The 130,798-nt window shown below is 51.3% G+C and overlaps 41 protein-coding genes across 41 annotated transcripts; 19 read left to right on the forward strand and 22 right to left on the reverse strand.

Moving 5' to 3' along the window:
• Positions 1-1,849: 1,849 nt before the first annotated feature.
• On the reverse strand, positions 1,850-2,754 carry BCR38DRAFT_420801 (uncharacterized protein). The gene has a single exon (XM_040859403.1). It carries the CDS (start codon positions 2,619-2,621, stop codon positions 2,178-2,180), a length of 444 nt encoding a protein of 147 aa, XP_040719976.1. The 5' UTR covers positions 2,622-2,754; the 3' UTR covers positions 1,850-2,177.
• Positions 2,755-5,004: 2,250 nt separating this feature from the next.
• On the forward strand, positions 5,005-11,066 carry BCR38DRAFT_98052 (acyl-CoA ligase). Its single transcript, XM_040865822.1, has 4 exons — positions 5,005-5,163; positions 5,294-5,316; positions 5,418-10,130; positions 10,187-11,066. The coding sequence occupies exons 1-4, from the start codon at positions 5,104-5,106 to the stop codon at positions 10,905-10,907; spliced, it is 5,517 nt and encodes a 1,838-aa protein (XP_040719977.1). The 5' UTR covers positions 5,005-5,103; the 3' UTR covers positions 10,908-11,066.
• On the reverse strand, positions 11,067-12,239 carry BCR38DRAFT_503086 (hydantoin racemase; the record flags this gene model as incomplete). The annotated part of the gene is made up of 2 exons (XM_040864871.1): positions 11,067-11,385; positions 11,558-12,239. The coding sequence occupies 2 exons, from the start codon at positions 12,237-12,239 to the stop codon at positions 11,273-11,275; spliced, it is 795 nt and encodes a 264-aa protein (XP_040719978.1). The 3' UTR covers positions 11,067-11,272.
• Positions 12,240-13,369: 1,130 nt separating this feature from the next.
• On the forward strand, positions 13,370-14,443 carry BCR38DRAFT_98074 (uncharacterized protein). The gene is made up of 3 exons (XM_040865823.1): positions 13,370-13,774; positions 13,839-14,274; positions 14,327-14,443. Exons 1-3 carry the CDS (start codon positions 13,475-13,477, stop codon positions 14,422-14,424), a joined length of 834 nt encoding a protein of 277 aa, XP_040719979.1. The 5' UTR covers positions 13,370-13,474; the 3' UTR covers positions 14,425-14,443.
• A 3,185-nt stretch (positions 14,444-17,628) lies between these two features.
• Positions 17,629-18,466, reverse strand: BCR38DRAFT_328861 (uncharacterized protein; the record flags this gene model as incomplete). The annotated part of the gene is made up of 3 exons (XM_040854842.1): positions 17,629-17,884; positions 17,973-18,280; positions 18,344-18,466. Coding segments are annotated over 3 exons (687 nt in total), but the record flags the coding sequence as incomplete, so codon positions are not given.
• A 1,767-nt stretch (positions 18,467-20,233) lies between these two features.
• On the forward strand, positions 20,234-21,554 carry BCR38DRAFT_98117 (uncharacterized protein). Its single transcript, XM_040865824.1, has 3 exons — positions 20,234-20,448; positions 20,512-20,931; positions 21,014-21,554. The coding sequence occupies exons 1-3, from the start codon at positions 20,416-20,418 to the stop codon at positions 21,461-21,463; spliced, it is 903 nt and encodes a 300-aa protein (XP_040719981.1). The 5' UTR covers positions 20,234-20,415; the 3' UTR covers positions 21,464-21,554.
• Positions 21,555-22,314: 760 nt separating this feature from the next.
• BCR38DRAFT_420812 (tryptophan synthase beta subunit-like PLP-dependent enzyme) lies at positions 22,315-24,113 on the forward strand. Its single transcript, XM_040859404.1, has one exon. It carries the CDS (start codon positions 22,409-22,411, stop codon positions 23,987-23,989), a length of 1,581 nt encoding a protein of 526 aa, XP_040719982.1. The 5' UTR covers positions 22,315-22,408; the 3' UTR covers positions 23,990-24,113.
• A 1,263-nt stretch (positions 24,114-25,376) lies between these two features.
• BCR38DRAFT_420814 (signal recognition particle receptor, beta subunit) lies at positions 25,377-26,549 on the reverse strand. The gene has a single exon (XM_040859405.1). It carries the CDS (start codon positions 26,299-26,301, stop codon positions 25,447-25,449), a length of 855 nt encoding a protein of 284 aa, XP_040719983.1. The 5' UTR covers positions 26,302-26,549; the 3' UTR covers positions 25,377-25,446.
• A 503-nt stretch (positions 26,550-27,052) lies between these two features.
• On the forward strand, positions 27,053-29,316 carry BCR38DRAFT_334097 (ankyrin repeat-containing domain protein; the record flags this gene model as incomplete). Its single annotated transcript, XM_040855283.1, has 5 exons — positions 27,053-27,184; positions 27,239-28,048; positions 28,106-28,178; positions 28,229-28,493; positions 28,548-29,316. 5 exons carry the CDS (start codon positions 27,053-27,055, stop codon positions 29,314-29,316), a joined length of 2,049 nt encoding a protein of 682 aa, XP_040719984.1.
• Positions 29,317-29,480: 164 nt separating this feature from the next.
• Positions 29,481-32,020, reverse strand: BCR38DRAFT_98188 (uncharacterized protein). Its single transcript, XM_040865825.1, has 3 exons — positions 31,934-32,020; positions 31,575-31,883; positions 29,481-31,381 (listed from the first exon to the last, which is right to left on the reverse strand). The coding sequence occupies exons 2-3, from the start codon at positions 31,732-31,734 to the stop codon at positions 29,646-29,648; spliced, it is 1,896 nt and encodes a 631-aa protein (XP_040719985.1). The 5' UTR covers positions 31,735-31,883; positions 31,934-32,020; the 3' UTR covers positions 29,481-29,645.
• Positions 32,021-32,910: 890 nt separating this feature from the next.
• Positions 32,911-33,785, reverse strand: BCR38DRAFT_405689 (uncharacterized protein; the record flags this gene model as incomplete). Its single annotated transcript, XM_040857978.1, has 2 exons — positions 32,911-33,399; positions 33,504-33,785. The coding sequence occupies 2 exons, from the start codon at positions 33,783-33,785 to the stop codon at positions 32,911-32,913; spliced, it is 771 nt and encodes a 256-aa protein (XP_040719986.1).
• Positions 33,786-34,571: 786 nt separating this feature from the next.
• Positions 34,572-36,337, reverse strand: BCR38DRAFT_520900 (uncharacterized protein; the record flags this gene model as incomplete). The annotated part of the gene is made up of 3 exons (XM_040865169.1): positions 36,093-36,337; positions 35,046-35,430; positions 34,572-34,980 (listed from the first exon to the last, which is right to left on the reverse strand). Exons 1-3 carry the CDS (start codon positions 36,133-36,135, stop codon positions 34,572-34,574), a joined length of 837 nt encoding a protein of 278 aa, XP_040719987.1. The 5' UTR covers positions 36,136-36,337.
• A 435-nt stretch (positions 36,338-36,772) lies between these two features.
• BCR38DRAFT_481191 (putative histone H3 methyltransferase) lies at positions 36,773-38,292 on the forward strand (the record flags this gene model as incomplete). Its single annotated transcript, XM_040863352.1, has 2 exons — positions 36,773-37,317; positions 37,371-38,292. The coding sequence occupies 2 exons, from the start codon at positions 36,773-36,775 to the stop codon at positions 38,290-38,292; spliced, it is 1,467 nt and encodes a 488-aa protein (XP_040719988.1).
• A 297-nt stretch (positions 38,293-38,589) lies between these two features.
• BCR38DRAFT_332716 (autophagy protein 16) lies at positions 38,590-39,344 on the reverse strand (the record flags this gene model as incomplete). Its single annotated transcript, XM_040855177.1, has 3 exons — positions 38,590-38,757; positions 38,817-39,172; positions 39,260-39,344. 3 exons carry the CDS (start codon positions 39,342-39,344, stop codon positions 38,590-38,592), a joined length of 609 nt encoding a protein of 202 aa, XP_040719989.1.
• A 1,193-nt stretch (positions 39,345-40,537) lies between these two features.
• On the reverse strand, positions 40,538-42,273 carry BCR38DRAFT_520903 (uncharacterized protein). The gene is made up of 5 exons (XM_040865170.1): positions 41,782-42,273; positions 41,691-41,727; positions 41,572-41,639; positions 41,101-41,501; positions 40,538-41,040 (listed from the first exon to the last, which is right to left on the reverse strand). Exons 1-5 carry the CDS (start codon positions 41,995-41,997, stop codon positions 40,542-40,544), a joined length of 1,221 nt encoding a protein of 406 aa, XP_040719990.1. The 5' UTR covers positions 41,998-42,273; the 3' UTR covers positions 40,538-40,541.
• A 7,808-nt stretch (positions 42,274-50,081) lies between these two features.
• Positions 50,082-50,781, forward strand: BCR38DRAFT_420833 (uncharacterized protein). The gene is made up of 2 exons (XM_040859406.1): positions 50,082-50,231; positions 50,455-50,781. Exons 1-2 carry the CDS (start codon positions 50,100-50,102, stop codon positions 50,644-50,646), a joined length of 324 nt encoding a protein of 107 aa, XP_040719991.1. The 5' UTR covers positions 50,082-50,099; the 3' UTR covers positions 50,647-50,781.
• Positions 50,782-52,444: 1,663 nt separating this feature from the next.
• Positions 52,445-53,379, reverse strand: BCR38DRAFT_361557 (Emopamil-binding protein). Its single transcript, XM_040857171.1, has 2 exons — positions 53,084-53,379; positions 52,445-53,031 (listed from the first exon to the last, which is right to left on the reverse strand). The coding sequence occupies exons 1-2, from the start codon at positions 53,145-53,147 to the stop codon at positions 52,592-52,594; spliced, it is 504 nt and encodes a 167-aa protein (XP_040719992.1). The 5' UTR covers positions 53,148-53,379; the 3' UTR covers positions 52,445-52,591.
• Positions 53,380-55,725: 2,346 nt separating this feature from the next.
• BCR38DRAFT_405695 (microtubule associated protein-domain-containing protein) lies at positions 55,726-58,106 on the forward strand (the record flags this gene model as incomplete). The annotated part of the gene is made up of 3 exons (XM_040857979.1): positions 55,726-55,836; positions 55,893-56,160; positions 56,215-58,106. The coding sequence occupies 3 exons, from the start codon at positions 55,726-55,728 to the stop codon at positions 58,104-58,106; spliced, it is 2,271 nt and encodes a 756-aa protein (XP_040719993.1).
• Positions 58,107-60,522: 2,416 nt separating this feature from the next.
• Positions 60,523-61,101, forward strand: BCR38DRAFT_333307 (uncharacterized protein; the record flags this gene model as incomplete). The annotated part of the gene is made up of 1 exon (XM_040855213.1): positions 60,523-61,101. One exon carries the CDS (start codon positions 60,523-60,525, stop codon positions 61,099-61,101), a length of 579 nt encoding a protein of 192 aa, XP_040719994.1.
• A 1,528-nt stretch (positions 61,102-62,629) lies between these two features.
• BCR38DRAFT_98340 (uncharacterized protein) lies at positions 62,630-66,749 on the reverse strand. Its single transcript, XM_040865827.1, has 7 exons — positions 66,206-66,749; positions 66,087-66,152; positions 65,976-66,034; positions 65,905-65,923; positions 65,778-65,843; positions 63,958-65,717; positions 62,630-63,899 (listed from the first exon to the last, which is right to left on the reverse strand). The coding sequence occupies exons 1-7, from the start codon at positions 66,683-66,685 to the stop codon at positions 62,855-62,857; spliced, it is 3,495 nt and encodes a 1,164-aa protein (XP_040719995.1). The 5' UTR covers positions 66,686-66,749; the 3' UTR covers positions 62,630-62,854.
• Positions 66,750-67,413: 664 nt separating this feature from the next.
• BCR38DRAFT_420859 (glycosyltransferase family 57 protein) lies at positions 67,414-69,541 on the reverse strand. The gene is made up of 4 exons (XM_040859407.1): positions 69,327-69,541; positions 68,976-69,248; positions 68,426-68,919; positions 67,414-68,373 (listed from the first exon to the last, which is right to left on the reverse strand). Exons 1-4 carry the CDS (start codon positions 69,401-69,403, stop codon positions 67,712-67,714), a joined length of 1,506 nt encoding a protein of 501 aa, XP_040719996.1. The 5' UTR covers positions 69,404-69,541; the 3' UTR covers positions 67,414-67,711.
• Positions 69,542-69,930: 389 nt separating this feature from the next.
• Positions 69,931-71,807, forward strand: BCR38DRAFT_520909 (concanavalin A-like lectin/glucanase domain-containing protein). The gene is made up of 2 exons (XM_040865171.1): positions 69,931-70,402; positions 70,462-71,807. The coding sequence occupies exons 1-2, from the start codon at positions 70,293-70,295 to the stop codon at positions 71,699-71,701; spliced, it is 1,350 nt and encodes a 449-aa protein (XP_040719997.1). The 5' UTR covers positions 69,931-70,292; the 3' UTR covers positions 71,702-71,807.
• Positions 71,808-72,106: 299 nt separating this feature from the next.
• On the reverse strand, positions 72,107-73,949 carry BCR38DRAFT_454934 (peptidase M24, structural domain-containing protein; the record flags this gene model as incomplete). Its single annotated transcript, XM_040861744.1, has 5 exons — positions 72,107-72,659; positions 72,719-73,312; positions 73,353-73,409; positions 73,496-73,622; positions 73,910-73,949. The coding sequence occupies 5 exons, from the start codon at positions 73,947-73,949 to the stop codon at positions 72,107-72,109; spliced, it is 1,371 nt and encodes a 456-aa protein (XP_040719998.1).
• Positions 73,950-74,536: 587 nt separating this feature from the next.
• BCR38DRAFT_98428 (fungal-specific transcription factor domain-containing protein) lies at positions 74,537-78,183 on the reverse strand. The gene is made up of 6 exons (XM_040865828.1): positions 77,810-78,183; positions 77,589-77,658; positions 76,778-77,534; positions 76,089-76,718; positions 75,553-75,937; positions 74,537-75,506 (listed from the first exon to the last, which is right to left on the reverse strand). Exons 1-6 carry the CDS (start codon positions 78,065-78,067, stop codon positions 74,691-74,693), a joined length of 2,916 nt encoding a protein of 971 aa, XP_040719999.1. The 5' UTR covers positions 78,068-78,183; the 3' UTR covers positions 74,537-74,690.
• Positions 78,184-80,890: 2,707 nt separating this feature from the next.
• On the forward strand, positions 80,891-82,544 carry BCR38DRAFT_333376 (COP9 signalosome complex subunit 1; the record flags this gene model as incomplete). The annotated part of the gene is made up of 5 exons (XM_040855221.1): positions 80,891-80,960; positions 81,016-81,060; positions 81,172-81,452; positions 81,501-82,262; positions 82,317-82,544. 5 exons carry the CDS (start codon positions 80,891-80,893, stop codon positions 82,542-82,544), a joined length of 1,386 nt encoding a protein of 461 aa, XP_040720000.1.
• A 415-nt stretch (positions 82,545-82,959) lies between these two features.
• BCR38DRAFT_305583 (uncharacterized protein) lies at positions 82,960-83,934 on the reverse strand (the record flags this gene model as incomplete). Its single annotated transcript, XM_040854610.1, has 1 exon — positions 82,960-83,934. A coding segment is annotated over one exon (975 nt), but the record flags the coding sequence as incomplete, so codon positions are not given.
• Positions 83,935-84,440: 506 nt separating this feature from the next.
• Positions 84,441-85,224, forward strand: BCR38DRAFT_454938 (Sin3 associated polypeptide p18-domain-containing protein; the record flags this gene model as incomplete). Its single annotated transcript, XM_040861745.1, has 2 exons — positions 84,441-84,505; positions 84,570-85,224. 2 exons carry the CDS (start codon positions 84,441-84,443, stop codon positions 85,222-85,224), a joined length of 720 nt encoding a protein of 239 aa, XP_040720002.1.
• Positions 85,225-85,642: 418 nt separating this feature from the next.
• Positions 85,643-86,073, reverse strand: BCR38DRAFT_481205 (NADH:ubiquinone oxidoreductase 6.6kD subunit; the record flags this gene model as incomplete). The annotated part of the gene is made up of 4 exons (XM_040863353.1): positions 85,643-85,696; positions 85,762-85,877; positions 85,960-85,995; positions 86,052-86,073. 4 exons carry the CDS (start codon positions 86,071-86,073, stop codon positions 85,643-85,645), a joined length of 228 nt encoding a protein of 75 aa, XP_040720003.1.
• Positions 86,074-86,277: 204 nt separating this feature from the next.
• Positions 86,278-86,760, forward strand: BCR38DRAFT_98530 (uncharacterized protein). Its single transcript, XM_040865830.1, has one exon. It carries the CDS (start codon positions 86,320-86,322, stop codon positions 86,593-86,595), a length of 276 nt encoding a protein of 91 aa, XP_040720004.1. The 5' UTR covers positions 86,278-86,319; the 3' UTR covers positions 86,596-86,760.
• Positions 86,721-87,565, forward strand: BCR38DRAFT_333774 (glutathione S-transferase; the record flags this gene model as incomplete). Its single annotated transcript, XM_040855258.1, has 2 exons — positions 86,721-86,758; positions 86,812-87,565. 2 exons carry the CDS (start codon positions 86,721-86,723, stop codon positions 87,563-87,565), a joined length of 792 nt encoding a protein of 263 aa, XP_040720005.1.
• An 810-nt stretch (positions 87,566-88,375) lies between these two features.
• On the reverse strand, positions 88,376-89,518 carry BCR38DRAFT_481207 (calcineurin-like phosphoesterase; the record flags this gene model as incomplete). The annotated part of the gene is made up of 1 exon (XM_040863354.1): positions 88,376-89,518. One exon carries the CDS (start codon positions 89,516-89,518, stop codon positions 88,376-88,378), a length of 1,143 nt encoding a protein of 380 aa, XP_040720006.1.
• A 1,185-nt stretch (positions 89,519-90,703) lies between these two features.
• Positions 90,704-93,944, forward strand: BCR38DRAFT_481208 (uncharacterized protein; the record flags this gene model as incomplete). The annotated part of the gene is made up of 9 exons (XM_040863355.1): positions 90,704-90,902; positions 90,951-91,088; positions 91,244-91,742; positions 91,795-91,912; positions 91,994-92,031; positions 92,087-92,228; positions 92,381-93,280; positions 93,358-93,613; positions 93,673-93,944. 9 exons carry the CDS (start codon positions 90,704-90,706, stop codon positions 93,942-93,944), a joined length of 2,562 nt encoding a protein of 853 aa, XP_040720007.1.
• A 3,068-nt stretch (positions 93,945-97,012) lies between these two features.
• BCR38DRAFT_333251 (uncharacterized protein) lies at positions 97,013-98,695 on the forward strand (the record flags this gene model as incomplete). The annotated part of the gene is made up of 2 exons (XM_040855205.1): positions 97,013-97,356; positions 97,429-98,695. The coding sequence occupies 2 exons, from the start codon at positions 97,013-97,015 to the stop codon at positions 98,693-98,695; spliced, it is 1,611 nt and encodes a 536-aa protein (XP_040720008.1).
• A 1,579-nt stretch (positions 98,696-100,274) lies between these two features.
• BCR38DRAFT_333116 (potassium transporter-domain-containing protein) lies at positions 100,275-103,009 on the reverse strand (the record flags this gene model as incomplete). Its single annotated transcript, XM_040855196.1, has 7 exons — positions 100,275-100,982; positions 101,125-101,319; positions 101,376-101,698; positions 101,774-101,840; positions 101,894-102,559; positions 102,620-102,745; positions 102,812-103,009. The coding sequence occupies 7 exons, from the start codon at positions 103,007-103,009 to the stop codon at positions 100,275-100,277; spliced, it is 2,283 nt and encodes a 760-aa protein (XP_040720009.1).
• A 1,545-nt stretch (positions 103,010-104,554) lies between these two features.
• On the forward strand, positions 104,555-106,411 carry BCR38DRAFT_334387 (NOL1/NOP2/sun family protein; the record flags this gene model as incomplete). Its single annotated transcript, XM_040855311.1, has 2 exons — positions 104,555-104,755; positions 104,807-106,411. The coding sequence occupies 2 exons, from the start codon at positions 104,555-104,557 to the stop codon at positions 106,409-106,411; spliced, it is 1,806 nt and encodes a 601-aa protein (XP_040720010.1).
• A 2,244-nt stretch (positions 106,412-108,655) lies between these two features.
• On the forward strand, positions 108,656-110,453 carry BCR38DRAFT_405712 (major facilitator superfamily domain-containing protein; the record flags this gene model as incomplete). The annotated part of the gene is made up of 3 exons (XM_040857980.1): positions 108,656-109,059; positions 109,127-110,073; positions 110,131-110,453. 3 exons carry the CDS (start codon positions 108,656-108,658, stop codon positions 110,451-110,453), a joined length of 1,674 nt encoding a protein of 557 aa, XP_040720011.1.
• A 232-nt stretch (positions 110,454-110,685) lies between these two features.
• BCR38DRAFT_98854 (thioredoxin-like domain-containing protein) lies at positions 110,686-112,585 on the reverse strand. Its single transcript, XM_040865833.1, has 7 exons — positions 112,330-112,585; positions 112,261-112,268; positions 112,195-112,202; positions 111,940-112,140; positions 111,556-111,883; positions 111,422-111,472; positions 110,686-111,340 (listed from the first exon to the last, which is right to left on the reverse strand). Exons 1-7 carry the CDS (start codon positions 112,454-112,456, stop codon positions 110,906-110,908), a joined length of 1,158 nt encoding a protein of 385 aa, XP_040720012.1. The 5' UTR covers positions 112,457-112,585; the 3' UTR covers positions 110,686-110,905.
• A 384-nt stretch (positions 112,586-112,969) lies between these two features.
• BCR38DRAFT_454946 (RTA1 like protein-domain-containing protein) lies at positions 112,970-113,952 on the reverse strand (the record flags this gene model as incomplete). Its single annotated transcript, XM_040861746.1, has 3 exons — positions 112,970-113,443; positions 113,502-113,635; positions 113,718-113,952. The coding sequence occupies 3 exons, from the start codon at positions 113,950-113,952 to the stop codon at positions 112,970-112,972; spliced, it is 843 nt and encodes a 280-aa protein (XP_040720013.1).
• A 2,591-nt stretch (positions 113,953-116,543) lies between these two features.
• Positions 116,544-118,031, reverse strand: BCR38DRAFT_98910 (uncharacterized protein). The gene is made up of 3 exons (XM_040865834.1): positions 117,477-118,031; positions 117,148-117,419; positions 116,544-117,089 (listed from the first exon to the last, which is right to left on the reverse strand). Exons 1-3 carry the CDS (start codon positions 117,669-117,671, stop codon positions 116,978-116,980), a joined length of 579 nt encoding a protein of 192 aa, XP_040720014.1. The 5' UTR covers positions 117,672-118,031; the 3' UTR covers positions 116,544-116,977.
• A 3,692-nt stretch (positions 118,032-121,723) lies between these two features.
• Positions 121,724-124,977, forward strand: BCR38DRAFT_481215 (armadillo-type protein; the record flags this gene model as incomplete). Its single annotated transcript, XM_040863356.1, has 3 exons — positions 121,724-121,750; positions 121,840-123,391; positions 123,443-124,977. The coding sequence occupies 3 exons, from the start codon at positions 121,724-121,726 to the stop codon at positions 124,975-124,977; spliced, it is 3,114 nt and encodes a 1,037-aa protein (XP_040720015.1).
• A 396-nt stretch (positions 124,978-125,373) lies between these two features.
• On the reverse strand, positions 125,374-127,426 carry BCR38DRAFT_98949 (peptidase M18). The gene is made up of 4 exons (XM_040865835.1): positions 127,137-127,426; positions 126,162-127,063; positions 125,946-126,104; positions 125,374-125,867 (listed from the first exon to the last, which is right to left on the reverse strand). Exons 1-4 carry the CDS (start codon positions 127,297-127,299, stop codon positions 125,547-125,549), a joined length of 1,545 nt encoding a protein of 514 aa, XP_040720016.1. The 5' UTR covers positions 127,300-127,426; the 3' UTR covers positions 125,374-125,546.
• Positions 127,427-130,798: the final 3,372 nt, after the last annotated feature.

Consider the following 130,798-nt stretch of genomic DNA (forward strand, 5'->3'; position numbering starts at 1 on the left):
TACTGTTCGTCGAAAGAGCAGAAAGGGCCTTGAATTGTAGTATTTTATAATAGTGTTTTATGTACGAATGTTCGGGGAAGGAGTTGAAGACAGAAGACCACTGTAATTGGCATTGCCATTGCTTCAGCCATCATCTACAGCCGTGACGAAGGCCCTTAATGCGTACCGGGAACCACAGGGAACAGCTACACGAGGATGCAATGAAGGACGTAACCGATCCCGAGGGGCATACTTGCCAATCATTGGACAAACACAGGAGGTATCATTAATTAAGTTGCTGCTGCTGTTGTGCTTAAATTTCTTCTCTCCTCTTCCCGCCACCTACTCACTGTAATAAGTAAGCCAAAATTCGCCAAAGCAGAGTAAACAAATGCAAACACGAACTATATGGCTTTTCGACTTTCTTCTCCTTTTTCTTCTTCCTGTACAAAACCAGAGTAAACACATGAACCAACCGCACCAATACTGATTGATACTAGGGGCCTGATACGAAAAGGTAGGGGAACCCACTGGTTTTTCGTATCAAATGGTAGCGTCTCTTCCGTTGTTTGGTCAAACGGTCGCATGGTCGATTTGGTAGGGTTTAGGATTCATGGCCACCAAGTCCGCACCGCATCCGGCGAATGGCTGTCGCGCCTTGACGAACAGACCACTATAGGGGTAGTACCAGGTTCAATTCCCGGCGGAAGCACCAAACCACTTGGGGAGGATTACGGACCTACTCTGGCAATAAGACCTGTGAGCGATAAGTCCATTGAGGACAATGATTTCAATTTGCCAGACCCCGGCACTTGATGCGTGCACCTAGGGGGAAGGATGCTATAATGCAGTAGTGCGCAACGTTATAGTATCTAATTGAATGGGATTAACCTAACCAGTGGGTCCCCCTACCTTTTCGTATCAGGGCCCCTTTGCCCACTCTGTTCTTATCGAGGCTTTTGTTCTCTTTTTTGTCTTTTTGTTTTGTTTCTGCTTCTGTTTCTATTCTCGTCAAGACATTTCTTGTCTTCTTCTTTTTTTCTGTCTTGGTTTTCTGTTCTCTTTTTTTTTCTCCAGAAAGAATAGACGACGCACCAAGATTGATGAATGCTAGAGAGATACACTCACCACTTACTGCTGTTTACTTACTTACTACCATCAGCAGTTCAGTTAGGGGTGCAGCTCGCGGTCCCAAAGAGGGCATACTTCAGCATAACTGAAGCGTCGCTGCAGTCGCTTGCTCTTTTTCTCCTGCGGCCAAGAGTTGCGCCGCCTGAATTTTACCTCTTTGGGCATCTCCTCGGGCACCCACTTCCTCTTCCCTGTCGCAGAAGCGAGGTTTGGCGAGGCATACGGGAGTAGGATCGGGCTGCGTCTCAAGCCGGTGGGGGTCTTGATTCTTCGGTAGCCCACAGGGGGCGGGTTGTTGAAAAATGAGCTGAAATTGCTGTCTGCCAAGGTGCAAGCAGGATCAGCATCAGCATAGCCTTGCTGCTCATATAGATTCTGCTGATAAGGCTGCGGCTCTCCATACACGGGCGGAGAGTGGCCCAAGGAGCCGTGAAAGCCCACTCTCTCTAACGGGTAATACTCACTCACCTGAGGAGGTGCTACCGGCAGCGGTATTGGCACCGGCTGAACGATAGCTCCTTCCTCGTCCCAAAGCCTCTTAGGCTTCGCGAACTGGGTGACATCCAGGAAGCTCCTATTAAGCCTATTCTCCTTGGCCTTTCTCCGGGCAGGACCCGAAGGTGAAGAAACGCTACTCGACGAGACGCCACAAGACGGCTGGCAAGATATCATCTGCCGGCTGCGACGTAATTCTCTTGTTACCTGGTCGCCAGGCGACATGGCGATGTTCCGGAAATCGGTTCGTGTCACTGTCTGGTAGTCCTCCTTGGGCGTGTCGACCAGGCGCTTGCCGGCTTTTATCGCCTTGGCCTTGTGTCGCTTGGCCATTTGCTTGCGATGTCCTGGCTTCAGGTTCTTTGCAACATACTGCTGAATTCGCGGCCATAATTTGTCGCACTCAGGGATTTCTCTACGGCCCGGGCTGTCCAGCGCCTTGTGTTGCAGGTACTTCGGGTATTGCTGCGCCATCCACTCCTCAACAACGGCTTGGAGGCCTGGGTATTCTCTAGTCAGCGAGCCGTGATTGCGGTCCTCCTTGGCGAAGGAGCGATTATCGATAACGACATCTAGCTTGTCCCACAGCTCAACGAGGTCGAATTTACTCTCCACGCATTCAAGATGGACGCATCCGGCGTTGATGAGCGGGTCGTATTTGCTCCCGTCCTCGTTAAAGCGCTCGTCAAAGATGACGCGCGGGGCACCCTGTCGTAACAAGCCTCGGCACCCGTCAAAGCGGCACCGCTGAGAGTAATCCGTCGGATGACGGTGATTGGCCTGCGCCTCGGGGAACCCGATGCGCAACGTGAGACCCGATCGCACTTTGCCCTGGATGCAGACTTCCTGGGGCAGCGGCTGGCGCGGCTTCCAGGTCTCATTTTCAGGAGAAGAGTGACGCTTGCCGAAGAAATACCAGCGCATATGCTTCGAGTTGAGGAACACATCCTTGCCGAGCTGACCGTGCTCGTCGTACTCGAACATATAGCGAGGATGGTGCGTGTGGTTGTCGGCATACCGCGTAAGGGGACCCCATGCACTGGGCTTCTTGGGCCGCTTCCCGTAGTAGTCCAGGGGGTCGGGTCGCGGCGCAATGTTCAGCTTCTTGTTCTTGCTGCGCGACCAGATGATCTTACCTGCAACCAAGGGGCGCGTTTCGGAGACCGGCTGCCCGCCTTCGTGGTCGATTCTAGGGTTGATTATGGTAAGGCCACGGATTCTGTCGCGCTCCATGGGGTTGATCATACCGAGATCGTAAGTTGAATAGTTGGAGTACGCCGGATGCGGCCGCGGTGCGACTCCGTGCTGTAGATTATTAGCATCGACGTCGAAGTTGTGTTGAAGAGTATCTTGGACCTCGTTGGGAAGGCAATAAAATGGGCTCATATAGGCGTTGGGGGTTGTTTGTGGCAAGGTTAAGCCACCGCTCATGTTTTGAGTCAATGACGCCTGAGGGTTCATGTGAGCATTGAGGGGCTGCGGCGGCAAGGTTAAACCGCCGCTGTTGGTGTACTGAACCTGTGTCTCCAAAGGATTTTCGTAGGTGGCTGGAGTGGCCGGAGGCATGGCTAAGCCAGTATTCGAGGGACTGTAATACGCGGTTGCCGTCGTGGGGGGTGAGAATTTGTCGTTTTGCACATGCATCATGAGTGAACGCCCCTGCTGGACTACAGGTTGAGGCGACGCTTGGCCCTTAGCGGCGTTCAACGAGTTTGCTTCTACCGGCTGTATAAATTCAGGTTGGACATGACTTCCGTAGTTTGCGGTTTCGAAATTCAACTGGCTGAGATCACCGCCGAAGGGGTACGACGTGTCGCCGCCATACTGCAGACCATTGTTGAAGTTCTCCCAGTCTTCTGCCGCTGGCAGACTCTCCCAATCGTTGTTTTCCATCTTGACTTGTGTTGTATCGTTGAACAAGACGTTTGTATGATTTGATAAGATCACAGGTAGCAATAGCACCGCTACGATACCTGCCGCTTGTTCAATCGAGTTGAAGAGCCTTCCAAAACACTATATTCTGGTGTTGGACGGCAGTAGCCACTTAAGTATAAACAGTTCAACAAGCTATAGTGTGCCTCATCCGTGTTCTCACTGTGCGCAGGACAGCGACATTACAATCAACAAAGGGCACCAAGTGGCAAGAACAAGTACATTGTTCAACTGCTACTAGAGCTTTGTCTCACGACAAAGACCATAATTAGGGTCAAGTTGAATGCTGCTTAAAATTTGCATGTCTAGGCAAACAAGTCAAAGGCTACAGGACAAACATACGCCTTTATACTTGATCAACGTAATCACAGTATATACTCGTTCACAATAGAAGGGAGTCCCTAGGTTTCTGATTAGCAAGCATTCATGGAACACAGATGAATTTGAAGGGAGAAGGAAGTTTCATTCAGAGAATATAAAGCAGTTTCTCAACACAAGTATTCAGAACAGGTCTGTGAGTTTGCGTTGTGTTTCATCATGTAAGGAGGGTTGGAAAAAGTCAGAACAGACATACCTTTGATAGTAATACAAGTAGATTGTGCTTGATTATTAGTGTATGGTATAGCAACAGTACCCATATGGATATGCTCTTCAAGGCAAGTAGTAATGACATGACAGCTTGAGTACAAGCAGAGACTTGATGTCGCTGGTCTGCCTATTGAAGCCTCTCGTATGTCGTTATCCAAGGCAATGACCATAGACATAGATCAACCAGTGGATAGACAACCACCTGGGCTGCAGCACAAAACAAGGTGAAAGCCCATCATCATGATGCAATATATTATGCCGAAACCAACAATCTCCAACAAGACACAAAAATAATTAGTGTGTGGTGAAGAAATGTCCTCGATGGCAGTGGATCGAGGGATGTGTCGAGTTGAGATGGATGAAGATGTTTGCAAAGTTTCTTCATGAGTTCTTATCACGAAGAAAAGTGCAATGAAAAGTGGACACTGAACCGTGCGTATTAATTCAGATTTGGCTTAGCGGGCAAGGAAGCTGCATGCTTGGCACAGAAAGTCCCTGCCAAAATCTGGTGCTCCAGGTCCTGATCAACCCAATCAGAGCCACCGGGGCTGCTTTTATGCGCCAAGGCGATCTTTCCCGGTAACGGGGCTCGTATTGAACCACTGGTCTGCAATGTTCATGGGCGGCGGTTGAAAGTCCCGCTAACCCAGAAGAAGTGCGCCTGGCAACCCTCTCAACCCATCAATGGTATCTGCATTTTATTCGGTGTCGGCTTCTCAAGCTGCTGTCCATTGCTTTGGTCCTATGAGCATTGCTTCTTCTCGTTATATCGGCTATGATACCCCCACGCTGATGCTTGATTGAGCTGCAAGACTCGCCTTTCCTTTGAGACGTTAGAGCAACTCGAATCGCCAGTCCCGATCGCTTACAGTCCGAAGCGACCATTGTCTGCCGACCCACTACGTCACAAGTTCAGACTTCATGAGGGCTCAAGTCCATCAACACTCGCGCGGGTTCTCCACCTAAGGCTTGAACGCCATGTCTCAACTGAGTCCCGATCTTCAAGAGAAGCTCGATGAGCTCCAACAAGAGTTAGAGGTCGGTCTCCCAGTCCTTCCTTTCACGCGTTGTTCGGGAGTCGCCGTGGGTGTGCTGGCGGGGTAGATGCAATTGCGACAAGTCGAGGACATACTCACGAACCAATGCTGACTTGCTGTATTTGCTATAGGAGGGAGACATCACAGAAAAAGGGTATGCCATTGTGGTTACTGGGTAGTCTCGGGGATACTGGGAGGATCCCATGCTTCCCCTATCCTGCGCTGTCCAAAATATCTAACCAACTTCCAACATAGATTCCAGAAACGTCGAACCCAACTCCTCTCACTGTACGGCTTACCAGATGCGACGGGTGGCCTTCGAATACACTCGCCCGACAGCGACAGCTATGCGAACAGCGACGGACACAGAGGCGCCGCAATGGCTGCTCTGAGCTCCAATCCTCAGGAACCCAATGCGCCGTATGCTCCGACTAATATTATTTCTCCCGTTGACTGGCGGCCGCAGTCATCAGGCCCGCCGGGCTCAAGCCATGCGCATGGCGCAGAAAATCCAGTTGGTCTCTTGCGACCAGGAGGCCCCATGGCCGAGCATCGGCCGGCTATCCAGCAGCGCGACTCCCTCTTCCTGAACCCGACGCAGAACTATTCCCAGATCATGACTTCGGAATCGCCTGACCGCTCTGGAACCATGGTGTCCGGTGACTATGCCTTCAGGCCCGAACATCAAGGCGGATACAATCAACCGCCGAACAATGCATACGACAGTCGCACTGGAACAATGATGGACTCTCAGGGCTACTTTTCCGACTTTGCTGGCCAGCAGGCATACGATCAAAGCCAACAGGCATACGCTCAACGCCGGCAGTCGTACGATCAGGGCCAACAACAATACGAGCAGGGTCAGCAACCATACGAGCAGGGCCAGCAACCATACGATCAGGGACCCGGGGGCGAGTACGGTGGTGGTGTGCAAAGATACTCGTCCAGCGACGCTTTCTCTCCGACCGCTGCGATGGCTCCGCCAATGCTCACAGCTAGTGATCTTCCGCCCCCTGAGATCCTGCAGTATCTGATGCCTTTGGAACCGCGTGAGGTACCTTTCGCTATTCATGACCCCCACGATGAGAATACGGCTATGTCGACGTTTGACAACATTGCGGCAGTGTTACGGCACCGTGGCAGGACAACGGCCAAGATGCCTGCATACTGGGTCCTCGATGCGAAGGGGAAGGAGATAGCATCCATCACGTGGGACAAGCTGGCTTCTCGTGCGGAGAAAGTCGCGCAAGTCATTCGTGACAAGAGCTCTCTCTATCGTGGTGATCGAGTTGCACTCATATATCGTGATACAGAAGTCATCGATTTTGCGATAGCTTTATTGGGTTGCTTCATTGCTGGCGTCGTCGCAGTCCCGATCAATGATTTGCAGGATTATCCGAGGTTGAACTTGATATTGACCTCAACACAAGCGCATCTTGCGTTGACTACCGACAACAACCTTAAGGCCTTCCAGCGCGATATTACCACCCAAAAGCTTAATTGGCCCAAGGGAGTTGAGTGGTGGAAAACCAACGAGTTCGGCAGTTACCACCCGAAGAAGAAGGATGAGGTTCCACCTTTGTCGGTCCCCGATCTCGCGTATATCGAGTTCTCTAGGGCGCCAACCGGAGACTTGCGCGGTGTAGTACTTAGCCATCGCACGATAATGCATCAAATGGCTTGTCTTAGTGCCATAGTATCTGCAGTACCGACCCACGGCCCTGGGGATACCTTTAGTCGAGCTCTGCGAGACAAGAATGGCCGGTTGATAGGGGGCGGCGCAAGTAGCGAGATTCTCCTATCCTACCTGGATCCTCGCCAAGGCATTGGTATGATCCTTGGAGTGCTTCTTAATGTCTACAGTGGTCACACAACTGTGTGGCTGGAGAACAAGGCTGTCAATGTGCCGGGTCTATATGCGCACCTGATTACAAAGTACAAGGCCACACTGATGGTGGCCGACTACCCCGGTTTGAGAGCCGCAGCATTTAATTACCAACAAGACCCGATGACGACGCGAAACTACAAAAAGGGAACGGAGCCGAATTTCCAGACGGTGAGGCTCTGCTTGATAGACACATTGACTGTCGACAGCGAGTTCCACGAAGTCCTAGCCGACCGGTGGCTGAGACCCTTGCGGAACCCTCGCGCGCGGGAGGTCGTTGCGCCGATGCTCTGTCTCCCGGAACACGGAGGCATGGTTATTAGTGTTCGAGACTGGCTCGGCGGCGAGGAACGCATGGGTTGCCCATTGAAACTGGAAATCGACGAAGAATCTGAGTCCGACAACGAGGAAGAGGTTGCCGACAAGGACAAAGAAAAGGAGAAGGAGAAAATTGCACCGTCCAACGGCTTCGGCAGCTTGCTTGGTGGGGGCGCGACAACTACCCAGGAACAGGAAGCTAAGAACGAGCTCAGTGAGGTCCTTCTAGACCGAGAGGCGCTGAAGACCAACGAAGTCGTCGTTGTCGCCATCGGCGATGACGCAAGAAAGAGGGCCGCAACAGAGTTGGGAACTGTTCGAGTTGGCGCATTCGGCTATCCCATCCCCGATGCGACTTTGACAGTGGTAGACCCCGAGACTGGATTGCTGACATCGCCTCATTCTATTGGTGAGATTTGGGTAGACTCCCCATCACTCTCTGGAGGGTTCTGGGCGTTGCCCAAACACACCGAGCAGATCTTCCATGCCCGGCCCTACAAGTTCGAGCCGGGCAATCCGACGCCAACACCCGTAGAGCCCGAGTTCTTAAGAACCGGCCTTCTTGGAGCCATCATCGAGGGCAAAATCTTTGTCCTCGGTCTTTACGAAGATCGCATTAGACAGAAAGTGGAATGGGTCGAACATGGCCATGAGATTGCCGAGCATCGTTACTTCTTCGTGCAACACATCGTTGTCAGCATCTTGAAAAACCTGGCGAAGCAAGTCTATGACTGCTCAGCATTTGACGTGTTTGTCAATGATGAGCATCTTCCCATTGTAGTGCTGGAGTCCACAGCTGCATCTACGACCCCGACAACTAATGGTGCCCCGCCTAGGCAGCTCGACACCGCGTTGTTGGATTCGCTCTCTGAGAGATGTATGGATGTGCTGATGCAAGAGCACCACTTGAGAGTCTATTGCGTTATGATCACCGCCCCTAATTCTCTCCCACGGGTCGTGAAGAATGGCAGACGAGAGATAGGAAACATGTTGTGCCGCAGAGAATTCGATCTTGGCAACCTTCCGTGTGTGCATGTCAAGTTTGGGGTCGAGCACGCTGTTCTGAATCTACCAATTGGCGTCGATCCCATGGGTGGCATTTGGTCCCATATGGCGTCGGAATCGCGGGTCGACATTCTTGGACCAGCCGACAAGCAATACTCGGGCATTGACCGACGGGAGGTCGTCATTGACGATCGAACGTCGACCCCGCTCAACAACTTCTCTAGCATTACGGACCTCATCCAGTGGCGAGTGGCACGCCAACCTGAAGAACTCGCCCTTTGCACCATTGACGGAAGAGGGAAGGAGGGCAAGGGCATCACGTGGAAGAAGTTTGACACCAAGGTCGCCGCTGTTGCTGTCTATCTTCGTAACAAGGTCAAAATACGACCCCGCGACCACGTGGTTCTCATGTATACCCATTCAGAGGAGTTTGTCTTTGCCGTACACGCCTGCATCAACCTTGGGGCTATTGTGATCCCAGCGGCCCCAATGGACGAGCGCCGCCTGAACGAGGACGTGCCGGCCTTCTTGCACCTAATTGCCGACTACAACGTCAAGGCTGTTTTGGTCAACCACGAGGTGGATCACCTGCTCAAGATGAAGCCAATCTCCCAGCATATAAAACAATCAGCACAAGTCCTCAAAATTGGCATCCCAAGTGTATACAATACGTCGAAGCCACCAAAGCAGAACAGCGGGCTGAGGGATCTCAGTATTACCATGGATCCAGCCTGGATCCAGCCCGGATACCCGGTGATAATATGGACGTATTGGACACCAGACCAGCGGAGAATCGCTGTACAGCTTGGTCATGATACGATACTCGGTATGTGCAAGGTGCAGAAAGAAACATGTCAGATGACGAGCTCTAGACCAGTGCTCGGGTGCGTCCGTAGTACCACCGGCCTCGGCTTTATCCACTCCTGCCTTATGGGTGTTTATATCGGAACGCCAACCTATCTGCTCTCACCAGTGGAGTTCGCACAGAACCCGCTGTCTCTCTTCTTGACCCTTAGTAGATACAAGATCAAGGACACATACGCTACGCCTCAAATGTTGGATCACGCTATGAGCGTCATGCCGGGCAAGGGGTTTACAATGCACGAGTTGAAGAACATGATGATTTCGGCCGAAGGAAGGCCGCGAGTCGACGTGTTCCAGAAGGTACGCCTCCATTTCGCGGCTACGGGCCTGGACAGGACGGCCATAAATACCGTCTACTCACACGTGCTTAACCCCATGGTCGCTTCGAGATCTTACATGTGTATCGAACCGATCGAACTGTGGCTCGACCAGCGTGCCTTACGAAGAGGTCTCGTTATTCCCGTTGATCCCGACACTGATCCCAAGGCGCTGCTTGTCCAAGATTCGGGCATGGTGCCGGTATCGACCCAAATTGCCATTGTCAACCCCGAAAGCCGTCTTCTTTGCTACGATGGCGAGTACGGCGAGATTTGGGTTGACTCGGAAGCTTGCGTCAAGTCATTCTATGGCTCAAGGGATGCTTTTGATGCGGAGCGTTTCGATGGTCGCACTATAGACGGTGACCCCAACATTAGCTACGTCCGCACCGGCGACCTCGGGTTTCTGCACAGTGTGAGCCGGCCAATTGGACCAGGCGGCGCTCAGGTTGACATGCAGGTCCTCTTCGTGCTGGGCAGCATTGGCGAGACATTTGAGATAAATGGCCTGAGCCATTTCCCGATGGACATTGAGGCTTCAGTAGAGCGTTGCCATCGCAACGTCGTACCTAGTGGCTGGTAAGTGTTCAATCTCCCCCGAGCGATGTTGAGTATTTGGCTAATCCCTTGTTCAGCGCCGTATTCCAAGCTGGAGGACTTATAGTTGTTCTCGTTGAAGTCTCTCGCAAGAGTTACCTGGCTTCCATTGTGCCAGTCATTGTCAATGCCATTCTCAACGAACACCAGATCATCATCGACATAGTTGCCTTCGTAAACAAAGGTGACTTTCCCCGGAGTCGTTTGGGCGAGAAGCAACGCGGCAAGATCCTAGCTGGCTGGGTTACACGCAAAATGCGCACAATTGCTCAATTCGCCATTCGCGACGTGGACCCTAACGCAATCGAAGGGGGCGATGGGCCAGTTGATGCTCGTCGCGCTAGCGTTGGAAGCATGAGAAGCAGCGGCGTTCCTGGAACTAGTTCGCTGCGAAATATGGAGCACGCGCCACAAATTCTCGAGCAAGAGGAAATTGACCACCAGATCGGCAAGATGGCAGAGCTGCCACCGTCTGACCTGTCTGCTATTAACAGAAAGTCAGTGTCGGGCGCCGAAACAACTGGAAGTCGGTCGAGCAGGGGATTCGACTTGCCGGATTTCAATCGGTTCGGGGATGAGACGACCTTGACTAGCAAGCAGCAATCCCACGCGACACCGCAGATTCGTCTCCCTGATGTCGACGGACGGGAGCCGGAGATGTGGAACCCCAAAGGCCTGCCGGTTAATGATGAAGAGGATTGGACTAGGGATGCAATCATGAACATGAACCTCGCTGGCCAGATGGGGAAGCAGAAGTAATTGATTGATGACGTGAATTGACAGGCGCTGTTTTTTCTCGATACGGCGGAAGAGGGAGTTGGATCGGCACATCAACGTCTTGGAGAGAGTGGTGGGCTCACGGATTACGCATAAAAGTATGACTTGACGCTTGGGTAGGCTATATCAGGTAGCCTTTTGCAGAAGTCCCGTACACTTCATGTTATCAATAATGGCGTGGCCCCCCGTTCGGCCCCCCGTTCGACATTGCTACAACAACACGCCGACTAGGTAGGTAGAATTGCACAATATCGACACTACTCAAGTAGAACTAGAGTTTGATTTGTTACTTACTCACCCATGGGTACAAGCACCCTTGTGGCATCCGATGGAATACTTCGTGAACATCATATAACCATCTGCCCTCGATTTTCCCTACCAAGTCTTGAACTTTTGTATGCTCCTGCCTTGGCCGTGGTCAGACCTTCCCTGACCAAACCTATTAAAAAGTGTATACCAACTACATAAAAAAATGTCAGTAACAAAGTCTCGTTTCCTGGGCCGGCTGATTTATGTCCAGCGAAACATGTGTCAGGGGTGCAATGACACGGCAGGGTGGACAGTATAGTTCTACTGTCAAGTCAAGACAGACAGACCACAACAAAGGGAGAACGATTGCTGGCTTGACTTACTAGTGACCCCATCGACAACCATAACCTTCCCCTTGTCCATCTCCACCGCCTCCTGGCATACCTCCCTCATACCCGTCATGCCCGCACACCCCAAACACACACAATCCGCCCCCTTCTCCTCGACGAGTCTCCGCGCCGCCGCGACTAGACTCGCGTACACTTCCTCCCGCGGCTTGGTCTCGAGTTCCAGCACAGCCACATCCGCCGCCTCAGTCCCTGCCGAGAACGCACCCAACCCATACGTAGCGGAAATGCTCTGCTCATGCAGAACTTTACTCCTAGCACTCGTGCACAGCACGCCCAGCTTGTCGCCGCACATGCGACTCGCATAAAGCGCGGCTTCCATGATACCAATACAGGGCATGGAGTACTCCTCGCGCAGGGCGGGGATGAGGGGATGCGCGCTGAAGCAGGCGACCAGGAAGGCATCGTAATTGTAGGCGTGGGGCCTGAGGGCTCGCACGCATTCCGCGGCGCTGAGGACTGCGTCCAGACGGCCTTCGATAGCGGTGGGGGCCGTGGGAGGTGCGGTGAAGCCGGTTACGGTAACGGTTGGGGGGAGGGTCTGATGGAGGGAGCGCAGACAGGAAAGCGTCATAGAGCAGGTGGAGTTAGGGTTGATGAGGAGGATGGAAATCTGGTGGGTGGATGTGCCTGTTACCGAGGGGAGAGGTTGGGCCATTTTGGGGGGAACTTGGTTTGATGTGTTGTGTGGTTTGTGGCATGTGGTATGGAATGGGATTGTATTTCAATGTTGAAGTATGAATACTTGGACGGTAACTTTCAGAGCAAGTGGTAGTGATAAAAGGTATAGATGCGGGGCACCAGTTTAACAAGTCGGAACCAACAAGAGACGGTCTCGGAACCGAAGCTGAAGTTGCAGATAGCTGGCATGTATACTCCAACAACCCTTTGACGCCAGTTATGAGCTCTCGTCTCGCCTATGCTAGCCAATCTGCTTAAATACTATACTTGCAATCTGTTCGTACAACGGTCCACTCGCAAAGTACAAGTACTGCGTATGTGCCTATGCGTTTGGGTAATCTACTTCCAGCGCAGTGACTTCAAGGTGTTAGAACAGGTGATAGTTGGCATGCCAAGATGAATAGAAATTGAACAGCCTAGATGAAGAGTCAGCTCAGGTTCCCATCTTGAGATACTTGATGAAGTATTCAAGTACTGAATATCCCTGATTTTATTGCTGACAATATACAGGTGTTATATGCCTTATTGCGAGTTAAACAATGGGTAAATCCAATTGGTTCAGAAGAAGTCGTACGAAGCATGTCATTGTGACAAAGTCTTGTAAGGAGTCGCGAAAGACAGGCAGAACACGCGTGAGCTGACACAGCTGGCTGCCTTGCCGTACGTATACCAATAAACCGACGTTGGAATTCTCTCACAAAGCGAGCTTTTGATTCAAGATTTCCCATTCAGCATTGATGGTGGTTGACCTCCAATTGTACGGAGGCTGAGGGCCTCAGGTCGTTATGGAACCATCTGTACTGATTGATTGGTTTACAGAGGTCCGTGGGCCTATCGCGTTAAAGGCGATGAGATTTGTGCCTGAAGCGCAAGGCATCCCCAAAGTCCTATGCGGCAGCTTCTGTGATGCTTCGGATGCTGGGGCAACGAGCTTGCGGATTGGACCCCAGCAAATACTTATGCAAGGCCTCACACTTCTGCCATCCAAGCTTTTCCCCTGAAGTTGATGAAGCCCGAGCTTTCGCTTATCACGTTGTAGCATACCGTCACTTGCAATTGCGACCGCTAGCCGTTTCCTCGACGGTATCGCGATTACAATTCCATTCATTGCAAGCTATTTCCGTCCTCTCGTTCAATGATATCTTCCCATCGTTTCTCTCAGGTGCTCCAATTGGCACAACGCCGGCTTTCGTCGCACTTTAATCCTCCGTTATGGCCGAGGAATTCCAGGAGGAAGTTCTTGGCGAGCAGCCTGCAGCACCCGGCATTGATGTCGAAATGGACGAGGGCGAAGGCGAAGGAGAAGAGGCCGGCAGCGCTAGCGAGCTTCCATTTGCTGAGGGCGGCGATATCGAACCGCGAGCTACCTTCATCAGCTACCTAACTAGTCCCGTCGTGACCTTGCTCGTCGGCATTGGCGAGGCTGAGACTATCCTCACGGCGCATCAGGCGCTCCTGTCCAAGAGCCCCTACTTTCTCGAGTATTGCTCGTCATTCAGCGATGATGGAAGCGTAAGTTGCCCGTTAATTGGTTTGCCATTGCGCACGCATGAAACACTGCTGAGTTTTATGACAGCCCCGCCAGGTCGACCTGCCCAACGAAGAAATTGACGCTGTCGGATCCTTCCTCGAATTCCTGTATACTGGCGACTACTTCCCCAGGAAGCTGCCCGGCCAACGAATCCTGGAGAGCGACCCCTCCATCCCTAGCGTTGACGAGTCTGGCGACCAGCTTCTGAAACACGCCCGTGTCTATACATTGGCTGATAAGTTCGGCGTCGAGAAGCTCAAGAGCCTTGCGAGCAGCAAGATTCACTGTGTCAACTCGACAGCCAAGGGCGAGATTGCGTATGCGCGCTACGTCTATGCCTACACCAGCAAGGAAGATACGTCAATCCGTGCCCCCGTCGCCAATTTCTGGGCCACCCGAAGTCACACTCTGCGTTCTGAGGCCGAGGAAGAGTTTCGCAGCCTTTGCTTGGAGCACCCCCAGTTTGGTTACGATGTGCTCAGTGAGTGTTTCCAGGTTGCCGACATCAATGAAATGTCACTAACACTCTGCAGCCCGTGTGCTGGACGAGAAGCTCAAGCGCGAAAACCAGTCCAAGATGCACCCGGCCACCGGAAGCGCCCGCAAGCGCGCGCGACACAGCAATATATAATTTCACCAATAATCAACACCATACTGAACATATTTCGTCATTTTTTTGCTTCCTGCAGGAGCTTGTGCACAGAGCTGCGGATATGAGCCAATGATACGTGTACTGCCAGGGTGGCTACGGATGGGGGATCAGAAGAGAAGCTACGAGCTTGGTGCTTGTTCTGGATATGCTCGGAGTTGGTCGGGATCAGGAAACGCATGTACAATTAGTCGGCGCAGAGCTATACGGCAGGACAAAAGGCATCATTGACTTATGAAGATGGATCGGGAGCGATACGCCTCGCTGCTCAATAGTGGAGAGACTACTTGTGCGCCTGCTAGTGGATGATTCGCAAGATCAACGCTGCGGCGGCATATTGTGGTCTTTTCTTCGCTTGGCTGCCTTTGACATGAATTGCAAACACTGCTATCAGGCATGTCAGTATCCCGTAGGGCTGAGCTAGGCATTTGTAGCCAGCTCTAGTGCTGTCAGCAACAACGCTACCGAGGGCGAACATACTGGCGCTCGACTAGCTTCGTTACGCAAGACAACCAAGCCAGCCGATCAGAGTGAATATGCCGAGGCGCAAGTGTCTGCACCCGTTCCTAGACGTCATTCGGAAGACGCAACAACGGTATCGAGTATCGAAGGGAAAGAAGTGCCAAATACGACGGTACTCCTATTTGCGAGAACGGAACTCCAACCATTCTACAGGGCCATCTAACCCGGTGATGTCACCAGGTACGCGCCGTCGTAGAATACGCCCGACAGCATTTCGTCACCCTGCGTCATTGGCCGAAATGGTCATACGACAGGCTATCATCAAGCACGCGTAGCACTAAGATATTATAGTGCTAACACCACCCTATCTTATCTCACCTTTCCAACGGCCCTGCTAAAATAGTCAAACAGAAGTGCAGTACAACCATCGTTGTGGCGGGACTGCCGTTCCTGCGGACTCCAACCATATTGACAAACACATGCTGACTGCATGGCTTTGCGTCGGTACACGCCGCAAGGCACTATCGTGTCCAATACTCCAATCCATCATGGAATATAACGAAAATGAAGCGAGCCGATTGGTCATTCACCGTGAAGCAAGATCCGGTATCTTTGGTAATCTACAAGGGCAGGTTAAATGTTCGTATCGGCTTCTCCTGCAACCGTTGATCTCTTCATAATAAGGCGGCCTCATCCTCCCCGGAGCCACAGAAATGCTTTTGAGCATCGCCAAAGGTGATCACCAGAGCTTCCTATGTCAGCATAGGACAGAACCCATTCTCATTCTCTCGGTGAATTTCTATGTTCAGTTGAAATACCATATCCCTCACATCACATTTTTGGATTGGACCAAATAAGTCCATCGCAAGATACAAAGCTGTTGTTGATGATATTTTCCGGTATACCCCAGCAAACCGGTTGTTCTCGTCCAACCCTTTCCGAATTGAGAGGCATTCCGCGAGCTGCCTCGGGAAACCACCCGCCACCATCGTTGGCGCTCCTGGAAGGTCAAAAAGCTGCAACACCTATAGGAAGCGTCGGGTCAAATGTGATATGCATGAGTTGTCCCAGTTGTATCCCATTACTCGGGTTTAAAGACAGTCATCCATAGATCGTCTTCTAGATGAAGGAAAACCCCTCTGCCAGCAGTGAATCAAGGCTGGCTTCGAATGTTCCGGCTACAACAGGACCGTGCAATGACGGCACACGTCGACGGCGCCATTTACCATAAGGTTGTTCACGCCAGTGAAATTGGTGGTGCTGTCACGGCAACAGCACCAGCCCAGCAGCTGAGTCTTGTGGCCTTTCAAGGAGATTTGTGCTTCGGCTTGCTCTTTTTGGACTTCGTCTAGCGATCTTACAGTACACTCTGGCTTGAGGGAAGCGAGGAACGCGAGGGAACCTCTCACTAGAACTCAACAAGGCCTTGTTCCAGATCAACTTTGGCCGTGTCAACAAGACGAGAGATGTCGAGTTTAAGGGTGCGGTCCAGTATGGCAAGTGTTTGAAAATACTTGCTAGCGAGCTGGGCAGCGGAACAGCACTGGCGAGGAACGGACAAGACCTTGTGGTCTCGATTCTGGCACTGGTGATATATTCAGTAAGTGATCTGGGGTCGGTGTCTATCCTGGGTAATAGCCGAGCCGGCTGATTGGGTATGGTCGATACAGGCCGACCGAGCAGTGGCAGTATTCCACTTGTAAGGAATTGCACTGCTGAACGTGTATGGGCCCGAGAATTTCAACAACAGCCGCTTAGGAATGTAGTTGATGCTCGCTCATTTCGGGGTTCTAGAGCTGTTGCTAATGACCCTAGCTGGTTGCTTCTTTATTCTCCAAACGACGTACGTTCCTCGAGGAATATCGTTGGCGAACCATACCGTGGGCTCTCAACCCTGCCTCGAAATCATACCAGTCGTATCTTCTGGATACTTTTGTGGTTGTTCCAGGCCTCCTGGAAGAGAGCCGCCGGCTTGGAGATACATGTCACTATTCTGGTGACGAGTTCATTGACCCCTCCCTTTTATTGAATGATTTCTCAGGGCAGCGCGACATACTATACGGTCAATTGGTATCTCTTCTCCAAAAGCCGTACCGCTGTGCAGCTTCAGGCGACTAGATATGTCTCTGCCTGTTCCCTGTCGGCATGGCGCATAATGTGCTCGATAGCGAGCCCGAGAGAAAGGCGTGGATTCAGTCCCTGCTGGACGCAGTCCGGTCACTGATGGATACGGAAAAGAACCAAATAACGTGGCGGGCTTGGGGTTCTATGTCACTAAGGAAGCCCTGGAGCCGGATTCGGTGGGTGTTGACGATGTGGTAGAGCGAATATGGGGCCAGAGCGTGACGGTCAGTTGAATATGTGTGGCGGATAACCGTCATCAGACTCAAGAGAACATGATGCAAAACGAGCAGTATCAAATATCGTAGGATAGAGGTTGGATGTGAATTCAAATCATTGGGATATTGGGATATATATCATTTGCCACAATCACTGTTACAACCAGGACTCTAACCTTCGATAATGCATAACAAACCCCTCACTCCAACGCCCTACGCCCTTGTCTTGACACATTCGCCATGACCTACATACCATTAGTGTGCCAGAAGCTGGTAAGTTTGCTCAGGGGCGGTTGTCTGAAGGCTTGCTATGACTGCTGCTGAGGAACATTCTGATCTGGCGAGTAGCCCCTCCCGCTCCGGCATACTCCGGATGGTATGAATAGGGGTCATATACCTGGGTCTGCTGGGGATAAATCATCTGCTGAACATAAACCTGGTTCTCAGCCCACCTCGGCTGCTCATGGTTGTACAACTGTTGCTGATCCTGGTTCATCAGGGGCTGCATCGCGGCGCCGGGCGTGGGATTAAACTGCACACTCGTCGCGCCACCGATGTGCTTCCCAGGGTCTGCGGTGGGCGATGCGAGAGAAAGGCGGAAGAAGTGGCAGACGTAGGCGAAAGATGCTACGAAGAGAAGCCTACATTAAAACGCGTCAATACCTCAATTCGATACGCTCGAGTCGATTATGAAGGTTAAGGTGGAAAAAGGAGAGAGATATAACGAACATAATGATAGCGCAGAGACCAGCTACACCGCTCACCACACCCAAAGCTTCAGGCGAGGCAACCCCCGTGACTCGCTTGCTGATGGTGCAATGTCCGCTATTGACGGCCGACCCGTCACTCGTGCACGTAGCATTGACGTTATACTTGAAGGCCGCCCGTGCGCTGGCGACGGCGCCCATGGTCGCGAGCCAGAAGATAATCATGAGGCCTTCGAGGGAGAGGACGGCCCAGGTGTTGTAGCCCCGTTGGCAGGCGCGGATTTTCTCGGTAAGGATAGTGTAGAGGGATATTATCCATGTGAAGAGACCCTATTTGGTTCGTTTAAGCGGATTGATCGTCTAGAAGGCTATGGTTGGGGACGAGAGACTCACACAGACGATGGCGAAGCCGAGCTCGTTCAGATACAGGCCGTGGATGAACCATCCTGACGCGCAGACTACGATGAAAGATAGGGTGATTTGAAAGATGCGAGCGACGAGCACCCAGATCGGAGTGCGTATGATTTCCGCACCGCTCTTTTTGTGTCGTTCCATTTTGACAAGTGTTCTTTTCCAGAAAGATATCTGATCTTAGGAAGACGAAAAGGGTCACGACACTCGCCTCGATATCCCCGTTTACAGGCCACTGCTGTAAGACCTAATAATTCACCATTCATCTGAAGAAAATTGCACAACGCGAAAGAGCAGCGGCACATAGAAGTATTTGTAAGGCCCTCATCTTCTCACCATTACCCGCCCAGCCTCCACAACAACGCAGCGGCCTCCCTGACCAACTTCAGCCTTCGTGAAAAACAAAGTGTCCACGATACCGTACCACACGTGCTTGAATAGCGCTTCAGCCGCACGCAGTGTAAGGCACAAGCGTGCGAATTAAACTCACTCAGCTGCCCGCGCTATCGACCTCGTCTAACCTCGTTTTGGAAGCCCATCCAGTTCAATCTCAACGTGGCGTCCCCTCATGCGAAAGTCCGGCCAGGTCCCACTCTTACCAAGGCGGAATCAGTGCCGCTTGCATTGCTAGGGTCGCTTAATGTTTCTGTGTTGGATGCGTGAAGTCAACAAGTTGTGAACAGGAGTCAACTGCGCAGAGTCGTGGCAGTGTCATTCTTGGCACACTTCACCTAGCACAGAAGGTTCCGAGGTTGAGTTAACCTGATTCCCGAGTTGAGTGTTAGATTTTTTGGGGAGCTGGATAAACGTTGCAGTTGTTCTTTGTTAGGGTTGTACATACTGGTCCGTTGTTAATGCAAACGCCTCTGAAAACAACTCGGTTGCGCATATCGGCCCATGCCTTCATTCTAGCCCCCAGTGCACAATAGGCCAACCAACCGGCACTAACGATTTATCCTCCTCGCGTCACTCTGTTAGAAAGCCATTGGTAGACTATTGTATATACTTTGGTTTGTTATAATTCTATACATGTAATGCATTCTTGCGATTACTAGGCCAGACAGTTGGAGTGCTTCCCTGGGTCATTCATGTGCAGGATGCTGAAGACTTTGAGCGGCCTCAGTGATGCTTGCGTATGATTTCCAATGATGCCGTGATATACATAGGAATTAGTAACGCGCACTAACCAATAGCATGTCATGAAAAATGTGATTCATATAACTGGATCTAAAAAGACTTGAACAACAACCTTATGGGTGGAAGGTTGGGCTGATTCACCTTCGATAACCTAGTCGGACATCTGATGAACTCAGAGCAAGTCTATTTTGTCCCGACCCAACTAAACGATTTTACCAGCAACCCTCCTCGACACCATGGCCGTAAGAGACAACAATCAGTGTGCCTGAAAACTCGATGTGTCAAAGACTTTGGCCTTCAGTGATAGTAAAGAAAACAATGCTCAGTTCTCGTGAAGTACTCCCGGGCTCGCATTACTACGTAGCCGGCATCTTGTTATTAACGCCTTGATTTTGGGATGTACAATGCAGTTATACTCCAGAACCTTCCTAGATTGTCATCGCTACCTTTGCGGGCCTGCTGGGATACTCCCAACGGCGACCACCAGCCAGTCCTGACCAATCACAGCACAGCCGAGCTGCCTAAATAGGTTAAACGTTCCATCCCTGTCAACCCATGCAGGACCACTTGTAGCGACTACCCCCTTGGGATTAGTATTCGAGGCAAGCAATTGCAAGCACGTAATAGTCATTCCTTGAATGCCCGCTGACAAATGAATATCAGCGGGACATCTAAGTTGGTGCAATACCTAAATGGTACGGGGTGAACAGCTTAGTGCCGAATGCACCATCATGACGTGATCTTGGTGATCCCCTCACTTCACGCCCGAGGCCCGGAACCCCGAGATCGTCAAGTTACGCAGCAGGTGATATAACCTCCATATGTCCGCACCTAGTCATCGTCGGTGCTTACTTGCTCTGCCAATTGAACCTATCCAACAATCCAACCATTTTTTGCAGTCGTGATCTCTATTCGCCATGTCCAGTATCAAGAATGTTGCTGTCGTAGGTGTAAGTGGGCTTGTTCGTATCGCACCATGTCATCCCCCAAACTAAGAGGATTACTACAAACAGGCATCGGGCAACGTAGGCAAGGCCATTGTCGATGCCCTTCTCGCCGCTGACTTCACCGTCACGGCACTGACACGCGCGTCCTCGAATTCGACGTTTCCCTCGGGCGTGGCCGTGCAAAAGGTAGACTACGAGTCTGTCGACTCGCTCAAATCAGCCCTGCAGGGCCAGGATGCCGTTGTCTCGGCCGCGGCAACTGCAGCTATAGGCAATCAGCACCCCATCGTGGACGCGGCCGTCGCCACGGGCGTCAAGCGCTTCATCCCCAGCGAATTCGGTGTGAACACGCGAATTGAAACCAACCCGGGGTTGAAGACCATGTTGCAGGGCAAGGTCAAGACGCTGGACTACATTATTGAGAAGGGCAATGCGAATCCGTCTTTTACCTGGACCGGGTTGACTACAGGACTGTTTTTCGATTGGGTATGTGAAGATGTTACTCGAGTTGAATGATACCCCAGAGCGTTTGAATGGAGAACCATGCATCGATGTTGACGAGAATTAGGGCCTTGCTTCTACCCACCTGAACTTCAACAAAGACACCAGGACAGCCCAAATCGTCGACTCGGGTGACGAGCCCTTCTCGCCGTCGAACCTGCCCTTTATCGGAAAAGCAGTAGCTAGTATTCTGCAGAAGCCAGAGAAGACGGCAAACAAATATCTCGCCATTGCCTCGTTTACCACCAGCCAGAACCAGCTGTTGAAAATCCTGGAAGAAGAGACGGGAGCGACGTGGCAAAGGGAGCCCGTTGACTCCGAAAAGCTTAACAAGCTTGGGAACGAGAAGCTGAGTAAGGGAGACTACAGCGCCTTCGTGAACTTCTTGCAGGCGTACATTTACGGGGATGGAGGGAATAGTGCGGTGAAGCCGGAGGCCAACGCGAATGCACTGCTTGGCCTTCAAAATGAGGATCCCAGAACTACGATCAAGGCGTGGCTCGAAGGCAAGCTCTAGATGCGTACGAGTGTGATTGTTTCTAGGGAATGGCGTATAAATGACTTCCGCGGCCATTCTAGGCGCTAATTTCTATATAGGTGTTGTGCTATAAGAAGCTCGGAAAATGCTACAGTCACTCTTTGAATAGTAGAACACCCTGCAATCACAGTTACAGTTTCCATAATTCGCCAAACTTGTTTTAAATTTGGTAGTTTGATATTTGTTCTAGTCTTCGCCAACATAAGCTGGAAATAGCCGGAGTCACCAATGGTACAATTAGAGTGGAGTGCTTGAATGCAGCCGAGACAAAGGAAATGCAAGAAGCGGAAGAAAGAAAGAAAGTACAATAGCTCTTGAAAGGGATTTTCCACAGACCTAGGCTCGGCCTTGTAAAGCTCATACACCTTTCTTTGTTTGCTGCCATGATGTGCCTCCTACAACGTACACTTAGTATCAAGATTGAGGCCGTACTGGTCTGAACGAGCAAGTCTGCCGCGGCTCAAATGAAGTAAGCATAACAGAGATACTGTCATATTTCCATGTGAAATCCTGAGGATTGTCATCAATTCATCTTGGTGGAGTATGATGATAGTACAGTCTGTGCCGTTTCTAGGTGATGAATGCTAATACCTGGAAATCCCGTGCTGGTTAGGAAGGTCAAAGTTTAAATGCAAGTGCACTTAATGGGCTAGTTATCAATTATCCAAGAGATAAAAGTCGTTGGGTTGGCTAACCTAAACGGGAAGGCAACGCTATTCGTTTAACATCGGCTTGGGTGGTGGGGGAGCGGCAGTGGAGAGAGGGGTGGGGGATTTTGCGGGTTAAGAGGGGCAGTTTTTAGATAGTGCCATTCCAACGCGAAACCTTATGACATCTTCTGATTCTTTCTCAATGTTTGCACTGTTTGCTTTTCTATACAACCAACGTTAACACTTTTGCTATTTCACACGACTTTTAAACATCATGGCGTCTATGAATGGCACCCATGGTGCCCCTGTTCTTCCTCATCGCCCTCCTCCTCCAGCAACCGCCTTGTCAGCAACTGAGCTGATCGGTAACACGCCCCTAGTCCGCCTGAACAAGATCCCGGCCTCTTTTGGAATCGAATGCGATGTCTACGCCAAAGTCGAGCTTTTCAACGCAGGTGGTTCGGTGAAGGACCGTATCGCACTGCGCATGATTGAGGAAGCCGAGAAGTCAGGACGCATAAAGCCTGGCGACACCCTGATCGAACCAACGAGTGGCAACACCGGTATTGGTCTGGCGCTGGTGGGCGCTATCAAGGGCTACAAGACCATCATCACTCTGCCCGAAAAGATGTCTGCCGAGAAGGTCAGCGTTCTGAAGGCGTTGGGTGCCACAATCATCCGCACGCCCACACAGGCCGCGTGGGATGCCCCCGAGTCGCACATCGGTGTTGCACGTCGCTTAGTAAAGGAGATTCCGAATGCGCATATCCTCGACCAGTACTCAAATCCAGACAATCCGCTTGCGCACGAGTTCGGTACGGCCGAAGAGATCTGGCAGCAGACTGGAGGAAAGGTCACCTGCATAGTTGCCGGTGCTGGCACTGGCGGCACAATCACTGGGTTGGCAAAGGGGCTGAGGAAACACAGCAAGGACATCAAGATTGTGGCTGCCGATCCCCATGGAAGTATTCTCGCGATACCCGAAGCGCTCAATGACGAGCACCGCGACGAGTCGTACAAAGTCGAGGGTATTGGCTATGACTTCATCCCAGACGTGCTGGACCGAGAACTTATCGACAAATGGTACAAGACGGACGACGTGGAAAGCTTCAGACTCGCAAGGAGGCTTATTTCGGAGGAAGGTCTTCTAGTTGGTGGCAGCTCTGGCAGCGCCCTGTCTGCGGCCATCAAGGCGATCAAGGACTTAGGCCTTGGAAAAGGAGATGTGGTTGTTGTGGTACTGCCAGATAGCATCAGGAGCTATCTGAGCAAATTTGCTGACGACGACTGGTTGGCAGCAAACGGCCTTTTGGAAGAGGCTGACAAGGCCGCCAAGGAAGGTGTTAAGGATGGAGAGGCGGCTAAGACCGACAAGGATCCTTACGGTGGTGCCAACGTCAGCTCGCTGAGATTGAAGCCCGTGACATCGGTCCTCACCAGCAGCCTATGCTCGGAAGCCATCGAGACGATGCGAGAAAAGGGTTTCGATCAGCTGCCTGTGCTCAATGGTCCTGGTGGCAAGCTCGTTGGACTCGTAACTCTTGGAAACCTGCTGAGCTACATCTCGCGCGGACGAGCAAGTGGCCAGAGCCCAGTCAAGGATGTCATGTTCGACTTCGGACGTCTGGACGAGGTGGTTACGGACTCGCGTCAAGGCAAGGGCAAGAAACGCCGCCAGTTTGTTGAGATCACGATGGATACCCCCTTGACTGAACTCAGTAGCTTCTTCGAGTGGAACAGTGCGGCCGTTGTCACGGAGCGCAGCGATGGCAAAGACAAGGCGCTTAGCAAGCCCCTTGCTATCGTGACTAAAGTTGACTTGTTGACCTGGATGGTAAAGCAGGTCAAAGTCTAAGCTTTCTTTCCGACAGATTGTCAAGCCCAGGCGTTCAGGGGAGGCAGGATGCATTATGTGTCAATCGGATCAACTCGGTTAGATATTTAGACACGGACATAGAGGCAAATTAGATATATTCAACATAAATATTTATTATTATTATTATTAAATACGCCGTAGGCTCGAAGCCCCCGGTACCTCTGCCAGTACTCCCGTATGTCAAACCGTGCCATAATGGCTGGACTAAATACATACGCTGCGTCGTCGGTTCGCCCTATTGACGACTGCGTTGCGTTCACTACCATACTGCGTTGGTTCTCAACCTACCAACAAAGTCCCCCCTGAGAAGATCGATGCTATCTGGGCCTTGAAGCTGTCCGACCCGTCCCTAGCAGCCACCTTACAATAGTCCCACTAACTACTGGTTCTCCTGTTGCCGTTGCGAGGTCTCTGCGAGAGTATAGTGGCCGTGGTGCGATGGCGGCCCGTAATCGTTCCCTCGGTCCTTCCAACAGCCCGCAAAAGAGGATTACGTGCTCTGCCGTCTCAGGGGCGTCGCCACAGCGGCATAGCGGCGAGTACACGCCAAAAGCCCCTGTCTTGAATAAGAAGGCTGCTAGTCCTATTTACGTAGGGGACGGATCAACATAAATAATGTGGTTGGAGTTGTGTAACGTGTCAATTCATGTTCAATGGTTGGTGAAGTACAATTTATAATGGGTTCAGTGGTCTGCAACATGCCCCTTTTTCGATTTGGTCTGGTTGAGAGTTGTGATTACAAGTTGGCGTTCGAAGAACACGAAACGGCCTCTTTAACATGCAGACCATCCTACAAGGATTGCTTGTTCATTTATGTTTTGATACAGCTGTAAAATGGTGTTTCTACTAGTAGCGCCGTCTGCTGTTACCGAGCATTTCATTTAACGTCGAAGTGAGCCCCGGAATGCGAAAACAAGCAAGTACGTGCTTAATCCAGGCTCCTGCCGGTCTGAGCATCTATCAAACTATTCGAGGTAAAATGGGATTATGTTGACAGAATACCTCTTATTTCACTCTTTGGTGCGTCATCCGCTTGAGTGGTTCTAATATTACTACCGTTGATGTCAATCTGCAACAAGGTAACGAGGCATGATGGTTGGGATATGTGAAACATACTCAAAAGTCACGCCAAGGCAAAGCTATTCCCAAGAACATGGACACGCCACTGTTCCCAGTATAAATGGAAGATGCTACTATGTTGATGAACAGTGTCTTACATGTTGATATTCTGTGATATTATACATGGAGGACTTTCAAGGTGTTATGCCAAGTGGGATCCTATTCTAATGCCAGACATTTCGTGCACACGATGAGCATTGACTCATTGACCTGTCAGTGCAAAGGGCAACAGTGAATTATGTTGAACGTGAAGTCCGTGGCTGACAGTTTGTTTATAATTACTCGAGTGCACCATTAAGTACTTTATGGTAGTTGCTTTATACACGTGCAGAGATCCACTTCCACCACTTATCCACCTTGCCCTCAAGCACGCTCCCGCCGACTATGTCAACCTCGAGGTCAAACTCCCTCATCTGGCTAAAAGAGAACTTCTCAGCCCCGTATGTGCCCAGCCAATTGTCGCTCTCTTCATTCCCAACATCGTCGGCACCCACGCCCGAGTCCAATAGCCCCTTGCTCTTGCTCTTCCGTATCCGACCGAGCTCCGCCTCCAGGTTGCTCTTGACCAGCGACACGGGCAGTGCGGTGAACAAGTCCGACTTGTTCGCAGCGATCAACACGTGTATTGACGATGGGCCGCGCGATGTCTTGCCCGCGCCCATGCGCTTCTGCAATGCCAGCAACACGTCGTAGAGATAGCTGCCAGTCGCGGGCAAGTTCTCGTCCAGCGCCGCGGCATCGAGCACAAACATAATGCCCTTCAGGCTATCCTGCGTGTTGACCCGATCCATGGCAAATTTGCGCAGCTTGCCATGTCCAGGGGTGTCCATGAGGAGAAATTTCTTGTGCATGCCCGGCGCATCCTCCTTTGCGGTTTCGCGGAACGATTGAACGGCGCCACCGGCGGAGACGGTTAACTCGACGGGCTGCGGGGTTTGCGATGTGTGTGTAGGTACTGTTTTGTCGCCGCGCTCGACCAGGGTGAGGAGGGAGGTCTTGCCTGCACCAGATGGTCCGACTAGAAGGATCGTTGGCAGAGTGGTGTAAGGTGTTGTTCGAACCACGAAGAAGTGCACTAGGATTGGGACCAGTAGCACGATCAAGGCGCCAACGATGAAGATGGGCGCCGACGGCGTAAGCAGGTACTCCAGGGTGTTCTTGAGGCCCTCCATCTTGAGATGTCCTCCAAGCTGCAGCTTTTCTGAGTTCCCTCGAGCTGAGCAGTGTTGGACGCTTTTGTAGACTCCTGAAAAGTGCAATCGAAAGATTGTGGCCTTATCGGAGACTGCAGTTGCCGTTGTTTCCACAATTGGTGTCAGTTCCTAGTGTTGCCAAGCCTCAGCCTTGATGGTAAAAACCGAGACCCCTGCCACAGGGAAGGTTTAACCAATGAAACGGGTTGGAGGTAAGTTGTTTCTGTGGCTGAACTTCTGGGACCCGCAGACCTGTTCATTATTAAGAAGTAGTCTTGATCTCAAGCTCCACGGTCGGTGCTGAGAGCAAGCAACGCAACATGGAGCAGTGAAGCAGTTTGAGACATTGTCTTCTTGCGTTCTTTCAATAGTAATTGCGTAGCTGCACACTCAAAACCGGTCGCACTTTCCATATATACATTATTAGCATATTACTTTAGTCCCATTTATTCACCGTCATCCGTTGTGCCAGCGTGCAACGTCTAAACTCGGCGGCGTAGTACGCGCTTCAGCCGTGATCCACGATTGACTACATTCAACGACTTTGAAGCCCCAAATCGCATCATCATCATCATCATCATCATCAGCAGCAGCAGCAGCAGCAACTCTTCGGGCAAAGCCAATGTCGCAAAGCACCCAGCCGAATGGCGCTTCGGCCGGGGCGCCGTTGCAGCCACCCTCCAAAGGCAGTGCTGCTGCACCTATCACAGCTGGGGCGGGAGACGTCGAGATGGGAGACCTGTCTTCCCCAGACATCATGCAGCTGGCAAGGATAGGAGACATTTCCGCCATGGAGAAGATGTTCGAATCGACCGAATACGATGCTACCTACACAGATGATGAGGGCATTACGCCATTACATGTATGCGCCAGCTCGTCCATTTGGTCAAACAAAGACTGACTTCCATTATCACAGTGGGCTGCGATCAACAACCAGTATGCCATGTCCAAATATCTCATTGAGAAAGGCGCCGACATCAACAAGAAAGGAGGCGACTCTGTGGCGACACCGTTGCAATGGGCAGCCCAACGATCCAACTACTATACCGTAAACCTTCTCCTCCAACACGGCGCAGACCCCCTGATCACCGACGCGCAAGGCTATAACACCCTGCACATCTCAACCTTCAACGGGAACATATTGTTGATTGTGCTCCTGCTGCACCAAGGCATTCCGGTCGATGTTGCCGATAACTACGGGCATACGGGCTTGATGTGGGCAGCATACAAAGGCTTTCCGCAGTGTGTGGATCTGTTCCTGCGATGGGGCGCAAGTGTACACGCTACGGATGAACAAGGCTTTACTGCTTTGCATTGGGCATTGGTCAAGGGCTCTGCTCCCTGCATCCTGAAGATCATCGAGTACGGTGCTGATCGCTTTGCCAAGACGGAAACAGGCAAGACACCTGCCACCACAGCTGTGGATCTGAACACGGTTGGTTCATGGCACCGAGCGCTAAAGGAGTGTGGATATGACGAGGACGGACATCCAGTGACACCTTGGTGGCCTGGTTCCTCCTACTTCCTCCAGGATAAACGTGCATTCATGAATCGGTTCTTGTTCTTACTTCCATCTGCTCTGCTTTGGATTGAACTGATGATCACGGCGCACCTGCCGTGGTTCATCTCGCTGCCACTGGCCTTTGTTGTGGGCTTTGGGTTCCAATGGACAACCAGCCAAGTCATTGAGTATGGACCTCCGGACATGCGCCATCTGCATAAAACGGTAGGGCTTTCGTGTGACCTGAATGGTCAGTAATTAACATGAGCTAATGATAAATAGCCATGGCTTGCTGGTATCTTTGCGGCATCGTTGTTCTGGACTGCCGTGAGTTGGCTTTGGGATGTGCTACCGGGTAAGCTCATTGAAACAACAATCCGATAGACACACACTAATATCTCGCAGGCACCTTTTCCAACCACCCACTGCTCAACTTCGTTTTTGCCACCTTCACAAGTTTGACAGCCTATTTCTATGCGATCTGCATGGCATTCGATCCGGGCTTCGTCCCCAAGCTCAACGGCATCGCCGAGCAGAAGGCAGTCATCGACGAGCTCTTGAGGCTATGGAAATTCGACGAGTCCAATTTCTGTGTCAGCTGCATGATCAGGACGCCTCTTCGGAGCAAGCATTGCAAACGTTGCCAACGATGTGTCGCAAAACATGACCAGTAAGTCTGCATGATTCCAGAAATGGCTCTTGTTTATGGACTAACGAGTCACAGCCACTGCCCGTGGATCAACAACTGTGTGGGCATCAATAACCACCGACACTTCTTCCTTTACCTTATATCTCTTACCTTTGGCATTCTCTCTTTCGACTGGCTACTGTACTGCCATCTGTCTGCCATCAGTGAAGTGGCATCGACCGAGTGTACCGTCCTCTCTGAATCTCTCTGCCAAGTTCTCAATGCGGATCCCTACCTGGTGCTCCTCGGCCTTTGGGTCGCGTTGCAACTGACTTGGGTGGGCATGCTGCTCTTTGTGCAATTTGTCCAAGTGGCTCGGGCCATGACGACGTATGAGAATATGTACGGTATCAATGACGGTGCCGCTATGCTGGGGCATAGCTTTACAAGCACTGGCCTGCCCCTCGACCCGAACCACCCCAGTGCTGCCGCACCGCCGAGCGCTGCCGACGATCCGTTAGGCAACCGGACCCATGGCCATGGGCACAAGCATGGCCGTGGTTGGGTGCAACAGTGGAGCCGGCTGTTAGGTGTGGACACATTCATCGAGACTGCGACGGGTAGAGGTGCTGCCACCGGCAAGAAGTTGCGAAAGAAGAAGAACCCCTATTCCAGGGGTTACGTTCAGAACTGCAAAGATTTCTGGTGTGACCCTGCACCCATCTTCGGTCGTAGAGAGACCGGCGATGCTATACTAGGTGGTCAAAAGATCAGCTGGACGGAGATGTACGAGAGTCCCGCGTTGATGACTTCGGCCGGCAGGGGGAGGGGTGGTTATGAGGCGGTTGCACGGGAAGAGGTCTAAAGAATGTAACACGATCGTCGTTGGGCAATTTCTAGCCGACAGGACAGGGAATTGAGCGTAAAGATGGTGACCGCGGAAGGCTCGTTAGCGGAATATGTTATCCGAGCAGGGTTTGAAACCGCCCCAGGCATCGGGGCAGGGTTTGTGGAGTATGATGGCCAGACATTAGATATGTATAACGAGACCCATGCAGTAATGCTGTATTCACGGAGTATAGACGGCTTCTGCCGAGACGAGAGCAGCTCATACAAGATGCTTTTACATTGATACGGTTGAGTTGTTGTTACATAGCTATGATATTATTGACTTGATTCCGATCCAGTTCAGTTCTAGAAATCGAAAGTGCGCACTTTGGCACTGGTCCTGTCGTCCACTGCAGCGAGCTTGGTAAAACGCGACCGCAATTGACACTTGTGAAAGTTCCAAGTCCCATCGGTCCACGAATACCTCGCCTGCACTGGTATAAGCCCCGACGACGCATCTCGCTGCTTCTCTTCCAAGTCGACCAGGGCCCGCACCGACTGGACGATCAGGTCCGCACCGAAGCCGTCCTTGGGGACTTCGTCCAGCGCATCCACGGCCCGCATACGCACTTGGCGGTCCCGGCATTTGCACGCGATGAAGCAGATAACGGGCAGAGTGGCAGCAACGGGGACGCCCATTTCCAGCGCAATGTAGTTTTGCACTATGAAGCCATCCAGGACCATGCGGAAGTCGGCCGTGAGCGCGCCGTAGGCGGACTCGGTGGGGTCGAGGATGCCTGTGAGGACGATGATGCTCACTTTGGAGTGCAGGTGCATCAGCTTCAGGGCGACACGGGTGACGGGGTCTTGGTTTGCATGCAGATGCGTCTTGAGAAAGGCCAGCCACACCGTTTGTCTCGATATGAATTCGCGCCGGTTCTTCTCGACGGTTGGAAGGAGGCCTTCGGTGTCGGGGTAGGCGGTGTAGTAGTGGGCCTCGCCGAAAAAGGCCATGGTTTGGCAAATTTGGAATTTCCACAGAGAGAAGAGGGTGTCGAAGGAGTCGTCGGGTTTCGGGAAGGCGCCGCTGGGATTTATGTGTGTTGGCGGTGCGTCGGTTGCGGGGTGGAAGAAAGAGGTTAACGGGCTCAGTACCGCCATGCGCTGGTGTAGGAGTTCGACTTGTTCCAGGTCCTCGGAGCCGGAACGTGTGTCGAATAACGATGCTCCCGCCCCTGCTTCAGGGGAGCATGATAAAGACAGCGTTATCGACGACGACCTGTACCCCTTCCGCTTCACCATCACGATACTCTCCTGCAACGCGCACAGCCCACTCGAAACCAACCGATCAACACCCCCGAAGTTCCCTTGCATATGCTCAAAAGCGATAAACAGCATGGTCGCCACCAGTACATTCCTCATCGTCGGCGGAACACTTGTCGTCTGCAGCCGCCGTCTGTATAAGGCCATGGCCTTCATATGATGTGCTACGGCCGCCCTATGATGGACGTCAAACAAGCTCCTCCCATCGAACCGTACGGCGGCCATGGGAACACCGTTGATCTCCTTCAGCTGACCCGGGTGCAAGAAGAAGGCGCGGTACATGGCGCTGACGGCCAGCACCGACTGGCGGATCCCTTCGTCAGCGACGACTTCTTGCATCACGGCCCGCTCCCACAGCCGTGAGTCGGAGAAGCCGACGAACTGGCTCGCGATGTGAAAGCGGAACACGTCAAAATAAGGAACTTCGGACTCGCGCAGGGAGAAGGGCGGAAGGGCGTTGCTGACGGTGGTGAGGATTGCCGTGGAAGAAGCAGAAGACGACGATGCCGCTGAGGACATAGTCGAGGAACGCGGCTCTGGGAGTATATCTGCACCCCAAGCCTTCCTCGCCTTCGCCTTTGTTCCCATCCCCACGGGTGACGGGGGAGAAACGGTTGTTGTGCTAGGGGTGGCATCTCGGGGCCGCAGGGGCGCCAGTCGACCGGTCCGGCCTAACGGCTTATACCCGAGACACTTAACAGAGGCCTTCTCGCATTTTTGGCACGAAGGATGCCGCTCGTCGCATTTTATGCGGCGTTTCTTGCATGTGATGCAGCCTCCTATGAGAAGAGGAAGGTGTTAGCGGATATGCAAGGAAACGTCCCATGTGACAAAGATCTACAGATATCAGATATCGGAGTTGATGGGGGTGGGGGACAGTCTGGTGCCAGCTATCTCGGCAACAAAACCCCGCAAATGAAATGATGCGCCTTGTAACGTCCTTGCAGTCAACGAATTGGAAGGTTTACCTACCCTTCGTTTTCCTGTGAAATGCCCGAGTACGATTCGGTTTCGGCGGGGCAGCAGCAGTAACAACAGTCATTTGTTTCTGCTGTGCCGCAGGTGGCATTAATGCTTCTCCTTCGTCGAGCGAAGACCACAGCGACCCCGGCCGAGCGGCGCCGGCCATCATATTTGCTTTGCCTTGACTTTGCCTTACGTTTCCCTAGCATATGGGTTTGCTGCATGAGACAGCACACGGGGGACACCCACACCCACGCGTTGACAATATGAGGAACCAGTAGTCAGAATTGGACGTCTCGGTGTTTTTCGTGTTTTGAACTGTCTTTGTTGTTTCGTAAGGCTCCGGCCAGAATGGATACTTTACTCACTCTTAAGTAAGCCCAGTCGAGAGGTCCCTGTTCCCACGTCGTATTCCGGCCAATTGCTTGCACCGGCGGACCATTTTGTCCACCTTCGGTAGATGACCAATTAGAACCCCGGGGTGGGCTTTTTGTGCAACTATACTCGGGGTTGGCCAAGGTATTTTATGCCTGGTCATATCTTACATTTAAGATTCATTTGCTTGGGATGAGATCGTTAGCCGTAATAAACCGTTCCCTCGGTCTGACGACTATTGCGGTTAAAACTCACTGCTCTAGGCTCTTGAGTTATTCCAAAGTCACGCGCTCGGCTTTTGTGTGTTGTGCGACTGTACAGTTGCGTGCTGAAGTAATGAAAGCTAAAGAATCTTTGAGTCGGAACTCATCTACAGGCGAAAGTATATGAAAGGATACAGTAACCAAAGAAGAAAGGGGAAAAAAAGAAATATCGTGACAAAGCCCGCGCAAACGATGAGACAACTATCATTTCCTCCTCAGAAATTCTGCCCATGCGTGTGCCCATGCGCGCCATCATGTCCACGCCTGAGCCATCTCCAATACGCCGCGCCCATAGGCATCGACATCGGACCGTCTGCCGTTGCATATGTGGCCCTTGCACCAGTACCCCCAATGGTCCCGATAGTGCCCAAGCCGTACGCAACGCTAGGCAACGGTGGCTCGACCGTCATTGTCTATGTGACGGGGACGGGAGCTGCCGTCGCAGTTGCGGCTACAGACACGGGCCGCAAATGCATCCTGAAGTTTCTTGGGCGACGGTTCCACCGACGGCGGTAGCTTTGACCGTCTACACGTTGTGACGGTGCTGGCCAGCTGTGTGGTGCCCTCGGGCTCGGCCGACTTCTTGGCCGTGGGTTGCGAGGCGGCCGCTTGCACGGGACGGGTGCTACTGACGGGGATAACCGTCGGTATCGAAATCGAAAGAATCGTTTCGCTACTGTAAAGGAGTAAGGAGGAGGAGAGTTTCATCACATGAGGGGAATAGTAGCCTTAGGCAGAAGAGCTGGTAGCCTCATGGCGGCAGTGCTCTTGATGCCGTTATACTGGTAGCTTGGGACATCTGATGCCGGGCCAGCAGGGGTACCGGTCGCGTACTGAATGGTGGTCGTGAAGTAGGTGCCGAACGTTAGGGTTGTGGCAGGTTCGCTGGTGTCGGTGGGTGCCGCGGCAGTTGCGGACGACGGTGCGTGTGATGAAGGCATCGGCGTGTCCTGGCAGGCAATCGTAGTTATGACCGCCTGCAACGAGCCGGACATGGTATTGCTGAGGACTACGGCTTCCGCTGAGTGCACGCCTGCACCCAAGCCGGGCGACACGCTCTCCTTCATCTCAGTGACTGGACAGACCGTAGTCGACGAGGCTAACATCCCGGTAGTCACTTGTCCAACTTTGACTGGACGGTCTGCCACTTCCGGAGCGCACGATGTGACCATGTAGGTGTTTGTTGAACAGACGTTCTAAGTAGTATATGAAGGGACGTCGCTTGGTGCACTGGATCGGTCTGCCGTGACACTTGAACTGACTGGAGCGGTAGTGTTTACGGCCGCGGCACTGGACCGACCGGTGCTGTGGTCTCTCTTGTCATAACACCAGAGCTAGCCGGCACACGAGTCTCTGATGCCACAGGGGCACTGCTAGAAACGGGAGCCTTGCTGCACTGTGGCAGAGGCTTAGATGTCTCCATGACCTCTTTGACCGGATACACTGTTGTATACAGAGGCACTGTTTCAGTGGTGACACTACCCTCTGTTGAGTAGACACTGCTAGTGTAGATTGCCGTTGTCGTCCATTCTACTTGGTTTGAAGTAGAAACATTGCTAATCAGGTAGCCCGAGGAAGGCATAACAAACTCGGTGGGATTGTTCTCGGTTCTGACAGGAAGCAGGAATTCTGTGTCATTGTTCTCGATCATTGTGGTCTTTATAATTTTGCTGACGGGATATACGATGTCGAAATGGCAATCAGTTCGCTCGTTACCTGACCCTTTCCTGGGTAACCCGTGACATCAGGTGGGAAAGAGGTTATCGTGTGTATGTTGGTCGAGTACACTTTGGAGGTGCCATCTCAACGGGACTGGCCCGGTCGACGTGGACAAGGGAGAGGTGGCCGGCGTGCTCGAGTTGGGACACTCATGGTGGCGTTTTGACGGCGATTGCTGGAAGTCTCCACTGGAGCAGTTGCACTCCCTGAAAATGTGGGCGAAGCCGACAGAGTACTTACTTGCAAGGGCAACGACTTGGATGTAAGTGACGTCGTCCAGGACTTTGTTCATTACAGGACAGACGGTCGTGTACACAGACATCATCTCAGTTGTGACTTGCCCCTTTTCTGGGCAGTTCGTGACTTCTGGCGTGCAGTAATTAACAGCGTAGTATTAGTGGAATAGACCGTGGAGATTTTACACGTTTTTACCTCGTGAGTGACACCATGGCTGATTGATGCAGAAGCAATCACTCGGAATGAACTGTCGGGAACTCCTTGGGTGCTCGAACTAGCGCTGGTATGGGACGAAGCCGTCTCCAGAATGTACGAGCTGAGACTGCTCAGGAGGCCGCCAGATCATGATGCTGTGCTGAAAGTGGGCTGACTAGATGTTGTAACAGATTCTGATTCGGGCATCGAAGCGGAACTACTTTAACCGGGGACAGCGTCTGTTGCTGCTCGTTGAATTGGATTCCGCATCTGTTGCCGCAAAACTTGACGCTGCGCTGGATGTTGTAGGGCCGGATGCATAGCTGCTCTCGTATCTAGACGCCACGTAGGCCACACTTGTAGCCTGAGCAGTTTCTATTGGTGGTCCAGAAACCGCCGCGGACTCGCCCATCTTTTCGACCATTGGTTTTGTGGCTGCGCCGACCTTGTCAGTGTCAGAGCAACCTGTCTTGATGATTTCGACGCTGTCTCGCTTTCCAGACTTGTCCTTGTACCTGAACTGGCAAGCAGGATCCTTGTGCATGATGTTGACGCCTTTTATGGACGCCGTGTATGGAACACCATTGAGGTCCGTCTTGCCTCCAGTCCATTGGATGGTCCAATAGCTGTTATCAGAATCACCGCCGTCCCAGACACCGAGTTGCAGCTTCATGGGCCCGCGGGGCATCACGGAGCAGCGGGTACATCCTTAGACTGAACCTCGCGCATGACCTTGTCAGCTACCAGCCACTTGAAGTAGTCGGAGTCCCATTCGACCGAGTACTTGTGTGACGGGTCCGTTGGGTTGTAGGCCCAGGGCTCGAAAGTCGTCGCCTTGTCCCACGACTTTCCTTGGCCAAAGATGGTAGTTTGAATCGTGTGAACGTCGTCTTTAGAAGGCCATGACTTGCAACCGAGTTGGTTGCCTGAGAAATCGGTCCACAGACTGGGCGCATCATATCTCTTGGCAAAAGTGAATCTAGCCCTCTTGGGGCCGGACTTGACGACTTCATGATCTACCTTGATCCAGTGATCTGGGACCTTGGTCTCCTTCGTGAAGCCGATATAGTAGTTGTCTGTGACCAGGGGATTGCAGTCAGACGCAAACTATCCATCGGCCAGCTACGCTGCGAGCCTGAGCGTTGCGAGGAAGCCTATATTTTTTTTGTTGACATGTTTTGATTAGCAACGTTCTGTATTGGTTTGTGTGGGGGATTATCGTTGCAGGGAAGACATGGGGGTTCCAAAATGGTAGTTAGGAGTATCACTTACTCGGTAGATAAATACAGCATAATAAAGATTCCTCTCCAAAGTGGAGGAAGTCACTTTAGTACAGATAAAGAAATAAAGGAATATATAGAAAGAAAAAAAGATAAATCTAGCTAACAAAGAAATTATGCCTATAAGCAAAGGCCTAATTGCCCTCTAATAGACTTAGAGCTCACACCTTTTCACACACACTTTCACACACACCTCTACACACATTAGTACCGTATATCATAACAACCTACTACACTTTATTACTCTTACTTAAATAACCTACCCTGTAGCTAACCGGTAGCAAGCCACAAATATCTGCTGTGTACGTACTCGTAACCCAACAATAACGGCTCATTGTCAACTTGGAGGCTGGGAAAAATGTCAAAGACACCACCCAAAGGGTCTTGGCTCAGTTGCTATTCCCGGACAGACCAGCGGCCAAGAGCATCCCATTGTTCTGACTAAGCTCTAGTCTTACATGTGTATGAGACAGACCAAGCAAGATCATTGAGGTTTCCCATGCTGATAGTTGTGTCGGTGTCGACTTGGCTCGAATTGAGCTCCCAGATGGAAGCAAGATTGCTGGTGAGAATGGCGAATGTTCAATGAGAATGACATGCAACATGAATTGATTTTGATGGCCACCAGGTTCCACAATCAGACGAGGTTGAAGTGAGAGTTGAGGAGTCTTTGGTCTTGTTACCGATTCGTGACTGCTTTTGCGTCCTGCTCGACCCGGTAGACCCGGCTGAGAACTTCTGTGAGCACTGTGCTGGCAGAGGACTTGCAGCTGTTGAACATATTGCATATACGAAGTATGCCTGTAAACAAATGACATTGCAAGCTGCGAGGCTGCATTTGCCCTGTCGAGCTGCCTGTTGGACCCGCTGGCTCGGGACGAACCAGACCCTGCACTTGAGTAAACTGGGTCTCCAAACCCCGTCCTGTTGCTGCTTCCAAGGACGAGGCAATGGGACCACACCATCACCCTCGTTCGCTCACCTCACCCGCGTCGCATCCTTGGGATTGCCTCATTCTTTAAACATTTTTATTACGAGCATCTGCTAGGCGACGCATTCTTGCACCTAATGCCTTTGACATAATTGACATAACACCTTCTACACTCCATCCGTCTTTTTTGTTCATTCGCGAGCAGCCATGGGGGTCTTCAGCCAGAAATCGAAGTCCAAGGCCGCGCCACAGACACTCCGAGTAGAAAAGGTCGTAATCCCACCCAAGCCCAAGCCGCGCTCAAGCCTCGCACCCAACGGCCGTCATGCATCGTCGAGCAAGCAGGGACCCTCTCCGCGGCTGTCCCCAAACCCCCAGATAGCCCGAATGAAGAGCACATCGCCCTACCCGTCCTCGTCCGACGAAAAGCGCACTGAGCGCAAGCGCAAGGCTGTCACCAGCACCCCTCGAGACTCGCCCGCCTTTGGCAACGATTCCGACTCGGACGATAACGACGACACCGACCCCTTCATCGCAGAAACGAAGCGCATGCGGCGTGGCGACTCGAGGTCGATTGATGTCAACCGCAAGTTGCGCCACAAGAAAGCATTCGGTGATGACATCAGGGAATTGCGCATCATTCATGCCGCGGATGTTGCCTCGCTTGCGTCGCAGTGTGTGCCCATATTTGGGGCCAAGGAGGATGAGATCGCCGTCGAGCTGCAATATCCGTCGCGCTGCCAGCCCGAGAGGTGGGATCCAAGAAGCTACGCGCTATGTTCATTTTGACTAATGCTTAAGACAGATACGAACTGGTATGGAAGAAAGATAAAATTGATGTAGTCAAGGACATAATCGAGGTTGTAAAGCATGTTGCACAAAACTACCTCACCGAGGCCGAGGCGCGACCGTTCATTGATCACCACGTCAGTTTTCGGAGACAGATGGAGCGAGCATCGAACGAGAAAATTGGGGATCTAGCCACTTTCAAGTCGGCGCTCAGCAGTTACAATACGGCGCTGAAGGGTCTACTTGAGAAGGGTTCCATTGCCAAGAACCTGGATAAGATCCACCATTTGCCCCTCGAACTGGTCTCTTTCATTCTCGAGCAGGTATATGACCGCACCGTCGCTCCCAACGTGGACATCCTCAACAAATACAAGACGGGAAGCGACAATATCTACGGAGAGTTGCGATATCCCTTCGTCCACAAGATTTTGGTCGATCACGGGAACCTAAAGTCGGATCAAGTATTTGTCGACCTCGGGTCCGGAGTGGGTAACGTTGTCCTGCAGGCGGCCCTCGAGATTGGATGCAGAAGCTATGGCTGTGAGATGATGGAGACTTCATGCAACTTCGCCGAGGCACAGGAGAAAGAGTTCAAGTCCCGTTGTCTCCTCTGGGGTGTCGCACCAGGCCGAGTCCTCCTTGAAAGGGGAGATTTCCGAACGAACCGAAAGATCCTGGAGGTGTTGAGAGAGGCTGATGTCGTCTTGGTGAACAATAAGGCCTTTACTGAGCCACTGAACAAGGCCCTTGTGGACATGTTCCTGGACCTGAAAACTGGATGCAAGATCATTTCGCTCAAGTCTTTCGTCTACGATAACAAGGGAGCGGTTAATGACATTGCGACCAGTATTCTCGATGTCGAACACCACACCTATCTCGAAGACTGGGTCAGCTGGGCAGCCTCCGAAGGCGAATATTACGTCTCAACAAAGAAGTAGGTCGATTCTGGGTTGGTCAGCCAAAGTCGTCATAAATAGAGGGCCAAGACGACGGTCTGTTTGCATTGCATATGACATAGTCCCGCGGGCATTTGGCGAAAAGGGATTAAGTGAGGAAAGCGATTGACTTACGTTCTAGATATAGACTTGTACTCGTAGGATACCACTCCGCAAAGATGCGCAAGCAGCAGCGAAAGACCTGCATGTTTTGCCGGTACCGCCAGTTTTGGACTGCGAATAATTTGCCTGTTACGCCCGTTACGCCTGTCAAACCTGGCCGTTCCTATGATTGTCCGACTACCTCCCGTTCCTGTGCTCGAGGTTTAGGTTCATTGCCTCCGCCTCTTGTCCCATTCTCTTCATCCACCGATCAACAAGCTCCTTGTTCTCGGCCGCCACTTTGGCCGCCTTTTGGTCCGAAACGTTGAGTTGGATGTTCAGTGTCAAATTCTCGTCTTGTATATCCTACACCCGAGTCAGTCAGGATCATCTTGGCGGCAAGCCCTATGTAGCAGCGTGCGCACCTTTAGCATCTTGTTCTTGCCCACCAGCTCCTCATTACGATCCTTCAGCCTTGAAGCAAGTGCGTTACGTTCGGTCGTCAAGTCATGTATCCGCTTATCCTCCACTTTCGTCTTGGTCCGTAACTTCTGCAGCTCCGCGTCCGTGGTCTTCAGCTTGTGCTGTAGCTGCCCCTTCGCTCGCAGGGCTTCGGCCAAGTCTAGCTTCAGTTGGGCGATATTTGGATCCGAGCTTGGTGTTGTTTCCACGACTAGGGCCTTGCCCGCCTTTTCGGTTGTGAGTTTCGCAGGGTTCATAGATGTTTGGAGGACTGCCTTCTCGGCTTCGAGGGCAGCGACGCGATCGGCCAGCTGGGAACCTGCGATGCGGAAAGCAAATCAGAAGCTGCACAACGAATGATGGATGCATGCACGCATGCACGCATGCACAGGGCGGAGTGTCTCACAGGCTGCGATAAGCTCCTTGTTCACAGGGTTGTTCCTCTCTGCTTCGCGAAGATTGACCAGGTACTCGTCGCGCCAGTCGGGCATGGCGGTCTGCGGGTGCTTCGAAGCATCGATGACGTGTGGGGCAATGGTTATAGGGGGTTCAGCTGCGGACACGCATGTCGCAGGGGGTTGTTTGTAGGTGAGGAGTATGAAAACTGTGGCAACGAGCGAGATGATAGCTAGAGCCTGTGTGTGCCTGTTTGAGTTATTTCAGACTTCGTTCCCATTGCTGGTGTACCGCAGACGGAGCAGCGTCACTGGGCGGCGTCATTGGGCGGTGTACGGCATCTCCCGCTGGTGCCCGCACTCATCGCTTGACTGGAATGGCGGGGGTGTCAATCTCACAAGTTCAGACTGGCTATTTCATCAATCAGACAGTCATCGATGTCCCTGCAGTATATTCCAAAACGGGATGAGGATAAGATAACGAGTGTGTTCACTCTTCTATGTTAAAAATGTCGTTTAAATAAAATGATCTCAAAGGCAATCGCTAGCTAAAAGTAGCTGTATAATCAACAATTTGACTTGGCTGACTGTATCCGCTACTACGCTAATAGGAAAGAGAACAGCTTCCGTTGAAATGTTAGATGCATTAAAAGCTTCGCTAATAATAAATTCCTTCTATTTCCTCGGTGGAAGCTAGGTTATCGTGACTACGGTATCCATTTGCCAGCACATAATCCAAAGTACGTGCATGTACCTAGCCAGGGGCCAGACCCCTGTGACGAACAGAATTAGACTTCATCTACACAAGTGACAGGTCATCATCTAATCTACTGGAACAACTTCTTAGTTTCAACGTCTTATTTCAAGGTTCAACCTCATTTTGACACAGCCACCACCACAGTAATCTCTAATTTGAACCACTGGCAGCATGGCTCGTTCAAATTGTACCAACGTCAACAGGAACCCACGGCTCCTGTTCAGTCAGTATATGCGTAAAGTTGTTCATGCCACAGCGTCTCACGCCTTCGACCTCAACTCATGTTGGGCATACGCATTCCGTACCTACCAAGATCTCGCCTCCAACCAGAGTTGGCGTAACCCAAACTCGTCAGGACATGACTACAGCCTGGTGGTACATTTACGTCCACTCTCGACCCATGTTCTCAGCATTACGAATAGAAGCAGGGGCCACCCCTGTGGGTTACATTCGTAACCTTTTCCTAGAAAGGGACATTCACATCTTGTTCTGACAAAGGTGACATATCGAAAAGCACTGAATTACATCCCATGTCATTATCTACTTGAGACATGCCCAAGAAACAGAGAGCTCTTTTTCTTGAGCTGTCTCTCTGCGGTAATACTAGCTTCCACACCCGCCCTTCGCTCGGCCCGCAACGGATCGACTTGCTCCAATATGTACGAATCCATGTAATGAGCATTCTTCTCCGACTTCTGACTGTGCACGGTGCTGCCTCGCGTCACTTCGCTGTCCTGCCCGCTGTTTCGGGGTTGCAGCTCCACATTATCTCCGTACTCATTGCTCTCGCCCGACTCGGAGAGCCGCCTGTGCGAGTGTGTGATGGTGACTTCCCGCGTTACAAAGATTTTATCGTAGCTGGCGCTAAGGATGGGCCAGAATACGGGCATAGAGGCACATATCGATGCCGCGTCAACCTCGAGGCATGCCTGCACGACGGAGACGGGAGCATACCAGGTTGGATCGAAAGTCGGGAATGATGACGCTCTGTGTTCGACGATGGTGACGAGTCGAAAGATGCCGAAGATATTAACCCTGCACAGGAGTGGTTAGCGTTCCAATATAACGCAGGTCGATTGAATGAGAAACCCTTACACTGTGCCCATTGCAAACAACCCTAGAAGTCGCATCCGCGTACCCGCTGACGATCCCTTCTCGAAGTATATCGAGATTGGAATGCCGAGCACAATGATATCGAAGATCATGTTCATCCCGGCATGGGTTTCAAACGTTTGCGCAAATTCTTTGGCATATGGTGAGCCATATCCATAGCACTTTGCCGAGATCGTCAAGTCCCAATATCCTGCAATTGGGAAGCAGGGGACCCACGAGATGAAGCTGAAGGCGGCTCCCCATAGAGCGATTACAACGATCATGACGATGGTGAAACGTCTAAGGAAAGTCCCTTGCTTGAAGATTCGAAGGTACTGGAACAGGAGGGACAGCTTCATCAGCATCGTCGACATGGAATAGGTTGCGTTGGCGATGTAGAAACTCTGGGAGAGCAGTGTGAGCTAACGAGTTTGTTCATCTATCGTGACGATGACGAGGGAGGGAATTTCTCACCGTGAGATAACGGTCTATCTCGTAGTCGGTGAGAAGGATGAAGTGTTTGCCTAGGCCATATTGTGTCACTGCGCGCGTGATTAGCCCGGTATATAGCACATCAGAGCAACAGAACTCACTTAGGCATGTGAATACTGAGCCTGTTCCTCCTGACAACTGGAGGTTCAATATCAGTAGTTGCAAATGGACATTCGAGAACAAGGAGCTTACCATGAATAGGAACACAAAAACATCGTCCCAGCCTGGGCTTTTAACGATGAACAGCCGAGTGTAGAGTCGGAATAAGATACATATCACAGAAACTACTAAGAAGGTAATCACGATACCTAAGATCGTGGCTTTATTATTCCATACTGGCACCGGCTCATCGAAGTTATCGTATGCGCCAATTAGCGAGAGCAGCGTCTGGTTGTCGTCGTTAGACATTTTAAGGCGTCATCTGTCGTTTGATGTTAGTCGACCAGTCCCTGGCTTGCTCTTCGAATTTTTTTTTGCCGAAGGACTGTCGGTATAGAAGTCGAACGGGAGAACATAAATGCAGCCGCTAATCTCCCGCCTGCATCTCCTGGGCCCTGCGCTAATGATATAAAATTGGGAGTTGCGGGGAGTCCATGGTCTGGTGTGGAATTCACACGTCCCTTCTTAGATTCGGAGAAGCTCGCGGCGACTCCGTTTCATAATCCTTGGATAGGAGGTTCCTCGTGTATAAATCCACTCTGCCATAAGCCCGCAGGCCTTGCGAATTCCCATCCACTAACCAACTTGCACTACGCGTTAGCCTTGGCGCTTTGATACCCACCTATACCGGTATTAGTTAAGCGCTACTAAGGGACTTTGCGTCGCACGATCTACTCCACTGAAAACATACAGCACCCAATATTACAACTGTGGAGTTTTGTTGAAGAAACCCACTATGAAGGCTACCCAGCAGGGATTCAACAGCAGCCCTGTCCTAACACGTCTTTGATCAACGTACCGGGTCAGAAGCCACAGCAGCCCACGTTGGAAATAATGCCCGGTAGTGGAGTAAGTTATAGAAACTGTTGTCAAGCTTCATGAACCAGGATACAGCATATTTGATACTCCACTTGGGGGAATTTTCTTCGAGAATGCCACTTATCGTAGCCAGTCAGACGAACCTATCTCATATCTGCACCTGCAGAGAGTCCTGTTGGAGATCTCACAAGAACAGATAGGATAGTAAATTGATTGATCTGATTCGAGGTTGACGCTTATGATCCCATTGTCCCAGAAGTGATGAGGAAACAATCTCGTATTGATGAATCACATTTCAAATCCGCCAAGCCGATCGCGCACGATATCCAAATGCTTTCCTGCGATTCACCATCGCCAAAAGGACTTGACTCAAGACGTCTGAGGGTTGACGTAGATAGTACCACTCTTTACGCCAATAGCAGAACACGGGTATGGGAAAGAGTCTCTGCGGCCGTTCGTGGCGCGCAGTCACGACTCCAAGTTCTGGAACGTGAAGAAAAGTGGACTTGGTTCTGGTGTCATCAGTCCCTGATATCCACAGTGCAACGGCTTGTCTGGGCGACGCTTCCAGCTGAAGGTGAGCACCACACGAAAAGGATCCTCTCCATCAACCACGCCGAGAAGACCAATGTCTCACAGAGAATTGTCCAATGATGTTTGTTTTTCTCTTTACGTTGTAAAATCTCGATGTCATTGTCACTGAGCTTCCTTCGAACGACATATGGCTCAGCATAAGTACGCCTCTGAAGCTCGTACGAGAGAGATAGCGAGTCGGATCCGGCAGAGATGCTCCTGGCAGAGATGCTCTCGGCATGTCATGGATATTATGCCATCGAATCCCTGCAATTCGGGGCAAACTAGTTTATAAGGGGTTCGCGGTGGGTGGTATGAGTCTCAGACTTGAGTAAGCAACTACGAAATCTGTACTTTTGTTTCCAGAACGCTTCATGTAATCTCTTGAACCATTCTGACAAGGGGAAGGGGGAAATACGCAGTAAACTGGAGGCTCGAACGGGCTATGTTAATCGCATCAACACCCTTGAGCCCTGCTTTACATTGTTTCAAGCAACATTCCACACAAATCCCACGTGCTCCATGATTACAGGCAAATGCCGATATCTCTATCTTCCGTGTTAGTAGGCGCGGCTTGAAATATTCTGGGTAGATCAAGAATGGTGGCTCGCAGTACCGCAATCATCTGTTGCCACAACAATGCATTGTCCATGCGCTGTCAACGTCTCATATTGTAACCGCACAAACGAAGTCGAATTGTTACTACTCGTGAACACGTTTGGGCTGGAATTTTCTTGGCCCAGACTCGTCAGCGTGTACTGCGCATTTAACCAAGGGATCTGTGGGTTCCCGTGACCTGGAAGCCCCAAACAACATTCTCTTAACTTTTACATTGTTTAGACATGTAATCTCTAGCTGGAGGTTTGCTTAATATGTAGCGGAAGCTCTCGGTGCTTGTCTCGAACAAAGCCGGTACAACTAGTGAAACTTGCCAGTGATGTGGCAGACGAACAAATACAGTAGAAGAGTAACATTGATAAGATCCGTTCGCCACCCGAAGAGCGCAAGTATGACCCAACTGCTAAGTGTAGCATTTCCCTACACTAACGGGTATTTTTAAGGTTATAATCCAGGCTCCGTTTGATGCGTGTAATAAGCTGCGTGGCTGAAACAGACGGTGCGTGCGGAAGGAGGACATTTCACTCAAAAATAACTACAAGTCTCCAATTACTGGACAATAACACTATTTGGGCATTGATCTAGAAGTTTTCAACATCGTTAGCGTCAATGTCCAAATAATGGCATACTCCTTCGCATAAACCTCAACTGACTGGAGTAAGATAGAATCCTCCTCCGTATTCGTTGGATACAGATGACAAGTGGCTGTTTCGACTCATGTACCCGAAGAGACGTTGGTGCAAGACATATACTTCCGGAACATCATGAACTTATTGGGGAATAACTGGTCATACAGGAGGTAATCATTACGGCCACTTCTGGGAAACTCAGCAGTGCACCATTTCGTACACGAACGACGGTTAGAAATGGACTTGAAGTAGCAATACCATGTCACAGATATATTTCTCGACGCTTACTCCAGTAGGCAAGTTAGCTGTGTTTGGACAAGAAGGGTATTAGATCACAACAAAGATGATTATACCAAGCTACATCTTCTCGTAGAGTAGAAGTAGAGGTATATATGCGCAAATGGAACTGTTAGCTTAGTGGCGAGTCATGCCATTGAGAACAAGTAGAACGAAAAACAGAAGTTTGGTGGGATAGAGACAGCTTCGCACATTGGACGCCTCAAAGTTATCGCAAACGTCTTGCTGTCAAATTAATGCCATCCGAGGTAGCTGGCACAAAATAATGGTTAAAAACACGAGTGCGTTGGTGGAAGATCTGTAATCGTCAAGCCTAAAAACGGCGGCTTAATCCACTGCTTTAGCAGCGGGTCAAGGATATCTGCCTGTCATTTTTCATCTATATGTCATTTCTGACCGATACTTCCGAACTTCACCAATTCACAGCAAATTCGGCAGTATAGCACTTGCAAACTGACTGCACTTCCAACCTGAAATACAGGGTTTTAGCGATGCATTTAGGGTTCTATACAGTGTACACATTTATTGGAGAGGTACTAGCAGTTTGGTGCAGATTATGCTAGTATTCGGAAGTACCCTCAAAAATGATAGACGTCCTTGACCCACTGCGCTAGCAGTGGGCTAAACCGCCGTTTTTAGGCTTGACGAGTAATTCGTGTGTCGCGGTCGAGGCCTCCGTTTTTGATTGCACCAATTCGCCCCATATGGCCGGCCCCCACTTCAATCAGAACCGTGCTTCTGGGACCAACTTTGTTCTTCGGCCCGAGATCACAGGTACCGGCCTGCTCAACAGTGAGGTCGACAGTTCGTGATAAACACTTCGTTTTGACTTACCGCTCGCGCTCGCATTGATATCCCCTCTTCCTTTCATTTCCCTCCGGTTCATACTCTGGCCAATGGGAAAAAATGCCGCATGTCAGCGTAGGCAACCTGTGTAGCACGCGGCCTTGGGTTGATCGCGTTCGATCGCGTTCAATGGCAAGGGAAGCTCGAGACAGCAACTTCGCTTCGCCCATTTTTGCGAGGACTCCCCCACACCCTGGTTGAGATGGAAGGATAGATGGGAGCAATGGCGTACCGTTTGAGGAAGCCATCACTCTTATTGTTGTTCGCCAGCTTCCCAGGGGCACTTCATGACAAAATCCTGGCTCGAATATTACGAACTCTGTTATTACGCTAATTCAGAGACTGGGCTATTCAACGGAGCAGCTGGCCCAGAGTAGCTTCATCAGGAGCACCTCACTATAGGGCAGTTGAGTTGCTGCAATGCTGACTTTCCTGTGTAGATAGGTGGCCCCAGGTCAAGTGCTGAGCGTAAGCTTCCTCCTTAAACCTGATTTCAGAATATACCAGCAGTCTATGATACTCAATTCACCACAGCTACTATTTCACAGATCGGTGGTGGCGTGCCAAGCAGCGAGAATGCGTCATCTTCTAGGAATGGCGCCGGCGCACGAGCAGCGCTTTGTCAAGGATGTCAGCAAGTAAGAGTGCGAGAAGCTCGATGCTGAGGACGTCGAGACGGAGTGCTGCAACTTCTACTATACTCGCGAATGTCAGGCGCGAATATAACGACTTCATCATATTACGGGACAAGAAGAACTATACGACAAAGCTGGCCATCCGACTGGAACGACTGGAAGGAGAATGATATCCCGTCGAAACTAAGAGTGGTACGATAGCGACGCAGAAAGGCGGCGGATCTCCTCAAAAAGATCATTACAAGAAGAGGAACACGACAGCTTGACAGACAACTGGGTGGTATTCATGAACCCCAGCAGCCACTAAAGAAGGTCATCTTTAGCCAGCCATAACAAAGGCAACTCGCCGAAATCCTCGGTGACCTGGACGAAGAACTCCCGGCCATGCGGGTACAGAGTGTTCAGGGCACGCCCTCATCCTCAAGGGAATTAGCCGTGAAGGTGCACAAGTGCTTTCTTGTGTGAGACGCTTCACACGGGATGGGAAGAGGTGGAACTGTGAAGCGCGCCATCTCAAACGACGCCGTACTGAGGTCGTTCCATGTCCCGATCCAGATTGCAAAACCATAGGAATTTTGCTGGAGAATAAGTTGCGATCCAAAAAGAAATCCACACAAAAGCTATCCAAAATCACGATTTAAGGACTGTGGTGACGATACGAATAACGCTCAATTCTCTACCGAAGCTACAAGGCCTTCACTGGGAACTTTGCCCCAGCTGCCCTCGGCTCCGGTGATCCGGGAATGCGAAGAGGAGTCGAATCATTATATTGTATGCCACTCGTCGTCTCTTTGTACGGCTTCGAGAGTGTATAGACCTTGCTGTTCGAGAGGATTTCATAGCAGGCTGGGAGGCAGCCACGAATGACAATTCTCAAGGGCAAGCATGGCAGTGTCCGAGTCGGGCGAAGGCCAACTTGCACTGGATGGCGAATCACGGGCCAAAGGCGGATACATGGGAAACGAAGAGGTCACTCACGCGAAACGTGCCGAGCATGATTAGAACTTTGACACAGCTTATTTATCTCATGATTCTACGGCAAATAAGGACGCCTATTAGATTGAGCTCGGGCTTGTTGAGAGCTAATTCGAATTGCTATCTTAGCTAACTTTTATTTACCCTGTGTTCGACTATCACTTCTGAATTGTTCCCGGGACGCGACATGGCACATAATGCACCGAGTTTCAGATCACGCCCAGGGGCTCTGCACACACTCATCCTCAATCCCGATGGACGAACTTGCGACTCGAATAGTCGTCATAACTGTCATTCGATACCGTTAGCGGGCTTGTCTACAACATGTAGGTTAGGTGTTTGACTCGTCCGAAGGCAGTGCGGTATCTTGAAGATGCCGAAGCGAAGCTCTGTATCGCATAGGTGAGGCAATGGTCGTATCCATCAACTCCCCATGCTAAGCCGTCGAGTCCAGCCTTGTGTAACGTTACTCTAATGCCTCGAAAAGCCCAGCGCCCACTAATCTGTGCGAATTTATTGCAGACGAGGCAACACCGCAGCGCCGTGAGCATGGAAAGCTCATCGAGGATCAGGAGTAGTAACCCGTCTGGTAGTCACAAGATCATCGCTGCAGTCGAGACTTTGGCTGGGTCCCAGCAGACAGTCCTGGGTACTTATAGTGTTGCGGTGCCTGACGTTTCAGGATAGACATGCGCAAGTGTTGCAGCTGATGACAGACCTGGTCATATCGAACAGTGCGTACGCGCTCAGAGTTCAGGGGAAATGAAGGGAAGCGTATAGAGATGAGCAGTGTGATTGCGAGTGATTGACCACGGATGGACGGTGTTGCGAGCCTAGAACCCGCCCGTGACGTTTCCTGCTCTGTCCTAGGGATCGTAGGCCTGGATGTTGGTTGCTTTGGTGCAGCAAATGATCACGTATATTCGTGTTGAAATCCTTGTTGTGCGAGCATCATTGGTACCGATTGACCGGAACGCTAAGAACCGCATTGACTCGGCAGGGGTAGTTCACGATTGGTGGTACTTAGTATCATTACCTCACCTGTGTTGGCCAGCACAAGGTGAAATGACGCGGGATTCGTCACTGCTACCGCTTCGACCACATGATTTTCCCAGTTTTTGATTTGGTAGTACTCAATCGTTGCAGTGCGAGACCTGAGGCCAGTGAATCTATGAGCAGGAGCCCAATGCGGGGCCACTGATGGCATACGATTGATGTTGAGCTTGCACAGTCGATGCTGATAGGCTTGTGGTCCAGATCGCATAGGGCTGGGCGGGGCGGATCTCCGCTTCGCATCCACCAGATGGTCCCGCAGTAATTATGCCGTGGCTTGTCTACCATGTCAACAATGTTGCGCCACATATGATAGAAAATGTTGCACATGAAAGTTCAGCTTGAAGGACTGATCCCAGCCAGCGGTGATGCTAGATTCGCTCCATTCAAGCGGGTATCAGACATTTGTTCACGGTCCACACCGTTTACTCGGCTGTATCCGTTGTCTTGGAACACAACGCAGGAAACATGTCGCCAAAAGATACATCGACGCAAAACCCGTCTTTGCCAGTGATGTTGGTGCTACAATTCGGTACCACTTAATCATGAGATGTCGATCGCAGTGTTGCCCCTCTTATATAATCTACTCCACGATTGATGTTAACGACAATCGCACCCTGCTTGACATCACGATGCTAGGACAAATCGCAAGCCAACGATCTGAACAGGTGTCGCAAAAGCGAGGTCAGGACCTGCTGGAACGGAGGACAGCTCGTCGGATGTGACCAGGTAAAGAGCGCCGAGGAAGCTTCAAGGAGGGGGACCTCAGCTCGACAACAGGCAGAAAAGTACTGCTTCTCGCTGGCACGAATGCCTCTGCGTGCACTGACAAGCCAGTGGGGTCTCGGGGAGAACAGACCGATTGACCAGCAACAGGTTGACAAGCTCTGTACCATTTTAAGCAAGGTGGGCTGAACCGCAATGCCGCAGAACATTATCTCTTAGTGCTTTGCGGTAGAACCGAGACACGCAAGATCATGAGTCTAGATTAGGGTCATGGCTCCGCAGAGCAACCACGCTCTCCTATGATGCCGCCCCAGTGCGACGACTGTCGAGACTGGTCGTACAGCCGGATACAGCGCTGGTCGAAGTCATGGCTGGACAACACCGTATCGAGGCGTTAAAACTGCATGCTAGGCAAACAGGTGCTGCAAAAGGGGAATTGCGGTGGGCATGCAAGCTCTACGATAAAGCTATGTCATCACGGCCTTCGCCCCATACTTCTACCTGACTGACCGTATCCGAGATACATTACCTCTTGATCTGAACCTCGAGCTGCGCCTCAACCGGCACGAAACTATCTTGGCTAATAGCCACAGTCAAATCTGGCTTCAAGTTGTGGCGGCAGCCTCACAGAACGAGACCCTCTTTCAAGGCCAGATGATGGACATCCTCGCACTCCGCCGGCTCGTGACTCTTTGGAGGATCGATCGGTCGAGGGCTTTGACTACGCAGTGGTGCCAGACCACACTAGGACGAACCATATTTCAGATCTCGACCTGGGAATGGACGACGACTCTGCGGATGGACGATGTACGTTTTTGTATATCACACTGACGTCCCTGGGTCCAGAGCCAACAGCTAATCATTTGGTGTATAGCATTTCTTAGCCACGTTTCGCCACCTTTGGTACCGTCTTGGAAACACTGTCTGCGCTTTCCGATAATGCAGCTACTTACGCGAGAGAGTCGAACTGGGAGGTAAAGTCCGAGCATATGGGCTCAACCCCCACAGTAGTTCAAGTACAAATATAGGCGCTCTCCGTCGGAGGATATTGTGTTTTTCTGTGAGTGGGATTGAAAAGCAAGTGCTTGACATGACAATAGAGGTGTTGCACGACGTCCCGCCTTCGACCCAGCGTTTAGTGACTTACAGCAACAACATCTAGTCCCGCCTCCAGGCAGAGATGCCGGCCTGGGGATCCTTCCTTCCGATTTCATTGCCGAGACCAACAAACCGTCGGACAATTTTATGCAGGATACCCTCCATTGAAGGCGTGGCCGGACGACTCCACAGCTCTGCAATATCAGGAAATCGGGCAAGTCACCCTCCTCGAGAAGAAGCACACAAACCTGAAAACTCTGCTCTATTTATTTACAGCAGTTCATCACCTTCTAAAGATGATCGTCTCGTTTCTATCCACCATGTGTGGAACACAACTGGAACTGGAGGGGATCAAAGAGGAGTGCTTTTCGCTACACGTTCTCTTGACGATACTAAGTGTTATCAGATCAATGACGCTGATCTTTTCGGCACGACAGAAAACCTACTATAAGATCCCTAAAGACGCTCAAGGGGCTGATCTATGGAGTCAGAATGATTTGAGGCTCCCTACAAATATCCGTAACAATTACACGCTACTGGGCCTGGCAGTGGCCAACTATGGGGGTATATACCAGTTGTATGGATATTCAGATTCTGTCGGGCGTTCAGTGTGGGACGGTTGCATTTGACAAAGGTCAGTACTTGAACTTTGCGGACATCGAGGAACAGACGCTTGCATGTGAAAGATGTTGCATTAGTTTCATAGATAGCAACAGGTTCTCTGGGGTTAGCTTGAAGCAGGTTTTCAAATCGATACAACTCACGAAATCTTTGCAATGAAATAGGGCCTAAGGCTTTGGTTCGAACTTGCTTTCGGAGCTTTTCCCCACGCATGGCCTTCTAGGCGATTTCGCAAATGCGGAAGACATCGAAATGCCCGTGTCAGGCTCGAGTTGCAGTTGGAGCGACATACTGTCACTAAAGCCGATATCGTCCGAGCAAATGCTTAGGTTGGTAGTAGTTCGGACTCAAATGAGGTGAGAGTCACGTCGATCTCGAGTTTGTTAGTTAGTGTTGGCACTGAGCAGCAGATTAACAAGAACTGTCTGGCGCTGCTTTGGTAGCCAAATTATGAAGCAGGATTACGCGTGTATAATTTATGCTATATCTCGTAAAGAGAGAAGCGAGCTGACCGTCGCGATGTTGCTCTCGTTAGGCTATGGCCGTAGATGCTCTAAAGCGAACCCCTTTTCTCGACGTTCATTCACGTTTGAGTCAATTATACAATACTCTGGTACTTTTCCAGGCTCAGATGTATCCCAGAAATGGGGTAGAGCTAAGTATCGATATGTGGTAGCCATCTCCGGTGTCGTGATAATCAGCTGTAGATAACCAGGAGCCAAACGGGGACTCGCATTATTCAGTCTCCTAGGCCATATTATATAGCTTCCCTTATGATGATGATCCTGACGCCTGCAACTATGATAATAATCGTCACAAGGTGTAGTCACGCCTGGAGTGAAGCAAAAGGATCTTTAGTGAGGATGGTAGCGAGCGATAGTTTCACTTCTGCAGCAGCCCCTGGTATCAGCATAGAAACAACGAACGTGTGATGGGAATGGCTGCCCGAACCCATATACATCCGGTATTCTTCCGGCAGAATCTCCTAATGATACCACAGATTCGCTTGGGTGTACGAACATTGACGAATATTAGGAGGCTCAATCGGAACAGATCATCAAACAGGCCGTGGTAGTAAGTGGCTTCCCCTTCCTCTCTGCCTGTCGCGAGGATCCCATGTTCTTAAGTGGCTGTGGTGTCAGTTGAAGATGCTGAGCGGCGACAATTCCGGCAGGGGGCTAGGACGGAGCATCGTTGACCATACTGATAGAGAGTGACGCAGAAGCCCGAGTCAACTTCCTCAACCATTGCTTCACGTTCCTGGTCCTGTAAATGTCTTTGAAGCAAAGTGGCCGATCATGGAGGTCGGGGTTTATTTGGAGATGGGGTTCAAGTGGTAAGGTTAAGCTGCTGTGACGGCCTGATGACGCAGTTATTTGATCTCATCGGCACAATGCACTTACTGTGTAGAATGGTAATTTATTAAGTGCAGTGGTTTAATAGGGCTCTATAGTTCCAATTGCAGATTCCGATTGCAAATTTCAAGTGCCCGGATGCTAAGCATACCTAATTCTTCCGACGGAATGAGGCCGAATATATATACGAGGTTGTTGCCACAACGTGGAATTTCCTCTGCATGCACTACTTATAAGTGCGATCTTATCGCTGTCTACATACCGTCAATATAAAAGGCAGCTCGGCAAGGATGATTTAAACCACGGTACGCCAATTTAACGATGAAGGCCTATATTATAAGATTCACCTATTCCGGTGCTTTACGTCCTCCTTCGAATGACTTTGCCTCAACCGACTTCAGATAGGCCCATATTCTCAGCCATTTCTCCCTAGCATAACCTACCTGCCTTCGGCCGGAGTATAAAACAACCTTCAAGATGTTTTCTTTGCATCCCCATTCATCCCGACCGTCCTTGTCCTCTTGACCTCCGCAAAAACCCTCCCACAAGCTCTCACACTATCAGCAATAAGCACTATACCCATTAGTCCAGTTCTTGCTCACCAATTCTGATGAAAATTAAAAAGGAAAAACCACGTACAAACCGGAATGATAATCCAAAACCCATTCAACAGCACAAAATACCCATAAAAGTAATACCCCTCGGGCCTCGAATACTTAACCCCATATACCAGAAAGTCAAACGCACACGTCCCGTAGTACAGTACATCCCCGTAAAGCTGTCCAGTGGAGATGATAATCTGCAGTGGGTGTCGGAAGGGATTATCCGTGACGATGAAAGACGCAAGGACGAAGGATAACGGGCCCCAGCACCAGGCGGTAATGGACTCCATGGACATGACAAAGGCGTGCGGAGTGAGATACCGCGAATCAGACATAGAGTATTCTTTCCAGAGTTGCGCGAGGAGGTGTTGGGAGCCCGGAAGGGTGGCGAAGTTCAAGGCGTAGTAGCCTTCAAGGAAGAAGTGGATGGAGCCGCCTGGTCGTTTGTTAGTACTGGGTGTGCATAGATAGGGGGAGGGAAGACGTACATAGGCTAAACCAGAGAACCTTGGAGAGTTCGGGGATCGTAATACGGAGGTTTGTATTCGTCATGGTGGCTTTGGCGGCTGTTAGGATGATTATGGAGGCAACCGCGAATGTAGAGACTAGTGCTAGGGTGCTCTATTTGTTAGGGGCGTAGTTGGAGATCTTCATACCCACGGGGTAGTAGGAGTGGGGAGGGTGCATGGTGGATTTTCAAGAATGAATGGAGTATTGGAAAGACGAGGTGTAATTTCAGGGACTTCTGATCTTAACATAGGAGTATGGCTCGCTGGTGCCTATGGTAGGACAAATAGGAGTTCTATGTCATAATGGCGAGTGAAAATGGATAGATCAAGGTAGAGAAATCTCCAGCTAGCCTATAAATACAGGAATGACATCTGGGGCAGAACCTCTAACGTACAACGCCACCTTTCCGGACACCTAATCTGCCAACTACAACAACCTTCGGCACAACAGATTATCGTCGGTATTGGCTATTATTATACAATGCCTCGATATGCAGAAAATTCGATTCAAGGCGCTCTCAACGATATCAATCAAGGGATATCCCAGCGCCAGGCTTCCCTCCGATGGGGCGTTCCACGCTCTACCCTCCAATTACGACTCGGCGATGACCTCAGCCATTCTGACGCGTCAATCGCGTCGATGAAGCTATCTAGGGAAATGGTTTAACGATTGCGACGATATACCTGATTGGCAATATACTTATTCGTCTAACGGTTGGATCAGTACAGATATCGCCGTTCGATGGCTTCGTGATATCTTTATACCTCGTACACAACCAGTTGATCCCGACGAGCAGCGGCTCTTGATATTAGATGGTCATATCGCTCACGACAACGTCGAGTTTATGTGGTTAGCCTATTGTAACAAGATCTCGTTACTATTTTTGCCAGCACACTGTTCTTACGGGCTCCAACCTCTCGACGTCGCCGTATTTGCTCCATTAAAGCGGTACTATCGCTCGTTAGCGACCTCTCTCTCGATCGAGTACTGTTCTATTCCATTTAAAAAGTCGACGTTCCTCTCGCTATACATCGAGGCATATACGAAGTCTTTCACGATCAGTAATATACAATCAGGCTTCTCTGCAACTGGAATATACCCATTAGATCCATCGCGACCTCAGCCGACGATAGCCCCCCTATCAGAACGACCAACTACACCACCAACAGCTGGTAATTGGCTTGATCCGACAATAATAGCGATGCCAGTGACTAGCTTAGTAGCTAGGGAGAGTCTGGCAGCGATTACGCCATTGCGATCGTCGCAACGGCTATTGTTTCGGAAGCTGACTCGTCGGCTAGATGTACAGAGCGTCGAGGTCGCTACTTTGACCCAACGTGTACACGCATTAGAAGCCGAGATAACTTCGTTACGCCCCAAACCACGTAAGAAGGTACGATTAGGGCCTAATGAACGATTTGGTAACATTGTACAGATTAAGGAAGCGATGGATCGAGCCCTTGAAGTAGAACGGCAACGAGACCAGGTACAACGTCGGAATCAGGTAATACTGGACCCAGCTAAGGCGTCAGAATCCATCAGATCTATACCTCAGGAAGCCCTAGAGCACAGCTTTCTATTAGAGCTGGTTGTACCTGGATAGCTATAATAGTATGTTGAATACACCGTTTCGAATACCTTCAATTGGATTGCAATATGTGGCCAGAAATGTGGGGTTGTACGTTAGTCCGTAGTTCTTCACAATAATCGTATGATTCGGAACAAGACACGCTCGGGTTCCGTGCTGCGGCGCCTCCCACCAGAAGGTAACACAAAGCACGTGAGCTGGGACCTTCCGTATACGACTTTGTCCTTGATGAGAGGACTTCAGATAGTTCATAAGCCCCTAGAATGTACTTGTCGGGGGTGTCAAAAATGGCGGGTCAGAACGCCCAAAACGGCAGCCCAAACTGCGACACAAGGAGTACCTGTGCAACTTTAGTATTACGAACCACTCCAGAGCAACGACAGAGCCTAAGAGCTTTATCGATAAGGAGCATGTCTTGATTGAATATGAGGGGAAAAGCGTCGCGTGCGCGGGGTAGAGGATCCTGAAACAACTTCAAGCAAACATTGGTCTAAATTTGGCAGTTGCTGTGGCGACGCCTTCCTGCGAGAGACCTAACTAAATGGACCTGCTACTTCGCCCAGAAGCTACACGAAAACCAACAGCCCGGACCAGTTATTGTTGATCGCTCTACGACTCATTAACCTCCACCTCGACCTCCACCTCGACCTCCACCTCCGCCTAGCTTGGACACGGTGCACTTGACCTGTTCAATCGCTTCACATTCCTCAGGGTCGTGGTCATTGGAAAAGGAAGTTTGTTCGCCGGTGATGCATTGACAGAGCGCCTTGATTATTCGATTCGGTTGATTGCGAGTTTGCGCGCCGACACAGGCTTCTGGCTGAACAAGTCAACTGCCCATACCTACCTTTATTTCACCTTCCGACAAAACATTCTCTCACCCAAGTCCTGATGCTAGGTGTCAACTTTCAGACATCATCAAATTTGAAGGGCGCCTTCCAATGCTAGAGGCGACAAGCCGGAGGGGAACACATTCGTTGTAAACAAAACCACCACAGAACGTAAAACGCGAATCGACACCGGCCCTCCACGATGGACGCTAGCTACCTTTCTCAGCAAGTCAACACCATCATCGGCCAGCTACATGGCCTCTTCGACGAAATTGGAGTATCTAACCATGATCGCGAAGGTCGGGAGGCAGAGGTAAGTCATGCTGCACGTCATCGTCGCGCACGTTCTTGCTAATCTTCTACCTGCAGCTTTTCGTAGCCCTGTCCGAGACGCTGCATAATCAAGTAAAGCAAGTGACGACAGAGAAGAAGGACATGGTCGATGAGGCAAACCGACTCATCACCGTTATACGTCAGATGGAAGTATCGCTGGATGACAGCAAATCTCAGCGCAACTACCACCCAGATGATGACGACCTCAAGATCACAGTTCCCTTGTCGCGATGTCTCACCACCTTGAAGGAGAAACACCAGCAGATAAGCAGACTCCACCGCGAGAGATTCGAGCAAGTTAAGAGTAGGTCAGCCAGCAAGCTGTCAAGTGAGGGACTCCATACTAATTTGAGCATAGAACTTGTCCAAGCCCTAGAGTCGTATTCATCCCATCTTGAACCGACCTTCGTCAGAATCGCTCTGCCCCCTACGGGCCCAAATCAGTCCCTTCCGCCAACTTTTGATCTCTCGCCCCCATACGTAGACAAGCTCGACGATGAGTTCACGCGCGTCTACGAAGAATACACTCGCCGAGTCGCGACTGTCAAATCCTTGTCAGAAAACATCATCCAGCTGTGGGCCGAGCTGGGCACTCCCCAAGCACAGACTGATGGCGCAATCGTCAAGTACTATCGCGATGCCCCGGAGCAGCTCGGATTACATGAGGAGGATCTCGCGAGGCTCCGAGGCAAGAGAGACAAGCTAGCTGATGAGAAGAAGAACCGCGAAAAGCGACTGAAGGAACTTAAGATGTCCGTCGCAGCGTTGTGGGAGAAGCTGGGTGTCGAAGAGTCAGAGCGTAAGGTGTTCCTGAACGGCAATCGAGGTTGCGGTGTCCGACAGATCAACGAATTTGAGGACGAGTTGGGACGCCTGAATGAGCTCAAGCGGCAGAATCTGCACCTCTTTGTGGAAGATGCGCGATACAAGCTGCAAGAGTTATGGGATGCACTGTACTACTCCGAGGACGAGATGTTGGAATTCACCCCAGCATTCTCGGATGTGTACAGTGATGCGCTGCTGGAGGCCCACGAACGGGAGATCTCCCGGTTGGAGACGTTGAGAGAGCAACGTGCGCCCACTTTGGCGCTCGTCGAGAGACACCGAAATCTTGTGCATGAGCGGGATGAGCTTGCAGCATCTAGCCAAGATGCATCGCGTCTAATGATGCGCGGTCAAAAGGGCGAACGACGTGATCCCGGAAAGTTGCTGCGCGAAGAGAAGATGCGAAAGCGAATCTCAAAGGAGCTGCCTAAGATCGCTGCTGAGCTCCGGAAGATGCTTGAGAAGTGGGAAGATGAGTATGGGCGTCCTTTCCTTGTCCATGGCGAGAGATACCTGGATAACCTAGAAATGGACGATCCGAAGCCTGTTCCTGGTCCCAGGTCGAAGACACCCGCTGGCCCTCCGCCTTCGACTGCCAAGAAGCCAGCACCCCCCAGCCGTGCTAATAGCAACGCCAATGCAAGCAGAGCGGCTCCTGCCACGAGATCCAAGACACCGACGGCCAACCAGAATGGATTCGGAAGTACCCTCAAGAGGAACCAAGCCCCGCCACAGGCACCGACGAACCCCACGGCTAGTCCCTCCAGGATTCCTTCACGAGCCCCGCTGACAAACCTCAAGCACGGCAACAATTCCCCTGAGCGACCGCGACCGGACTCTCGGGCACAAGGACCTTTACGTCCGGGACCGCCGCTAATGCGGGCGCCTCCTCCGAAGATGAGAGAACTTGTGCCTGGCCCCGAGCTGGAGACCCCGTCGAATGCGTATCGCGCGAATGGACAGGGCTCTAGCATCGTCCGCCAGGTCGAGCCCGAAGACGTATACGACGATCGGACGTCCCACCAAGGCTACGAACATTCACACCGGAATCACGACTCCCAGAGTTCGCATTCGTCGATGAGGTCAAATGAGCGATTCGCGCATCCCGGATACCCTCAAGCCCCGCCCCCACGACAGATCTCGAACACATCAACGGCTGTTTCTGGTTCCGAGAACTGGGAAACGTATGACGACAACTCAGAACCCGAGCCGGATGCTTCCGACGCCTATTACGCAAAAGTCCGAGCGGCAAGAGGAAAACGGTTCACTCCCGAGGACCCCTATTCGCATTCTCAACCAAGCCAAACGAAACGAATGAGAGGCATCCCCCCACCGACCTCGCATGCTGGACATGCGGCCTCTCTGGATAACGATGCAGGCCGAATTATCTCGGGAAGCGAATGGACGGACGAAGACCCTTACTGATGAACTGATTATGCTGTCAGATGAATCACGAGGTGCTGCGTGTCATGAATGATGCTTCTCACTATGACGGCTCACGACAGGAAAATTTGGATGATGCCCAGTACGGTGTCGAAGGGTCGAATTGGATGTTTGAGTCGTCATTCTCTCCACTGAATGCACATCTGAACGACTCCCCCTTCTTCTTCTTCTTTTCTTGTAATTTTCATCACTGCATACGCTTTATTGCCGTAAGGCTCGATTTGGGAAAGCTTCTTTGGACGAGCTAGACATCCTCACCACTGATCGGCAAGACGAAGGAGGAATCCCCGAGGTCTTACTGAAAGGGTGCTGTTTGTTTGATTGTACGGAATGACTTGTTGGACCACCTGGAAAGGTAAAGAGGGAGAGGGGAACTGGATGGTACTATGTAGGAGACTTCGAGTCAACGGAGGCGTTGGTCGGCGTTTATGGACACAAGGCACAAATTCCGGCTGCTAGATGATTGTATCAAAGGACACCAGTCATGGTAAATGAATTGTACCACGCAGGTGGCTCAAATAATGCAAATACACAAAGTTGACATGTACCCGCTGCGGTGCTTCATGTGGACCAATTTAGTGCGGTTGATGATCGCAACGGCTTCAGCGGCGACTACTACGTAAAGTAACAGACTAGTCCAGGCGACCCCTGGATTTCGGCTGGGTTCCCTGCGAATTGGATGCCTAGCGCGTTCATGCTTCACTAGGCCCTGCTGATCAACCGTCTCAGCCTCACTGCCTGCGTCCTGGTACTTTCGTACTTTTAATGCTCCTCGCTGCATGTAGACCAAGGCTGGACTTTTGTTTCGTGCAACTCCTCCAACCGTACGAAGCACTCAGTGGGATTAAAGCCACGGCTAGTCACCATAAACGGACCCTAACTAGATGATTGTATTACCCGTACGACATTGACGGGCGATTGTCGCCTGCTTAGACGGACGCCCATGAATCCGAGCCGACATGGTCCGACCTCGTCAGCGGCTCACGATGGCTCTGCTCTCAATAAAGCAGCGGCATTAAAGGGTGCGACGGTGGCCTTTCAGAAGTCGACACCCAAGCCCACACCAAGGTCTACGCCCACACCGAGCCCCGCGGTTTCCTCGCGACATGTCGATGATGGAGCCCTCGTAGCGGCTGCCTCGGCCTCGCGCGACCACAGCCTTTCGAAGGAGGGGGGATTAACCCGTCAGACGACGGGCAACAGCATGCAGGATGGCTCACAAGGCGACGACCTCGAATATAGACAACACCCACATTCCTCACAACATGACCAGCAAGGCCAAGGTGGCTCTGCATTCTTGCTACCGCCGGGCAGGCCCACGATGGCAGACCCGCGGTCACCGTCTTTCATTGCCGCCATGCTTGCGGCAAGCAGGTCCCGCACCCCCAGCCCGCATCATACGGGGCAAAAGTACCATCAAGCGACTCCAACGACCAGGGCCAAGAGGGCGGGCAGCGTAGCAAGTTCGGTGACGAGCCTCGATCTTACGGATTCGACGTCGGTTGCGCCTACCAAGTCCCTCATCTCCATGTTCGAAACAACAGTCAACAATACGGATCCTGTCAAGAAAGACGCCGTCTCGCCTGCACAAAAGCCCAAGCCTAAACCCAAGCCCAAGCCAAAACTGCGACCAACAACACCCCCGGTAGCGCCGCGTCCCGACACCAAACAAGAGGTATCACCGTCAAGGATGGCAAGCAGTCTAGCTTGGCAGAGAGCGTCGCCTTCTCCCGTTTCTATGCCAGACCCGAATCAAAGGGGACTCCATATGCCGCAAAACCGCGGGAGTGATGCGAGTCGTGACAAGAAACGGCCCCCGACGCCTCCACCAGCAAGGGTGTCCAGATTCGAGGTGGTGGACGATCAAGCACGAGCACCCTCAAATACGCTGCCAAAAAGGAAGTCTCGTGCAGCAACACCACCCCGACCCGTCAGTCTGGCCGAAACCGTGATTCTTTCGCCGCAACCAAGGCGGACGGCCTCTCGAAACATAATACCTCTAGAAGACAAGATCGGTGAGGAAGAGGCCGAAGGCTCTAGTAAGAAACGTCCACCCGTTAAGCCAAAGCCACGTGCTCGTTCAATACAAGATGCACCTCAGCCGACCCTCTCCAATGGCAAACCTAAATCCCCTAAACGCCCTGCCGCTCGACCGCGCAGGTCTTCTTCCACCTCGTCCAAGGATACCTTTGTATCAGCCTCATCCGCCCAATCGCCAGGGAACAGCTCCCCTGAACGAGGCAGGCCTGGCCCTGCCAGCCCTGAACCTCAGCTCCCTCCACGTCCTTCGTCCGCTCAAACCCTACCGGTCTCTCGCCGGAATCCTGTACCGCCCCCACCACGGCGCAGCCAGATTCCCATCTCGAACTTGCCCTTGAACTCTCTTACCAATGCCACTATGGCTGGCATACTGGCGTCATCCCGCGCAACACCCTCTTCCACAGCCCTCACGCCTCCCCCTCCCCCCTCGCGCAGACAAACCCCCCACATGCGCCAAACCCTCCGCCAGCTCCCGTCTAAATCCGACGATGAAGCGTCCCGCCCGCACAAACACCGCAAGAAGCCCCTCGGCGGCCACAAGAAACACTCCCACCACGAGGGCGCCCGGCGGCGCTGGCGCGAGGAAATAACAGCACGCGAGCGCAAGCGCTACGAGGGCGTCTGGGCCTCCAACCGAGGCCTGTTCCTGAACAGTTCGTCCCCCGACGACGCCCGAACCAGCGAGCTGGTAGCCAATGTCGTGGTTCGCGATATATGGGCGCGCAGCCGGCTACCTGTCGACGAGCTGGCTGAGGTGTGGGATCTTGTTGATCATCAACACAATGGTGCTTTGGACAAAGCCGATTTCGTCGTCGGGATGTGGCTCATTGATCAGCGGCTTAGGGGGAGGAAGCTACCGCAGAAGGTTGGGGATAGTGTGTGGGAGAGTGCTACGGGGGTCAAGGTTCCGGGGCCTAGGGGGAGGAAGAAGAAGTGAAGGGGGTAGAAGTTCGATGCTGTGGAGAGCATGACTGATTAGCCTCGAGAGTACGTTTGGGTTGCGGTTGGGTGGGATTTGAGTTCTTGGATGGCCGGCCCTGAAGATTCCTAACACAATATAGTTGATAACAACCAGTGATACCCTAGCAGTCAGCCCGTTTGCTATTGATAGAAAAATACTTATCCTGCCTCTTTATATAGAGCTACCCACATGTGTTGACAGTGGTTGTATCGCACTGGAGCTTAGGGGGTTCATATCGTGTCTTCTGTTGACAAGACTCTTTATTCACCATGCCACACGAATGGACTATCTTCCCAGCGATGTGCCAGAGATTCAGGCTGAAGAAAAAGAAAATGCCACAAAGAGAAGAGAAGGACGCAGGATGACGAAGTCCTGGCACTTCTTGCTTATCAAGGTTTGGAGATCAAGAGCTTGTGGTCAAGGACAGGACAGAACAGCTTGCCTCCTGCCCGAAGTTTACAACGTTTAACGAAAAGCTATGGTGGGACGAGAGGCCATGCCGGATCATTACATCGAGTGAGGTATATAATAAGTAAATTTTCGTCCACAACTTCCCTTCGCGTCTCTTACATGTGGTGTTCAAGACACAGTTTTGAAAAGCAAGCAAGCCGACTTAGAAAGTCCTTTGGACAAAGCTCGTTCGCTGATGTTCCGTCAAATAAGAAGAAACGGTCTATTAGATACAGTCGAATCCCATACAAGCCAACAGATTCAAGAGCCTCCGGAGGTGAAGAGTTGAGCCATTCACATTCACTCATCTATCTATGCTCCCCTATCCCCTGTCCACCCATTTGCTGAGTTTCAGAAAAACTCTCATAATTGGAGTGGATGAACTCTCCCAGCTGCAAATCATCAAGGTGACCTCGTCTCAAACGCATGGCCTCGCATCAGCCAGTTTTACGCCCAGCGGTCAGTCGTCATGTGATGTTCCCTTCCCCCCTGGAGCCATCTGATGATAAACTAATATGCTAGCCACGAGAATTTCAATAGGAGAAAAAAAACTTTTGTTTCCAGCCATGCAAAAACGCAATTGCGACGCAACGCCTAGATAGCGCAAGTGCCGATATGTGCAGAGAATCAGAAACCGACGCCCCCAACACCATCCTGATCGCGAGTGTCGTCGCCAGAAACCCGAACTTGTTGACTGGCACGCGCCATTCATAATCAGCAGGCTGAAAAGAAAAGAGGGGGGAGTCCGCTTTGTCCAGCGATCCTCTGGCTGGGCCTCTGCTGAGGATCTTGACGCCGTAGTGGACCCTTGTCGTGCTGGATGCGAGCATTTGATACAACCGCTGTGGGTTTCCGTGTTGCTGCAAGATATCTCGTCCAGGCCGGAAGAGCAAGTGATCCTGCGAAACCCAACAGACGAAGTACGAGGGCAACGCCGTTCTAACTGTATACTGAGCTGAATGCTTGGTTGACGTGACGGAGTTTGTGACGCCAGAGGGTAAAAGAGCCGGCTGGCAGTTAATGCGGGAAGCGGCCGAGGGCTTACCACAACGAAGTGGGAGTGAAGGCGCGGGGAATCTTGATCGTGAGAATGATGACGGGTTGTGTACTTTATACAGGTGACGGGTCACAATGACCAGTCGAGGAGTCGGTTGTGTGTGCGACTCGCGAGAGTTGCAAGACCAGAGGGTCTAAGTCACGGCAAAGGGCAGACATTCCTAGCCTGACCTCGATATCAACGTGGCTGATAGTATACTCAAAACATTTATACAGTCAAGTTTCAACCCCTGGATTTGCGACTGGCCTTTCCTTTCCTCGCCGGGAGAGGTTCGTCGTTATGCAGATGTCCCAGCTCCTCAAGCGCCATAGTATTGACCCAGCTGAGACATCTGAAGGCAGCAGGCTCGGGAGATGGTTGGTTCTTGGCGCGGGTGCTCATCCGTTTCGGTTCTTTCGGTTCGCACTTCCTCTCTTGCCTTTCCTCTGGTTCGGCGAGGTATTCCCTTCGGCGCTCCATGTTGGTAATGATCTTCTCCTTGTAGCTAACAAGCTCCTTTCGCAGCTTCAACTCGTTGAAACCACGGGGATCCAGCCAGTTCAGCAAAGATTCCACATCGCTCGGATCTGAGTAATAGCCCCACTGATGCGCGTTGAATACGCTCGTTCGGCCTTCCTCCATCTTCTTCCTCTGGGGGACTGTAACACCGAACTTAGCCTTGTATTCGTTCTGGTACTCGGGCATCAGATCGATGTAGCCCTCTCTTTCCAGGTGATCAGGTCCCTGAACCCAGATACAGCCATTGGCGTAACCGGCTGAGGCGGTCGAACTATCAGGCAGCCCAGTGTAAGGCATACCGTTGCGTTCGAACCAGTAATACCGGTTCCAGTATCTGTCCTTGCCCAGCACTCGCGTTCGCGCGCAATCGGCTTCACGGAGGTCGTTATCAATGACCGCAATCTCAGCTTCACATTTCTTGATATGCTCCTCTTTCTTCTCAATGTCCTTCAACACTTTGAGGAACTGCTTGGACTGCTTGGGCACCTTGGCGGCCAGCTCAGCCTCCTTCTTGCGCGCCTCCTCCTTTTCACGCTTTTTCTGACGCTCAGCTGCTCTGTCATGAGCACGACGAAGATTACGTCGCCCGCTCTGAGGCTCATCGTCACTATCAGCAATCTCCTCACTGGGCTCGTCCGCGGTTTCTTCGGCATCCGTCATCTTCACATCCCCATTAATCTTGGGAGCATCCTCAGACTTTGGAGAGGGCGGCATGTTGTCAGGCAGTAGTATCTTGCGCTGGTCGTGCAGTGCCTTCAACTCCTCAATACTGGTGAAATCGTTAGCATTCGGCAAATAGACATTGGCCATCGTGTAGTCCGCCTTACGCTTGTTTTCGCTGTCTTTGCCATTCGATCTTCTCCTTTCGGTAGCCTGTCATGGTCTCGGAACATTCTTCCATATATCCACGAACAGCCCTCGTTTCTGCCGTCAACATGCAGATTATCTGCAATGCCTGTATCCGCAGATTCAGATCAAGACCACAGTAGTGCTGGCGGACAGTCTCTTGGGTGGGTTCCACGTCGGCAGGGACGAGCTGAGTTAGCAGCTCCTCGCAAGAATCACTTTGCCTAGGATTCTTGGATAGTTGGTACAGCAAGCCCACCATGATTAGTTCCCATCCGCCATCCTTGAAGTCGCGCTTCTTCAAGTGCTCCATCCAGTCGTAGTCGGCCAAAACCTCGGCAGCTCGGTGCCTTTTGGTGGCCTCGGGGGTCTTCTCCTTCTCCGCAGCAGCAGCCTCAGCTTGCAACTTCGCAGCTTCGGCTTTGGCTAGACTGCTTCGGGTTGCGCGCGCTGTTGGCTTTGGTTCGGGTGTGGGCTCCGGAGTTGGTTCGGCCGTCACTCCTTCCTCTGCCTCTTCGTCCTCCTCTTCAACGAGCTCGGGCAGCTTGACTTGCAGTTTACCTCCGTCTGCTTCCGAGGTTACCAGTTGCTTGAGAACGGCGCAGTGAATCTCGGTGAACAACTGACAGGGGATGTCTTGGCTGGTGATCTCCATGGCCTCTACAAAGTCATCGAAAGTGAAAGAGTCGAGCTTGAATATCTCGCAGTAGACATTTAGGGTGTCCCATGTCTCTAGAAGAGGTCCAATAGACCTCATCAAGATCTTGTCGTTTCGAGCCCCACTATCTACCACACCCTCGGGGGGGTCGCTGCACAAGAACTTCAAGGCTGGTCGGACATAGTCGTCTCGCGGTTCCAGCTGCAAATCTTCAATGGGGTATTTTGGCGGCGGTGGAGGAGGCAGAGGTTCTGGCTGGACGGCTACAAGTGGCGGTGGTGCCATACCGTCATTGTTGTTGCGGAACGAGACGGGAAACTCGAACGGGTTGTTACCCGGGATATATCCAGGCTCCTGACCAACAAATACCCCCAGTCTCGCCTTGATGGTTTGACCTGTCTGCTGTTCTGGGGAAGGGTGGCCATGATGTTGCTTCCCCATCTTGTGGCCCTTAGGCGCGGGCTTCAGCTCTGGTAGACGAGCTGGACCAAAGTTATGAAATGAACCTGAATTAGGGGATACTCCATTTGTCTCTTGCGAACCATTTGGGTGTAGTGCCCTTTTATTGGCTTGGTTCTGCTTTCGTTCAAGGAGCTTGTTGTCGTAGCGCAGGTGCGGCGGTACGCGGGTATCGATGTGGTATTGCGCTGCAACATCGTGCTTAACAAGCCAGGGCGCGCCATTCCATGCTTCACGAGTGACAGTCTTCTTGATAAAGGACCGGAGGACGGACTTGGTAAAGACCTTGCGGTCGCGGTATATGTGTTCGTCGTCCACGACGGCCTCGTCGTTAGGTCGGCCATCGATGCTCGTGAAATAGCGCGAATACGGTGGTGTCAGGGTTCCGTCTGGCAGCACTTTGCTTCCCAGGCGTGCTTTGTCCCTCACAACGCCCGTCAATCTTTCTCCACTTGTCAGGTGTATTGTTACTGCTTCACCAGGGTAATAATCCGCCTTGAACTCGTCGTAGATCATGTCGACCAGCGTATCGATTCGGGAAATCGTCTGGAATTGGACGCGCCGCAGGACGGGACCTTTTAGGGCTTCAGGGAAGGCCTGTTCGACTTCCTGGGCGCCGGCGGCCTTTAGGCCTGTGGGTTAGGAATATGCCAAGTGGACAAGTCGGAAAATGCAGAAGCATACCTCACTCTCGAGCGCTTTGAAGAAGCTGAGGCCGGATCGCCCGCTGATTTGACATATGAAGCGTCGCTGTAGCTGGGTAAGTATAAACCAGAAGCGACATGGTTGTGTCTCGTGGGGTCTCTCGCACCTGATTATAAAAGTCCATGCTGGCGCTCGATTAGCACTTAGACGATGCGCACAACATTCGACACAACTCACCGATTCAGGTAGTCTTCGTAAGAGGTAAAGCACTCTCCCGTTTGGGCAATATGCCAGACCTAGAAGCTCTCGTCAGCAAATCCACTTTTTGCATGCCGTGGCGCAGGATACCTCTACGTTCTCATCGTCTATGACGGGCGCCTGTACAAACTGCACCGGCTTTCGTTTAAAGAGTACCTGGGAACGTCAATGATGGCTCCACCAAATGCTGCGTTCGCGGCGAAGCGTACCATTTTGGCGGCAGGGAAGATTGGGCCGTTGATATCAGTTGCCGATCCAGCTGCAAGGCTGAAAGTCAGCCTCGTCAACTTAAATGCTCGTCTGAGGCTGCTGATCAACGGTAAATCGTTATGGAAAGGCCAGTCTGTGCTGTTGCGGCGTATCGAGGTTGGGGTTGTGGTGTTCGGCTTCAATTGGAGACCTTGTAGGGTGTGTGGGTTGAGGCAATCCCAGGTGGTGAGGCGCCAGGTGGGCGTGCTACGTACAAGTATCAAAACTTTAGAACTATTTGATCGGAACGCGTTGAACGGTTGCAAAGACGCGTCGCCGACATTAAAGCCCCTGCTGCGGCTTCCGATGGCGGGAGTGGATGCAAATAGATGTTGTTGGTGGACGCGTGGTCCAATGTAAAAAATTCTACAACGGAGTGGGAGAAATAAGGAAGTAGAAAGAGAGAGGGAGACAAGGAGAGTGCGCGGGAAGCTTCTCATAGTCCCGTCCCCGGATCCATTTAACTCAGGTCCCGGTTGGTTTGGAGCCGAGTGGAGACATTACCCTAGGGTAGACCTCTGACCTTCCCGTCGCCCTTTCCACTTCCTTACCTACCATCTCATTATCAGCACCACCAACCTTCACCATGTACTCGTTCGAATCCCCTCGTCCTGGAGAATCTGGTAGAGAGTCTCAAATAACTCAATTTGTCACTTTTTGGCCAGTTTATACCCCATGTTCGGTTGGTATACCCCTTTGGCTTCATTCCATTCCTCGTCCTGCCACCGTGGGTAGGCCCGCTCCGACCAACCAGCACATCGGAAATAGCTTTAAAAATGCTAGGCCCAGTCTTAATCACCTGTTTTGCACATCTGAGTGAACCCAGGGCCACCGGAATGTAGGGGATACAGTGCAGTATAGTAGACCGGTTCTTATAATCCATGCCTGGACTGTCAACAGCGTAGCGTTTACATACTCAAGGACGTTTACCGTACTGGGAATTGTTTGCACTACGGGTCCCTGCAGATACGTATTATTCAAGTCAAAAGCATCGTCTGGCATACTGGACCGCAAGTATTTCGACCCAAGTGTAAGTCTGGTAACAAAAGCCGGGGTGCCATTGTCTTCGTGACATGGCTTCTAGATCATGGATCTGACCCAACCTTAAAAATGTCAGACCGAGGACATGCAGGACAAGTGATTGTACCGAACCGCCAACATGGTAAAACGTGTATGCTCTTTGCGGCCAGTACTTAAACATACAAACAAGACATCTCCAACTGGACGTATCAATGGCCAATCGACTTATACGTGCTATAGCGCCGCACACCCTACTGAGTTTTGTCTGTGGACTTGCCAAGGCAAGCTAACACTAACTGGCTTGCGAGATATTGCGCGCAACAGACCCGATCTGGTCTCCCGAGCGGCATGCGGACACTCCATCATCTCACAACATGTAAATGCAGTGGTAAGACTCCATTGCATTGGGTATAATCGTATGTACAGAGCGTGTCTCTCGTTAGCGACTACGGAAAGAAGTAGACCACCAAGTAGCCCACCCAACTACTCACAACCCCGATTGCCGAGTAGGAACTTATAAACATCAGAGGCAGGAATTCATAGCTCTTCCCAAATACCATCTGGTGTATAAGCGAGCAGTATAGGATTAGCGGTATACTGACTCCTATATAAATAATGCTGAAGCGGTCGAAGAGGAATAGCCGCTGCCGATTCGACGCTGGTGCCAGGCGATCGAAGACTATGAGGAATAGTATCAACCAGAAAATGGTGTATACAGTCTTGATGGGAAACTCGGCGGGGGTGAAGAGCAGCGGAAATAATGAGACGTGACCAGAAACCGCCAAGGGGCGGAATGCACTGAGATGGCGGCGATCCTTAAGTGCAACCAGACTGAACGGAATGATAACGAGCAGAATTGCCTTCTCATGAACATGCCACCCAAACAGAAACGAAGCGTAGCCGCAGAGCGTCACTGCTCCGATGAAAGCATCCCAGCTGGGCTTGAAGAACAATCTCACTAGAGGGATGACCTGAAAGAGAAGGGTGAGGCCGAAGCATATCCTCGGCGTGATCTCCGGGAGGACGGCGAAGGCGGAGTCCCCAACAAGACCTCGAGTGACACTATTTAGTGCCTCCTCCTTCACAGGCAGCCCAAGTCGTGGAGCCACTAGGATATTGTCAGTCTTGAGAAATTATTATGGCTAAGCGATTGTCCTTACCGAAGATCAAGACCCGATCCATGAAGGAGTACATTGCCCACACATTCGGCGCCCAATATGCGTGACATAGACCTCGAGAGAATGGGAACAACCGGCTGAGAATCTGAGGAATCTGACCCTTGACCGCGAAGGGGCCGAATGCGGCACCCAGGATTGCCAAGATACCGGCACCAAGCTTCGCACAGTTGAAGAACTGTATGCGAAGGACGGATTTTGGCGATAGGCAATAGGTTCTCAAGAGGAAGACGACGTATGCCGGCGCAAGATAGGCATATATATGCTTCATACATAGCAGTACCGCAAATACGAGCCCGCTGGCTAGAAGGCCGGACTTCTGTCGTGCCAAAATCAAGGATGCGATCAAGAGTCCGTACATGCAACCATTATACTGGAAGTGTATGTGATCGATGATGAGAAGACCGGGTGACAGAAAGATGGAAAGTGCCGCTGCTTGGGCAGCCTTCTTGGCCACTCCATGAGTCGAGTCAACGTACCTTGGGACACGAATAAGTATCGTCCTTGCTTCGTTTACAGGACAGTCCGAACTCACGTCTGAAGTGCATATATCAGCACAAGCTCGGTGGTGATAACCGAGAAGCGTTGGAAGTAGCGCGTCTGCCAGCTGTCATATTCGAGATTGTATATGCGAAGCATGGCCGGGTCGACCAGCTTAGCGACTTGGGAGAGAGCCCATTCGAAGTAAGCGAAGAAGGGTGGGTAGTCAAGAGTCCATTCTGAGGTCTTTTCGTAGTACCACTCCCACAGGGGCAGGCTGTGAGTAATAGCAAGCCAATTCCGATGAACCTCAAAATCGGTGGACTTGCTGTACAGTACGTGTCAGTTCGGTTCTGGGTGAATTCGGTTGATGGTGGAGCTCAAGAACTGGCTACGAAGCACATACTATGCTGGGAAGAGCAGGATCTTGAATGCGGTCGCAAGAATCGCGCACTGCGTGATGGTCGGATATGTTTCACTCATTGTGCAGAATATCAGATCATGGCCGACTTTTCAATGAAAGAGCCCAAGATTTGGCATGTCGGGGCACTAAAGGGGTCGTGTTTGGTGGGAAAGCAAAGGAATGTAGATGAGGCTTGGGACAGCTGAGGATTGTTGAAGTCAATTGAGGCTTGAGAGCTGAGAGCTGGGAACTTTTTGGGGGGAGCAACAGCCCCTCCATCGGCATCTACTTTTACCGACCTCCAGCATGGAGCTTGCACCTGACTGCATGAACGCACCAAGTGTTATAGTAGCTAAGTACAAGACAACATCATTTTCTGTTGTAAAAAGAAAACTTGAACGTCTGGGATGGCCCGATAACCCAATCCTCTCACATAGTTGTAACATTCATGATCCATGCCACTGCTTGTTTGAGGTGACCAGAGGAACCTACAATTGTAGAAGATATTACTAAAGTAGTCGACACGGCTAGCCACAACGTGGCATTTACCCCTTGCAGCTGCAATTGTACTAGGTTAGGTAGTTTCAAGCTTGCTTCCAGGGTATCCCTCACATCCAGTCCCTGGGCTTTTTGTGATAGATGATTGCAACAGATGAACAGTTTCATGAAATCCTTTGAGGAGAGCAAGTGAGCGGCGAGTGACTGCGATTCCTCTCGCACCCTCTTACTACAAGCAAACCTAAGCAAAAAAAAAGCTTTTGGAACCACATCTGCCTCGAAGTTTTAGCTCACAGGTGCACGAAACTGGGTCACTTGCAGGTGCCAAAGTGTCCTTATACCAGGGTCACACACCTTGCACGAGGACCACCTCTTCAAAGGAGAAGAACCCACCAGATACACCTTGCTGCAGCTTCTGTTCAGCTTCACGAGAGCTTCCCCAAACTTGAACTGCTGCTGCCACATCAGAAAATGCGCTTATCATCCGCCTCGGCTCTGGCCGCTTGGCTAGCCGCGATAGCTCAAGCTGCCGAACCACCCCAATTCCTTGTGGACAAGCTCAGTTTTGGGTATACACCAAGGTAAGTGCACAGCGGCCTCCTTAGCTGTAGTATTGGGCATTGCTAACAGCGTTTCGTAGGATTAACGACAAGGGCCAACAATCTGTACCTCAGTTCTCCATCCAAGGCGTGCCAGGAGTACCCGAAGTGCTTTCCAACAAGGTCATCCTAACACAACCTGCGCCTGGGAACGCCCGAGGTGCAGTATGGGCCGACAACACCAACAATTACAAGGAATGGATAGCCGACGTCGACTTCCGGGTCAACGGCCCAGAGAGGGGGGGTGGTAACCTGAATATCTGGCTGGCAAGGCGGGGCGTGCAGGACATCGGGTCTGCATCAATATACACGGTCGAGAAGTTCGACGGGCTGGCCCTTGTTGTTGACCGATCTGGCGGAGGAGCGGGCATGATTAGAGGTTTCTTGAATGACGGAACCACAGACTACAAGACACATCACAGCGTGGACAGTTTGGCCTTCGGCCACTGCGACTACAGTTACCGTAATCTAGGTCGTCAGTCGCAGATCAAGATGCGCCAGACCAAGAACCTCTTCAAAGTGGAGATCGATGGTCGACTTTGCTTCGAGAGCGACAAAATCAGCATCCCTCCCGGCTACACTTTCGGTATCACAGCCGCCAGCGCCGAAAACCCAGACTCTTTTGAGGTTTTCAAACTGGTCGTCATGACCGCAGACCTCAACGCCCAACACGAAGCGGCCCCGCCACAGCAGCAGCAGCAGCAACAGAAGCAGCAACAAGACTCGCAACAGCAGTTCTTCGGCGGTGGCGGTTATGACCACGAAAAGAACATGCCCGTCCCTCCGGTGAAGGACAATGCCTGGGACGCTGATCTTCCAGACCAGCCAGCAGACTCCATCACCAGCTCGGTCGCGCAGTTTACGGACCTGCACAACCGACTGCAGAGCGTCAACCACCATCTCTCGACCATCTTCCGCTCGGTATCGGCCCAAAGTTCCATCGGCGAAAAGCGCCACGAGGAGACGTCCCAGGCCATCAACGACATCAAGATCCTCCTGGGCCGGTTAGACAAGCTAGACACCATCATGAAGCAGGTCAATTCGATGGACGGCGAGGTCAAGAAGTTGCGCGGCGAACTGAGCCAGAAAATCAAGGATTCGGAGAATTCCATCAAGAGCATGATGGGAGACACGCACGGCACTATGTTGGAACACGTCGCTATTCAAAGCTCACCCAAGCACGGAAAACTCATCTTTGTTATTATTGCCAGTCAGGTGGTCTTGGTTGCTGGATATATTTACTACGAGCGCAAGAAGACGTTGCCCAAGAAGTACTTATAAGGGTAACGAGTGGGAGGCTGAATTTCAGAGTTTCGGGGCGTGGGAGGCTTGGGTTTTGTATAAAACGAGTTTGGCATTGATGATATCTATGACGGTTTCTACCTTGTCTGTAGTTTCCCTGTGTCCCCTCTATCTCGTCCCCCTTGTGATACTATATTGGATCTGCTGGTGCCCATGAGCTAGCTAATGCCTTTCGGACATCAGGGGCTAGGTCTCGGGTAGCTCTGGCCAGCGTAGATCTGATATCTTGCCTATTGCTGAAATTTTGACTAGACATCAGATGCAGCCGGGTATTCCGTCGCTGACATGTTAGTACCTGACTAGATGGTGAAAAGCACGTCGGCAAGAGCCGTCTTATGCCCAGCCCCCCCTCGCCCCCCCCCACCCGTTTTGCTGCATCTCAAATCATCTCCTGTTAATGATATTCAACATTCTCTCTCCCTTTGGCGCCGCCGACGAGATATTCTCATGACCCTCCCCAGTAACCAAAATGCAGTCCTCAATCCTGACGCCTCCCACGCCCCAATACTTCTCCAATACCTCCCGGTTGATATACTTGGCATGCTCAGGCTTCTTCAGGAAAGACGCCTCAATGTACTCGCGGCAGAAGTAGATCCCCGGCTCAATCGTGACAACCATACCCGCATCCAGCTCCCTCCTTCCCGTGAACGGGCCACCGTACACGCCTGCAGCATCCTTGATCATAGCCTGGAGGATCCCGGGGGTAATAGGGGTCCGCTTGCTCCGGCGCACGACGGAGGGTAAGCCATCGGCCTGGAGCATGAGTTTCTCCCTGCCCGGTACATCGTGGACCTCCAACCCAACATGGTGTCCCAGTACGTGCGGGAAGAAAGCCGCCGTGGTGCCGTTGGCGAAGATCTCCCTTGCAGAGCCGTTATGCAGGATACCGAGGTGAAGGAGTCCATTAGCGGCCACCATGTGGGCGTGTAGTTGGAGGCTGTAGAAGAAGATCCCGGGACGAATACGCGCGATGCACTCCTCCTGCATGCGGGTGACAAGGTCGTAGAGGCCTTGCCCTCGCGGGTGAACTTACCGCCGATGGGAAGAGTCCTGGTGATGTCGGAGGCGTAACAGTTCCGCTCGGCTCCCGCGTCGAGGACAACGACTTGGCGCCCCTCGAGGGGCTCGTTATTGGAGTCGTAGTGGAGCGTACCAGCGTTAGTACCGGACCCGGCGATGACGGGGTACGACTGCGCGTGCGAGTTTGAAGCTATGCAGGATGCTGAGAAGGTCGCTTCGATCTCGCATTCGTTCTTGAAGTAGAGGAAACGGGCACACACGTCATGGTGCGCCTTAGAAGACACGGCGCAGGCTATGCGGATCATGGCGATCTCGTAGTCCGTCTTTACTACTCGGGCTTCACTGATGGCGGGTAGGAGTGAGGTGGTGTCGACCCGCACCTGCGGCGTGAGCACCCCAAGGGAGCCGAGCTTGGGCATTTGCGATTCCCTCAGTACATAGAGTTGCTGGACCGTCGCGAGCTTGGAGATCAGGTACTTGGGAAGGTCACTCACGTACTTGACCTCGTCTAGATCGGCTTTCTCGAGGCACTTAGCTGGGGTTGGTGTTGTGCCGAACCACAGCAGGAGACTTGGGGGCGTGTTAGGAACACAAGGTCAAGTGGTCCGACTTCATATCGTAGGTCACGGCGCATCCAGCAAAGTCAGCACCGGTGAGATAGTAGAAGCTGATAGATGTCAGAGACGATGGGAAGGGTTGAAGACGTTGTAGCAGCACAGGTGATTGCTGGGAGGTCGAGGTGACTTCACTCACTATCTACGTTGTCGAAATGACGGTCCCATGTCCGAGTCCTCCCACGTCGACTCCAGCTGGCCTGGCAAGTAGATGAGGCCATTGTCGACGCCGAGCTCGTCGGCCACTTTTCTAGCATGTGTCTTTGCTAATCATAGCGTTAGAGCGGTTGGAGACCAAGTAATCCCAGAGACCCAGATACAGATTGTGAGTAGCAGCCGAAGGTTATGCAGTATTACGATTTCAAAACCCCAATACGGCTATTCGAGTTTGCCACCGATCCTGACGCTGAGCATACTCCACCCCCAAAGTCCCTTTCCTTAGGCCATGCCACCACAAGACATTCACAGACAAGTCCATACGGTAGTCCACAGTTTGGTAGCCCGGCCCAGCCATTTATGTAGAGAAGAAGCTAACGGACATAGCTCGGCTTACCAGGAAACTTGCTGTTGCTCGAAGTCTGTCTCAGCGACATCTTGTTGATCTCGATGGCACTGTCATTGTAGTCCAGATATCAGCCAGTCGTCCCGCGCTCTGAATGAAACAAGGCATGCTAGACCCCAACGGCAGCTCGATCGTTGTAGACTTTTGTGCTTCGTAGGGACTCCTCGAAGGAGTACTAGTTGCAATTTGAACCACCTAACTGTTTTCGGGAACCGAGCCACTCGGTCTACTCTCAATCCGGACACGTTACCCAAACTTTGAGTCTGGTCACTCCGAGTCTGGTCGCTCCGAGCGCTGTATTTGACAAGTATATGAAATATCCGATACTTGGACTTGGCCTCGCGTCCTGCTGGCGTTTGGCATCACTATTCTACCCGAACTTTGCAAGAAAATTTCTGCAATGTGGATATGCAGTAACGTTATTTTTAGTATGGTGTTGGAATTCGGTGCTTTTCTCTCTTGCATGTGTTACATACCCCTTAGTAACAAACCCAACCTAGGTCATGGACCTGCGCCTCCGACCTCTGAGAGCTCGATTCCGTCTATAGAGCCGCTTTCCACTACATAGGTATCGTTAAAACTTTTCTGAAACATGTGCATCGTATGCTCACGAGTGTTTACCTGACCGTAAATCTTGACCGACATCGCCCCACAATGTTACACATTGATAACTCCAAATGCCAAACTCCAGTTCCTAGCAAACGACCAAACAAGCCGTTGCTCATATATGATATTCATACATGCAATTGCAAGTAACTTTCACAGCCCGAGGCTAATCGTAATGAGGGAACATTCCGCTCCACGGCGCATTGGAGAACTGGTGCTGCTGTTGTGCCGCAGAATGCTGCGGTTGGTGATGTTGTTGTTGTGATTGAGAAAGAGCTTGAGGATGGCGTTGCTGCTGGCGATGTTGGCTTTGCTGCATATGCAGTGACAACACTGGATCAGAGTAGATCTGTGCTGGAAAATCGAATCCAGACTGCCCGGGGTTCTGCATCAGAAACGGCGGGAGCGGGCCCATTAGCTGGCCCTCGATGCCATCAAAATAGTTGGGCATGTAGAACTGCTGTGTATCCTGCGGTGGGTGAGCCATGTCTGGACTCAAAGACTGTCCAGGAGGCCCAAAATCAAATCCTGGTTGATTAGGGTAGGCAAGAGGATCCTCAGATGGAAACATCATCGCGTCCAGTCTGTGGAGTGGATTTAACCCGACTGTAGTATGGTGTAAGTTTGGACTCGGTTCATAGAGATTTCCCGAAGATGTGCTTTCTGGGGTCCCCACCGACAGATCGAGCGGCGACGTTGTAGAGAAACTACTTGCACCGAAATCTAGACCGGTTTGTAGATTGAGTGGATCGTAGGAGACCTTGGGGCGTACTGATTCCTTAGAGCTTCTTCCCGGCTTGCTTGAGCCACTTTTCGAGCGGCCAAATTCCTCTGGGAGATGAGAGGAAATTTTGGCCTTCAAGGTAGAGGGCGAAGGCATCGCGATGAAGCCTGACTTGGACCCAGGTGCTGATCGCTTCCTTGTCGGTACCGTCGTTGCTTTGATCTTCTTAAGATTTTTCGGGAGTTGCTCGAAGAGAGTCTGGATGGTTAGCGACGAAACACTGAAGGCTTTGTGTACAGCTTACTTGTAGGTTCTTGGCAATAGAGTCCGCGATCATGCTTCTACGCGCAAGCGTAGTGATCATATCTCTTCCAGCTATAGCATCCGCCAGAATTTCATTCGTTCCCGGCTTATCTTGATTCTCCAGAACAAAAAAGACTAGCGAGATAACGGCGAAGAACTCGGTGAAAAAAGTGAACCAGTAAGGCCCAACCAACGACACTTGCTTACGCATTTCGGCTCCAATGTGCACAATATTGCGTGCAATATTTATGCCAGCTGCACCGCAAGCGTAGGAGCGCTCGTCCACATTTTTGCCTACGCAAACACGTGGGGAAACGTAATGAAGGAAAGGCCTGTACAGCACCATCTGCACGTGGGCATAGGCGAACCTCAAGAGATTACGCACTCTGTAAAATCAGTCAGCCGCATACTTCACGTTGCCCAGTGTATAAATCGCAGGGGGTGAATGGCCACCACGTCGTCAGACGCTGTGCACCCCAATTATGGACGAAATGCCATGGTGGACATCAATAGACGAACGGAGGGGAGGAAACTTACCGAACGACTTCCTCGGAACCATCCGAATTTGGCCGCCATGCGACAGGCAATTGCTCATTCCATTGCTGCAAACTTTTCTCCATCTCTTTGACTTTAGTGTAGCTGATGACGTACGATCCGGTTGGTTGTTCACCCTCGGCCGCGGTGTGTTCAATGCCTTTCAAAGGATATATGTGCTTGATGACCTTGCTGAGAATATCCATCAACCGGGCGTGCGCGTTGAAAGCCTCGAAGAAACAAATTGTGCCAGAGGGCACAGGCAGGATGCCGTTGATTGTGATAAACTGATCATCCACTGGTGTAGGTAATGGTTGATCGACGTCTTCGTCGTTAAGCAATAGCGGGAAGCCGAGAAGTGCAGAGACATATATGTCAAGTTGTCGACAGACATAGAATATTCGTCGCCTTGTTTCCGACTCGATTGGGTTGACCTGCATCTGTGGCAGATGCCTATGAAGCCCCATTCGCAAGGCAGACCGCAACGCGATTCCAACGAAACCGTAACAAGTGCTAAGATTCGATATCGACTGCATGAAGAGGATCATGAATAACAGTGCTTGGAGTGACGTCAAGTCCCGACAGTCAGTGAGGTCTTGCAAGAGCAGTCTGGCCGATGTGTAATACTTGAGCCTAGATGATAAAATTAGCACAGCAGTCAACTAAAATCCAAAACGTGACATGTTCATTACCCTTCTTCCATGGCCATCTCGTACGGGGGTGTATCCAAATCCCCGTCATCATGAACATCGTACATGCATCCAAGAGCTAGTACCGAGTATACCAGCGCAAGATGCCTGTCGTCATCCTCCCCAAAGCTTCCCGGTTGCTTTTCGTAAAGCTCGTCGAGCATCTCATAGAAGGAGGGAATATGAACAATGCGCAGCAGACAGGTGGCGTAGTTGAACGAGTACGAACATAGTGTCCGTGCAACCTCTTTCGGTGGTAGGTTATATAAGTCTGCCGACGAGGCCGTCATCTCCCCAGTCGCCGAGGATTTCGGGGAATCGAAATTGAGTCCGGCCCCTGGGGTCCGACCTGAACCACGGGGAAGGCTAGGGATCTTGTAGTCGCGGCCAAGCAAAGTACGAAAGTGCTCCTTCATGCGGCGGAAGAAGACGGCACCCGACGAGAGACCATGAAAATCGTAATCGCCCTTTTCGTCCAGGTCGAGCTGCCCAGCGCCCGAGATCATAGATAATAGCTTCGCATCCTTGGACGAGGAAGAAGATCCGGAAGCATCATCCCTCAGCAGAGTCTGAGCCCGAGCCTGTTCTCTCAGGCGAAATTCCTGTTGCACGGAGAGGTCCAGATTTGGGTCGTTGAGGTCGACGTCGGGCATGAATTTGCGAAGAAGCGCCTCAGCCCGTTGTAACTTCTGTTCTAGTGCTTCGATATATTGAGGCGCCGGGTTCCTGCGCCGGTTGGACGGCTTGTCGTAGGTGCAGTCTGAACGGTCAACGAAACAATTCTTGACCTAGCCAACCCCGGGGGGACTCATACCATAGCTATACACCTGGCAATGCGTGCAAGGCTGCTTGCCATCACATTTGATTTTCTTCCTGCGACATTCCTATATGGTGATGGATATCAGCGACACGTCTTCTTGGGCCGGCTTGAGACGTCTCTGCGGGTTTCGGCCCTTGGACTGCCTACTCGTGGGGCCGACCTGTACATGCACGAAGGACCAGTGAAGAACAGTGTTGGCATGGGAAGTAACATACATCGCATGCTCGAGTTACTCGTCGACGTTTCTGCAGTGGCACCGATTGAGCCTTGATGGATGAGTCGGCCGCCTTTCCTTTTTGGTTCGCAGACGTTGAGGGCGCAATATCATCGATGGACTGGGTATCGGAGTTCTCCCCATCAGACTCGGGTACTGACTCAACCTCTTCGTCCTTGACGGGCGAGCCCTTGATCCCAGAAGGATGTAATGGAGGCGGAGGAGGGGAAGATGTTCCGGCCCTGGTAGGGGTCGACATGTCCTATGTCTTTCCTGATCTAACATCCACCTGTGGGTTTCCTGATCTTCTTCACTTCAAGTATGCGACATTGAATGTTGCGTGCATCGTGGTCACGGCAGTCAATCGTCTTGGTCTTGCGTGCCAGTTCAATTCCGAGAGGACGGGGCCACAGGCGGAATGGGTAGCAGTGATCGGTGGAAGTTGAGTTACACTTGGAAGAGTGATTTAAGGCACATGTAGACGGGAAAGGTTAAACGTCCCAAAGGATGCTGGCTAATGGCGCAAGTACAAAGTACCAGAAAGCACAATGAGCAAATGGCGAAAAGAAGGAGAAGATTGGTCCGGTTTCTTGCGACGCAGGCAGGGAACTTGGAAGTTGACCGCAGGGGTGGGTGGAACGGGAACGACAGTGGGACTGTGTGTGCTACATGTGCTATTACATATGTGTTAATTGTGGCTGACTTGGCTGGTGTGTATTTCATAAGGCTGTGCAGAGCACTACATAATACAGTCCAGTCAGGCCAGTCAAGGACCGAGTACGAAAAGAGGGTTCAGCAGGTTGGGGTCTTGACGGTGGCTTCCATAGCCCGAGTGCCAGGTCTTGGTGTGCGACGGCAAAACGGCGAAACCACTACCTGGGTACTTCCTAAGTGAAGCCCGGTGAAGCTAGACCCAATCGGCTGGGAAGCTCAATGTTGCCTAGCGGCAGTTATCTGACCATCGGAGTCAGGACGTGCATAAATCCACGAGGCCCAGCCTGACCCAGCGCAGATCTTCAAATGGCCTTTACTGTGTTAATACGATTAAAAGTATCAAGGGGATAGATACTCGAGGAATTGAGAGTAGTAAGTAAAGGGGATTGTGGTCGAGAGTATCTTATCATAGCAGCGGGGGGACTGCAGAGGCGAGGTCAGTTCGTGAATCTCGAGACAGTCGAAAATTTACAATGGTAGACCTTGCACCGATGACCTAACTTATTGCATATGCTTATGTAGATGCATGAGAAAAGGTTGTCTGCATTCACCATTGGTTGCCAAGCAAGTCGAAATGGGATTATTACTCGCAATGTATTATGGCTTTTTCAGTGATGAGGGGTCCTTAGTAACACCTGCTTGTCTCTCCCCTCACTAATACCGACGTCTCCACCACTTGCATATTGCCACCGTATCGTAGCGTTGCGGCCTGTAAAGATGCTGGCGAGGTCAGAATGCAATAAGAGCACTTCATTTGCTATGTAGCATGCTGCTTGCTATGATTGCATATTCAGCTAGTTCTATGGCGCAAAACAGATGCTCCTGTTCCAAGCTAGTTACTACAGTATACTCTAATCATGACGGTTAGTTCAGCTACGAGTTGAATAAAAGCAGCGGCTACCCCATTAATCAAAGTTGAGTGTCCCTCGAATCGGTCGGGAGGGGAACAAAAAGTGTCGTTTTGGTTTCGGGGTTCCCATGATGGCATACGGCAGATGGTTCAGGCCCGCCTCCATTATCACCCAGGCCTCATTAGGCGTCATTCCAAAGCTCTTCATGGTTGGCTGCGAGCGGCGAACGGCGAACGGCTACCTTTTTAGCAACTGATTTCCAAACTAGGGCGTAGCGGCAGTAGAGTCAGACGGTCCAGCGGTTGATACCTTGTATGACATGACCATGGTCATGGAATCGTCCGCCGAACTCTCGTCTCAAGCCACTGGATCACTCCCATCCGGCGCCCAAACTAGCAGTGAGTGTATGTATGTCGTCCTTTTCACCAGACTTGAAAGCAGGCGCGATGGTTTTGCGCCTAAGCAGATGCTGTTAGCTGACACGGAGCCACAAACTTCCACACTACCAAGATCCGTCTCTCCGCTGTGGGATGTTGAACGGAAGCCTTGGACGGTTAGGCCGAGTGTGCGGTTTCTTCGCTGAGTGCTAAGCTCGTCCGAAGAACTGAACCCGTTGCCGGGTTGCCGAATGTTCCATCGTTGATCATGCTTTTGCCGTCTCGGTGAAAGTCCGTCATTTGGCTTGGCGCCTGTAGCAAACACTGGCGCCTTGGCAAGTATTGAGAAGGTGGGACACGACGGTGGGATGGCCAACTTCATGAGTATATACCAAAGTGATAAATGCGTACTGTGGAGACAGCTCAGGATCTCACTGTGGGCAGAGAAGTTGGCAATTGCCTTTCAAGGTAATGAATGAGCGAACGCACAAGGAGAAGCAGATTCTACAGGTATAGGTTTAGCTACTTGTGAATATTCAAGGCTCATCATCGGGTAGCTGTGGCCTATGAGAGACATTGCGCCTTAGAGCCAAGTCCCAGATTACAGTTTTCACGATCACGAATCGGAGGTTCGGTGTTTCCTCGTGTAGCATCAGTTGTCTTAAATGCGAAGTCCCCATGCTGTATCCAGCCCACTTGCTCAAAAGAGCTAGACAATACGGCTTGAATAATAAATACATTCCTTCTCCAATTGTCATGCTTGTCACATATTCAACAACTTGCAAGTAGGGATTTGTAGTTGACTGTTCCAACTTCATGGTCCGAGTAAATATAAGGGCACCTTACTTAATTAACTTATTTAGACCTCAAGGGCAGTTACTATAGTAGTGACCAGGCTGTCTTTAATGGTCGTTGACTAAACGAGTGCCTTTAACGTCTTCTGCCTACAGGGGTGCTGCCTGATCGTTCCTAAGAAGCTACCCCGCCACTAGCACTTTCCCATCCTGCACGTACAGTGCTTCCGCATTTCGTTTGGGCTTGCCATATCGTAACAGCATACGGGAAGCCTACACGTCTTTCCGACACTCTGATTTTGCGAACATAATACTTCTAGAGCGTCAGCGCGTTCTATCGAGCACTATGGCCGACTCAAGCCAGCTTCTGACCTTCTTTACGGCCATGGACAACCAAGGAGGACTGGTCATCAAAGGTTGGTACTGAAACGTCTGGAGTGGAAATTATTACTGACATGGACTTCTCTTCAGATGCGCCGAAGCTCGATCTTGACCTGTACATCTCAAATTACACTGGTGAGTTGGATAGCAAGCAGTTCGTCCACCTGGCTGCTTTGGCGAGCTGGTTCAACATTGACCCCCCCCCCCCCCCCGGCATCATTGTTTCCTAGTCCTGACGTCTGCCAGGACGAACTCGCTTCGAACGTCTCTTCTCGATTGGCCAAAGCTCCGTTGTGCTCTGCGTCGACGCCCTCAAAGCTGCTGTTACCGAGGCAAAGCGAGGCAAAGATGTCCGTCGCTATCGCGAGGCCTGGGAGTGCATCCGTGTAGCAGCCCCAAACGAGCCCGAGGCTCAATTCGATCAGGCATGGGCGGACAAGACAGAGAAGGCAAACAAATTGGAAACACACCGGCTAGAGACAGAACTGAAAGGTTACAAGAACAACCTGGTCAAGGAAAGCATTAGGGTACGGTATCAAGTGAATTAGGCAGGAGCAATGGCTGACTTTACGTAGATTGGCTATCGCGACCTGGGCGAGCACCTCGAGAGCATTGGCGACCTCACCGCCGCCAACGACAATTACACCAGGATGCGACCCGAAGCAAGCACACATGCACACCTCTTCGATTGGGCCAAGCACGCCATCGGCATCTCTCTTCAAAAGCGCGACTGGTCCAGCATCCAATCGAACATCAACAAAATGCTCTCTGGCAGCACGGGCGAGGAGGACCTAAAGGTTCAGCAGCCATATCAGAAGACGGTATTGGGTCTCGCAAACCTCCATGGCGAAAAGTTCTACGACGCGGCGAAGTGTTTTCTCGAAGTCGAGCTCAGTGTTTGCCAACAGTACAGCAACATTATGAGCCCCAATGACATGGCCACATATGGTGGCCTGCTCGCTCTCGCCTCCATGGATCGATCCGAGCTACAGTCTCGGGTTTTGGACAGCCCTAGCTTTAGAAATTACTTGGAGCTTGAACCTCATATTCGCAAGGCCACCTCGATGTTTGTGAACGGACGTTACTCGGCTTGTCTCGCGACCCTCGAGTCCTATCGCGCTGATTACCTGCTGGATATCCACCTGTCAAGACACGTAAAAAAAATCTACTCTCAGATTCGCAGCAAGTGCATCGTGCAGTACTTCATTCCGTTCTCTTGTGTCACCTTGGATAGTTTGGACAAGGCGTTCGCCAAGCCAGGCGAGTCCCTCGAGGCAGAACTCATCACCATGATCAAGAGCGGAGCGCTCAAGGCTCGTATCGACACGGTTGACAAAGTAAGCTATTTGATCCTACAACCAAGATGGATAGTAACTGACGCAATAATACAGCTTCTCATGGCTATCTCCACCGACCGACGAGCTGAAATGCAGGCCAATGCCCTTGAGGCAGCTAAGAACTATGAGAAAGAGGCGTTGGAACGAATTCGACGTATGAACATCGTAGCGGCTGATCTCGAGGTCAAGGGCACTGCTCGAGCAAGAGCTGGCCTTGGCGGTGATCAATGGTTCAACGAGACGAGAAGACAGATGAATCAAGGCGAAGCGGCCTCCGGCTAGAAACCTGAGGACTCACGGGCACCTGACCCTGCCGGCCCTCGTGGAGGGAACGAGCTTCCCCTTTAGGCGGCCGTCAGAGACGAGCAAGGATTGTAGTTGATGCAATGGGTATGAGGCATTTGAGGAGTTCAGGGCTTGTGGCGTAAGGACCAGAAACTGGCAAATCAAGGTTTGATGATTCAAAGGTACTAGCCCAGATCGTGAAAGGTCTGGAAGGTTATAAGAATAAGGGAGATTGGACAGCCTCGGTAGTTTGCTTATCCACCCAGAATGAAATAGAGATAGATCATGTTTCTGTCGTTGACTCACGATAGAAGCATGCAGCCTCAATATTCTACATTGGAGATCTCCCAAAGAAAATCAAAGGTATATGAATCCGAAGACTGGTTGTTGATTCGGCTCCTTGTAATGCTGCCTAACCCATCAACTGCCTGACGTCTTCGGGCGGCCATCTCACCTGAGCAAACGTGAGACACCGTTTGATGCTCTGCAAATACTTTCTTGTGACCTCGTCTCCCATGACATGGCCCCTTTCGCCATTATGAAGCTTCTCTCTGGCGCTACGCTCATGAATACCCACCATGGTAACACCAATGGGCCACGCAGCCTTGCCGATACTCAGGCGCAGATACCCATCGTTTGCATCCACATAACGACGCTCCTGGGCTGCCTGTACAATCTCCACAACGGGCTTGATAATATCATCGTCGAGCTCGTCCTTTTCAAACTTGCGAAACAGCGGTACCATGTTCTCGCGGCTCTGTACCATAGCATTGACGGCGGCCTTGCTTGCGAACGTGTCGCGCTTCTCCTCCTTGGACAGAGCCTTGTCCCACTCTCGCAGCACCATGGTGAAGTACGATGCCAACTGCCGGAACAATAGCTTCCGTCCTTCCTTATCTGTCGGTATCGTCCCCGAAACTCGCATATCCTTCTCGTCCACAAGCTGCAGCGTCGTCGGGATCGGTCCGCTCGTCACCGTCGTCGTCAGCACGCGGTACCGCTTCAGTCGTGCGCGGTGGTTTTCGCCGAATAACGTTGCCGGCTGTTCAAGTTCACGCAATCGCGTCATCAGCTCGGCGTCAGCTATGTCCTCCTCACCATCCGCGGCAGCCCCATCGTCGGCGCTATCTTCCTTCACCAGCTCGGGCAGTCCCAGTCGTTTCCTCCTGCGGCGTTCCTCCTCGGCAGCCTGTTCCTCGCGCCGCCGCCGCGTCTCTTCTTCGAGTTTGCGCCGCTTCTCGTCCCGCACACGCGCTTCCTCCGCCGCGTCTTCTTCGCGCTTGCGCTTCTCGGCGAATTTGGCTTGTTTCTTCTCCTGCAGCGCTTTTTGCTCGGCGAGGTAGGCTTCCCGCCGCAGGGTCTCGGCTTCGGAACGTTTGATGTACTTTTTGGAGGCGGCTGAGGATGGATCATCCGAGGGGGGTTTTGCCTTAGCGATTTCTTTGGACATCAGGGATGCGAAGTCCATTTTGAGGTGTGGGTGGTGATGTAGAATCGGTTTCTCGTGTGCGTCGTAACTGATGATACAGATTGAGTGGGAGTTTTGGGATAAGTTGAGAGATGGTCATGAGAAGAAGTTGTTTAATGTAGAAGACTGAGGGATGTTAATAAAGATCTATATGTGAGGATGAACGGGAGCTGTGGCGTTAGCTGTCTAGCGGGGCAGCCACCTTAAAGGTGGTTGCTGCGACGATCAATAAAGTGACGGACAATCATTCAGAGCGTCAAAAAGTTCGCACCGTCCTCAGTCTTATATCCCCAGTACGAAGTCCGGATTTGTATCCATCCCTTAAAGTGCGCACTTGTACAATTGCAAGCTTCGCCGAAGATATCTATGATCATGAGTTGAACTCCTAAGCTCCATTCCTCCGTCAATAGGAGACGTAAATCGCAATGGATCGACACGCGACACCTCCCTTCTCATTGCGCCTAGTCTATCGCACCGGTGCATTCCACCGGTAGGCATCTAACTTACTTGCACATTAGCATCTCTGCGTATTGATATACTAATATCGCACCTAGACCGGACGAATTTACCGACATCGCCCTACCACCTCACATAACCATTCACACCTGGTCCGACTGCACCCTCACCGAGCTCTCGCACCACCTCGCCGCCGCATCGCCCCCTCTTCTTCCCGAACCCGCTATCGGCACAAGGCTTGCATTCCGGCTCATCTTCCCAGATACGCGTAATGCATCCCAAATCCCGCGCTACCTCGTCAAAGATCTCGGGAGTGTCGTGCTCGGCGATGGCGGGCCTGGGCTGGATCCCAGCGACGTTGCGGCCGAAAAGCAGCTTGAGGGTGCCGATGCGGCCAAGACACTGAGTGATGCGCGCTTTGTCGTGGGCGACTTCGTGTCGGTAGCTATACTGCCGCCCCTTAGCGATGGGAGTGTGGCTCCGGCAACGAGCGCAAGAATGGGCAGGGGAGTGGGTGCGGGAGAAGCAAGGGCCATTGTGGGTGTTTCCCCGATAGTTGCGAGCGCCAGAGACCGGGATAGGGACAGGGAAATGGACACACAGATTGGGTTCGGAATGCGGACTGGCAGAGGTAGAGGGCGAGGAGGTATTGATGGCTTTGGGCGGGGTCGTGGATTCCCGGAGGGAGAATGGAGGAGGGGTGAAAGACTGCCAGACGCGCCTATACGAGCCAGGGGGCGAGGCCGATTTTGAGCCCATATAAGAAGGGCTATCTATCCCAGAGATCACTGGGGCTAGTATGTTGAGAGCAGGAGACGGTCATCTGAAATATTATAGGGACCTGGTAATACATATGGAAATGTGCATCTGTCTGCGTCGACCTAGGCATACAAGCAGTTCTTATGTTGGGCGAACTACGCCTAGACAGTTGCCAATTAATACTCTAAGTCGTATCGGAGGTCAACATGAGTCAATTCATCAATGTTTCTGGCTCAGGACGAATTGAAAAAAAGGCATGCGCCAGACAGTCTGGAAACCGCATCATCATGGGAATCGTCCTTCGCAAAGTACGATCAACTCGATTTTGACATTTGATCAGTGCTGTGTTCTTTTCGTCTCGTGACGTCCACTCTTGTGTACATCTCCTCGGCTTAGCTCCTCACCTCTCCCCTTAATATTCGTAAACCAAGTCGCCCTTCCGCTTCGCTCGCAGATCGTACTTTCCCTGTGACACGTGTATTAAAACCCCATGCTCCCCTCGCTTCTCTGCAGAAAGACGAGTCGACTCACATCTGTATTGTACGCAATGACAGTGAAAATGGCCGGTACGACAACGGCGTACATGAAGGTGATGCGGGCGGTCCGGGGAGTCCAGCGGAAGAACTTGTGTCGGTTCGATTGCATAGCTGGTGTATCGCGTTAGTCCTCTCGTAACAGCCATCATCGCCGCCCTCGATCATGAGCTGGGAACATGGAGTATAAACGTACTTCCCAGTCTTTGAATAGCCGGGTCGAATGCCATGCCTGTTGTCCATGTTAGCTTTGGGTTGAAGCTCCAATTGCGTCCGATGAGCACATACGGTAGTGCTTGAGGCCAGCCATCTTGGAGAGGTGGGCAGCTTCCGAGCACTGATGGAAATTGGTCGATGGGAGTTGTCTTTGCTGGAATGTCGTTGTTCGTTCAATGCTCAACAGGCTTGACGTCGCATGTCGAATTGAACGCCTGATATCTTAGGCGAATTTCGGTCGAATTACAGTGGGGCTAATGGAGCCGCTGGTGGCTGTCCGTTTTTGTTGGTCTTGGTGCAGCATGCCAAGCGCATAACTACCTACTTTACGAAGTATACAATGGCAACTATTGCAGGTGAAATCATCACAAGAATTGTGTTACAAAGTGCCATAACGACGTCACAATACATGAGATTGGCTGGCTTCATGGCCAAGTCGCTCAATTGCTCTAAACACATCGATACTAACAGACGGATTGAATTGCGAACTCATAATTTCCATAGGCACATCTGGAGGCACAGCAAGCGTCGCACACTTATCAAGTACTCACCTATTTCAAGTCACCGAAGCTGCCGAGGTATCGCTTATTCACCATCTTTCAGACGAAAAATCTAGAATATATTGAGCATCATCGAAAATTCCATCTCACTGTCATCTTTTTCATCACGCGTTTCTAGATTCCTACCGACTCATTGACTCACTCATCAAGGCCATTACTTCATTAAGTCAAATCCGGCATCATGGCCACTGAAGATCAACCCAAAATCAAGCTATACTGGTGAGTGACTTGAACCAAAACCTACAAATGTTTCCATGAGCTAACAAGCCCAGGCTTGAAAAATCTAGGGCCCAGTCTATCCTCTGGCTGTTCGAAGAGCTGAAATTGAACTATGAGCTCGAGCTCTTCCACCGGAACAAGGACAACATGCTCGCTCCACCCGAACTCAAGCAGGTCCACGCCCTTGGCAAAAGCCCCGTCGTCACAGTGACCCCAGCTGGATCCGAAAAGCCCATCGTCTTGGCCGAGACGGGGTTCATCGCCCAGTATATGAGCGAGCACTTCGCCGAAGGTACCAACCTCGTGCCGACGCGATACAAAGCCGGTCAGGAAGGCAAGAGTGGCGGCGAGACGGAGGCGTGGCTGCGCTGGCAGTATTTTCTTCATTACAATGAGGGATCCCTTGTGTCCCTACTGATGATGGCTATGGTCCTGGGCGCGCTGAAGGGCCCAAAAGTACCGTTTTTCATCCGCCCCATCACGGCAATGGTCTCGAACCAAATCATTTCCATGATGATCTTCCCGAACGCGAAGGCCCACCTGGGCTTCCTCGAGAACCAGCTTGCGACTTCGGGGGGTGATTACCTATGCGGAGATCACCTTACGACGGCGGATATTGTCTTGAGCTTTGCCCTGATCAACGCCAAGGACAGCTTCAAAGGCTTTGGCAACTGGGGGAAGCCGCTTGACCAGTTGTATCCCAAGTTGTGGGCATGGATCGATAGGATGGAGGCTGAGCCTGGATATCAGAGGTCGGTTAAGAAGATCAAGGATATTGATGACAGCTTTGGGATTAAGTTCCCGTAAACGCAAGGACTGTGTTCCATGCGAACTGCCGGGTATTTGCACATACATCTCAACACTCTTCTTTGTTGCTTCAGGCTTGGGGATGAGACTTTGATACGAGTGACCAGAGGCGTGCTTTGGTAATATTATGCATGGGTCAACGATGTAGGACGACTCGCAAACAGGATTTGCCTAATCACTATCACCAGGGTCGAAACCAATTTATTTTCTGACTCTAGGCAACATGTGGTTATATCAATGAAGCATTCAACTCCAATCATCCACGAACAATGTCTCCGGTATCTAGTACCGGTGTGTTTTCAGATGAAGGCCATCAGGTGAAATCATTACATCGAGCGTCTTTCTATGCTATCAGGCGCTCGACGCTAGCTTCTTTACCCAGGTATCGCCGACGATAGGTCTAATTCTATTTACGATCGGTTGGCAACAACTCATGGATAGTCCATCGCATTTAAAACCTCGAACATTGTCGTGTACAAAATGAGGTAGTCGGCCCTACTTCGTTTTCACCGCAATGTTTTCTATGCTTATGGACAGTGCACTATCTAAGGAGCATCGCCGACCAATACGACACAAAGCAGATCAAACCAGGAATCTAGATATAACCTATCGCCACGGTCACTGGACGATTTCAGAAGGCCTTTTCTGTGGTATAGCTATGGACACAAAGGGCTTTATGGGAAGAGCACTCGGATTGACGTCGACTTCGAGTCCAACTCTTGAACTCTCAGTCCGGCTTCCTTGCAATACTTTCTCACAGGCTTCGCATAAAAGTGGGAATACTTTGTCCATTCCCGTCATGAATCGTATTCATTCCCCATCAGCGGTTGGGTACACGTCGATCCCATAAGTTTCATTCAGAGAGACTCGCGATACAATGTCTCCATTCTCCATTCTTACCCACGTTTCTACCTCACACCCTTTCGCGCCATCACCAAATGATATCCGGACCATTCGCACTCCACGATTCCAAGTCCCGTAGCCGCCGTAGGCAGAATGTTTCGAACAACACAAGAAGGGGGCCTTCTCTCTCCCAGGCCATGTCGAGCACCACGCATTCCCGTGATCATGCCCAACATATATGCTGTGTAGCCCCTCAGTTGCGAGCAGCGCATCCACGAAAGCAGTATCTTCACTACCTTTTCCTTGGATGGCGACAGGTACATCATCGTTGACGCCGGGAAAGTGCGAGGGATCCAAGCCTCCCTTTTGGGCGTCGAGAAAGGCGTGAGGAGGGATATGTACAAAGGCTAGACTGAGGAGGATACCATAATCCGCCTTGAGGTTCTGGTGCTGCGTGGAGAACCAGCGTGCGGTTTCTGGAGCCACCCAGTTGGGGATGTCGTCTTCGTTTGCGGGTTCGTGCTGGTATGATGCGCCCCCACGGCTGTCGAAGAACCACAAGACAGCGACCGGCCGCTCTTCATTTCCAGACGGAGGACCGTAGATCAACAAGTAATAGTTCGTCATACCAGGTAGGCTCGGGTCCATTTGTCTGGTCAAAGACTGAGGATAGGATGTTTCCGTCTGGAATAAAGCTTCACGTGACAAGTTGAATTTCGAGTCATGGTTTCCGTAGGTACTCGCCCATGGGAGGTCGTGGGCAACTAGTGGTGCCACAATGCGATGTACGTATTCAGTGCTGTTCTCCCGAAATGTATTCTCGCCTGTGATGAAGTCCCCGTTGATAACGGCGAGGCTGGGCGACTCCATGCCTAATACATTACGCATCACATGCGTTGACTTGATATCTTGATCGATACCCCATCCGTTCTCTTCCTCGCCATAGTGTAGATCTGCGAAGATGGCAATGGTCAATGCTCCAGACTGGTCGAGTTGAAGTCGGGGGTGGATGAAGTCTCGATCCCCGGGTGAGATGGCCGAAAATAAAAGGACGAGAATCAGGAAACTTGTGAGGAAGAGGATCCAAAATCTCAAGCTAGTAAGAGACATGCTGAGCTCTCGTCTCTGAGGCAAGTTGAGCACAGTGCTTACAGCGGTAATGCGTCATTTGATGCTAGGGCAATTGGCACCAGGATCTCCAGAATCCGGCTTCTTATTGCATAGATTCAGCTAAGTAGCAGCTGATTCTAGCGTGGTCAGGCCTTCCTTGACCACGTCTCGTACAGAACGGGTTACCAAATCTTCATCCTAGGGTTCTCCTGGGGTTCTCGAGGTTCCAGCGCGGTCTACTTTGACGGCCAGGTTTTACGCAGTTGATGGCGCGCGGGATAATCACATCCTTGCGCCGAGCCAATCGTTCACAAGATGCTCGAGCGAGTTTCCATGCACACTGTGAAAGGGTGCGCTGGTTCGTGGCATTGAAGTCTCGGCATGTCAGCTCTTCCGCAAGATAGACTTTGCGGGGTTGGCATCTTGCCACCCCAATCTGAGTGGATTGGACATGTATCTCCTATTGCACAGTAAGCTCTGTATACATCCATTTATGCCTACTTGTGCTAAAACTATGCAGTTCAAAGGCGTCTAACCTAGTTAGTTGGCGGAGCAGCAGTATCCGCTATTGCATCCTCGCATCCGACTGGTCAATGCTTGGTGCGAGCTCGTATCTCCTTCCTACTAAGTGATTGCGCCCGGTCATGATGGACTATTGCACGTTGGATTAGGCTAGGCAGGGCTGCTAGGAAGTCCTCAAGCCCATATTTGTTATCGATTGTACTTCATTCGTCCAACTGAATTGCTTTCGTCAACACTGCTGAAAGGCGCACTATGTTTCCGCTAGCCATGAAGTCGCCGCACGAGGACCTCATCGTGCAGACTTCACCTCCACCTTATGAGGCAGAAGCCTACGCACATCACCGCAGACCTCGGTTCCATAGGCGCCTCCACAGAGCCTGTTCTCTCCCGGTCTTCCTTGCATTGGTTATCACGCTGACGATTTCGTATCTCTGCTTGCTTATTGACAGGGAAACATGGTCGCGTTCCTCGACAAGAGGTGTTTCGTCATCCGCGTCTCTCGTCAAGTTTCAGCGTTCGCTTGAGCAATGTGCAGACCGCAACCGCTTTCCGCCCGAGCCAGAGCCGGCGTTGAGGGGACTCAACCCTAGGTAGAATGCAGTACGCGGCCAGAATGAGACGATTGCTTTGCGCAATGCCACGCTATTTGACGGAGAGTCATTCATGTCCTCGCTGGTCGACATTGTGTTTTCCAAAGGCTTGATTGTCTCCGTGACTCCTGCGTCAAACGCAGCGTCCATATTGGAAGATGGCGAAGAGTATCAGCTACAAGGCCGTTACGTGACACCCGGCGTCGTCGATATGCATTCTCACCATATGACGCTGTCTTGGCCTGTTTCGGAAGCAACCGAGGATAGCAATGGTAAATTGTAGCCATCCGACACGGAACATCAGGCTAATACCAAGTTAGAGATGCACGCTCTGTTCGGGACTCTCACACCTTTTCTTCGAATCACCGAGTCGTTGAAAGCGTATGATGCTGCCACCAAGCTGATAGCTTCCGGTGGTATTACCTCGAGTCTTCTGCTTCCCGGTTCAACTAACACCAGTACGCCATTTACAGAGTCCTTCCAAAATCTTCCCTGCTCTGTCTCAGAAGCAAAACCTTCCCAATAAAGCCTGTTGGGAGTTTCTGCTTCTGATACATGACTAGGGCCCGTAGCTGATTGCCAGAGGTGACGAATACTGACTGCGCCGCCACAGTGGGCGGGGAAGGGACTGTGGTGAAGAATGTGATGAAATCCGGCGCCTTAGGTGAGTATGTCGTGGAAGAAATGCTTCTAGAACACGGCGTCCCCCCTGAAGACCGACATCGTTACATGAAGATGGCATGCGGAGAGAACCCCAAGATGGTCTACGGCCACACTCGAATGGGGCTGGCTTGGCTTCTCCGTAAGCATCTTGCCCGGGCGAAAGAGTTGATGGACAAGCAGGAGGAGTGGTGTGATTCAGCCTCTCGTTTGCGCACCGCAGCCGAGCAAAGTCGATTTGTCGAACAGACGGGTGGGTTTCCAGAAGAGCGTGAACTCGAATCCACAATTGGTTTACTTCGTGGTAGAGTTAGCATGCAGAACCACTGCTACGAGCCCGAAGACCTTGAAACCATGCTGGGAGTCACTCGAGAATTCGGTATTCGAGCCCGCGCTTTCCATCACGCGATCGAGGCTTGGCAAGTCCCTGAAATGTTGAAGGAGTACGGAGAGTAAGTTCAGTCTGAGGCCTGTACAGCTCGTGCTGATCTGGCTCACATAAAGGAACGTGACAATTGCTACGTTTGCCGAATTCGCCCTGTACAAGCACGAGGCGTACCATCCCAGCCTTTACGCAGGGGCTATCCTCGATGCTCACGGTATTCCAGTAGCATATAAGTCGGTAAGAAAGCACATAATGAGAGCACAGACGGCCATACTCGCGGGTGCAGCCCTGCGTTCGATCTCGACTGAATGAGCGTAGGATCACAGCGGAGAAAGCATGAACGCAAAATACGTCGTGTAAGTATCAAGCAAGTCTAGCTCACTATTTCCAACTAAGCTCACTGCGAGACAGATCACAAGCTGCCGTAGCGCACGCCTTTCACCTTCCAGCTGAGAAAGCCCTTCAGTCAGTGACTTCGATTCCGGCGAACGCACTGGATTTGGGGTTCCGCATAGGATACGCACGCAAAGGCTACGATGCCGATCTCGTTGTTGTAAGTACTCACTCAGGGACATATCTGGAGTTGTTCGAGATTCTAGCCTAAGAAGCAATTTATGGTCGCCCACCCCGCGAAACCAGCGCCACCACTAGCCCTTTTAGAAGACCGCAAGAATGAGTGCTCAGAAACTGACCTATGACGTGCAGTGGGATTCTCATCCGCTTTCCATTGGCGCCACGCCGCAACAAGTGTTCATCGACGGAATCGCGACTCTCAACGCTAAAGATGTAGAGAGGGCCATGGGTTCGTCAATGGAGGCATCTTCCGCACCGCCAACTAAGGAAGAGCTACCGCGCAGTCGTGTCAGAAAGTCTAAAGAAGAAGCGGCCAATTTTTGTGCTCTAGCTAAAATGCAAGGCCAGAGCCTCGTGATCCAAGGCATTCGGAAGAGTTTCTTAGACAACCATCAGCAACTCTCGGCCGCAGTCTCTACGTCAGGGGAAGGCAACCTTACACTGGTCATCAACAATGGTAAAATTTCTTGTCTCGGGTCATTAGAGACTTGCGGCGCCGCGATCACGGCTACGGCCGACGGTGCAGTCCACGTATCTCTAGACAATGGGCATCTACTTCCGGGTTTGACTGCAGTATCACATAGTCTAGGCATGGCGGAAATCATATTGGACGAGGAGACCGGGAACGGCATTGCGCAAGTCACGGATGTTAAAGATGCCAAACCTATCGACTACGCCAAGTACGGTGTTTATTTCGACGGGAAATCATTCGCACGGGCACGTCTTGGAGGTGTCACCAGAGCCGTGACCCCCCCGGAACTCCCCTCGCTTGGAGGCGCTGGGCTGGTTCAGGGAGTCTCGACTGGTATCAGAACCAGCGGCACGAAACGCCTTCTTGATGGCGGCATCTTTCAGGATGAGGTCGGTTTGCATATGATTATTGGAGATGCCAACAAGGCTCTCGGGAGTAAGAGTATGGCCATCAAGAATCTCAGAGCGATCTTGGTGGAGAACAGGGGCAAAGGGAATGAGAGTGCGTACGGTTTGGTTGCCGATGGCAAGATGCCTCTCATCATCCAAGTTGCTAGTGTGGTAAGTTGAGATACCTACAAGGGGGTGCGAGGCGCGGTCCGAGACGATCAATTGCTGACAGAAACTTTCTACTATAGCCGGATACTCAACAAATCATCGCCGTGAAGCAGGATTTTTCAGACGTCAAGATCGTCATCAACGGCGGACATGGGGCGCCTTTGGTAGCCAAAGAACTAGCCCAGGCCAAGATCCCCGTCATACTCTGGGCAACACGTCCCGCCTTCGCTTCTTGGGAGACCAGAGAGTCACTCCCAGGCCCACCATTGACGCGAAGCCCGGCAAGCATCCTCAGTGAAGAGGGCGTAGCCTATGCGATATCTGTGGATGGCTCAGGTATGGCTCCCACCTTCGATTCCGCATCCGTGCGATACTGACATGTTTCTACTCATCAGTTCCCACAGCGGATTGTCGGATTCACTCTCTGGCCCTCGAAGCCGCCTGGGCAGCCAAGTATGCTGGTCTGAGTGAACACGAAGCGGTTCGTTTAGTTTCGAGGAATGTTGAGAACATCCTTGGGCTGGAACGTAGCAAGGACATCGTCGTGTGGGAGAACAATCCCTTGCAGCACGGTGCGTCTGTCGTGCTCTCATTGGAAACCAATGAGGACGGAGATTTCGAGGTGGCCACATGCTGGCCAGACGATGACATGGAGACATCTGCATAGTGATGCAGCCTCGCAGCAAACAAATCTGAACAAGGGCAGGTTGCAAAGCCAAAAAACCAACCAGAGTCCAACACAGCTGGGGCTCCACCTAGGCAAACAAGGCGCAACCGGAGAGCGGTAAGTGATGTACAAACAGCTGGAAAGCCCAGAAAGCAGCTGAGAACAACGAATCCTGCTCCTTGCGAAATGTGAAACCGCCACGTCCGAAGACCGCAAGCCACTATGTATGTAGCCTCGCGTCGCCTATAGTAAAAAGGGGCAGCGATCAACTTCGGAGCTGTCTCCTGGTGCCTGTGTGTAAATAAGAAAAAGCAAATGGTCGACGGCTAGCTTCACGTCACAGCCGTAGCATAGATAAGATCAGGCTGCCTGTCGACTACCACACTCTATTAACTATCGACTTGCGGCTGGGGTGGAACGATGTAGCGCATGGCGTTCACGCTACGACGAATAGCGAGGTAGGCATTGAACTGCAGCTAGAAAATTCCGGCGACGTGCCGAAGGGCCTAGCGAATGGGTTTGACAGGTCTGGTGTGACAGATATAGGTCTACCAATTGCTGGCAAGCCAAATTGTGAACGTAGTGGATTCAATTGGCCAGCCATTAGAGTTGGGGTTGTACACCCGCGCGCTCAACGCAGGCGGCCGGGCGGTCGGGCGAGCCGCTCGCAGTTCGGGTGCAACCTGTCATTGGGCTTGAGAAGTCAAGGCGGTATTAGTTCTGTGTTTTCATTGTCCAACTTGGTACCCCAGACTTGGCAAGGTTGAGCAAGGTGGAACAGAAGGGTTGGGAGTTGGCAAGGGCGTTCAAGTCACGTTGTCCCCCTGATGCGCATGGTGCCTGGTTTCCGACACGGCCGAGAGCCGAGACCACTTGAGGCGCTGTAATCTCATAATGAAAGCCCGCTGACACGCCAGTACGCAGTCGCGCATGTAGTACTAAAACACACGTGCGGCCAATACTTAAGTATTGTCCTTGCGCTTGTTCAGTGTAAAACGGCAAGCTCAACCGCTACGACCCCCAGGGTGAGGGTCGCTAGCGTGGCGCCAGGCATCAAGATATATTAATCAGTATCCTGTGCGCAGTTTATTATAGTAGCGTGACTGTTGACCGTATCAATTATTTTCTGAGGCTATTGCTTCACTATTCTTGACTGCAAAAACAAGATGCATGGCGCCGCGCTAACAACCTCGAGCCTGGAGGGTTGTAGGTTCGGAGACAGCATGACGAACAATAGAGAAATTCCATGCAGTGGATGAGGGTACAGAATGCAGCGGAACACTACTTGACTCCCTGACAGAAAACGTCTTGATGGACGACGACGTCACGGCATCTTCTTGAGGTTGCAGTTGTAGTTGCTGACAAGGGAAGCGCCAGGTGTTTTTTTCTTCCTTTTTTTTTCAGATCTCACATGAATAAAACGAGAAGCGGCGGGATTGTCCGCGCCAATTGAGTACATCAGCGGACCCCCCGAATCCTGGAGGACGGTTATTTTAGTGTGTTTCAATGGACCCAAAGCCTGAAAATAAGCTTGGATGATCTGCCCGGAAAAGGGGTTCAGCGGCATCGTGATAGGCCACCCAGCGAGTTCCGGCCGACAATCACAGAAAACATTCTGTGGCTTTACCAGGGATGGATCATGGGTCTCCCGATTGGAACTTGCAAGCGATGGGACGAAGAGCACGGCGGACCTTTTCTATCACCTTCCAGCCTTCGAAAAAGGTTGTTTCGACCACAGCACCTTGCCGATGAGGGAGGGGGAGGGGCTAGGAATGCAACGTTGAATCCTGCAATTCGCCAAAATAGACGGTGCAGCTTTTGGCGCCTCTGCGTCTTCAGCTGATGCAAACACCATCATCTGATAGTTGCGACGACAGCAGTTGGGCCGGCCGTTTCTTGGTTTCTAATGATCGACGGCCGAAGTCTCGCTCAACGTCCTTTTTCACCGGCGCCTTGGGTCAACAGTTCATTTGAGCTCAGTCTTCCTTCGCTGTTCTAATCTTACCGTCTCTCGGTTCTCGACATCACTCTCGGTGGGAAAAGATCATCCAATCTGATGGTGTACGGAGACACACTCTGGGCGCCATGGGATGACGGGATGTGGGCTTCTATTCCTTATCTCCCAGATTTCGTCACATTTCTCGCGAATCTAGGTCCGCCATGGTCCCGCCACACTCGTGGCATTGTGGTCATCGTCGCAAAGAAAACGCGATAGGTGTTAGCGCTGCCAGGGTGTCTGGCTTCTCATCCGTCGTCCAACCATTGCTGTCGCCCAGGAAACAAATGGCCGAGCTCTTCTTGGCCAAAGTCTACTGGCAGCCTTCTTGAATCGTCCGACCCCTGGATGAGACCGAGCCCAATGGGAACCCCCTGCTATATGCAGGTACAGCATCCGGGCAAGGGATGTACTTTTCTTAGCTTCCTCCTCGTCGTAGAACCCCTCACTTGCTCATACAACCCATACACGACAACCTTCTGCAAGCGTAGTAGTGGGCTGTGTCTATGACCGGTTTTTGGGCACTCGACCCCGGTACTGCGGTAGTGCCTCGCACATCCTATGCAGGCGGAAAGGGTTGAACTCATCAGTATTCCTCGCCAGTCCGGTATTGCTGGACCCAAGAAGGATGGCGGCCGGCCAGGGCTAGTAGGAATCCAGCTGAGGCTTGGAAACGAGGGGCCATGTTGAAATAAGCTGTATCCCCCCGCTGCTGTCAGCCTGTTCTTCGACCTCCTCTTCTGTCCTCACCGTCCGCGCTGGGTTTTACGTTCGCTTTAGTCTTTGTTTTCGACAGTCCTTCACCGTTGTGCCGGCTGAGTCCGTCCACATTCATTTCCACAAGTCCTTCATTCTTTGTTTGCCCTTCGATTCCTTGGCAGTACAATACATCCACGTTGGCACTGTCCACCACAGTCATTTTATATCATCACCAGTCCAACAGATAAGGACCAAGCAGGACTTTCTTTACCCAGATGCTCATATCCCACACACCGTGACCACATTCTCTCATCATCTGAAAGATTTCACTTCTCTCTCAGCATATTCCCACAGAGACCCAACAGACATCAATATGAGGGCTTCTACAGCCAGCATATTGGCTTCCCTGGCTACCGTTGCCACAGCCAAAGACGAGGGAACATTTGCCGTTCTCAGATTCAACGGAAAGTTCCTCACAGAAGGTCAGGTAGACCCAATCGTTAGCCCTGGCACGGCTTCGACCCATCTACACGGCATCATGGGAGGAAGCAACTTTGGTACCACAATCCAAGGCGACCAGCTTCTCGATTCCGAGTGCACCAACGCCAAGATCAAGAATGACAAGAGCAACTACTGGATCCCCGAGGTTTTCTTCCAGGATTCCAACAACGGCAGCTTCACCAAGGTGCCAATGATGTACATGAATGTCTACTATTTGTAAGTTCCACCTAGCAGGAGTCCACTGTCAGACACATTTCAGATACATTTATATATTAATGTCTATGACAGCTTCGAGGCTACGGACGATAAGATCGAGGCATTCCCCCCAGGGCTGAAGATAGTCAGTGGTGATGCTATGACGCGGGATCCGCCTGCTTTCGGAGGCGGCCAAAACCTTGACCCGGATGCTGGTCCCATTCAGCCAATTCAGTGGATCTGCCCTCGGAAGCAGTACGAGCCACCATCGTATCCAGTTGGGTCTGATGGCTCTACAGCTGGCATTCAAGATCCTAATGACAAGGGTGCTGGTGCCGGCTTCCCGCTTTATCCTTGCGACCAACTGTATTCGCCTTTGCGCCAGGATATTCACTTTCCCTCTTGCTACAATCCCGAGGCCGGACTCGATGACTACAAGAATAACATGGCATACCCGAGCTCCGCCTCCGGTGGGAAGAAAAATTGCCCTGATGGATGGGTTCACGTACCCCATATCTTCTTCGAAGTATACTGGGAGACTACGCAATTTGACACGTTGTGGGAACCAGATGGACAAACGCAGCCATTCGTCTTATCCAACGGTGATGCTACTGGCTTCAGTTCCCACGGAGATTTTGTCTCAGGTTGGGACAAGGATACTCTGCAAACTATTATCGACACCTGCGATGCCGGCACCCTCGGCATGGATACATGCCCCCAGATCCCAGGAGGTTTGAGCGAAGATATGGATTGCACCATCCCGTCTCCCATTGTGAACACTTTGAGCATCGCCGGTGTCTTGCAGGCCCTTCCTGGCAACAACCACGTCACTGGCTGGGGTTATGGTGGTATGGCCAGCGGAACTGACTCCGACAACACCGACTCCTCAGGAGGTTATAACGCCTCGGACTTGGGTTCATCTGCCACCGAACCTTCTGCTACCGGCTACGCCGGCACCTCAACCGCAGACGGCGTGGACCCCACGCCCAGCAGCAGCGCCACTAAGACGTCCATCAATGTCGTTGGTGGTGAAAAAGCCGCGGCTACGTCAGTACCCAGTGCTGCATCTGTCTCTGCACCCACCACTTCACCGAAGCCAACCCCGACCCCGACCACGTTGATTAGCAAGCCTTCTGGCTATGGTTATAGCATTGCTGATGGTGCAGCTTCACAGCCTTCGAGCCCTGGCGAGAGCGTTCCAAGCGATCGCGGTCATGGCGCCGACTATACCGTTTGGGATTACATTACGGTGACGCGGACTACAACGGAGTGGTCCGTGCCGACAGATGCGGCCGCTAAGCGTCATGTTCATGATCATATGGCTCGCCACCGTCGGAGCGGTCGCTTTGAACGCCGATAAACCGGTTCTTACGTTTTATTGTACATGACGTTATTTAGGGGGTGGCGCAGCTTTCGGTGGTATAGGGGATAGAAAACCGGCTGGGGCCGCTGGTACATGCTTTGGTGTATATTCTGTTTCTTTGGCGTATGACACGAAGACACGAACGCTACTATCCATGTTGGGGGCGGGTCTTTTTGAATACTTGGAGTCTTGCTTGAGGTTGCATCTTTTAGATATTCGATTCTTCGGCCTCGGGAATAGCTCAGATATGAGAATGTTCTCTGGCTTTGCCCAGACATTAGGGTATTAGACATTTGGATAGGGCGAAACAAATTCAAGGCAAAGTTGAGCAATTGTGTAATTCAAACAACCCATATTTGATGTGAAGACTCTTGAAATGCGTATTTAACAGGCGTGCGGCCACCGATTGATCGCGAAGGCTGGTCCTACGTCGCGATACGTGAGCGAATAGTCCTGGACGTGGTCAACCTCACTCCAAGTTTTCCGCTCATCAACCTAACGACTGACTCACACGCCTGACCTGTTTCGTCATGGGCTTATTATATGCTTAGCCGGGACACCATCTCCAAAATCATGTAGAGCATTAATCCTCGCATAGTATTCCCCTAGTGCATAGTCAAGGTAGGTTGGAGAGCGATTATCGTCCTGACGATAGACGTCGTCGTGGGCAAGTCGTCCAAATACTACACTGGTACGGGTAGCGGTGTTTCCCTGGCCCTCGGGAGTATAGGTACCGCTCCAGAACTCAACTTACGTCCCTGCCTCGCCAGGTCGATCATAGCAGCAGCGCAGCATTTACAGCTCCTCGACCACTTGACATCTACTTGACTAGGTTCTGGAATCAAATCCGAAGCCGAAGCCGTTTAATCGACCTAGTACCTTCTCTCGTATGTTAAGCACGCACCACACGGTAAGAGGGAGAATAGCAAATCCTGGAATTCAATTCCACTAAGGTGACTAGGTGACTATAGCTGACGGACGACGGTCGCTGTATTACAAGAAGTCGTGCATTGAAGAAACTTTTATCTGCAGATCTGATGTTGGGGGATGAACCGCTTTTGTGGAAGCGATTCGTCTACCATTAACTAATAACTCTGCGAACTTGGCACACTTAGCCTTGGGCTTTATATCCTCGCAAAGAGTTGTTAGATAAGTGATATTAACAACTCCGCTAGGTAAGACCTAAACCTACTTTAATAAGATCACCCTAATATTAAGGACTCAAGTACCTCTGTCTATGAGAGAGGTAATTACAAGGGTCTGGTGTATGTAATAAGAGCTAGCTACTAGGTTAGTTATAGATATGGCTATACCTATGGACCTATATATCTATTGTATAACGCTCTCTTCTAGAATGTAATCTGAGTAATAAATAGTGAGCAGAATTCATTAATTCCTAAAAAACTGACTCTCAGCACGTATTTTATAGTGCTGGAGTGGATTGTTGTGGAATGGAAACGTAATAGTAACGTATTCAGTGTATTATGAGCCGTGGCCGCACATCCCAAAATACCGTATTGAAAAGTACTTGATGCAATATCCAGTCCAAGGTCGACAACGGCCAGGCTTACAGCCGTTAAATCTCCTTGACAAACCCAACCTCAATCAACTTATCCGCATCAATATCCAGATCCGCCAATTTAGTTCTTGTGTTCTCCCTAAGCCACAAGAAAGTACCCAGTAGCACCCGTCTGAAAAAGGCACCGATCCCATCCGCATTCTTGATACGCATCGTCTCCTTGCCCAACACGTACACCGTCTGCGCATCGCACGCTACCCTTAGCGCCTCCAGTTCGGGCGCCTCGGTGCCCCGACGAGACGAGATCAACAGTTCAACCTGAGCGACCAGTTCCCGCGCGAGCCCGGGCCGAATCACATCATCGGCATACCCATGCCGAAGGACCACGGCGTAGCAGCCCGGTCCTACACCATCGATCTGCCTGATGACATAACGCTCGTCCATGGGCACCGAGGGGACGGGTAGCGGACGCATGTGGAAGAAGAGGAGTATGCGGGGCCGGGCGGCGAATTTGATGAGGAATTGCGTGAACGACACTGGCAGTACGTTCCAGTCGCCTGTCTTGTCAAAGAAGATGCCGAGGCCGTCGACGGTGCTGATGCGGGAACCGCCGTACCCGACGGTGAGATAGGGGGTTGATTCGGTGGAGCGGATTAGACTGCTTGGGGCGAGTCTGCCGAGTGACTCGGCGGCCCATTGAGATTCCTTACCGTAGCGCCAGAGGACAAATATCGAGGAGAGGATGGCGGCGAGTAAGATTGTGAACTGTAGATACGTGTAATTAGCGTTTGATGGGAATTGTCACAGTTATCAACCATAAAGAGGGAAGAGTTTTTATTTTGTTTTGTTTTGTTTTGTTTTGTTTTGTTTTGTGAAAATCGTTGAAGTGGGTGGAGAAAAAACATACCCAGGCACCATCAGGTACTTTGACGAGTACTGATGACGTGAATGCTCCATCGAGAGAAACAAATATGAGGAATACTGGCAGGATCAGATAGAATGGTGTCCTCCAGATCAAAATTGCGACCAACGCAAGCATGCACGTGGTGATAAAGGTGACGAGAATGACGCAGACACCATAAGCATTGCCGAGAGAAGTTGTCTACCTGCTGCGTAAGTCCAGTGTGGAGATATTGGGGTCCGCGTCACAACTCTTACATTGTTATAGACAGCTGTCACAATGATAGTACCGATCATCAGCAACCAGTTGGCCATGGGGATGTATATTTGGTCGTGAAATCGACTGCTCGTGTGGACGGTCTTGACGTGGGGAAAATATGACAGACGCATGACTTGCGAAAGGAGCTGGAAGCTGGATGTGATCATGGCCTGCGAAGCTACGATTGCCGCAAGAACTGCAAGAACCAAGCTGAAGTAGAGGGTTCCTGGCGGAACAGTGTAGAAGAAGGGGTTGGAGTATGCTGTCTCGGTTGCATCCATGGAAATATAGGCTGCTTGACCCGCATACGCCAAGATGAGACCTGAGATTCAGGCGCGTTAGAAATAGTAAATGATGATGACCGGCTGGTGGGTGTTGGAAATAGGGCAATACTTACAAGGAAATGCCAGACAAAGCCAAGACATTTGCACAGCCTTGCGACTGAATGCACCCAAATCTGCGAACTGTTGTGTATTAGTCCGCTCTGTTCTGGACGTACGGAAGATAGGTTGCTTACGAGAGCTTCAACACCAGTGAAGGCTAAAAGCAGACCACCGAGTGACTTCCAGCCTTCGAATCCATTTCTGGTGAGGTAGGCAAAGGCAAAATATGGACTGAAGGCCTTCAGCACTGTGTGATCGTAGAGTGCAAGGTTGTATATCCCCGAGCTGAGGTTGAAGAGCAACCAAATTGTGACAATCGGCGCAAAAGCTGTGCCGAGTTTGGAGGTCCCAAATGGCTGGATGCAAAACAGGAACACCAGTATCGCACAAGAGATGCCAACGACAGCCGGTGTTCCTAGTGCGGGATTCGCAACTCGGATGCCTTGGATAGCACCAAGCACCGACTGGGCCGGCGTCAGAACACCGTCCGCGAGAACAAGTGACACACCAATGACACCGATGACCTTCAAGGCGAACTGAGCCGTGGAGGAGTTTTCAAGGAAGCTTCTTAGTCCCCTGTTGATGGGCTTCAGATCGTTTGTCTCATAGCGATCCATCTTGCGCATTCCACCCTGACCATGAGGATCTTGTTTTGCAATGTTGGTGTATCGTGACAGCAAGCTGTACAGGGCGAAGGTACCTCCTTGGCCATCATCGTCAGCTGCGAGGACGATGAAGCAGTATTTGACGGTGACGATGAGAGTGAGAGACCAGATGATAATCGACAGCGCACCGACGAGCTATTGAGAAGGGCGGGTTGTTAGAGGATGGAACGCGTCTAGAGGGAGGCCTGGGCTTACATCGTCCCAGCTAGGTTGACTGGTGAAGGTTGATGAGTAAACATAGAGAGGAGAAGTTCCAATGTCCCCGTAGATGACACCGATGCTCTGGAAAGACAGCCACAACAGTAGAGGTCCGCGATAGGCCTAGTTACCCCTATGTCAGCAGAGAAGACTTGCGTTACTCAAGGAGGCGGCGGCAACGGTCTTCACCTGTTTGTGATGCTGGTCCAAGTCGACCTCAGCGATCCGTCGTGCTCTCTCCTCATCATCGATATCGTGTGTTTTCTCGCTCAAAGCCGAAGACTGTTTTTGGCCTGTGTTGATACTGGACTTGGGAGAAGTCAGACGGAGAGCCCCTGTCCCACTTGAGGTGCGTCGAACCGACTCGATCGCATCATCTTCAGCCATTGCCATGGTGGGCAAGAAAAGGGTGAGCTGTATTTTGTTCAGATGCTGCAAGTACGAGAGTGATACGAGCAAATAGCAAGCCAGCAGGAGAGAGGAAGAGAGTGATGACAGAGCAGTGCCGATCAACAAGTCGCGTTACACTGGGAACATATAAATCTCTTTATAATCCGTGCTTGCATGGAACTGGGACACTGGACCGGACGAGGAAAAATCCTTTTATAATCCGTGCTTGCATCAAATTAGGACACTGGACCGGACGGGGAACCCTTCCTTGGCCACAGATCAATCATTTTTACCCCCATCTCTTAACGAGTCGAGGCCTGAATGCTCGAAGACGCGTTCATCCGGATTACTGAAATGGGATCGCGAGGATCTCTTTGAAGTGCACCATTGGAAATCGGTGGGTGGTTGCTGGACCCAACCTGGGAGTATGGTACAGTCTACCTGAGCCCGGAGGCCGCCCAGTTAGAGTCTCAAAGCATATTTATATATCAAGTCTTAACTGAGACTCAGAATATGGTAGCCCGCAAACAAGACGCTGAGACAAGATGGTCCTGTGCTGAAAAATCGCGCAAAATCGACCCCACTGCCGTTAAAGGTTATAAAATGAAGCTCATGAACTGAGATATCTGGCGAGAGTATAAATAATAGCCAGCGACGCTTGGAGGTACAACCCAAAGGTTTGTGGGAACCTGTTCCTCTGCTATGAGAAGGTGGGGATCAGCGGAGTGCGTCAGAGTAGTAACCAATGGCATTGAGCCAAAAAATACCTCTCACCCCTCAACTCCTCCAATCGTTGCTCGCTGTGGCCATGGCGATGGCCCCGTTTGGCTTCGAAATCCAGCATAGAAACCAGGTCAGCAAGGTGTAGGGATGAGAGTGTATATGGATAATGAATGGGAATGATCCCAGGTGGCAGGGCCCGTCACATTGCGTTGGCTGAACTGAGGAAGCTGGCAGACCTGACTGACCCCTGACTTGCGCAAGCCCGCAAACACAAGCGGAGATGCGTGATACAGTGGGACAGACATCGGTAGGTGTCGAGGCGGTAATATGAAGGAAAAGCAGCTAAGGTTTCCCGCGCATATGAAATTTCATGTTCATTTGAGCTGCGCTGTGTTGAGCACGACGGACTTGATGTAGCAGGGCCGCCTCTCCTTTTCTCAACCCTGACGTTGTGAGAGCACGTGAAGGAATTGTGCAGGCGAAACGCCTGCCTAAGCACCCCATTTTCGGCCAGTCGCGTCTCCAGCATTGAAAATTCATAGATGACAGGCGTCAAAGTAGCAGTATCACAAGTCATGCTTGATGTCCGCCTGAAGTGAAGCACCTTTATCTGTGAAATTCTTCCCCAGGGGAGCTTCTGCGGCTCGGGGAATCTTCGGCTAAGGAATTGGCGTATCGCAACCTCCAATTGGCGGGAATATGACGGCGTGGGCCTGAACCTCTCATGCTGCGGCTACCTTCTTGAGAAGCTTCGTTTTTTCTTGACGTTGAGCCTGGAAAGTGCAGTACTACAATGCACTGCAATTGGTGCGCTGAAACATGTCTCTATATCATGAGACGGCCGAGGTTCTGTCGGCTTCAGGCCCAGCCGGCGGCAATCTGAAAACACGCATCTTTGGAAAGAAGGATCTGAAGACTTCTCAACAACAAATCTATGCACTAGCCGTGGAAACATGCAAGTGGAGTCCCGTTTTGAAGGAAGTTATTGAAAATGCTGATATCCTTCGGGTCGAGCGCAAGGTATGATCAGTATCCAGTCCAAATTTGAGAAATGTCACTGATGCGAACTAGCTCAACCCGATCCTCGCTGTTTTGCTGGTGCACGACTTCCTCTTAGCAAAGCAGGGCATTGCTCTCCCGGCTACACATGGGTTGAGGGCATCTGTCGAGCGGCACAAGGCCCGCCTGACTTCAGAGTTCACGAGATCAAGACTAAGAAGGAAGGCGCCATCAGTTGATGTCTTGCGGCAGCAAATAGAAGCCGACTATGCTGTCAATTCTGGGGCACATCCCCGCTGGGTGCGTGTAAATACGCTTCTGACAACTCTCGAGGATCAACTGGAATCGACCTTCAAAGAATTCACCAGAGTTTACGTGGTAGGAGATGTCATATCTGGCTTGGGCAAAACCATGTATTTGGACGAGCACATTCCCAATCTCATCGCCATAACACCAGGCTTCGAGATCAGCAAAACGGACGCTTACAAAACAGGCAAAATAATATTGCAGGATAAGGCATCCTGTTTTCCAGCGTATCTGCTTGATCCTTACTCCGAGGACGGTGATGTTATCGACTCCTGCGCTGCGCCGGGTAACAAAACAACTCATCTGGCCGCTATAGTCCACTCGCGCATCCCAGAAGGCGAAGACAATCATTCCACGGTGTATGCCTTTGAAAAAGATCGCCATCGGGCAAAGACCCTGGAAAAGATGGTTCAGCTGGCTGGTGCAAAGGACATCACGCGCATTAGCATTGGGCAAGACTTCCTGAAGGTGGACCCCAAAGCAGCACTCTTCAAGAACGTTGGGGCTCTGCTGCTTGACCCTAGCTGCTCGGGAAGTGGTATTGTTGGTCGGGACGTAAGGCCTACGGTCCATCTCCCAGTCGCCCCTGACGCGAAGGCCCAGAAATCAGGCCAAAAACCGGCGCACAAGCCAGGAAACAGCCAGGGCCGTAAACGCAAGCGAGACGAAACCACACCGGGTGAAGACAGCCCGCCAGTGGTGGTTGATGACGATGGAAAACAGACGGTACTTTCTGAACAGGAGTTGGCGGCGCGCCTGGATGCCCTATCATCGTTCCAGCTTATACTTCTCGAGCACGCCTTCAAGTTCCCGTCAGCCAAGAAGCTCACCTACTCGACATGTTCAGTTCATGCCCAAGAGAATGAGCAAGTTGTTCTCAAAGCATTGAAGTCCGATATAGCAAAGCAACGCGGGTGGCGCATATTGACGCGAGATCGCCAAATTCGAGGCATGAAGGACTGGCCCGTGCGAGGGTCTGTGGATGCTGCTGACGGCAATGCCATTGTCGCGGAGGCCTGCATTCGCTCGTATAAGGATGATGGACGCGGTGTGATGGGCTTTTTTGTTGCCGCCTTTGTTCGCGACGGTGAACAGTCTATTGCGGACGACGATGAGCCATATGTACGGGATGAAGATGGTCGAATCGTCAGGGATATGTTTGGAATGCCTATGTTGAAACCAGATCATGCCACCACGGCGGCGGCGGCGGCGGCTCCTGATCATACACGTCAGGCCGTGGGTCACGTTCTTGTCACCGGCGCGGACGACGCAGAGATGGACTCTGATTCAGATTCAGACTCCGCCAGCGACGATAGCGCAGGTAATTCAGAGAGCGTCGATGATGAAGAATGGGGTGGGTTTGGCGATTAGGCATATTAATGCATTTCATGAAGTCTAGTTGACGATTATTTTGCCCGCAGACCTGGCACATTTGACCATCATCGTTGGAGACATGCCGCAACCGCAATACAAGAGAAAACGAACTGACAGTCATTCAAATGTCGTTTCCCAGTCAGCAGGAGTCGGGTTCCAGCCCTGCCTAGGGGGGTTGAATTTGAGGTCGTATCATCAAGTCCCACGCCGTCCATTTCGATACTCTTTGTCACTATCATCTATCTCTCACCTTTAATGATGAATGCGACTGTCTCTAACCCACGCTGTCCACGACAGCCTGTAGTAATGTAAATATCGATGCCTCACTTGAGATATTATAGCCTAGTTCCAAACATTGCGGCTCATGAGACAAGCTGCTTGCGGCACAAGTTCAGCCGATGCACCAGATCTCGACCGATCACTAATCCCTGCATGCCCTGGACAGATGTCTAAGTCGGGGATCTGGAGATTACACGATTCAACCACGGTTATGGTGTCGTGATCTCGCCACTGAATCCTCGTTATCGCGTAAACTATATTCTTAGTCATCGATGAGGAGACCCTCCTCGACGTGCAACCTGATTATGATTTGTACATGGGAGAAATATAGCGTTCACAACAAGTTCCTAACCCCGATCGCGAAGAGCGAGACCTGCATAAAACGCTCGCTGGTGAGGTGGTTATTGCGGACTTAACTCACAACCGGTCTTAAGGAAGCGCCTCCTTCGGGTTCGCCAAGTTGAGATCCTAGTTACGATGATGCGGACGAAAACCTAATTATTCCCGGCTAAGGTGAGATGTACTCGGATATAGAATTGGTCACATCTCAAGTTCGTCTCATAATAGGTTGTCGGTCTCTTATCAGCGCCAACGCAGATAGAACAAGTGGAGACTTCCGACATTTGTCATGGTACAAGAGATGTGTCTTCTGACTTTGGCAGGTGCTAAACTATGGGATCCTCACATCGACACGAGTATTAGCGCCTGCGCCTCAATCAAGGAATGCTGGCATAAGCCGGTAGCCGGTAGTTTTATTCCTCGTAATCGCCGACGGTGTTTTCGGCGTCAACGAAAGCCGATTCCAGAGTAAGCCTTAACGCAATGCCCATTATTGATGCTTACGAGCCCCGCCTTGCACAACTAAAACCGGAGCCTCGACCCAGTTCCCACGGCCCTTTCAGCCCATGCATGAACTGACCGAGATGGCGGAAATCTGATCTGGCAATGAGGTGCCTTCCGCTAACTGATGCTGCTTCAGAATAACGGGCAAAGGTTAAATCCGTCCTAGGATCTGCGGTCCACGAGTAATCCTGCTTCCAAAATTTAAGATTGACATGGGTATGACGCAAAGTGGACCGCTGGAAGAACTGTGAACCGCAGGGTTTTGTTGTGCCTCGGCTTGAGAAGGCGCATTAATATAGTGCTGTCCACGAGAATGGAGCAACAGCAAGGGCTGCAGGTCCCACTTCCGCGTGGCAAGATTCTGGATTTAGGCAGCCTGTGTGATTGAAGGTGTGGCAATTCACTGTGCCCAGAAACATGGAGCTGTTGCAGGGCGTATACTTACCTTCTGTCAGGACTTACGCACGTCACGATGATGTTGAAAACCAGTGGCTACGATCTGCCCAAATTGACAGGCTTGGCCAGTTCCAGCGGGATGGGTGACCGTTAGATCAGCCTCGACGATAATTGAACAATTCTGTGCGACGCTAGCAGACTGGTCCGAAATCCGAAATTGATTGTTCATCTTGGGCAAACATCATGCCGCTACTGCATAATCCTCCACCAAAAAATTTAAAAAGGGTCACGGAAAAAGGCAAGATCGGGACTTCAGCACGGATTTAAGCGGACTGAGCCCGTTTCATCAACAAATGGGGCATAGCCTATCACATAATCACGCACAAAGCTCCCGAGCTCTAATCAGCAAGGAAGGAGCCTGATCGTTCGTCTTGCCGCATTATGAAAGGACGAACCCGCTTACAATGGAACATGATTTGGATCCGAGCATCCATGTGGGCCAGCCCAACCCAGGACATATCCCCCGTCCTGGATAAACCAGAAAACTCCGTCCCAACAGCCGGGGGCCAGTAGATATAACAGCTATGCCTCGGCCGGGCACTTTCCTTCATCTTGAGCTGCGAAGTATTTTAACTTCCTTCCTTCCTTTGCCGTGCATGCGTGAGTTCTTGCGTTGCAGTACAGTATATACTACTATACTATACAATCGTACGACTCACCAAGATGTCGGCCACGCTATCCTCCCCCTCGTCTTCTTCCATCACAGCGACAGAGCCCGAGCGAGATGCCGAGTCACAAAATTCTAGGACGAAACCAGGATATTTCGCATTATTATTAGATCAGGCCGGGGTAACTCCAGAGGTTTTGGCGTGGGAATACAAGGGAGAAGGAACAGTGGAGGAGCCCTTCATCGTCGACTTTATCGAAAATGACGCCAAGAACCCCATGAAGTTCCCCGACTGGAAGAAATGGACCATCACGATTTTGCAGGCCGTGGCGGTCCTCGCCGTAGCCTTTGTGTCGACAGCATACAGTGGGGGTGTCACGGAGATAATCCTGGAGTTTCGAGTGAGCACCATCATCGCCATTTTGGGAATTTCCCTCTTCGTTACCGGGTTCGCGTTGGGGTAAGCATTTGACGGCTTTGACTATATACGGCAACTCTTTCTCTGAATATAGCTTACCCTCCTCTAGACCTCTCCTCTGGGCCCCCTTGTCAGAACTTTACGGAAGACAAGTCCTCTTCTTCATCACTTACGCGGCACTGACGGCCTTCAACGCCGGAGCCGCCGCCGCACCGAATATGCCCGCCCTGATCGTACTTCGGTTCTTTGCCGGCACATTCGGTTCCTCCCCACTGACTAACGCCGGCGGCGTCATCGCCGACATGTTCTCAGCCCGCCAGCGTGGCATGGCCACGGCCGTCTTCGCCACCGCGCCCTTCCTCGGTCCCTCCATCGGCCCCATCGCCGGTGGATTCCTGGGCGAGTACGCGGGATGGCGATGGGTCGAGGGCCTCATGGCTGCCTTCACCGGTCTTCTCTGGATCCTGGTCTCGCTCTACGTTCCCGAGACGTACGCCCCCATCATCCTCCGCCGCCGTGCCGAGAAGCTGTCCAAGCTTACGGGCAAGGCGTACGTGTCGAAGCTCGACGCCGGCAAGCCGCGCAAGACGGTGGTCCAAGAGTTCAAGGTCGCCCTGTCCCGTCCGTGGATCCTGCTCTTCCGTGAGCCTATCGTCTTCTGTGTCTCCCTGTACATGGCCATCGTCTACGGTACCCTGTACCTCATGTTTGCGGCTTTCCCTATCGTTTTCCAGCAGCAGAGGGGATGGTCTCCTGGCATTGGCGGCTTGGCCTTTCTTGGTATTGCCGTTGGCATGATGTTCTCCGTGGCTTTCTGCGTCTACGATTCGAAGCGTTACCTGAGGGTATCCGATGCTCATGGCGGCCATGCCCCGGCTGAGGCCCGCTTGCCCCCGGCTATCATTGGTTCGGTCTTGCTTCCCGTCGGCTTGTTTTGGTTTGCCTGGACAAACGGTCCTGATGTCCACTGGATCGTGCCTATCATTGCGTCGGCCTTCTTCGCCGCCGGTCTCGTCCTCGTTTTCTTGAGCTTGTTGAACTACCTTATCGATACTTGTAAGTCCTCTAACAATGAGTACTCATCGTTTTGCACTACGCTAACTCCCATGCCAGATGTCATTTACGCTGCCAGTGTTCTAGCTGCCAACTCCGTTCTCCGCTCTCTCTTTGGCGCCGCTTTCCCTCTTTTCACCACCATTATGTACAAGAACTTGGGCATCCACTGGGCCTCTTCTGTGCCTGCCTTCTTGTCACTCCTGTGCCTCCCCTTCCCCTTCCTCTTCTACAAGTACGGCCATGCCATCCGGATGAAGTGCAAGTTCGCCGCCGAAGCCGCGAACGTCCTACACAAGATGCGCACGAGAGCCGACGATGAGGAAGATGATGAGGACGACCGGTCTTATAATGCACCTAACGACAACAACGCGGAGAAGTGAGATGGAAGCTTGAGCACAGGTGGGATTATGTCGGAAGCTAGCAAAGTCAACAGCTAGGATGGTGCTACGAGGAATACCGTCACCCTGGAGCAGGAGAAGATCAGTTTTGAAAAACATGCTTAACAAAACTGGATGGGTGTAGAGGGCAGGTTGGATGAGCTTGAGATACCATATAGACTTGCATCAGCGACGGTAGACTGATTGGTTAGCGTTTGCATACAATGGCGTTAGAGGCAGCATACTTACACTCGGGCGAGTGGTATGCATAGACGGTTTGAACACTTATCACAGATGATCTATTTTCACTATTTCTACATGTTGACCTGACTCATTCTGACCCGTCCCAATTGTCTATGAAGTTTTCCGGCAAAGTGTAAGCCGTTGGCTGATTGCATCTTCTTACTCAGTACTCCTACCACTGAAACATTCTGGATCGCAACCTCTGAAGCTCCCTAGAGCTCATCCCGACCAAGCTTGATCTTCATCCCCGGAAAACTGGCCACAGAAACCTTCCTTGTAGCCCTCACCCGCCCCGCTCCCCCATCCCCTTGCATCTCAGTCGGAGCCAGTGTTGCACCCGGCGGCGACCACGGCTTCACCCGCCCTTGCCATACCTCCAATCCCCAGCTCTGCAGCGCCCGAGGTGTGATGGGTTTTCCGCGGGGGTAAGGATAGATGTTTCCGTTGGACAGTTGGTGAACGGCGCCGGAGGGGAAGACTCCTGGTTCGAGGCCGAATTTGGCCGGTAGCGAGGGGAACTCGAGAGGGTCGGCCGTCACCATGGTTAGGGAGTCATAGTAACTTCTAGCCATGGTTTTGAGGGTTGCGCGGAGTTCGGTGCGTTCGCGCTCGGTGGAGGCGAATATGTATACTACGGGCCAGCCACGCTGGAAGGGATAAGTGGTAAGAATCAATTATGAGGTCCGGCAATGGTTTGCGACTGGAAGCAGAGTGCGTTGCGGACTTACGTCTAGGTACCGCTGGTGGTTGTAGATAGATAGTTCGCCGATGACGGGCCGCTGGGAAGACCAAGATTAGGTTAGTCAAGTTTATGCGCAGCATTCGGACGAGCGAGTATTCTCATGTTGTTGCACACACGTACCGACGCTTCCTTCACAAAAGACTCCAATGAAGCAACATCAAAGGGGCCTCGGAAGACTTTAGTATCGCCGTCAACTGCCTTGTAGCCTTTCAACGCCGGTGCTTCCATCTGTTCGGCAGCCCAGGATTCGACATCTGTGGTGAGGCCGAAAGTGAACTCGTCCTTGAATTTCGCGGCAATGTCCGAAACGGCGGTGCGCGAAGACTCATCGTAATCGTTCAAGTACGCGATGAACACAGTCTCGTCGATAGACTTGAAAACATTCAAACTCCCATTGTCAACTTCAGAAAGTGTTGGGCGTTGCACCCGTCCGGCCCATGAGAGGATACTACGGCGGTAATATCAGCGACTGTTTTGAGCAAGGTCATGAGGTTGTATACTGACGCTGCGGCTCTCCGAGGCCCAAGGTAAGTTGCCTTGGCCTCGCCCTTTTCAAAAAGCTCGATGCGTGGCCAGGACGAAGGAGCCTCGTGTTGCTTACAGATCGTGGAATGAGATGGTTCCGTGCAGTCGATGCTCAGAAATAACACATTGGACTCGGGGGTTGCTAGTACCCATTCCGGCTCTAGGGACTTGCACTTTTCCCTACATGCAAGTTGTGAGTGATGATATGCCGCTGTAGCCTGTTGGGCAACTCACTCGGAGGGCTACGATCAATCGAGGTGTTAGCACATCGCAAACTCCCTGGACAGGCTCGTATCATACCGCAACAACTGCCACAATGTCAGTGCATGTATTTATGTAAAGTCCAGAGGCCAGGTGCGTTGAACTCACAAGCTACTACGACGACATCGTGCTCCTTTAATGTGCTCTCGACATATTCCGCTGAGGCATGTTCCCAACCGCGGACACTGACGGCCAGTGTAGCGAGCGACGCTAATAGCAACAAGTGACACATCATCGCGACGGCGGAGGGGGTTTTCCCGGCGAGAATGAGTTTTGTGGCTGTCTGTTTTGCGTGATGGACCGAGATGTTGTCGGCAAGTTCGCGATATCGTCAACGTCTCATTTTGTAGGTTCTTAACCTAAGTCGTGAGCCATGAGTGCAGGGATCAGCTGCAGGGTAACGTCGCTCCCTATCTCCTAGACTTGGACTTTTGATGCAATGCCAAAACAAGAATTGGACAATCCCACTAGCCAATAATGATGGACTTCAAGAGGAATGTACCGGGTGTATTCAGGGTCTGTATGATGTTTGTTCTTAAGAGGACTGCAGATCCGAGGCAATACCGTAGTAGTGACGATGAACGGCTCATAATTTCATGACACCCCATGGCTAACCCGGTAGCGACTATCCAAAGTTAACTTCAATATCTGCCTTATTGCTTAGCTCGTAGTAATTTCAATAGATATTTAATTCCAAATATCGAAGCCTATTACCAGACAAGTCGGTTTCTTCACAGCCAGAAGTACTTCATTTCCTAGCACCGGCCACCCCTACCTCCTCCGCTAATGACCCCTTGGATGACTTACCTGCTCCCGTACGGTTGAATATCAGCCCCGGATGACCAATGCAAAGCGCATAGACAGAGCAAATAATCAAAACGCCCTCGGGCCCGATGAACAGGGGCTCGTTGTGGATCAGCGCGCCCAGGTAACCTTCACTGAGCTCATCGACCCTATACGCACACCTAGCAAGGATGAGCAAAATCGCCAAGCCCATGAATCCCAGACATGTCTTGAGGCGCCCACTGACGGCGCTAACGGCCCTGGACTGGGACGATTGGAAGTAACGGACCAGATAGTCGACCAGCAGTGAGCAGAAGATCATCAGTGTCGCTACTTGGAAACCCAGACCTGCTAACGCCAGGTCCACCGCTACTTGACTAGTACCAGTGTTGGTCGTAGACATGGCGCCGCCGACGCCTTGTAGGACGAGGGATACTATCTGACAAGTTATGTCAACATGGTAATCTGGTCCTCAGCTCGGATGGTATCCGACTCACATCGCAAGAAATGAAAATCCAGTTGTAAAGCCGGGGTTTAATCCTGGATATGGACGGATCCAGATTTTCAACCAGCTTGGCCATAGTGACATATATAGCCGCACAATAAAACACTGGCGCGGTCGTGATGCAAACTGTAGATGAACAATATCAGCACTGCCCCGCCAATCGGAAAGTATACTAATCATTCTGCGAAAAGGAAAACAAGGAGCATACCGATCTGAGTTGTGAAGCCGGGGAACGAGAACGGATTATAGAAAAGCATGGTACGACCCCCATAGCCAATAATCTCGTCGATGCAACCCGCTATCATGCAGCCCCAAAACCACCAACTCTCCCAGAGAATGCCGAGTGCAATGTGAAGGCACATGGCCACGAAGTACAGACATATGAAGGCAATGCTGGCGCTGAGCACAGGGCGGAGCGCAAAACAGAGTAGTCTATGGGACATAAGGCCAAGGTGCAGTTCTCGCCTGGACCAAAGGCGATTAGCCCGTCAGGAAGCCTTGGAGCTGACATGGTTGGTGCTATTATCCTTAGAGGTGAATATCAAGATGTCCCGTCATTGGGTTCCGTTCACCGTAGGCTTCTTAGGGATAACAACGGATCTAAATGGTTTGATATGATCTGAATTGTTTGTGAGTTTGCAGGAAATATTAGTAGGTTCGCGCTATTCGCGGCCGGAAGGACATGGAACGAAGATGCAATATGCTTTCTTTATGTCAGGACTGACTGAAACACAGAGAGAGCAGTGGCCCCAAATTCAACATTGAAATATATACCACACCGAAAAAGGGCAATATAGTCTTCTTAACCTGCGCCAGTGATTTGGATTCGTCACCATGCATCAATCGGGACATCTCCCTACTAAATCTTACCTTCGTCAGTCAGCCTTGCCTGATTCCTTGGGCTAACCATGAAATGTTTGTCCGACTATTACGCACACACTGCTCTGCTGAATTTGACGAATCAACAGTTCTTTCGCACGAGCTTAGCTGGGTGAAGAAAGCGCAACCACAAAATACGAGCAGCCACGTACTTCGACGGTCCAATTCCCAGACTTGAAGCGAACGAAAAGATGAATGCGATAGCGATACAGATGGTTCCTAGAGGCAACTCACCGAGGACTGATATGCGGCGTATCTCTGAAAGTCGCATTGCAAGCGCTGTAAAAGTGGATAGTTCTCAAGTTGCGTTGGCAGTTTCCGGCGCTTTCCAAGCCAACGTCAGCCGCAATCGCCTTCAAACTGGCTCATTGATTTCATGACGGAGAGAGGACAACGGTGCTCACAGGGTCGGTATGGTCAGTATGTACAGCTGACAAGTATAAGACTTACAAGTCTTCAATAGTGTCTGAGTTACATCTTTGCGCTGTGATGCCGCATCAGGCCCTTAAGAGAACGTGATTTCAAGGCGTTCCCCAGTCCCGTTCTCTTCCCTCTGGCAATGGGTCGTATATGACATGGGTGACAGTGCCCGCCGTGAAGAGATTCCAGACTGTACATAATCCTTACAGCTGGTATTTACCAGTTTCTCTTGGTCTTCAGTCTAAATACTGCCTTTCTATAAATGAGATGTCTTTAGTAACAACGAGGTCGGGTTTTGGAAGTCAGTTCGGAATACTAGTCAAACCTCACCCATGTTGCGTAAGATGGCCATAAGGTAAAGTCGGGGCAATAGATACCGGAACATAGGCGGAACCATATCCACTCTCAGCTTTAGACGGTGACGAATTACTTTCGGGAACAACCTTGGCGCCAAGCATTAAAATCCCGCTTAACGCCGATATATCACTTCGAAGTCGAGTTACGCTATGCTCTGTCGCATTCTACGATATCTAGATCTTGCGGTATTGCCTAGAGCGAGATGTCGATTTGAAGTGCTCCCCGCGATTTTATTAGTCTATGAATGCTTTAGCGAGTATACGGATACCTCGGTATACCTGAAGCCGTAAGTCGGTCTCATTTTGAGTGAAGTCATATGAATTGTTCAGGAAACCCGCGGGCAACTACACGAGTTTCCAAGTGCATATGCCCTAAAACAGTACTCATGGGCTGGCTCGTCGATTAGAAGGAGGATAACGGAAGCAAGTCTGGCATGGCATCTGGTGGAACGAAAATAAATGCGCGAACGGAGAAATGTGGTTGACTGCAAGCCTCCAGAATATATGATAAACAGGTCGAACGAGGACACCTTCAGGATATGCATTACACACTGTAAATGGCACAGAATAAAGCTATGAATCATAAACAAGCCCCTGATTTCGGAGTTCTAAAGGACAAAAGATTGAATGGGCGGGAACGCTGCCTTTACATGAGAACCATGTGAGACCTCGAGGCAATATAGGACTTGTTGTTTTCCCACCATGCGCAGAAATATCGTCCAATTAAAATGATGCCTCTATGGGCTAGCTTCATCCAGCAATCAAGCTGTGATACATGCCATTTTTTGTATTCTTCACTTGGTGTTTATCCGGAGTGAATATTCGTGGTCATCAGTGCTATCAGCCGAATGCAAGTAGAGCTGGACAACCGCGAGCGCTAGCCACGATCTTTCTCCTGAGCGTATAATTGAGAGCTGAGTAACTAGCTCTGGGAACTGCGTCGCGCACGCGTATACTGAGACTCAACATCATTTCAGACACGAGATTATCCCACAGCCACCGCATAAGCAGCATATCAACTTCCATGACTGACTGTGTTGGGTTCATAATACATACATACAGACGCTGTCATGACTCGTGGCAATTGTGCACCGCAAGTTGGACAGAGCACGCCTTTGAGTAGGCGCCGATTGAAAGGAATGGATTTTAAGAACACAATTTGATGCATCGGAATTCGTCGCAGTGGCTTCAAAGACGTCTTTGCTTACTGGTAACGTCATCAAACTGGCGCAATGACTCGAGTGCCGCCGCCAACGCAACAGTTTCCCGAGGTAAAGATGCCCAGGGACCACAGAAATACTGATTGACGATTTACCCGATTCGACTTAGTACGAACAAAATATGAGTTCCGCGTTATTTTGCCGCGCCTCAGAACCCCGGTCCATGTTCGGTGTATAGTGTTTCATCTACAACCCTGCAAGGATTTAAAATTGACCTGGGAGATCAGTTCAGGGGATGGGTGTGATCGATTCAACCTTCCCCAGAATTACCAAACAATCCCATTTGCAAGGCGAGCTGCAGCTGCAGGCAGTTCTGCAACGGTCAATCCATTGTGAGTCTGCACATGTCACTTGTGTGCTTCAACTCGAAAATACATATGGGTGCCAAAAGCCGTGTCAAAACGTGATTGCAACATAGACATGAATGATGGAGTTTGTCATACGGCATCCACGCCCATAGATACAATTAGAAGATTAAACAGTATGTAGCCATGCGTCCCAGATCGTTTCTGCATGACAAAGCCCGTATCACAAGTATAGCCGCAGCCTTCCAAGCTGGTTGTTCAAGGTCTCAAGGTAGACCGTCCTGTCGCTTAAGCGAAAGCGAAGGCAGCGAGGCCGGCAGCAGCGGCGAAAACGACGGAGCCGACCACGGAGGAGGCACCAGCAGTGACGGGAGTGGTAGGCTTGGGGGTGGAGGTGGTGCTGCGATGGCATGTTAGTATATAGCGCTTTCGTCCCCAAGTTGGTTGTAGCAACTCACGTGTTGTATCCCGGGATGGAGGTGCCAACCGAGGGGGTAGCAGCCGGAGTGCTGGTAGAGCTGACGGTCACGGTGGAGTAGATGACAGTCGGGATACAGGTGGTGGTCGAGATGGTGAGAACCGAGCCCGAAGGGGAGCTGGATACCTCAACAGCTGGGTACGTGGTAGCCTTAGGGCTGACCGAGGTAACCACGGTAGGAGCCTGCGAGGTGGTAGGGACCACGGAGCTGGAGGGGTACTTGGAGCTGACAGGGTACTCGGAGCTGGCGGGCTGCAAGACAGTTAGCTTTCAGTCCGCATGATATATCATAGCCAAGGCTAGACTCACAACATCGACAGTGGTGTCGGCGGGGGAGGTCACGGCCGTGGTGGCGTACACCGAGCTGTAGGTAGCGGTGGATCTGGCCGGGCAGTTGGTGACGCTGGCGGCGCAAGAGGTGATGGTCACGTAGTCGGTAGAGTAGACGGTGATACCGGCGGAGGCAACTCCGGCGAACACGGCGGCGACAGCAGCGAAACGCATTTTGACGGTTTATTGGGTGGTATTGGTACGTTGAAAATGACGGGGTATTTTATTGCGAGTTGGTGGGTTTGGCTGGAAGGAGCGTATTAAGCTGGCAGCTGTGATTGGTGTTTTTAAAGAATGGACGACCGAAGTCAAGTTGAGTCAGTGGATTGGCTGGTTGGGCTGATGAGAGAGAGGAGAGAAGGAGAATCTAAGTGTGGAAGGCATCCAGTATTAATAGCTTGCTTGGCCACAGAGTGATAAGGAATAGGAGCAAGCTATTGGGAAATTACCGCTGGAATAGCTTGGAGTCCTCCCACAGACACTGCAACTAACGGGACCGGGTACGGCTCCACTGGCGTGAATTATGAACATGGGAGTGACTCCGCAGCTACCAAGACGTGGAAACACTCGGCAATCAGGACCCTGAACCTGACCCAGGAAATCGAAGAAATATGCAATTTGACACCTGGACGCTTGGGTATTGCCTCATGTAACCCTCATCCAACAGCGAACTCGTTGCGACTTTGCGAGCCGCCTCACGAAGCAGTTTGGTGCTCGGCGGCAGACACTGCCTGTTGCTAATGAATGCACCTGCCCGTTCCACATATTCAGAGGTGCGTTATGGAATAAGTCCAATGCCGGATTTTGGTGGGTTAGTCTGGACAAGTTCGCGTGTACATGGGTGGATGTCAATCTCTTGGCCGCTGGACAATTGACAGGTGGAGCATCTGCCTTTCAGGGTACTCCACTGAGAAGTACCTCCGAGATGTGTGTACTTCCCAGCGCCTGTATCGCACAATCGATTCAACAGAACATTCGAAGGGCATACGCTGGCTCCTGGACGTCCGTCGCAGTATTAATCGATAGAGGCGCTGTTTATAGAAAGTAGACAAACGATGTTGAGATATATGAGACCTTGGACTGAAACGTCCGGGACCCTAAGAAGCTTTTGTTTCTCAGCCTGACTAGAACATGTTAGCGTTCAGTGCTGCTTCGCTAACGTTGATTGACGTAAAACGGTGACGATGAACGCCACGTCTGAGTTGCCCTGTCAAACCTTAGCAACGAGCATTGTTTTTTGTTGGCGACGTCAAACTAATCAAAGCAGATCGAAGATCATGCTAGTAACAGCCGCGATGCTATCTTTACTTTCCTCGTTGTCTGCGCACCATCAACACATGACGCATTGCATTGCCACGAGCCGCAGCAGAGAAAGCACACAAGCACCTAGGAAACAATTTCATCGTACTAGCTAGGTTCCCCGCCAGATCCGATACTTTGAAACCAAGTAGATTGCATGGGATGAACTGATGGGGGCTATCATTAAACTACGACTGGACCAAATGGCGCTCCAAACGAGGTTGAACCAATGATCGGTATCTTGTTTGACAGGGCCCAACATACTCCTTTTACTACTTTAGTGGCCCTTATATGTCGGCTCACAAGAGGGCGGTCTAGATGAAGTAAGCTTGCTGCCACTAGCGACGCAGGTACAGAAATCCTCTAATCCTATCAAAGTCGACTGATGTTCGATTTCTGGAAATTGTTCAATGATTCGCAAAGAAATGCACTGTAATTTTGTTTCAATTTGTAGGCACGCTTTCCCCGTTGAATATGGTCTTTCGCGAAAAGCATGACCCATGCAGATGGATGTGGCCGATGGATCCAGCAGGAGGCTGCATTGACCATGAGGCCATGGGCTCAACTGCCTCATGTCCCTGACGATCTCTTTTTTGCTGGCTCTACGGAGTAACTGTCAGCGACAAGTGGGTTGAGAGTGGTTCCCCAAATTCAATGCCCCCGCCGTTGGGCCGGGTGCGGATGAAGCTTCTTTTGCCTGCAACGGACAATTGAGCCGAAATAAACTTCTCCCCATTTTGCAGTTCACCTCTCTCCTGTGGCATTGCCGATACGCAGTTGGTTGGATGAGATCCCTCCATTTTCGTGCACGAGGCGCTTGGTGTATCCTCTCGAATGAGCCATCAAACCTCAGTCATGCACAAGTGAATAGCGCCGATATAAACGCGCTTCACTCGCCTTGCGTGATAGTCCTGTGCGTGGCGATCTCAGTAAAGTGGGTGTAATTCGGAAACGTGGATTCTCACGTGCGAATTGAGCGCAATCTACTATGCAGATCGATTGTCGTCATAGTTGCTTTCCTTATTCCTGGAGCTCATACCAGTGGATAGGCGGTGCGCCTCGACAAGAACAAATTCGGGAGACGAGGAGACGTAAGGGGTAGAGATTTTGACATCCCAGATGTTCTGAATTCGCAATCAAATGGCCACGAGATTGGAATACTTCCACTTCCGGCCCGTCTTCAGTCCTCTTATTTGTCCTAGGACTCAGATACCCATACGGGTTGGAACATGTCAGCTTCGACTGCTGACACGCGTATTTCCAAGTTCCTCGGCCTATTCAACGAGCACATACGGCAGTTCTTAGCAGACGCAGTCTCCTTGTCCACTTCTGTTGGAAGACTCCTTGCTTCGCAGTGCATGGCACACGCAAACCAATACGCATGGCAATCAGAGTCCAGCAGAAGACTAGGAAGACTAGCCAACGAACGTCAATCCCCATGGATATGTTTACTTCCAGATGTTCACAAGTGTCCCCAAACGAGACGTCGACAATCCTCATGTTCGCGCCTACGATGAGCACAGCACTGGTCAGTATTCTAGTACGCAGGACTCAACTGCGGCCACGCTAGAACAACGAAAGTCGCCGTAAGCAGTCAGAAACCATGGCGATGTCCATTGGCTGTCTTAGATCGGTCGGCAATGTTGACGCCACGGCGATTTCCCACCACACCATCAATACTTTCAAAAGCAACACGTTAGGCACCAACATCAGAATGCCGTTAGGCGGGAGGAACAACACGAATGGTGGGGGGCACAGAGTCGATCCCGCCGTTTGTGCCTGCTGTGTAGATGTCCTTCAGGCTCGAACACTTCGTAGCCGAACCAAATCCGTACACCTGAGGCGGGATAGCGTGGATATCATCTCAGCTTCTATTCCCATATTGTGGACCGTCCCTACTGCCTCCCAACGTCCCAGACGCGGCATGGTATAAGTTGGGGTCATACAACCCCTAAGGTACCCAGGGTAGTCACCGCTTGACACCAGATCAGAGCCATCCAATTCCACAGTGGTCACGCTCCGGCTTCAAATGCTTGAGCTAACTGCCCGTTTAACTGGCCGCTGAACTGGCCGCTGAACCGACCATGGAAATTGATTCGTCATGGGGACGTGGCCCTTCTGAAAGTTGCATGATCACTTCCGTGTGGTTACGAGGCATGTGGTTCCAGGTATTCAAACTGCAACACTTGTTCCAACCTTGCAGCTTCATACAGTCGCGTTAGACTGCTTCGAGGCCATCTAGCAACTGATCGTTGAAGGCACATAGGAGCACGTGCTTATTGCCTTCCCAAGCAAGAGTGGGTCACCACACAAAATCGATTCCAAAAAGCGAGTTTGCACAAAAGAGACTGACGAGTGTCAATAAATGCATTTTTGACATAAAAAGTCGACTTGCATTAACTAACTTCCGACTCACCGCCTACACTGGCAAGAATCAATTTAGCGAAGGTGGGGTGAAGAACATTTTCTACATTCCGCTGGGAGCCTTATTGGGCTGGGTTGTGACGTGGTTGAACACCAGATTCACTCATCCAACGTCTATCTCCATAACCATTTGTTTCTTGGGCTACTTTGCCTGCATACAAACAGGCGTGAGTTTCTACAGTGACTATCTCTAATCTGTGCAGTTTCTTCTGGGATACATTTTACCGCTGGGTGCATTGGTGGTCCATCGCTCATCAGGTATCGATAACGAATTCCACCCGGGTACCTACTCAAATTGCCCAAGAAGACAACCACAACCCTCAAAGGCAACGATAATAGCGGGCCACGACCCCATCCACTTCTCTTCTCATATCACTTAAGCATGCTGCATGCACCCCATTGAGGGCTGCCAGGATTATAGCAGCTTCGCATATCGTCGCTAGTATATTTCCTCGACTCCTAAAGCCAACAAGAGGCGCCGCGGGGCTCTTGCCGAGATCAACATGGCTTCCGTCAAGATGGATGCTGAGGTATGCAGTCAACCGACTTACCCCGTCCTGCCATACTCCCCTCATACCTGCCGACTTGAAGTAATCGTGCTAACCCAAGGCTCCGTCAGATCGAAAAAGCCATCGAAATTGCGTGGAATCCGTCTGAAAACCCAGACATCAAGCAGCAAGCCTACGGTTTCCTCGAACAAGTACGATCCGATGCTCAAGCTTGGCAGGCCTGTGTTACAGTCTTCACCAGAACTCCCCGTGCCTCAGAAATTGTGCGCCATGTCTGCCTCGAGATCATCAACAGCGGTGTCCACACCCAGTTCCTCGACAGCCAGAGCTTATCTTTTCTAAAGGACGCTCTGATGGGCTACGCCCGGGACACTTATGGTAACAACCAACACGGTCAGGTGGAGTCGCCGAGCATGCAGAACAAGCTTGCCCAGACTCTAACGTATCTGTTCGTTGCGCTTTACAAGCAGAGCTGGGAAACTTTTTTCGACGAGTTCCTGGCTTTGACTGTCCTGCCAAACAGTTCTAGCCGAGATAATGCGACCGGTGTTATCCTTTACCTGCGCGTCCTGGGTTCCATCCACGACGAGATCGCCGATGTAATGGTTATGCGCCAGGGCAACGAGGTAAAGAGTCATACAGAGTTGAAGGATCTGGTCCGAGAGAGAGACGTTCGCAAAGTCGCTCAATCGTGGCAGGATCTTTTGTCCCAGTACTCGAGTCGCAATGATACCATTGTCGAGATGACCCTAAAGGTGATTGGCAAGTGGGTCAGTTGGGTTGACATAGCACTCATCATCAACGATGGCATGCTTAGCCTCATTTACCCCTTGATCGGTCGCACCAATGCGTCTGGTGGAGAGGACAGTGTCCGAGACGCTGCAGTTGACGCTTTCAATGAAATTGTGGGCAAGAAGATGCGCCCAGCTGACAAGATCGAGATGATTGCGTTCCTCAACCTTGGCGAGATCATAGCTCAACTCATCGCAAGCCCTCCTCTAAACGAATTCAAGGGCACACCGCAGTACGACACGGACTTGGGTGAGGCAGTTGCAAAACTCGTCAACACTGTCCTAGCCGACCTCGTCAGAGTCTTGGAAGACCGCACGACTGACGACGCCACAAGAGGTAAAGCCAACCAGCTTCTGCAAGATTTTCTGCCACTACTTCTGCGGTTCTTTGCCGACGAGTACGACGAGATATGCTCTACAGTCATACCATCTCTAACAGACATCCTGACATACCTCCGGAAGATACCAGAGCTGCCGGGGCCTTTCTCTGAGATGTTGCCCCCAATTCTCAATGCCATAATTGCTAAGATGCGGTACGATGAGACCTCGTCGTGGGGACACGAGGATGAGCAGACGGACGAGGCCGAATTCCATGAATTGAGGAAGCGGCTACAAGTCTTGCAAAAGAGTGTCGCTGCTGTGGATCAAAACCTATATATTGAAGTAGTCAGCAATCTTGTTGCCAATACCTTTCAACAGCTTGACGAGCAAGGTTCACAATTAGATTGGAGGGATTTGGATCTTGCCCTGCATGAGATGCACTTATTTGGAGAGATTGCCATGCCCAGTCAAGGTCTGGGCAGCAAAACAAACCCAACGACTGCCGCATCGGAGCGACTCACGGCACTGATGGCGAGGATGATCGGGTCTGGTCCGTTACACTTGGCCACACCCACAGGACCTTTGCTAACATCTTATCCAGGCATCGCCAACTTCCAGCACCCAGCAATCCTGCTGCAGTATATGGAGATTTGTGTCCGCTACTGCGCCTTCTTCGAACAGGAAAGTCGCTCGCCGTTGATTGGACAGGTCCTCGAGAACTTCGTACGCTTAGTCCACCACGAGCACGCGCGAATTCGCACGCGCTCATGGTACCTGTTTCACCGCTTTGTGAAGCATCTACGAGCTCAGGTCGGCAATGTTGCCGAGACGGTCATTCAATCTATTGGCGACCTCCTACCCATCAAGGCGGAAGTGCCTGGCGACGACGCGGATGACGACATGTCCTCGGATGAAGTAGACAACTCGGCAGATGCTCTTTTTACTAGCCAGCTGTATCTTTTCGAAGCCATCGGTTGCATCTCGTCAACAGCTGCCACACCTGCTGACAAGCAAGCACTGTATGCCCGGTCGGTCATGGACCCGCTGTTCACGGACTTAGAACAGCACTTGCAGCGGGCGAAGGCCGGGGATGTCCAGGCCATCCTGCAAATTCATCATATCATCATGGCTTTGGGCACTCTGGCACACGGCTTCTCTGACTGGACGCCAGGCTCCACATCAGTAGCAAAACGACCTCCGCCAGACAAAGTCTTGTCAGACGAGTTCGGACGTGCAGCTGAAGCCATCTTGATTGCACTCGGGCAGCTCAATGGTTCTTCGGAAATCCGTACCGCATGCAGGTTCGCATTCTCACGCCTCCTAGGAGTTCTGGGGGTTTCTGTCTTGCCTCAACTACCGCAATGGATCGAAGGTCTTTTGTCTCAAAGTTCATCCAAGGATGAGATGGCCATGTTTCTGCGCCTTCTCGATCAGGTGGTGTACGGGTTCAAGACGGAGATTTACGATGTACTGAATCTCCTCCTAACTCCTTTGCTGCAAAGAGTTTTTGGCGGCCTCTCGGAACCTATCAGCGGTACGGATGATGAAATACAGCTTGCCGAGCTTCGCCGCGAGTATCTTAGCTTCCTCATGATCATACTTAGCAACGATCTGGGTGGCGTACTTGTTTCCGAGGCTAACCAAGGCTTCTTTGAATCCCTAGTCACGTCAATCATATCCCTGGCTAGAGATGTCGACCCCAGTTCCGGTAACTTGCCTGCAAGCAGACTTGCTTTCGGCCTTCTTGGCAAGATGGCAAGCGTCTGGGGCGGCCCCGATGTTGCGAATATCTCTGCCAACCCATCTGCACCTAGCGGTCCACCCTCGCCAGCCATACCTGGTTTCGACCAGTTTCTCATCGACAGATTCCACACAGTCGGTTGGGAAGTGCTGCGCAACCCGCAGTTCAAGCCCTCCAATGACGCTCAGACCAAGCAGGTCCTTAACGAGATTGCGGGGTTGGAACAAGCCATATACTTAAAGACGGGCGAGACTTTCATTCAGAACCTGCAGTCGTCGCTGTTCCCAGGCCTGGGGATCGATGGTAACGACTTCCTCCGACACTTGACGACCTCGACGGATAGAAAAAGCTTGACAAAGTATTTACAGGACCTCCAGAGGTCTTTCAGGCAATAGAGATGTGGCGAAATGTTTACTCGATGCTGGGCAGAATCCCTCAAGTTTAGATAGCATATCCTACGGATGGCTTATGGCATTTACATATGTTTGGAGTTGGGGACCCTATACCACCAAATGGAAACCTGACGGATCTAGACGGATACGTTTTGGAACTGCTGTGAATGAAAATTATGACCCCATGTTCGCTTCCGATTACTGTCCCCCATTCTTTACATAGACACTGTCTTATGCTGTTAAGTTCTACCAATGCGGATGTTTTGGCTAAGACTATAATTGAGTTCGCGGTCATTGACTTCATCGTAAGCAACAGTCTGCGTGATTGTTAGTGCGTTGATGTTTGTTTCTTCGCTGTCAAATGCTCGGTTTGTGAATGAAGAATGCACATATATGAGCCAATAACAAGACAACCGGCCCACCGAGGGTGCTATGATATGTAATGGCACAATACTCTATTACTAACCCGGTGAAATGATTACCTTGTACTAATTTTCTTTACTTCCTACTCTACTATAAACTGGTATTCAGTGCACTCTGGTGCGTCATTCATCTCGTCAGATGGTACTCGCTCAGTCTACCAAGATCCTGGGTTCAAGCTCGGAGTAATGGGACAAGTACGCGTTGAAGAGCTTGATGGCATGCTCAACGTCGTAGGTTCCTCCAGTTTCTCGGATCGAATGCATAGAAAGTTGAGGATTGCCAAGATCAAGTGTGCGGACTCCCATCTTAGCCGAGAGCATGGGGCCTATGGTGCTTCCGCACGTTGAATCGTTTCGGACAACGAAGAGCTGAAGAGGCACGCCCGCCCGCTTGGCCATCTCCTGGATCAGGACAATGCCAGGAGAGTTAGTGGCGTAGCGCTGACTGGCGTTGACCTTGATGACCGTACCCTAAGAAGAAAGTTAATGCGGCTTACTAACTTCAAAAGCTTCGAAGTACCGAGGTAAGTATCAAAAGCTATAACCTACCTTATTCATCTCGGGCGTATGGTCCGATTCGTATTTGGATATGTAGTTAGGATTGACCGAATGGGCCATGTCTGCCGAGACGAGGAAGGAAGACGAGGCAGTCTGCTCGTAGGCGGTACGAAGATCAATGTCTGGATCCGAGCTGACGTGCTCCCAGGACTTGGAACTACCAGAGTCACCATGACGGTCCCCAGCGACGACAGACAAGCGACGCACCACGGCTGGTAGTAGATCTGAATCGGCACCCTGGGCGGAGGTCGAACCAATCTCTTCATGGTCGAAGCAAGTGATTAGACGGATGCAAGACTCATCTTCGAGACTGGTGGACGAAACAGATTCGATGAGGCCCATAACACTGCAATAGGTCATGTTAAGATTATCGAGCCGAGCCGAAAAGATAAACTCCTCGTTCAGTCCTCCTAGACATGCCTTCTGAACGTCGTAAAGCACAAGCTCGAAGTCAACAATGTCTTGAAAATCAACACCAGCTTCTTCAGCGACTAGTTCCAGGATATATGGGTGATGACGCTCAGTCATTTGTTTGAGTGGCTGAAAAGCCTCGTCTTTAGTTGCCGCAGCAGAGCCAGAACCCTCTGAGGCCTTGTTTCCAGTCCGATTGAGCTCGGCAGCAACCAAGCCGGTGATGGGGAGTAATTCTGTCTCCTTGTTAGGATCGAAGTTGGACTGGCGATGGAGGTGAATGGCGAGCGTGGGAATGCGGATTATGGGGCGGTCAATTTTGACAAGCTTCCAGACAAAGTTGCCCTCACTGTCCCTGACCGACACGCGCCCTGCTATGCTCAGATCTCGATCGAACCAACTCGTCCAAATGCCGCCACCGTACGTCTCGACGCCGACCTGCATGAACCCCGCGGCAGTCTTCTTGCTCACGGGCTTGAGTCGTAGACAGGGGCTATCGGTGTGAGCGCCAACCATGGCAATCGGGTTTCCGGGTCTCCATTTCGACCCGATGGCAAAGGCTACAATGGTCGATCCGTTTCGTGTCATGTAGTACTTTCCACCAGGAGCCAAAGTCGAGGACCAACTGTCACGCTCCTTGATCTTCGAGAAACCCGCCTTTTCGAGACGTTGAATTGAGGACTGAACGGCATGGAACGCTGAAGAATTGAAAACAATGTCAACAATGATTCGAGGTATACAGGGTTTGCATAAGTGACGAGATGGGCTTACGAGTGGGCGAGGCATTGACAAAGTCGAGGAAATCGACGGTTGACTTGGGGGGCGCCATCTTCGAATTCGCAGCGCTGAGATGAAATGACTGGGAGAAGTCGACGTTCCTAGTGTGAATGATTTTAGAAGTGAAGCCGAGTAAGTGGCGGCTGATGTATCTCATTTATGAAGTGCTTGAGGCCAAAAAGCAGATGACACTGTTTCCAATGAGTCGTTGAGTGTCGGAACTTGTCTAATCTACCACTCCTCTACTCGATAATGACAGACACTATCTGCTTATTAGTTTTATCGTAGCTTGGGGCGGGGCGGCATGGACCCTGTAAGTGATAGGCGGCCGCGGGGTCCAAACCCTTGAGGAACGGTTTCCGTCCGGGCGGAGCTAATCCAGGCAATCGCACTGCTCGTCTCCAGCTCGACGCCCGAGAGCTACGGGTGAAAGCCAGGTGCCGCAGCAGTAAAGTCTCACGAGCCTGGATCGGCGATAATCGAAAATTCATGTTGATCACGATGAGTTCTTGATAGCTAGTCCACTTTGCTCTTCCTTATGGCTGTCCTGTAATTTCATTTCATCCACTCAAAACTCATAGACGCTCGAGGTCACGCGCTCACTCACTCACACAGTTACTCGCCTGAGACAAAAAGTATGACCACTCAAGTGATATAATCCAGAGCCAACTGTTCCTGACCCCCAAATCAAGAAAACTGCGGCGGCCGATTGCGATCATGGACTTCCCACCTTGTGTCAGCCAACAACCCTCGCGAACGCACGAGAACGCTTGTGAAGAAAGACGAGACATACCTCGTACCAAGGTCTGCAAAAGAGCGAGGTGGTGCGCGCCAACCAAGTTGGCCACAATGACTGACGGCAGGATGCGGGTGCCTCGCGCAAGGCACTGCAACTTTTGTGCATGTAGGGCAGTGAGCTGACAGGGTGACAAGAGGCTGGGTATTCTCATTGCCAGAATGGTACTTGGGCAGGTCTGGCAGTAGACCATACTCGGTGACAAATAAGGATGGAAAGGTATAAACGTGGACGTCGCAACGGACGATCATGTGTCTGCTGACAGCCCGGTGCGCTACTTGGATACTTGGTACTGACGAACGAAACTTTGTTAGATATGAAAGCCGTCCACTCGACTTCTACGCTGTGAATCTTGACCTCGTTAGCGAGCGCGAACGGATGCTGTTCAGCAGTTCGTGTTTTGGATCACTGTAAGGGGTGCATTCCTGCTCTCGTACCTACATCGCCTGTTCAATCTTTAAGACATCAGCCCTGCGCGTACAACAATTTAGATGAGTGGATACTTCTCGGATGTCGCAAGCGATACAGACGGAGTCAAACGGGCTCACTACTACTCCTGCATCCCCGAGCTTATTACAGCTCTGCAATATGAGAAGAAACAAGGTATCCCTCTGTCTCTTCGAATCGCTATTAGAGATATACAAATACGAAGCATCGTTTTCCTTTCCTCTCTATCTTGAGCCCCGAAGCAGACCGCATCGGGTTTGCCGACGCAAATGTACATACCCTGGGTCCTCGGTACCATACCCTTGTGCAGCTCATTTTGCCGGGTCGCGAGGCCAATCATATCGCTGTTCTTTGCAGAACCTAGATCAGGGTCCCTGGGATCAAGGGGTTGCGACACGCGATGAGCAAGATTCGTCAAATTCCGAAGTGAAGATGAAGCTGGGCCAAGATACTTGCTTTCGCTGGATTTGATGTCTTGACATGAAGTCGGAATTCTTTTCAAATGTGTTCTTGGAATACATTTTGCTATTTTAGTGCCTATTCTGTTGCATCAAATACCCCGGAGGAAGATGTTCAAACAATGGAAACCGCTAGCCGTCCCCGGAATCTGGCTCGTTCCTGCCGAAGAGATCCGACGACCAGACAATACTGATTGTGTCAGAGGTCCATCGCACAGACGACTACCAAAGTGTATTCAGCCTCAAAGGTCTCATCAACAGGCTGGACTGCCCAATATTCCAAATCGCTCGCGATGAGGAAGCCTTTGTAAATATGCTCCCACCACCGGCTGTTCAAGTAGAGAAAGCAATTTTGGTACGCTGGTGCGCATTGACGAAGGTTGCAAACTTCATGCAATTACTAGCCGTCAAATGTCACTGCAAGGTTTGAAGCTGTCGTAAAGATGTCGCGAAGTAGTCTTCTAACGAGATTCCCGACAAAATTGTGATTCTATGGGAATCGGAATATTCATCATGATGGCCTACGTTTTAGATTGATCCACATACTTACTTAATTTGAGTAAGAACTTGGGCCAAGAAGCCTCGATGCATAAGACAACGCAGCATTGCCGTGAGCTAAGTAAATACGCGAGACACAACGAGGAGCCAGTTTTCAGGCACAGGTCTGAGATAAAACTAGCCTCTGCTGTCTAATCTGTTCGGCAACATGAAGCTATACGTAATCTGGGGGAAGACAAAGAAGCAAGCTAAATTAGACGCGTAGCACAGTCGGCCATGACTTGCAGACTCGAGGCAATGGCGCTGCTTTGCTGATCGTTTTATAGGTCCGCTTTGAGACGGAGTACCCGACGGGCCCCCGTATTAAGCAAACAACACACGAGGCAAGTATAGTTCTTGGATGGAGGTCCATGAACGGGAGACAGCCGCAAAACTCGACGTGGAAGCTGTCTAATTAATGTTGGCCCTGCGAACGCAGCCTGTCTTCATTTCCACGCGTATTTCCCCAGCGCATATCGCGCGCTATTCCCATCGTGTTACACGGGCCTGACTGCGACCACACGTGGGTCGCGCCGTTAATGATGAAAGGGATCGCAGAGTTGACCGTAAGCCATTCTGCATTACCCAGTATCTCGAAGTGTGAAGACAAGGCTCACCGAATATATTCATCCATGTATCCTGAATGATGTGAATTGGACGAATTCGGTACGGAATCTCGGCGTCAAAGTGGTGCAAGCGGGGATATTCTTGGTTCGCTCTGACGCTGCCTGAAACAAGAGGGGATTTCATCGAGCAGAGCTTTGTTCTACTGGATGCTGACATGAATTCAGAATCGGGAATATACACTACGACCTTAGCTCAATCTGTATGCTCTTAACCGGTCCCAGATTGGATGGCCTCACGAAAGCATATGTGTGATATTTTGGACGCGTAGTATAGTTGCGCGGCCGGAAACGATTATGAATGCATTTCCACAAGCTGTGACTTCTTACGGCAATTGATACTTGATTGGCGACCAGAGGCCTTTTCGTCTGCGTTTCGTTTAATTCAGTAGTCAGTTGGGCCAAAGAGAAGGTGGCGTTGTGGAACTTAAAGCGGTTGGCGAACGCAGGAGACTAGACCTTTTGTGGATTATGAAAGTGTGAGGCACCCTGTGGACGAGGGATTGCACAGTATACCATGTCCACTTGAGCACCGCAAAGCAAGTTCAGGATCTGGTGAATCTTTTTTGGCTGTACTCACGTAGGCTCGACGAGCATGCGCGATGAGCGGTCTCGAGAAACAAGAAGTTACTAGACCGAACATCGAATGTCGAGGTGGTGTACTACAATTTGATCGCAGCCAAAGTGGGCTGGCTGGCCTGGGTACTTATCTAGCTGCCCTAGTTAGTCGGCCCTACAAACTCAAGTCGGTTGCTTCGTGCCCGCTCAATCTTGGGCATCTCCAACGAGGGGCAG

This window comes from Pseudomassariella vexata, assembly GCF_002105095.1.
Source record: "Pseudomassariella vexata strain CBS 129021 chromosome Unknown BCR38scaffold_2, whole genome shotgun sequence".
NCBI classification, from domain to species: domain Eukaryota; kingdom Fungi; phylum Ascomycota; class Sordariomycetes; order Amphisphaeriales; family Pseudomassariaceae; genus Pseudomassariella; species Pseudomassariella vexata.

Excerpts from the sequence above, each read along its gene's own strand:
- BCR38DRAFT_420801 (XM_040859403.1), bottom strand. The coding sequence starts at position 2,621 with ATGCCGACAACCACACGCACCATCCTCGCTATATGTTCGAGTACGACG.
- BCR38DRAFT_98052 (XM_040865822.1), top strand. The coding sequence starts at position 5,104 with ATGTCTCAACTGAGTCCCGATCTTCAAGAGAAGCTCGATGAGCTCCAA. Across the intron at positions 5,164-5,293 it reads AGCTCCAACAAGAGTTAGAG|GAGGGAGACATCACAGAAAA; the intron begins GTCGGTCTCCCA and ends TATTTGCTATAG. Across the intron at positions 5,317-5,417 it reads GGAGACATCACAGAAAAAGG|ATTCCAGAAACGTCGAACCC; the intron begins GTATGCCATTGT and ends CTTCCAACATAG.
- BCR38DRAFT_98074 (XM_040865823.1), top strand. The coding sequence starts at position 13,475 with ATGGCCGAGGAATTCCAGGAGGAAGTTCTTGGCGAGCAGCCTGCAGCA. Across the intron at positions 13,775-13,838 it reads CATTCAGCGATGATGGAAGC|CCCCGCCAGGTCGACCTGCC; the intron begins GTAAGTTGCCCG and ends GTTTTATGACAG. Across the intron at positions 14,275-14,326 it reads GTTTGGTTACGATGTGCTCA|CCCGTGTGCTGGACGAGAAG; the intron begins GTGAGTGTTTCC and ends AACACTCTGCAG.
- BCR38DRAFT_98117 (XM_040865824.1), top strand. The coding sequence starts at position 20,416 with ATGTCCAGTATCAAGAATGTTGCTGTCGTAGGT. Across the intron at positions 20,449-20,511 it reads AGAATGTTGCTGTCGTAGGT|GCATCGGGCAACGTAGGCAA; the intron begins GTAAGTGGGCTT and ends TACTACAAACAG. Across the intron at positions 20,932-21,013 it reads CAGGACTGTTTTTCGATTGG|GGCCTTGCTTCTACCCACCT; the intron begins GTATGTGAAGAT and ends GACGAGAATTAG.
- BCR38DRAFT_420812 (XM_040859404.1), top strand. The coding sequence starts at position 22,409 with ATGGCGTCTATGAATGGCACCCATGGTGCCCCTGTTCTTCCTCATCGC.
- BCR38DRAFT_420814 (XM_040859405.1), bottom strand. The coding sequence starts at position 26,301 with ATGGAGGGCCTCAAGAACACCCTGGAGTACCTGCTTACGCCGTCGGCG.
- BCR38DRAFT_98188 (XM_040865825.1), bottom strand. The coding sequence starts at position 31,734 with ATGATGGCCGGCGCCGCTCGGCCGGGGTCGCTGTGGTCTTCGCTCGAC. Across the intron at positions 31,382-31,574 it reads ATTTCACAGGAAAACGAAGG|GAGGCTGCATCACATGCAAG; the intron begins GTAGGTAAACCT and ends CTCTTCTCATAG.
- BCR38DRAFT_520903 (XM_040865170.1), bottom strand. The coding sequence starts at position 41,997 with ATGTCTAACGACGACAACCAGACGCTGCTCTCGCTAATTGGCGCATAC. Across the intron at positions 41,728-41,781 it reads TTTTTGTGTTCCTATTCATG|TTGTCAGGAGGAACAGGCTC; the intron begins GTAAGCTCCTTG and ends TTGAACCTCCAG. Across the intron at positions 41,041-41,100 it reads TTGTTTGCAATGGGCACAGT|GGTTAATATCTTCGGCATCT; the intron begins GTAAGGGTTTCT and ends ACTCCTGTGCAG.
- BCR38DRAFT_420833 (XM_040859406.1), top strand. The coding sequence starts at position 50,100 with ATGCCGGCCTGGGGATCCTTCCTTCCGATTTCATTGCCGAGACCAACA. Across the intron at positions 50,232-50,454 it reads CTGCAATATCAGGAAATCGG|AAAACCTACTATAAGATCCC; the intron begins GCAAGTCACCCT and ends TCGGCACGACAG.
- BCR38DRAFT_361557 (XM_040857171.1), bottom strand. The coding sequence starts at position 53,147 with ATGACGAATACAAACCTCCGTATTACGATCCCCGAACTCTCCAAGGTT. Across the intron at positions 53,032-53,083 it reads GGTTCTCTGGTTTAGCCTAT|GCGGCTCCATCCACTTCTTC; the intron begins GTACGTCTTCCC and ends ACAAACGACCAG.
- BCR38DRAFT_98340 (XM_040865827.1), bottom strand. The coding sequence starts at position 66,685 with ATGAGAAGCTTCCCGCGCACTCTCCTTGTCTCCCTCTCTCTTTCTACT. Across the intron at positions 66,153-66,205 it reads TCTTCCCTGCCGCCAAAATG|GTACTCTTTAAACGAAAGCC; the intron begins GTACGCTTCGCC and ends TGACGTTCCCAG. Across the intron at positions 66,035-66,086 it reads TAGACGATGAGAACGTAGAG|GTCTGGCATATTGCCCAAAC; the intron begins GTATCCTGCGCC and ends GAGAGCTTCTAG.
- BCR38DRAFT_420859 (XM_040859407.1), bottom strand. The coding sequence starts at position 69,403 with ATGAGTGAAACATATCCGACCATCACGCAGTGCGCGATTCTTGCGACC. Across the intron at positions 69,249-69,326 it reads ATCCTGCTCTTCCCAGCATA|CAAGTCCACCGATTTTGAGG; the intron begins GTATGTGCTTCG and ends CGTACTGTACAG. Across the intron at positions 68,374-68,425 it reads GGATCGGGTCTTGATCTTCG|TGGCTCCACGACTTGGGCTG; the intron begins GTAAGGACAATC and ends ACAATATCCTAG.
- BCR38DRAFT_520909 (XM_040865171.1), top strand. The coding sequence starts at position 70,293 with ATGCGCTTATCATCCGCCTCGGCTCTGGCCGCTTGGCTAGCCGCGATA. Across the intron at positions 70,403-70,461 it reads AGTTTTGGGTATACACCAAG|GATTAACGACAAGGGCCAAC; the intron begins GTAAGTGCACAG and ends AGCGTTTCGTAG.
- BCR38DRAFT_98428 (XM_040865828.1), bottom strand. The coding sequence starts at position 78,067 with ATGTCGACCCCTACCAGGGCCGGAACATCTTCCCCTCCTCCGCCTCCA. Across the intron at positions 77,535-77,588 it reads TTGCCAGGTGTATAGCTATG|ACTGCACCTACGACAAGCCG; the intron begins GTATGAGTCCCC and ends TTGACCGTTCAG. Across the intron at positions 75,507-75,552 it reads CTATTGCCAAGAACCTACAA|ACTCTCTTCGAGCAACTCCC; the intron begins GTAAGCTGTACA and ends CTAACCATCCAG.
- BCR38DRAFT_98530 (XM_040865830.1), top strand. The coding sequence starts at position 86,320 with ATGGCAACTATTGCAGGTGAAATCATCACAAGAATTGTGTTACAAAGT.
- BCR38DRAFT_98854 (XM_040865833.1), bottom strand. The coding sequence starts at position 112,456 with ATGATGTGTCACTTGTTGCTATTAGCGTCGCTCGCTACACTGGCCGTC. Across the intron at positions 111,473-111,555 it reads CTTTTGTGAAGGAAGCGTCG|CGGCCCGTCATCGGCGAACT; the intron begins GTACGTGTGTGC and ends TGGTCTTCCCAG. Across the intron at positions 111,341-111,421 it reads ACCACCAGCGGTACCTAGAC|CGTGGCTGGCCCGTAGTATA; the intron begins GTAAGTCCGCAA and ends TATCCCTTCCAG.
- BCR38DRAFT_98910 (XM_040865834.1), bottom strand. The coding sequence starts at position 117,671 with ATGCGTTTCGCTGCTGTCGCCGCCGTGTTCGCCGGAGTTGCCTCCGCC. Across the intron at positions 117,420-117,476 it reads CCGACACCACTGTCGATGTT|CCCGCCAGCTCCGAGTACCC; the intron begins GTGAGTCTAGCC and ends ACTGTCTTGCAG. Across the intron at positions 117,090-117,147 it reads TCCATCCCGGGATACAACAC|CACCACCTCCACCCCCAAGC; the intron begins GTGAGTTGCTAC and ends ATGCCATCGCAG.
- BCR38DRAFT_98949 (XM_040865835.1), bottom strand. The coding sequence starts at position 127,299 with ATGAGATACATCAGCCGCCACTTACTCGGCTTCACTTCTAAAATCATT. Across the intron at positions 127,064-127,136 it reads TGTCAATGCCTCGCCCACTC|CGTTCCATGCCGTTCAGTCC; the intron begins GTAAGCCCATCT and ends TCAATTCTTCAG. Across the intron at positions 125,868-125,945 it reads ATACGCCCGAGATGAATAAG|GGTACGGTCATCAAGGTCAA; the intron begins GTAGGTTATAGC and ends CTTTCTTCTTAG.